General features: G+C 39.1%; 1 protein-coding gene across 1 annotated transcript; it reads right to left on the reverse strand.

The window, feature by feature from the left end:
* Window positions 1-8481: 8481 nt before the first annotated feature.
* LOC127660386 (U2 small nuclear ribonucleoprotein A'-like) lies at window positions 8482-71054 on the reverse strand. Its single transcript, XM_052150565.1, has 9 exons — window positions 70828-71054; window positions 60087-60234; window positions 22913-22991; window positions 22758-22804; window positions 22576-22678; window positions 11612-11691; window positions 11189-11261; window positions 9382-9475; window positions 8482-8767 (listed from the first exon to the last, which is right to left on the reverse strand). Exons 1-9 carry the CDS (start codon window positions 70907-70909, stop codon window positions 8616-8618), a joined length of 858 nt encoding a protein of 285 aa, XP_052006525.1. The 5' UTR covers window positions 70910-71054; the 3' UTR covers window positions 8482-8615.
* Between the last annotated feature and the right edge of the window lie 31657 nt (window positions 71055-102711).

Consider the following 102711-nt stretch of genomic DNA (forward strand, 5'->3'; position numbering starts at 1 on the left):
TACGGAGGAATCTAATAATAAAACTGTCAATTACAATAGATTCCCTCCTTACGGAGGAATCTAATAATAAAACTGTCAATTACAATAGATTCTGTCCTTACGGAGGAATCTAACAAGTAGACCGTGTTACTATTTCTATACAAGCCATGATCTCTTTGCCAATAAGTGTAATAATCATGTTACCCATTACACATTTTCATTTTGGGTCACTTAAGTTAACAAGTTAGATGGAAACGTTCATTCAAATATTGTGATGTTAAAGGCCAGCTAGCCATGTTTCACGTTCTATTATACCCAATGTGCATAATTAACACGAAAATAACTTGACAAGCATTTTGCTTGACAAACCATTAACTGTAGCGCAAGTTGCTCACATCACTTCGGGTGACCAGATGACCATGACAAAAAGCCAGGTCAACCCCCCCTTAAATTATTAGTAGTTCAGATTATTTTTCTTTACAGTTTACAGTGATTACAGTCAATTCGCACACACAGAGTGATGTATGTGTGCCTGCTGCATTTACTTTTCCATCATACGCAAGTAGAAAATGTATTTAGCTGTGCTGATTAATTATGTAGAAAAAAAATCAAACTTTGTATTATTTGAAGAAATTGAGATCTGGTATTATATTATTGATATTATTCTTAAATTAAAAATATGGACAATCCATTCACATATATAATTTTATTTGTACTTCTGGAAAATGTCCTTGAAATACAAGGCTGCGCTTTTCCTAACCAAAATAAAACACGATAATTTATTCCTTTTTAAATAAATAAATGCTTGACCACATAAAATGCCTGAGAAAAACATGCATCAATCTATACACAACAGTCAGCTTCTGTGGAAGACCAAAACTGCCTAAATTAATAATAAATAAATACAAATATTTGAAAATAAATGTAAAACAAAATATGTATTTTTGTATTTTTTATTCACACATTAATTTCCAAATGTATGTATTTCCTCATTATTTATGCATTTAATAAATGTAAAACATATTTATGCAAGTATATATTTCCAAATTTATCTCCACATTTATATATTTACAATTTTCTTTCTGTATGCTAATGAGGGGCATGTTTTCTCCCTCAGACATAGCAACTGAGCAGAGTGCTACAGAGTGAAGCTTGGAGGCCACAGTGACAACTTGTGGTTGACAAAAAGAAATGGGAGTCTACAGAATTTAAATATAGCCACAGATGGTATGGATGTAAATTGTAAAATAATTAAATAGAGGAAATATATACATGTGGAAATACATAACATAATACATAAATAAGGAAATAAATGTATAAATACTCATTTGTCACATTTTAAAATAGATTTATATGTACAATTCTTTTTACATTTATTTGGAATTTTATTTATTTCTGTTTAATTTAGGCGGTTTAGCTCCTCCATAAAGCTTCATCAGAGGTTGTGAAGTGTGTCTTTTAATTTTCTAGTTTTCAATTTCTAGTCTTTAACAACCACTTTAAAACCGGGTTCAAGCACCATGGGGACCCACAGCTTTGCATATTGTGTAAGTCCCACTTATCTGACACACCCAGATCAGGTCATGGAGCCTTTACTAACGATCTGATGATTTCAATCAGGTGTGTTAAATAAGATTACATTAGAAATGTGCATTGTGTGTCCCCAAGAGCATGTTTGAAAACTACTGGTTTAAGGTTTACAGACTGCTTTTACCGGTGCACCCCTCCTCCCTCAGGGCATTTTATAGAAGATTAGACTCTAATAATTTTTTATGGAATGCGCAGTCCATAAAAACTTTGGGGAAAACTCTTTGCTGACAGAAAGCAGCAGAAGTGGGAGGGAACATTGAGGGGAAAAGATCAGTGCTACTGATTATGAGACGGAAAAGATCAGTGCTATTTATTATGAGACAGCAGGAATTCATGTTTCTCTCATTAGTTGTTGCAAGTTGCTCATGATAAAAAAAAGCACAGCAAATGAAGTTTTGTAACTTCACCGAGATGCGGGACTATCCCGCGTCTCTATCAACACTCTTGCGTCACTTGAGAGAATTTTTTTTTTTTCAAAGTACAAAAACTGAGATAAAGCAAACAGTGACCAGTTGTTTAGTCTGGTCACGTTTGGTTTCAAACCGTTTCTGAAGCACATCTTCCATTTTCTTTTTTTTAAGGATTTGAATTAACATGGCATGACCATCCCCCATTTATGTGCCCTCACCGCGCAAACGGTGAAGAAAGGGGGTAGCGTTATAAAACAATCATCGCTCTTTTTGATCAGACCATCTTTCAGATTTTCTCCACAAACACCGCACATTTAGATGTCTCTCTTATTTTACACACCAAGTTCAACTAGCTCATCAGACAGGCTTTGACATAAACTGGGAATATACAATAAGGGAGCCATCCAAAATGTGTAATGTGGTGCTGCATATCTGGATTGAACACACCTGGTCATCATTTAACGAGACAATTAAGAAATAAAAGGAAAGTACAAATTATTAAGGCTTACCTTTTAGTGTGCACTTGTGTCGACCAATCTGCCAAAATGTCGTCAAATCAGTCGTGGCTCACTTTCAAATGAACTGGTGTCCATAAATTAAACCACAAAATTGCAAAAATGTTCCTGATATATTTAGGTTGTATTGTTTCTTAATTTTATTAGTTGAATTGGTGTCCATAAATTAAACCTCATAATTGTTTCCCAAAAAATATTTTCCCAAAATAATGTAGTTGTCTTCTCTCTTAAATTTATGAGTGAAATGCACCCAGTATTTTTTATAAAATAGTCATAATAATAAAAGTCATAATTTAAAATATAAAATATCCTTAATAATTATAAATTTCATGTTATTTTTTTTAGTCAAATTTACTTGACACAAGAATCACTTTTTACAGTGTACTATTTTCAAGAAATTTCCTGTTTTTCAATTTATTGGTTACATTTAGAGATGCACCGATTGCAATTTTCTTGGCCGATTTCGATTTCTTTGCAAGTGTGACCTGCCGATACCGATTTTCTTTCTAAGAACTATTATTGACCACATATGCAAACAAAATCTACCTTTCTTCAATGCTAAATTATATTTTCATAATAAAATAAATTATTAAACATTACAATTTCCCCCAAACTGCACTAAGTTACAGGATCTTCTCTCTCTTAAACAACTCTCAAAATAAAGTGCTCTGTGACTAGAAAGAGGTAGAAATAACAATTAACTGCAAATGAGTTGCTTTATATAACAGATCATTTTCCACTATTTTTATAAATGGACCTTTTTCTCTTTATTATTCGTCTAACAAAACAATTCCAAAGATCTGAAAAACTGAAGTGTCCAATACGCTCAACTTACGTTAGATGTACAAATATCAGTTGTAAAACTGAGCACTGCTTCAGGAACGGCTTGCATACCTGTCAACACTCCCGTTTTTCCCGGGAGTCTCCCGTTTTGTTATTTCTCCCAAAAAAACTCCCGTAATTTGTATGGCCCAAACCACGTTATATGAATAATCAAATCAATATATTATTCCAAGGTGGTCCAGTTGCCAGATCTTGAATGAAACGCATCCTACTCACACAATCGACACATCATACACATTACAAATAATTTATGATCACAATCTGGCAAACTACAACCCATTTGCGCTGTTGATATCTGCGCAGGCAGTAGACACGGGATGTTAAATCAAGCATCACTGGTAGAGGGGAGGAGAAGAGTCAGCTGGTGCTCCGGTGAAAAAAAACAAAATATACATTTAACAACAGCTGGATGGAAGAATTAAATTTCATATCCCGAAGCCATATCGACAATGCCCACGCCTTTTGCAACGTGTGTCGCACTGATTTTAATATCGGACACGGTGGGAAAAATTACGCTAAATCACAACAGCACAATTTGTATGTATTTAGCCTGCCTCTGCCATCCAGCACCCCCCTTCCCCTCTCCCGGATTTGTGTACCCAAATGTTGACAGATAACAGGCTGCGTGTGTTACATGACACGAGATTAAACAACTCGGGCAATGCGACATCGGAAAGTACCTCATACTCTGTATCGATGAAATGTATCAGATTTCTGATCCCTCTGTCCTCAACTACGAGAACAGCTGGTCATCCAGGGCCATGAATTCCATAATTGTCCTCGTAATTGCTTTGGTATTTTCACTGCACATGCCAAGGAATGATAGGAGAGGCTGCTGACTTGTGGCTGTCTCTGAGCTCTGGATAGCTTTAGCCGCTTTCACTTTTTAGCTTCTTTTTTAAAATGGGCATTTTCAGCTGGGTGATGGTGTTATAAATGTCTAATTAGGTTTGTTGATCCGAAGGTTATTGTGGTGGTTCCCCCACGGTTTACTTTGCCCTTACAATTATTACACATTTCAAACTTAATGTATTCTTCACAGAGATTATCTTCCACACCAATGACATGTTTACGTGCAGCTGTGACGTTATTGCCTACGCCGCTGGCAACAAAAAACGCTTTGCTGTTGTAAATACTCTTTCTTCTCCTTTGATATTGGGAACGGACTTTATGTTGAGATCTTCAGTTACTATCCATGTTCTGTCCAGAACAGTGGTGCTGGGTGATGAGCCAGTGCCCCTTGAAGAGGTGGAGGGAGTTGACTTAATGATACCTGGTCCTGATTTATTGAGCATGGGGGTCAGTTCATCTGCCCTGTCTGAGAAAGTTGAAGAAGCACTCCTAAATAATGAGCAGAAAAATAAATTGACTGAATTGTCCTTTAATGGTTTATTTGATGGACGTTTGGAACACACCTCTCTAGTGGAGCACGACATTGTTACAGGTGATGAAAAGCCGATACACCTTGCCCCTTACCGCACCTCTCCTGCTAAAAAGGACCTCATTGAGTCTCAAATCAGGGACATGTTAAAGAAAGGAATAATTGAACCTGCTTCTAGTCCTTGGGCTGCCCCAGTCATTATTGTCTCAAAACAATCAGGAGAGCCAAGATTCTGTATTGATTATTGTGCAATCAAAGATTAGCTCATGATCAAAGACTCCTATTCGCTACCGAGGATTGATGAATCTCTCGACTTCCTGGCTAGAGGAACTTTCATTTCAACCATTGATTTAGCCAGAGGCTACTGGCAGGTGGCGGTCACAAAACTCAAAGCCAAAGACTGCTTTCATTTCCCATTGCGGGTTATTTCAGTTTCGGGTCTTACCTTTTGGATTGTGCAATGCACCAGCCACATTCCAGAGGCTTATGAACACCATCCTAGCTGGTCTCATCTATAAATCATGTGCTGTCTACTTAGACGATATTGTAGTGGCATCACCTACTTTTGAGCAGCACCTTGTTGACCTGAATTATGTTCTGGCCAGGCTGGAATCTGCAGTACTGTCTATTAAGCTTGCGAAATGCCAGTTCTGTAGGAGCGAACTCACCTTTCTGGGTTATAGCATGAGCATTATTCCATGAGCATTACAATGTTCAGATCCAGTGTTCCCCCAATCATTATATTAGGGGGGCGCCCCGCCCTCCCAACGGCACCCCCTTGAAGGTCAAGTTAATTTTATATTCTATATAGCCAGATCACAACAGAAGTAATTTAAGGTCACCTTTCCTATAGAACAGGTCTATACCTTGTTCTTTTATTAAACAAACTAAATAGCCCTTATGTTATTTATCTTATTTACACCACTGCATGTCGTTTCTGTCTCTATATGGTCGCGCGTTTAGAATTCTCCTCTGCTCTCTGTATCGCGCACGGCGGAGTTCCGCCCAGATGCGCACACACACACACACACACACACACACACACACACACACACACACACACACACACACACACACACACACACACACAGGGGTGTTCGATTCCAGGTTTTCTGGCACGGAGGTATGCATAATTACAAACTAGAGTCTCTATGACTGTCATCTATTTCTAAAGAGATAAGCTACTTGTAGGATAAATGCAAAGTTTCTGCGCCAGCTCTCTGAATTTCTTCGAACACTGCAATGGTCGTGATTTGACATCACATGAATTCAACATATAACAAATAGTATTACGTAAAAAATTTACAATCTACTCTACTGCAAAAATATAATTTTTATAGGGATTAGGACACAGTAACAGTAACAATGCCTGTGCTGGAAAAGACCCCGACTCTGGGGCTATTCAGAGTCGAGGAATCGACTCTTTTGGGGTCAACAACCCATCACACACTCCCACCAGCGGACAGAGCGCACTATATTTGTATCTATTAATAAAAATATTAAAAAAATTAAGATATGAACAATCAAAAGATTTAAATGAATATAATTAACAAATTCAAAGAACGAACAAAAAATTTATAAAATAAAAATAATAAAAAGGCCTAAATGCTCAAGTGCACACATTCGCTCAGACTAACAGCCTCACCTTTGTTCCTGTCAATCAGACATGCAGTGTCAACCAATGAACCAAAGATGCGTGAGGGAGGGCGGAGCCAACTTATGTCGTTCAGATTGTATTCGTTTGAATTGTTACATTTATATGCACTTTGTTTATATACATTCAAAATTTTAAATGCACATGTGAAATAGCATCCATATTTTTTTTTTTATTTCAATTTGTGTTATGTTGCAGTTTTGCAAATTGAGATTTATTTTTCTTTTATATGGTGTAATATTCTATTATCATTACCGCCACTGCATACTATGTAATCGATAGTTACCTATATAAACTTAAAAAGAAAATGTAGCTAATGTAGTCATTTATAAATGTATAAAAAAAGGATAAATATTTTTTAATACTTAAACATTTCCCAAGCACTATATTACAGAAATTATGTAAAGAAATTGTGGAGAGAAATTTTTTGTATGTTTTACACAGGCTGTATTCTTCTGTTCTTCTATCCTCTGTGGTTTCTACTGCACTATTTCGTGGTCGATTTTAAGTTGTACAAAAGGTTATTAATCCTGACATTGAGTACCTTTCAAATTTATCGGCCGACCCATTGCTGCATTTACACAGAAAATGCAGCAAGTGGTTTAAATGTCTTATCTTTCTTATATGGCCATCCTGGTCTGATTGTGTCCATTCTACACCGGAGATCATTGGATTCTTGTGGTAAGAGTGACTCATCTTCTTATTAGGGCTGTCAAGATTCATAGAAACTTGAGGTCATTGCTCACATTAAAGTTTTCGCATTTTACAAGACTACTTGCAAATAAACAAATACATGTTCAAGAAACATTGATCTGCATTGAAATTGTGAGATTCATGTTGGTGTTTTGTTGCTGTTAATTTTATGAAAATGACCATCTAACTTCATTTTTGAGCCCATTACAAGACTACTTGCCAAATTAATTAATAAATGCATATGAAACATTCATCCATCCATCGTCAACCGCTTATCCTGTGTACAGGGTCGCGGGGTGAAACATTCATTTGAGTTGAAAATATTTTATTAAATTACTTGTAGAGAATGCAAAGATCCGAAGCAGCAGTAAAGATGGCTTGCAGTATCCGGGTGTAAGGCTGACATCAAGAAGTCGTAAAAGCCAAAGAACTCTGCGAGAACCAAGTCATAAAAACTCACACAGAAGAACATCTTTGCCGGAGTCAACACATCCTACTGAGCAAGGACAATAAAACACAAATCTCACATCTGACCTCTATCTAACCTCAGGCCAATTTAGGCACAAACATCTGCGCCCTTATGAAACCCCCCGATATTGATATTGAAGAGTTAAATCATTGATTTTTCAAATGGTCTTTTGGTATTAACAGAAAAGTTCACCCAAAAATTAGTCTGTAGTTAGTAGAACTCAAACAAATCATCAAGAATGCTTTTGTGAACTAGATCAAGCTAATTGAAAAGATCAGAAATACATGATCACTACTGCTCTCATGAATGCACCAAAGACAGATAGGGCAGATGGCAAGACTCTCAGTGTGAATAACAACTTAAATTTCAGTCTGTTTCTCCCACAACTAAGGCCCTATGAAATTAGACTTACCAAGTGCTGTGTACCAGGTTCTCGTAATGTGAAAAACACAACAGACACTGCAGTCTTGGAATTTGCTCAAATCTATTAATGAACAATATTCCATTAATAACTCTCCCGTCCCATTTCTGTGGAGGTACATTAAGATTTTGAAGAAATTAAATGTTGTATTGAAAATGTGTGCTTAAGATTTTTGCTTAAAAGCCCATTCAAATATATACTTTTTGCCATAATTTACTCACCACCATGTCAATCCACTCGTTCAGTGTTCCATGGAACACAAAAGATGATGTTAGACAGAATGTTAAGGACTAACAGCCTCAGTCACCATTCACTTTCATTTAATCTTTTTTCAGAACAACAAAATGAATGGTGACTGAGCCGTCTTGTGTGTTTGAAAATGATGACAATCTTAATTTTTTGGTAAACTATCCATTTAATTTAGAATGCACTGATTTTTCCAGAGGATTAACTGGTTATAATTCAGCAAAAATTTATAAATTAGTTTTTAATTTTTGGCCCAGATTCAGATATAACTTCAAAATCATTGTTTATCAAAACAAAAGTTTAATGTACTTTAAATGTTCAAAAAAATAACACTTATCAAAACAAGTACTTTGCCCCACATAGCGCCAAAAACATCAGGCATTAATGATTCTGAAACATTAATAAACTAAAAAACTATGATCCATTAACATGCATGTCTTCCAGCATGTTATTTTCTTCTCTGTTCTCTCCCTCCTCTCCTGTGCCATGCATGTCATTATACATTGGGACGGATTCCATCATTCCTTCTTGGATGTCCTCCTCTTCTTCTACCATGTTAGGTGCTCCTGAATAGGAGAAACCAGAAGACTTAAAAGAACAATTCACCCAAAAATTATAATTCTCTTATCATTCACCTCTCATCCCACCACATCATAAACCCTCATGCTATCTCAAACTTGTATGACTTTCTTCGGCGATACAAAAAGATTTTCTGAAGGATGAATGATGCGTTTTTGTCTGTACAATATAAATAAATGGGTCCACAACTTTAATGCTCCGAAGAGGACAAAGGCAGCATAAAATTAATCCATACGACTCAAGTGGTGTAATCCATGTCTTCTAAAGAGATACATTCGCTTTGGGTAGAAACAAAGCAATAATTCTGTCCTTACATACCAAAAAGAATAGACAGGGAAATGGTGTAGACACATTTCTAAAATGGTCTATCCTAGGGTTCCCACTCTTTTTGACCAATGAATTTAACATGACTGTTCCATTAGTTTATGATTACTGGACAAAGATTGTTTTTAAATAATTTAGAGATTTCTCACAAAGAAGTTTTTAACTGCAGAAATATTTAAGAGCTAAGCATGACTTAAAAAGTTAGTATTTACTATGAATTTCCAATGTTAATCATTTCCTTGACTGTATCAAAATGGCTCTTTGGAGATCATCCTACCTGATCTTATCTCTCTTCCTGGTATATGTCCGGACTGGAGAAGTCCTTTCAATCGCTCCACTTCAGCCAGCGAGGTGGCATTAGCAATAGCATTCTGCATGTAAACAACATTTAGAAAAATTAGACAGTTTATCATCTTATCTACACTCACTGAACACTTTATTAGGTACACATGTACATCTATTATTCATGCGATTATCTAATCAGCCAATCATGTGGCAGCTGTGTAATGTATAAAATCATGAAGATATAGGTCAGGAGCTTCAGTTAATGTTCACAACAAGCATCAGAATGCGGAAAAAATGTGATGTCAGTTATTTAGATGTGACATGATAGTTGGTGCCAAACAGGCTGGTATAAGTATTTCTGTAACTGCTGATCTCCTGGGATTTTCATGCACAACAGTCTCTAGTGTATAGAGAATGATGTGAAAAACAAATATAGCTGCAAGCAGCAATGTGGATTCCTCCTCAAACTGGCAAATCATTTACAAATTGATCAGTAGAGGTTTGGGGTTAAACCCTCCCGATGGAGGAATCCTAAAAACATGTCTTTCTGTCTGAATAATAAATGAAAAAATATGGGTGTGGCTGGATTTGAACCTCTGACTTTTCACTTACCAGCACAACATCTTAACTAAGTTAGCTATTCACATTGCTGAGTATTTCTGCTTTCAGTTTCGGTATAAAAACAACACTAGTGGCTAGCATTGTCAGATTTGGCCCAAGTTCAAACAGCTGTAATTCAGTCATCTTTTGACATATCAAGGTGAAATTTTGCACGGTACTTTAAAGTGGTCATGTTGAAGCATTAGGTTTGAAAAACCATCAGTCAAAATAACATTTGATTTATTGACACATAAATATGCCCCTTTAAGCCATTTTGTGTTTTCATTTTTGCCAAGTAAAAAAAATTGAAAGATGTCAATTCTACACATTGGTAACAAATTTCATGTCAATTGGATCTACGGTTCAAGAAAATAAAATGTTTGTAGGTTTTCCAAAATTTTCACTATACAGAATAATCCATCATGGTGGAAAGTATGGATTCTTGGGGCATTTTTGTTCCCCTTGAGAAATGAGGCATGTAGAACAAGTTTCAGAAGAATTGGACAAATGGGGTGGATATGCCATCACTTTGAAAAATTTTGGGCGTGGCCTGTTGCCCCCCTATTGGCGAATGTGGGGCATTCTTGCCCTTTAGTATAATGTGCCAAATTAGAACATTTTTGACCAGTAACTTTGAGATATTGGGGTGCAAGGAGAATAATAATAATACTTATAAAACCATCAATAACAATAGATTTCCTCCTACCGGTGGAATCAAACCAGTGAACGGCAGTTCTGGGGATTAAAACGTCTCGTAGATGATGTCAAGCAAAGAGGCACAGAATTTGAAGATAGGCCTTAAAATACATCCACAGGTACACCTCTAATTCAGTACACCTCCTATAAGAAGCTAATTGTCTAAAGGCTTGACATCATTTTCTGGAATTTTCCAAGCTGCTTAACAGCAGTTAACTTGGTGTATGTAAACTTCTGACCCACTGGAATTGTGATATAGTCAATTAAAAGTTAAACAATCTGTCTGACTTCAACTGTATTTATGGGCCAAGTGGGCATGATTAATCATCAAAATATCATCCGATTTATTGGTCTCTCTACATACGTCTATATAATTATTGGGGATTTTACAACAAATATGACAGAAATAAAAATTGAACAAAGTGGATTTTACAACCAAGTCCATCAAAATGATAATGATTATTTGTCAAGAAACCTCTGATTTATATAAAATTGTTACGTGCCTTGATGGCTTCGATATCCGCAGCAGAAGGTCCCATGTTCTTTTCAGGCTGAAGTCCAGATCCTGGAGTGAACCTGAAAACAAGTAAATATGGGGGATCAAACTATGTGCCAATTTTGAAGATTGTCTCTGCAGCCTTTCATCAACTATTCTCACAATCAGAGTGCAGCATCTTGGGTATCTTATCATTATTAATAAATTGATACAAGACAAGAATGCCTTGAGCCAGCTCCCCTGAGAAACACTGTTGGGTTATGATTTTTTTTAAGCTTGCTTACACATGATCAAGTTTAAGATGGAACTTGGTTTTAACAGGCTCAGCCAATTCAGTGTCAATTCTTTATTCAAGATGTGGAGTTCATAAACCAATTCCACAGTCCAGTCATTCAGGAGAGCTGTGCTTAATCGAGGCGTTTCATCTTACGTTTTGGTCCGCTTGGCAATATCCTTTGCAAGCTGAGCACCTCGTTTGCCTTTGAACATTTTTTCAGCCTCCTGACGTTCCTGATGATACATTAAAAAGTTTAATTCATTGTTGACAAAACACTTGGATATGGACCAGGGTGTTAATCCATTCAACATTGCCAAGTAGATGGACAGCAAAATGTTGAGTAATAAATTGTATCTTTCAGACACAATCTGTCCAAATGGTCCTTTGCAATGAAATAAACAACCAAAATTATAATTCTCACAAATACTCACCTATGTGGTCTCAAACTTATGATTTTTTTCTTCTGCTGAACACAAACGAATATTATCTCAGGGTGATCCTCACTCCGCATTCAAAAGTGCAGAATTGTAAGGTAATATTGCATATATTAGGGATGTTCATTAATAATCATTTATTTTAAAAACGTTAGTTGGTCGAACAAAATATACACCTGCTCCCGCTCCAGATCGTGCATTTGACATCCAAACGTGTTGAGTTCTTTCAGGTAAACTGTCATGACTAAATTGACAGAAGTGAATTTAAATAAGTAATGTAAAAAATAATAAATTAGTGAAATTAAACTTAAATAACAAAATAAAGATTTTTTCTTAATAAAACATAGCACTTTAGAAACTTTACTGCTTGAATTAAATTTTTAATTCAATGTGTAAACATGTATTCACCAAACTGCATTGTTCAGGATTTGCAGTTTGGTACACCATTCAAATGAACAACTCCAGACGTTGCATTTACAAAATGTAATATTTAAAAGTCTGGTTTTCCACCGTTGAAAGTTTCCCGTGAACATGTATAGCAGAATACGGAAAATACAGAAGACACTGCTGCTGCTGTGTATCTCCCTACTCGGCAGGTGTAAATGCTTCTGGTTTTACAACCTGCCCCAAATTGACTGGCAGTATTAAAATAGTCAGCATTTGACTCATACTAAACAGTACTACTGATGTTTATTTAGCTAGTTATTTTTATTAAAATTGTCTTTATTTAAATGATCAGCCATTGACTCATACTGAACATATAGTACTGATGTTTATTTAGCCATTTATTGTATTTTTATTTATTCTTTATTTTATTCTATATTATAGCTGAGCACTCTGGCACATCCTTATGAGAGTTAATGATGAGATTGGATGAAATATTCCCTTAAAAGGAACATTTGGTTAAAAAAAATAAAATAAAAAAAAATTATGATAATATAACATATACACACACACACACCGATCAGCCACAACATAAAAACCACCTACCTAATTTTGTGAAGGCCCCCCATGTGCTGCCAAAACAGCATCAACCCGCATCACAGAATAGTATTCTGAGATGCTATTCTTCTCCGCACAATTGTACAGAGCGATTATCGGAGTTGCCATAGACTTTGACGGTTCAAACCAGTAACTGCTGATCTCCTGGGATTTTCACACACAACAGTCCCTAGAATTTACTCTGAATGGTGCCAAAAACAAAAAATATCCAGGGAGTGGCAGTTCTGTGGATGGAAATACCTTGTTGATGAGAGAGGACGGCAGAGAATGGCCAGACTGTTCGAAAAGACAGTCTACAGTAATTCAAATAATCGCCCTGTACAATTGTGGTGAGATGCGTGTTGGCGCCGTTTTGGTGGCACGAGAGGGACCTACAAAATATTAGGCATGTGGTTTTAATGTTGTAGCTGATTGATGTGTGTGTGTGTCATATATATATATATATATATATATATATATATATGACACACACACACACACACACACACACACACACACACACACACACACACATATATACATACACACATATACACATACACAGTTGCAATCAAAATTATTCAACCCCCCTTGCAAATCAGGTTTATTGTAAATTTACAGACTGTCCACTGTTTGCAATAAACAAATCAAGCAAAAGCAATTTAAATAGCTCAACACAATGAATGCTTCAAGTGGTTTCCCAAAATTCAACTTATAATGAATTTTCCAGTCTCAAAATTATTCAACCCCATAAATAGAATCCCTCGCAACAGCACAAATATGCAAAACAGGTGTTGTCCAAGCACACCTGATGCAACTAATCAAGGGCTTCATTAGTTGCACCAGGTTTGCTTGAGCTGGAACACATGAAATATCTGAACTGGCAAGGGGTTTGTTGAGTGTCACGTTTGACTGCATGATAGAAATATGGCTAAGTCATAAGAATGGTCCAAAAAGTTGAGATCGTCGCCCTTCACAAACATGGAACACAATACAAAAAGATAGTGAGGAAACCCTCGAGTGACTGCAAAACACCTGCAGCAAGACGTTGTGGCAACAGGCCACAACTTGATACCTGGAGAACTGGCTAATAGACAGATTTCAAATCTCCCGTTTATGTCGAAAATACTAGAAAAGGTAGTATCCTTCCAAATATGTTTATTTCTAAAGAGAAATAGTATATATGAACAATTTCAGTCAGGATTTAGGCCTCATCACAGTACAGAGACTGCACTTATCAGAGTTACAAATTACTTGCTCTTATCTAAATTGAGGCTGCATTTCTCTTCTAGTGCTTTTGGATCTTAGTGCTGCATTCGACATGATAGATCACAACATTCCCTTGAATAGTCTAGAGAATTATGTTGGCATTTGTGGAGTTGCATTAGCATGGTCCTATTTAGCAGACCGCTACCATCTTGTCTATGTAAATGAGAAATTGTCAAACCAAAGTATGGAGTGCTACAGGGATCAGTTTTAGGGCCTCTGGTTTTCTCATTGTAAATGCTTCCCCTGGGATATATTATCTGAAATCGTGGAATAAGTTTCCACTGTTATGCCAACGATACCCAACTTTATATTTCTTCAAAACCTGATGAGATTCACAATTATCCATATTAGCAGTGTATCAATGGAATAAAAGATTGGATGGCCAGAAATAGAGGTACAAATTATTGGACTAAAAACCACTAAAAATAAGGTTCTAAAATATCATGACTCTCAATTGATGTACTGCCATCATCTTCAACAGCAAAGAACTTAGTTGTTATATTTGATACCAATATGTCCTTTGAAAATCGAATTACTAATGTTTGTAGAACAGCATTCATCCATCTCAGAAATATTTCTAAAATTACGACATATGCTCTGTTCCTGATGCCGAAAAACAACAAATTCATGCGTTCATGACGTCAAGACTTCATTATTGTAATGCAATACTGGGAGGATGTCCAGCAAGATCAATAAATAAACTTCAATTGTTTCAAAATGCAGCATCCAGAGTGCTAACGAGAACCAAGAAATATGATCATATTAGCCCCATTTTATCATAGTTACATTGGCTACCTGTTAAATTTGGTATTAATAAAAAAATTGTGTTATCTACTTACAAAGCTTTGAATGGTCTTGCTCCGCAGTACTTAAGTGACCTTCTACCATGCTATATTCCATCATGTTCATTATTGTCACAAAATTCTGGCCTGTTAATAGTTCATAGAATATCAATATCCATATAAATCCAATAAATTGAATGGCATCTATGCTAATATTTTATTTGTTTCCCTGTGTCAACCTCGGGACTCCTATCCTGAGGTCACCAGAACCGGCTGATTCCAGCACCATTCCTGCTTTGTGTTGGATTCCACTGCTACGTGTTGCTGTGTGATGACTATTAGCAGCCGGTGCCAGCTAAAATCACTTCAGACTATTACGATGGACTTCAGAGTATGAACTGATGCCAACCGTGCTCTTGCTGCAGCTAGATTATAACGCGATGGCTTAAAGTGTCACGGTGCATTTCTTATTGTGATAAGCAATAAGCAGCTTTATTAATAAGAGAGAGATTGTTTTTGTGAGTTAAAGATGGATTGAAGTGAACAGAAAGGTGAGAGAGGTAGTCTTCACCCCATTAAACACTGCAACAAAATACAATAATATCCAATAAAAATGTCTAAAATAATTTAAAACAATGTACATTTACTTTAGGAACTATACTGCAGAAGTTTTTTTAAATTATGTTTTTTTTTTATCTGAGAACGTTGAATATAATATTAAAAATACAAATATTTAAAAATTCTTTAAGGATGGGTGTTGTTTAAGGCACTATTATGCTGTTAGAAGTTGGACAAAACAGCGCAAGCGCATAAACACAGCATGCAAGTGAATTTCAACAGTGTGAGCATGATGACACAGCTCGCACGTAAAATGTAAACCTGCAGAACTTGCAAATCACAAACTCGAGCACAAAAAATATGATTGTGCACACAAATTAACAAGTCCCACGCGCGAGTTCTTTTCTGCACACACGCGCAAAAGCCGGTTTTGAAACTCGGGGGCGGGGCCCAATCCTTTCTGTTAACAAATGCTATTGGCTGCTGACCAAATACTGTATTGATTGGCTGGATCTCTTCGAACAGACAGAAAGTAGGAAGGATGATGCAGTCAGTAAAGAGGTTATGGTTTCTTTCTAAATTCCTCAATTTCTTGTAGCTGTAAGATGTTTTGTGCATACACACACACACACACACACACACACATCTCTCAAGTCAAGTGGTTTTTATTGTCGTTTATTGTACCGTTAGTACAGTACACAGCGAAACGAGACAACGTTCCTCCAGGACCATGGTGCTACATAGGACAAACCAGAGACTACACAGACTAAATAGCATACCTATATAAAGTGCATGTGGAAATGTGTGCAAAAAGTATGTGACAGTACAATAAATTACTAACAATGAAAAGGACAATAGACACAGTAAGAGACAGTGCAGCGCCGACCAGTACACAGTAGTGCAAAAGATGACGCTTTCTAAAAAAATGCCAAATGTAAACATAACATACTATGAGACAGTGTTCTATGCACATAGCAGTTATTGAGGTAGCAGCCAGTTATAAAGTGACAAAATTAAAGTGCAACTCAGGACATGTGTGTGAGTGTGTGTCAAACCAGTCTCTGAGTATTGAGGAGTCTGATGGCTTGGGGGAAGAAGCTGTTACACAGTCTGGCCCTTGAGGACCCGAATGCTTTGGTACCTCTTGCCAGAAGGCAGGAGGGTGATGAGGGGTGTGTGGGGTCGTCCACAATGCTGGTTGCTTTGCGGATGCAGTGTTTTTTGTAAATATCTTTGAAGGAGGGAAGAGAGACCCCGATGATCTTCTCAGCTGTCCTTACTATCCTCTGCAGGGCTTTGCGGTCCAAAAGTCCCAAACCAGGCAGTGATGCAGCTGCTCAGGATGCTCTCAATAGTCCCTCTATAGCAGGGGTGCCCACACTTTTTTGTGTGATGATCTACTTTTAAATGATCAACTCAGATCAACCAACTAAAAAAACAGTTTCATTTAAAATAAGAAAATGCTTGTTGGGACTACTGCATGTCCCTAAATGGAATTCATCTTCTAATTAATAAAAAAAATATGTAATAATGTTCAATGTTGATATCATTCAGTTTTAAAACTAAACCCAAAACACCTACAGCACAATAGATTACAATAGCCAGGGCATTTACCTTATTCTGACCAGGCGATATTGCCCAGGCGAGGTTTTGTTTATTCAGTTGCCATGAAAACTAGGTTTGCACATACGCGCCTTCCAAGGACTTCTGAGAACAGAGTGTGAAATTGTGACGCTACTGTCCGGATTAGGCAAAACTGTCTGATTCCATTCAGTTTCGCGCAAACCTAGTTGTCATGGCAACTGAATAAACAAAACATCGCCTGGTCAATATTTACTCGTCAAGTGCAAGTCAGACAGAAACTAAAAGGAATTACATTATATTTATTTTTATAAAAATGTAACGAAATTACATTTAAATTGTGCGATCTACCAGCATTGCCTTTGCGATCGACTGGTAGATCGCGATCGACATATTGGGCACCCCTGCTCTATAGAATGTAGTGAGGATGGGGGGTGGGAGATGTGCTTTCCTCAGCCTTCAAAGAAAGTAGAGACGCTGCTGGGCTTTCTTGGTAATAGAGCTGGTGTTGAGGGACCAGGTGAAGTTCTCCGCCAGGTGAACACCAAGGAATTTGGTGCTCTTGACGATCTCCACAGATGAGCTGTCGATGTTCAGCAGAGAGTGGTCACTCTGTGCTCTCCTAAAGTCAACAAACATCTCTTTTGTTTTGTCGACATTCAGAGACAGGTTGTTGGCTCTACACCAGTCCCTTAGCCGCTGCACCTCCTCTCTGTATGCTGACTCGTCGTTCTTGCTGATGAGACCCACCACGGTCGTGTCATCGGCGAACTTGATGATGAGATTCGAGCTGCGCATTGCTGCACAGTCGTGAGTGAACAGCAGTGGACTGAGCACACAGCCCTGGGGGGCCCCAGTGCTCAGTGTGGTGGTGGTGATGCTTTTCCCGATCCAGACTGACTGAGGTCTCCCAGTCAGGAAGTCCAGGAGCCAGTTGCAGAGGGAGGTGTCCAGGCCCAGCAGGTTCAGCTTTCCAATCAGGTGCTGGGGAATGATTGTGTTGAATGCTAAGCTGAAGTCTATGAACAGCAGTGGGTCTAGTGAGGGGGGCAGCTGGGTCTTAATGTGCCTCATGACGAGCCTCTCGAAGCACTTCATGATGATGGGTGTGAGTGCGACGGAACGGTAGTCGTTGAGGCAGGACCCTGAAGACTTCTTTGGCATGGGGAAGATGGAGGTGGCCTTGGAAGCACGTTGGAACGACAGCGCTGCTCAGAGAGGTGTTGAAGATGTCGGTAAGAACATCTGCCAGCTGGTCTGCACATCCTCTGAGCACTCTGCCAGGAATGTTGTCTGGTCCAGCAGCCTTCCATGGGTTGACTCTACGTGGTTTTCTCCTCACATCAGCAGTGGTAAGACAGAGCACCTGGTCGTTGGGAGGAGGGGTGGTCTTCCTCACCACCACGTCGTTCTGCACTTCAAACCGAGCGTAGAAGTCGTTCAGCACATCTGGAAGGGAGGCATCTTTGCCACAGGCAACTGATGATGTTCTGTAGTTGGTGATGGCCTGGATGCCCTGCCACATGCACCACGTGTCACCACTGTCCTGGAGTGACTGTGGATTCTCTGGGCGTGTGCACGCTTTGCCTCTCTGATGGCCCGGGACAGTTTGGCCATCGCTGTTCTTAAGGCTGCCTTGTCGCTTGCTCTGAAGGCGGAGTCTCGGGTCCTCAGCAGTGCGCGCACCTCCGCAGTCATCCACGGCTTCTGTTTGGAGCATGTTGTGATGGTCTTGGAGAAAGTGACATCATCAATGCACTTGATGTAGCTGGTCACTGATGCTGTGTATTCCTCCAAATTGGTCGCCATATGTTGCAGCCTCCTATATATCTATATACTAGATGCACCGATCGACCGGCCAGGGACCGGAATTAGCCGATTTTCCGCATGCTCGGACCGGTAACCGGCCGGTCAGCCTCACGTCTTACCGATTCCAAGCCGGTCCGTTTTGTTGCCAGCGGCGCAGGCAATAACGTCACAGCCGCATGTAAACATGTAATTGGCGTGGAAGATAATCACTGTGAAGAATACATAAAGTTCGAAATGTGTAATAATTGTAAGGCCAAAGTAAACCGTGGGGGAACCACCACAATACATTTCGGATCAACAAACCTAATTAGACATTTATAACACCATCACCCAGCTGAAAATGCCCATTTTAAAAAAGAAGCTAAAAAGGGAAAGCGGCAAAAGCTAGCAAGAGCTCAGAGCCAGCCACAAGTCAGCAGCCTCTCCTATCATTCCTTGGTATCAGCAGCGAAAATACCAAAACAATTACGAGGAAAATTATGGAATTCATGGCCCTGGATGACCAGCTGTTCTCCATAGTTGAGGACAGAGGGATCAGAAATCTGACAAATTTCCTCGATACAGAGTATGAGGTACTTTCCGACGTTGCGTTGCCCGAGTTCTTTAATCTCGTGTCATGTAACACACGCAGCCTGTTATCGGTCAACATTTGGGTACACAAATCCAGGAGAGGGGAAGGGGGTGCTGGATGGCAGGGGCAGGCTAAATACATACAAATTGTGCCGTTGTGATTTAACGTAATTTTTCCCACAGTGTCAAATATTAAAATCAGTGCGACACACATTGCAAAAGGCGTGGGCATTGTCGATATGGCTTCGGGATATGAAATTCAATTCTTCCATCCAGCTGTTGTTAAATGTACATGTATATTTTTTTTTTTTTCCACAAAAGCACCAGCTGAGTCATCTCCTCCCATCTACCAGTGATGCTTGATTTAACATCCCGCGTCTACTGCCTGCGCAGATATCAACAGCGCAAATGGGTTGTAGGTTGCCAGATTGTGGTCATAAATTATTTGTAATGTGTATGATGTGTCGATTGTGTGAGTAGGATGCGTTTCATTCAAGATCTGGCAACTGGACCACCTTGGAATAATATATTGATTTGATTATTCATATAACGTGGTTTGGGCCATACAAATTACGGGAGTTTTTTTGGGAGAAATAACAAAACGGGAGACTCCCGGGGAAAACGGGAGTGTTGACAGGTATGCAAGCCGTTCCCGAAGCAGTGCTCAGTTTTACAACTGATATTTGTACATCTAACGTAAGTTGAACATATTGGACACTTCAGTTTTTCAGATCTTTGGAATTGTTTTGTTAGACGAGTAATAAAGAGAAAGGTCCATTTATAAAAATAGTGGAAAATGATCTGTTATATAAAGCAACTCATTTGCAGTTAATTGTTATTTCTACCTCTTTCTAGTCACAGAGCACTTTATTTTGAGAGTTGTTTAAGTGAGAGAAGATCCTGTAACTTAGTGCTGTTTGGGGGAAATTGTAATGTTTAATAATTTATTTTATTATGAAAATAAAATTTAGCATTGAAGAAAGGTAGATTTTGTTTGTATATGTGGTCAAAAAAAATCGGAAATCGGCCAAGAAAATTGCAATCGGTGCATCTCTACTATATCTATCTATATATTATATTAATCTATCTATCTATCTATCTCTCTCTCTCTCTCTCTCTCTCTCTCTGTATATATATGTATATATAAACACACACACATATATATACACATACACACAGCATCTCACAAAAGTGAGTACACCCCTCACATTTTTGTAAATATTTGATTATATCTTTTCATGTGACAACACTGAAGAAATGACACTTTGCTACAATGTAAAGTAGTGAGTGTAAAGCTTGTATAACAGTGTAAATTTGCTGTCCCCTCAAAATAACTCAACACACAGCCATTAATATCTAAACCTCTGGCAACAAAAGTGAGTACACCCCTAAGTGAAAATATCCTAATATTATTTGTATAGCGCCATATAACATTGTCTTTGTTTTTGAGATGCCACAGGATGCATTAGATTGGCATGTCTTAAGGTCAAAATTAGGTCTTTCTCTAGAAAGTCATCAGTAAATCATTGATTTGAGGAATGATGCCTATACAATGCTTGAAATTGCCAAAAAACTGAAGATTTCATTTAAAGGTGTATACTACAGTCTTCAAAGACAAAGAACAACTGGCTGTAACAAGGACAGAAAGAGATGTGCAAGGCCCAGATGTACAACTAAACAAGAGAATCAGAGTCACATGGCCTCAGCTGACAGCTTCATTGAATTCTAATCGCTCAACACCAGTTTCATGTACAACAGTAAAGAGAAGAGACTCAGGGGTGCAGGCCTTATGGGAAGAATTACAAAGAAAAATCCACATTTGAAACAGAAAAACAAAAAGGTTAGAGTGGGCAAAGAAACCGACATTGGACAACAGATAATTGGAAGTGTGTTATGGATCTTAACCCCACTGAGCATTTGTGGAATCAGCTAGAATGTAAGGTGCGTGAGAAGTGCCCGACAAGACAGCCAAATCTATGGCAAGTACTACAGGAAGCATGGGGTGAAATGTCACCTGAGTATCTGTACAAACTGACAGCTAGAATGCCAAGGATCTGCAAAGCTGTCATTACTGCAGATGGAGGATTTTTTTGATGAGAACTTATGTTTAAGAAGCTTGTGCCGGTGATGTCTGGCAAGGACCTGCTTTACAACAGGCCTATAAGGCCTCAGTCCAGCCTCTCTCGGACTATTGCAGACAGACTGAGCACTGGAGGGAGGGATTGTGCATTCCTGGTGTAACTCGGGCAGTTGTTGTTGCCATCCTGTACCTTTCCCCACAAGTGTGATATTCGGATGAACTAATCCTGTGCAGGTGTTGTTACATGTGGTCTGCCACTGCGAGGATGATCAGCTACCCTTCCTGTCTCCCTGTAGCAGTCTTAGGCATCTCACAGTACAGACATTGCAGTTTATTGCCCTGGCCACATCTGCAATCGTCATGCCTCCATGCAGCATGCCTAAGGCACGTTCATGCCGATGATCAGGGACCTTGGGCTTCTTTCTTTTGATGTTATTCCAGAGTCAGTAGAAAGGTCTCATTAGTGTCCTAAGTTTTTATAACTGTGACCTTAATTACCTACCGTCTGTAAGCTGTTAGTTTCTTAACGATCGTTTCACAGGTGCATGTTCATTAATTGTTTATGGTTTTTTTTATTGAACAAGCATGGAAAACATTGTTTAAACCCTTTGAGTTATTTGGATTTTTATAAAATTGTCTTTAAAATACAATGTCTTGAAAACGGTGTCTTTTTTTGCTAAGATATATATATATATATATATATTAGTTTTTATATTATTTGCACAGTTAAAATTTGTAAAAAAAAATATATCAAAACAAAATTCCATCATTATATTAACTGAAGGTAAAACTAATGGTATTTGCATCACTAAGCATATTTAAAAATCCCCACAAATCCTGCCCAATGATTGCTTACTATTATTTACCTTACATAGGGACACAAAGTACATCATTTACTAGAAAAATGCATTAGATCCTAAATGAGATGACAACAAAAATGCAAAAAGCAAACATGAACTACAATATAGAAACATTTCCTTTATCCTCTCCCTTTCAGGTTATGTATTATTTAAAGAAGAGAGCCAGTTACAAAGTGTAACTATTGAATCATACCTTTAGTTTGACCTTTTGAAAATCCAGAACATGGATCTGTGGGAGTTTGTTGATGACATACAATCTGTAATGCTTCTTGTTGGTAACTGGATTACGGAGAAGACTACACAGCAGAAAAAAAAATTAATTCAAAGTATTATTTTTCTACAGTAAAACACAAAAAAAGCTTTTTCAGCAGGTACCTGAGCAGGGTCAACGATTTCACAGTAGCAAGAGGATCCAAATCACCCTGTTGAGGACCAGAAAGCATAACTAACTTTAGCACTGAAAAAAAAACTTGGAAGTTCATCAAAGACGAATTAATGTGCCTCAAGGCACTTGTTTTAATTGAACTCACCAGCTCTTGAATATTGTTACTTGTGAGAACTAGCTCCTTCAGATTTGGTAAAGACTGCTCCAGGTTCTCACCAATTCGGCTGCAATAAGAGTGACAACCAATGTGAATCCTTAACAATAATGTGTTTGCAAGTAAAGCATAGACCTCTGTGAAGTTGGCACCCCATATAATTAAATCAACAAAACTATATCGTGAAATGCCTTGACGAGCGCAGTTCATTAATATATCAATGATTTAAATCACAATTCACTTGAGCATAAAGAATGAAGAACACTTAAGGCTAATTGTTATGCTAATTATACGTTCATAAACTAATTTAATTTGTGTATTCAAAATTATTTATTAAATTATTGTAACATTTAAAATGAGTTCAAATTATGTGGAAAAATAAATAGAATTAATAACTGCTCACTTTGCGAACATTAAATGGGTGTCGTTTTAAAGAATTTACAATGCATATACAGGTGAAACTCGAAAAATTAGAATATCGTGCAAAAGTTCATTAATTTCAGTAATTCAACTTAAAAGGTGAAACTAATATATTATATAGACTCATTACAAGCAAATTAAGATATTTCAAGCCTTTATTTGATATAATTTTGATGATTATGGCTTACAGCTTATGAAAACCCCAAATTCAGAATCTCAGAAAATTTGAATATTACATGAAATCAATAAAAAAAAAGGATTTTAAATACAGAAATGTCGGCCCTCTGAAAAGTATAATCATGCATATGTATTCAGTACTTGGTTTGGGCCCCTTTTGCATTAATTACTGCCTCAATGCGGCGTGGCATGGATGCCATCAGCCTGTGGCACTGCTGAGGTGTTATGGAAGACCAAGATGCTTCAATAGCGGCCTTCAGCTCTTCTGCATTGTTTGGTCTCATGTCTCTCATCTTTCTCTTGGCAATGCCCCATAGATTCTCTATGGGGTTCAGGTCAAGCGAGTTTGCTGGCCAATCAAGCACAGTAATACCATGGTCATTGAACCAGGTTTTGGTACTTTTGGCAGTGTGGGCAGGTGCCAAGTCCTGCTGGAAAATGAAGTCAGCATCTCCATAAAGCTTGTCTGCTGAAGGAAGCATGAAGTGCTCTAAAATGTCCCTGTAGATGGCTGCGTTGACTCTGGACTTAATAAAGCACAGTGGACCAACACCAGCCGATGACATGGCTCCCCAAACCAACACAGACTGTGGAAACTTCACACTGTACTTCAAGCATCTTGGATTGTGTGCCTCTCCATTCTTCCTCCAGACTCTGGGACCTTGGTTTCCAAATGAGATGCAAAATTTGCTCTCATCAGAAAAGAGGACTTTGGACCACTGAGCAACAGACCAGTTCTTTTTTTCTTTAGCCCAGGTAAGACATTTGACATTTGAAGCCCATGTCCAGGACCCGTCTGTGTGTGGTGGCTCTTGATGCAGTAACTCCAGCCTCAGTCTACTCCTTGTGAAGCTCCCCCACACATTTGAATGACCTTTTCCTGACAATCCTCTCCAGGCTACGGTCATCCCTGCTGCTTGTGCACCTTTTTCTTCCACACGTTTCCCTTCCACTTAACTTTCTATTAATGTGCTTTGCTACAGCAATTTGAGAACATCCAACTTCTTTTGCAATTACCTTTTGAGGCTTTCCCTCCTTGTGGAGGGTGTCAATGATGGTTTTCTGCACAACTGTCAGGTCAGCAGTCTTCCCCATGATTGTGAATTCAACTGAACCAGACTGAGAGACCATTAAAAGGCTCAGGAACCCTTTGCAGGTGTTTAGCTGATTAGAGTGTGACACTTTGAGCCTACAATACTGAACCTTTTCACAATATTCTAATTTTCTGAGATTCTGAATTTGGGGTTTTCATAAGCTGTAAGCCATAATCATCAAAATTATATCAAATAAAGGCTTGAAATATCTTACTTTGCTTGTAATGAGTCTATACAATATATTAGTTTCACCTTTTAAGTTGAATTACTGAAATTAATGAACTTTTGCACGATATTCTAATTTTTCGAGTTTCACCTGTAGGCAATATAACCAACTCATACCAGGTGCTTTTTAATTTGCTGACAACTACGTTAGAAGTGTTACATTTTCATAACTTATGAAATATTATTTACTGTAAACAATACTGGCAAACAAACAATCAAATCTTCAACCATGAGTAACAGGCGATTGAGTGAGTAGTGTTCTGGGTGAGCTCGGCTGAATTTCGGATATAAAACTATATTTTAGCGCTCTTTGTTCATTAAAAGTCATTGAATTCGTCTAAGTAAACTACACATATTCTGTGTTTTATTTGGATTTGATAACGTCTGTTAAATGTCATAAAACTTGCAACAGTTCACCTACACTAGGAGAAGTATTTGCTAACAGGTCTAGCATCACCGAAAGTAACAAGTCATCACCTTGCATGTCAAAAAATATAGCAGACACAAAGGCTGAACTTCTTGTTTCTCTAAAAGATGACAGCTGCATTTCTCAAGACAGAATTAAAGACTGCCCTCTCGGAATTTGCAGTAGTGATGGGCATTTATCAATAATTTGGTATTTGAATATTTAAACTCCTAAAAAAAATAATACTTAAATATTCTTTTATTTAAATGAAGATAAATATTGAGAAAGAGACATTGTAAAATAATTTTAGTCAAAGGATGCATAACCATTAAAAATAAAAAAAAACAAGCTTCTAATTATATCCAAAACAAGCTAATATTATGTCCCGTGTTGTTTTGTTGAAAATATTTAAACAAGCAATGCGTGAAAACAAAAAAAAGTGTAGAATAAAAGCATTTAAGCTCATGCTAAGTGAAGAAAAAGAAACTGCTAATAAAGTGGTCTGATGCAATTAATGTAAAAGACGAATATAAACACTCGACAAATAACAGTTATGTTTATATTATAAATCATGTCATGTTTTTGTTGAGAAAAACAAGCATATCCACGTGCTCAGTAAACTATTCATACTCATTGGTAAACACCAGTTAAAATGATGGAATGTCCCTTACCTCAGCTCTTTCTCGGATGCCATGTTTGTTGTTTACAGAAGCACAGTGGGGATTAGGTTGCAGGGACGCTGCTTTCTGTCAAGCTGCACATTTACGGGGGTGAAGAGTCAACCACTTATACAGTACAATTTGGGAAGATATGGGGTGGACACGTTTTATTTTTAGTGCTGGCACAAGAGCAGGGGAGTCATTATATTGGTAAATAAACATCTACAATTCAAATGTCTTAGCTGAATTTCAGGGGCAAAGGTTGATTTTGGCTAATATTTATGCAATTAATGCTGATGATCATGGCTTTTTTATAGATCTTGAAAGGATGTTGCAATCCGCCAGCACCCCTCCTGATATAATATTGGGAGGAGACTTTAATCTTTTTATGGATTGAGTCCTTGATTATAGTGAAGCAAAAGTGTGTAAGCCACCTAGAGCAACATTGATGCTTCACAGGATGTTTAAGAATCTAGGTCTTACAGATATTTGGAGACTTTTGAACCCATCTGGTAGGGACTATAAATTTTTTTCAATAGATTTTATTTTGATAACCAAATTAGTTCCTGCTGGAGCAGCTGCCCCCGCGACCCGACTTCGGATAAGCGGTTGAAGATGGATGGAAATATCTTAGTCTCAGATCACGCCCTGGTGAGTTTTGAGGATTTGCCACATACAGGGAAAAATAAATCATATAGTTGGCACCTAAATGTGTCCCTTTTGCAAAATCCTGATTTCCAACAAATGTTAAAGACTGAAATCAATGTTTATATGGAGACCAACTGACCCTCAGTATCCTCTGTTCACTTGGCTTGGGAGGCACTTAAGGCAGTTCTTAGGGGTCGGATCATACAGTATGCCTCATTCATCAAAAAATTCAAAGCACGGGGGGCCTGGGTAGCTCATTGGTAAAGACGCAGGCTATCACCTCTGGAGTTCGCTAGTTTGAATCCCAGGGCGTGCCAAGTGACTCCAGCCAGGTCTCCTAAGCAACCAAATTGGCCCTGTTGCCACATAAGGTAACCTCCTCGTGGTCGCTATAATGTGGTTAGTTCTCAGTGGGGCGCATGGAGTTTAGCGTGGTGCCGCGGTGGATGCCGTGAAGCCTCCACACGCGGCATGTCTCCGTGGCAATGCACTCAACAAGCCACGTGATAAGATGCATGGGTTGACTATCTGAGATGCGCCAGAATCTGGGATTTGTCCTCTGCCACCCAGATTGAGGCAAATCACTACGTGTCCGCCTTATGTTATTGGGTATTCCAAATTGGGTGACTTTTTTTTATTTTTTATAAAAGAAATAAATAAATCAAATCCAAAGCATGAGAACTTGGAGTTGGAAGGAAATATTAAAAGTGCAGAGGCAGAGCTGAAGTGCCGTTTGTCATCTGATGGCCTCAGAGAATTGACCCGATTGAAATACAATACTATTTTTGTTACGGAAAGTGGAGTTTTGGTTATTCAGGGCAAGACAGTCATACTTTGAGTTGGGGGACAAAGCAGGAAAACTTTTGGCAAGATATATACAGCAGAGAGTCTTTTTCTAACATTCCCTCAGTGAAATCTGCTGGTGGTGAAATTTTTAACTCGGCCATTGATATTAATAATGCTTTTAAAGAATTCTACTCTGATCTCTATAGTTCCACATCTTCGTCTACTGATGAAGATATTAGAAACTTTGTGGAACCATTAGATCTTCCTAAACTGATGACTGAGCAAAAAAATTATCTTGATTCTGAAATAACCTTGGAGGAGCTTGATGAGGTAATTAAGGCCCTGCCTACAGGCAAGGCTCCGGGGCCTGATGGCTTTGCCGCTGAGTTTTTAAAATCTTATGCTACAAAACTGGCTCCACTTTTGCTAGAAGTTTATACAGAATCATTAAAGAATGGAAAGCTTCCACCAACCATGACACAAGCCCGGATCAGTCTGATTCTTAAAAAGGACATGGATCCAAGCGAGTATAAAAGTTACCATCCAATTTCCCTGATCCAGTTAGATGTAAAAATTGTCAAATTATGGCTAATAGATTAAGTTATGACATCACTTACACATATATATGAGGTGGGGTTTATACGAGGCCGTAGCTCTTCTGATAACATTAGGAGTCTCATCAATATCATGTGGTCAGTAGCGAATGATCAATCACCGATAGTTGCCATTTCACTTGACACCAAAAATGCATTTGATATGGTAGAATAGGATTATCTTTTTAAGATTTTGGAAATGTATGGGTTCGGGAGTACTTTTATTGGTTGGATTAAGCCACTTTATAGACACCCTGTAGCGGCGGTACAAACAAATGGACTAATTTCTGATTATTTTACTCTGGATAGGGCATATTATTTACCCGGCAGGGTTGCTCTCTTTCCCCATTATTGTTCTGTCTTGCCCTGGAACCATTAGCAGCCACGATAATAAAGGATGATTTTTCAGGGGTGAGGTGCATAAGCTTCTGTTTTACGCAGATAATATTTTATTATTCGTCTCCGACCCTACAAGATCTATGCCTTGCCTCCACAGAATTAGAAGAAAGCCTGTCACACATTATACATTTTCATATGTACAGTGAAATTTCTTTGTTTTTACCTAGCTAAGCTGGGGTCAGAGTGCAGGGTCAGCCATGATACGGCACCCCTGGGCATATCTCGTATCGGATCAAGGACCGCAATTTACTCCTCACCTTCTCAACTTGATACAGTGCATCCGGAAAGTATTCACAGCACTTCACTTTTTCCACATTTTGTTATGTTACAGCCTTATTCCAAAATGGATTAACCTGTTGATATGCACACCCTTTTTGTGCACAAACCATGAAAATGACAAACCTGAACTTAAATAGTTGTATTTACTGGACCCTTTGAAGTATGGCTTTTTTGAAAGAAGACACTTTGGGCTTTATTTCCAAAGTTTCAGAATTAATATATGTTGTTATTTTTTAAAGTTAGAGAAGCTGAAGTTTATAGTATTGGAAATATTTTGTGCTGAACATGTTTTTATAATAATAAAAAAAAAAACAATAATAGAAGTGGCAAGTAGGGTTGCAACGGTATGAGATTTTCACGGCATTAAACAGTCATTAAACAATAAAAATATCACGGTTTCACAGTATATGGTATTACACAATTACAATTATCTGTGAAAACAGAAGGGTTATTTTATTTATTTATTTATGAGCAAACACTATTATAATTTAAACCATTTATTTTATTGAAGTAAAAAAAAAAAAAAAAGGCTCTCTTTTGAATAAAATAGAAAAAATAAGAAATCTAACAGAATTATAAACATGATACAACATAGCATGTAACTATAACATGTTATATAACTAAAGCATGTTAGTTTAAATGTTGGCATAGCATGTTCAATCAAGTGGTGGACCCACCATAGTAAAAACATAACCTGTATTTAATGTATCCTGGGTTGCATTTCCTTTTATGTTGCATAGTTTTGTTCATGGTTTTCCAGTAAAAGAACATACATCAAGTGACATTATTTTTGTCGATGATGTCAACAACAAAATCTTCAGGAAGTTTTCTCATCCCCTTTTAAAAATTGAAGAGTACATTTACTTATACCCATTATTATCCTGTTTGTTACCTAATATTACATATTTATACACATACAGAAGGCTCCCCATTACCATGGTTAGGTCAGTGTGCAAGTCTTAAATAATAGTAAAAATAATAATAATAAATTAAAGTATTTATGAAAAATAAATACTAGCTCAAACACATCTTGAAACTTTAACTACAACTGCCACTGTTGATATAAAATGAGGTATAATAGATTCTACCTTTAGATTATTTTATATGAAACTATAACATTTTGTCAAAATATAACAGTTACTTTTACTCATGTAAAATCCTGAAACAAATTGGTAAAGGTGATGGTGTGTAATTATTAATATTTGTAACTATTTTGGTAAAGGGACCACATCTGGCTTTAAGTAGTGCATAGGGGGCCACATCGTATTACTTTTGAGATACAATGTTCTGCATTGATTTGATTTTTGTATCTTTTAACCCTCTGGGGTCTGAGGGTATTTTGGGCCCTGGAGAAGTTTTGACATATTAATGGCTAATGTCTGATAACACTGTATTCAGCTACAATAATATGTGAGCAACATGTATGTACATGTTTGTATTTTTGAGAAAATAACGTTTATGCATGGTTTGTGAAAAAACTAAAATGTTAAGTCACTGAAATAAGGTCATATAACACATACTAAACATTTGAGAACTGGATCTTGTAGCCTAGAGTTTTTGCTACAAAATGATGTGAAAACCATCCTGATTACTCATTCATACAAAACTTTACTTTAACTTTTGTAAGACAATTTTAGTGTTGAAGGGTAATATGCGAGGAGGCATGAAAGATCATGAATATGGAGGCGATTTACACATGAGAAGACAAAGACCCTCCCCTGAGCCTATCAGTGAGGGATAGAGAATGAATGTGAGGAGACTTAATGATCCAAATCAAGTTTTAAGTTAAAAGAAGTAATCTGACAATATATTTTCTTTACATAAAGACTTTACTTAATTTTAGACCTACACTACCATTAAAAGAAGTCTCTTCTGCTCACCAAGACTGGATTTATTTGATCCAAAAAACAGTTTTCTATTTAAATATATTGTAAAATGTAATTTGTGATCAAAGCTGAATTTTCAGCATCATTACTGCAATCTTCAGTGTCACATGATCCTTCAGAAATCAATATAATATGCTGATTTTCTAATATGGGCATATTTAAAGTGCATTTTTACTCATTTACACCTGAACAGATATTTGCAAGCCCAAGCTTGCAAATATGATAATGAGGCAGCATAAATGCTATTTAAAATATAATCTAAACATTCATATAATTTTATATCATATTACATATCATATTTATATTATACAGCATACAATTTAAATACCTGCTTTAACCGAAACAGCATTTAAATACAACTAAAACTTGCTTATTAGGACATATTTCAAATTTCAATACTTTGAATCCTGGCTGGCAAGTCTGGAAACAGTCCCACTAGTAAAATATGTACATGTTTATATAAAATAGCATGTAATCTAATGAAAACTAAATGACTTGCTCGTCTGAAATTGTATCCTCGGCTGGATCAAGTCTCTCATCAAAATACAAATGTTCATCGGAGTCCCGCTCTTCTTCTGAGGAAAATGTTAACTCTTCCATACTATCCTGGAGCTTTCTCGTCTGTGTATCATTGCAAACGCGCAGAAAAATGAATGAAATGTGTTTAAATCAAACCTTACAGTCAGGGGCGTGTACATTTGCATTGATCGTCTCAGCACATTAGCGTATGAATGGCGCGCTCTGCTGGTGGGTGGGCTCACATTACAGAAAATTAGATGGACCAGTAAAAACTGTCAAATATTTGTTTTAAATTTGAATGGTTTTATTTAAAAGTAGACATTTTAAGCTTTAGACATATGTTTCATGTTTGTGTGCTAAGTATTCGCGGAGTTTGTTCATTTTTGTGACGCGTTTCTGAAATATGCTCGTGAACACAGAGGCTGCTGAATGCTCACCCTTTTTATTTTCTTTATTTTACAAAAGCACAAGATTTTGTTGTTATTGTGAGTGTACACAAATAACAGTAGACCCTTTATAGTCTCTAATGATGTCTTACACTTATCTGTATACCCAAAATGACAGAGTATTTTAAATTGTTTCTGCTGTAATGACGAAAATATCCAGCAGGACACGCCGGCACGTCCGTCGACCCCAGAGGGTTAAGGCCAGAAACAGTTGTGTACTCAATTTTCTGAAGTGTATCTGTGACTAGTGAGAATATTCTGCAATTGCCTTAAGTATTATATTGCTCTACAAAAGGTAGATACTTTTCTATCAGGCATTAAAAACTCAAAGGCTGAGCTTATACATTTATTTGACCATTTCTACTGCCCTGTTAATTTATTATTCAATTTAACACAACATCAGGGGTCTGTTTTAATAATAATAATAAAAAAATTTATAGAACTTTTAATGTTTGTCGCAAAGCAGGCGAGTTTACTTTTTCTAACACGTTACACGTTTAAATGCAAAAAGGTTCATGATGCGGGTCTCCTCGATGGTATGACTTTCAGCACACAACTGAACAACACAGGCTGCATGACTATGATAAATATTTACTGCAAGAGTCAGATTAACACAGGCGCAAAGGGACTTCAACGTTTCTAAATTGCACAAATAAAAAAAACATATTCATCTCTGGCTTGCATGTCAATCATTACCCGTCCGTGTGTCGATGCCAAGATCTACTTTTATATTTAATTTAATCACCGAGAATGTTTACCTGCAAAATTAGTAGCCCTAAACATCACAAGCAGCCTCAAGAATGGACACAGAGTAGCCGTATAACACTTTTCCTTGAGCAGAATATTGCACTTTGTTCAAAGGGGAAAGCGAGAGACAGAAAAAGTGGAGTCGCGTGCATGGTTGCCAGTTTGCACAAAATAAGTATAACATAAGGCGGATTATTTCCAATTTGCGCAAGTATAAATCTCAAACTGGGGGTATTGCGTCTCTTATCTGGTAACCCTGAGCATGGTAAATGCTTGTGGAGACGCGTTAGGTCCCAATGTAAGTTAACTGACTGGAATATCCAATGACAAAGAAAAACGCTTCTACTATAAATGAGCCGAAGGCAACATTAAACCATGTGGAGGGTCTGATCCAGCCCGCGGGCCGTAAATTGCCCATGTCTGCTTTAGCTGTTTGGAGATTATCATTAAATCTGCCTCAGCAGTCCTAAATAGTCTATCACTTAGGCGGCCGCCAAAATATCTTCAATGGGAGAACCATGGCATTGCTCTTTCCCTGCTGTTCACGACTCAGTCCGAACAGACCAGTTGAGAAACACTGCTTTAACTCACACACACACAAATGTCGCTTCTCTGACATTTTATCTGCTGCGTGCATGTGTCACAAGTTGACGTGTCTGACAAGCAGACAAGGAATAAAGGAAATGCGCCCGTGCATGTGAGATTCTCCATCCGGTTGCATTTTACTTCCTCAATACCGTAGATAAGCAAATGTACATGGTATGATAACCGTCAATTTTCAAACCGTGGTATACCGTGAAACCAGTATACCGCTGCAACCCTAGTGCCAAGACAACCCAGAAATGGAATTTTCTCAAAGCCACGAGCCTAAAGAAGTTGCGTTTCAAATTTGAAGATGATCCAACAAAAAATTAGGTTCCTGCAAGATTTTTTTTCTAAAAATCGCAAATGCAGAGTAAAATTAAGGCTTCGCCTTTCAATACGACTACACTTCTCGGCTATTATGAATAAAACTATGCCACATTTTTAAAAATAGACTTGAGACTCATTTTGTTTATCAGACTCTAATATATAAGATAATATACAGTTTTACAATATGAATGCTGCTCAGATTGCATAGTTTGTTGAAGAACGACGAAGGGTGCTTCTTTTAGGTGAGATCTCATGTAAACAATGGAGAATATATCAATATTTCTCAGACTTTTATGGACAAAAAGTGCTATTGGATGTTTTTCAATGAACATTTGACATGACCCAAGTGTGGCTAACTGGATTATCTCGTTTTCATAAATGTATGAAGTCCCGTTTTGATATTGCATGTTTTCATTTGTACTCCTGACACAAATAACTAAATTGTTGTTTCTAGAGAATTGCTATCGTGAAACAGAGATCAGAAATCAATGTTGACGCCTTAGACAATATGTGTAATTTGTATTAATTATGTGTAAATTATATATTAAACATAAGCAGAGTGACGTTACCACCGCATGTGGGGAAATGCGTATAACAGGTTAAATTCATTATTTTCCTCAAAATTCTACAAACAATACCCCATAATGACAAAGTGAAAGAAGTTTGTTTGAAATTCTTGCAAAATTTATTAAAAATAAAATCACATGTACAGCCTTTGCCATGACACTCAAAATTGAGCTCAGAAAACATGTAAAATTGAGACCAGAAAACCTGTATATTTGATACCTTAACTAGTATTTATGATGCACAGGAGAGACCGTTGTACTGCTCTGGATGGGGATGAAGCCGTGCCCAGGCTAGACTTTTCATCTGAACCATTCACAATACAGAGGAACCCCTGAAAGGTCTAATCAACACCTTTAGAGACCTGTATATTGATTCAGATGAGGAAAGTGAGAGTAGTAGTGACAATGCTCAAGTCATCCACAATGACAACCATTTTCCACCTCCACAACCACCAGAAGTGTTTCATGAACTAAACAACAACCCAAGCACAATCATTATCGAACGCCTGACAGAATGGTTAACTTCACTTGAAGACCAGCTTGCAGAATTCGGCCATCAGGTGAATAAAAATGAAAATGGTTTTCTGTGAGTTTGAGAGCCGATGTAGAAACAGAGCAAAGAATGTCTTATGTTCAACATGAGTGTGATAAATAAAATAAAAAAACAATTAGAACTGCTCATCCAGGAGTAAGGCCAATCTATAGTAGACTGCTTGAAAAGACGAGATCATCAATTGGAACACAAATTTCAATCCCTGGGGCCTTCTACATCCACTCCAATTGCCCCAAACTCTTTACCCCTTTCTAAGGGAGGAAATGTTACTTTCAATGTACAGTCTAATCCCTTAAATCAGAGCAACCGATCTTCTGTACAGTATAATCCCCCTGTAAAACTCGATTTCCCCAGTTTTAGTAGTACCCAAGAGGATGACCCTGTCAAATTTATCGAACATTGTGAAGAGTACTTTGCTGTTCGCCCTCATAGTAATGGTGAAATTTTGGCTTCACTCTCTGCTGTACAAAAAGGTACTGCAAAGGACTGGTGGATGGCAGAACGGAGGAATGTGTGCAACTGGAGACTTGTTACTTTGAAACTTTCCGACACTCATTTCTAAGTGAAGATTATGATGCTGCTGCAGCTAGGAAGCTGTTGGAAAGGAAGCAAGGGGCCAAAGAAAGCATCAGAGATTCTGCATTTCACTATAGAGCAGTGTGTCTGAGGTGAAAGATAGATATGTCTGAAAAATAATTGCTCAAGCTATCCTAAAAAAAATTTAATCCAAGACTTGCTAGTTTGTTACTAGGAACCATCAACAACATGGGGGAATTAGTCAAAATAGGAACCCCAGATAGAAATAGATTGATGAATCCAAAAGATATTGGAGCCAGACAAATGGGGAGGAACAGAGGAATAAAACTTACACAGTTCAGGAACCTCAGTGCAAACCACCACTTGCAAACAACCAGGTAAGAACAATCCTGTCAATGTGCTCAGAATTTTTAAAATATCACCATTCCCATAATTTTACAGGACAGCTATGTCATCGCCATGGTCGACTCAGGTAGCACTTTCTCACCGATACAGAAGTCTTGTTGGAAACAGTTGTATCACAGAAAGCAATACCAATCCAATGAATGACAATCCTTTCTACTGGCCAGTGGACAAAGGCAAAATGCTATTGGTAAGGTGATGTGGAAGTGTGAAGTACAGGGACAGCCAGTGAACCTAACACTCTTCATCATGAATGATGCTGACCTGACTGTACCGATCATACTCGGAATGGATTTTCTGTTTAAGACAGGAATGCTGTTAGACGTTGACAAAGCTCAGTAAAGTCTCTCCATAACAGAAGGGACTTTGAAAGAAAAATCTTTTCCCTTTATCATGACACCTTTCCCACTATGCATTTCTATCTTGCCATCTCACCCACCTGCAGTGATGTACATATCATTACATATGTAAATTTACAATTGCAGCAGACACAGATTTACAGACAAGAAGAGTTGGAGAGATTTTGTAAAGCTGGCCTACTGTACCCAAGAAACTGGTCGTTTAAACCTTGTCAAACACTGCATCATTACCACAGATGAAGTATCAGTAAAGGAAGCCTGTATATAAGGTCTCTCTTGGAAAACAGCAGTTCATTGAAACACAAATACAGGAACTAATGGACAAAGGAATCATATGACCATCTACTTCTCCTTAGGCTTCCACGGTGGTGATAGTTCAAAAGAAGGACGGAGGATCCAGATTTTGTATTGATTACCGTGGACTGAATGTCAAGACACATCCCCCAGATACAGGACATCCTGGAGTCACTACACGGAGCCACATATTCAGTAATCTGGACTTAAAAAGTGGCTACTGGCAGTTGGAGATGGCGTCTGACAGCATTCGACAGACAGCTTTTGTAACATCCACAGGGCTGTATGAATTTGTTTGTCTTCCTTTCGCCTTGAAAAATGCAGGTGCCTCTTTTCAAAGGTTGATGGAACATGTACTCCAAAAAGTAAGAGGTAAGTGTTGCATGATATACATTGATGACATTGTTGTGTATTCCAAAACCATGTCAGAACATCTCCACCAGGTATTCACATTGCCCTTAACCTCAAGAAATGTAACTTCATTAAGAGATCACTTACATTCCTGGGTCACATAGTTTCAGGTGAAGGCATAAAAACAGATCCATCTAAAGTTTCTGCAATCAAGTCATTCCCCATAGCTCAATCCCTTAAGAATGTTCAAATGTTCTTAGGATTAGCAGGATAGATTCATTCCCCACTTTTCAGGGAAAGCTGCTCCACTACAGGTGTTGAAGCAGAAAAATGCAACATGGATCTGTACAGAACGATGTCAACGTCAGTGACCTTAAGCATGCAGCATGATAGATGTGCCCAAATCTAAAAATGCTGGTGATTGGCTGTGTTTTGGCATCAAGAAAAAACACTAGTATCAGAAAATGGAGTTCCAGGGCTGAAAAAGAATGTTAACGTTAACAGTAACATTGCTAACACGGTTCTACATTACAGAGAAATACTAAACCGTAATAATGAGCCTTTAAAATATAAATGTTACAAGCGCACGCACGAAGCGAGCCACAGCGACACCGGGAAAAGTGGTAATGATTTGAATGTGCCAGAAAAACCAGCAAGAGACTGTCGTGGCGAACTGGAGTGTGGCGAACTGGATTCATCTGGTTATCGCGTTTTCATAACAAAGGTATGAAGTCCCGTTTTAATATTGCATGTTTTCATTTGTACTCCTGGCACAAATAACTAAACTGCTGTTTCTGGAGCATTGCTATCGTGAAACAGAGATCCGATATCAATGTTGAACCCTTAGACCTTTGAAAAGACATAATTTGTTAACATTAATTCCATTATTGTAAATGTAAGCAGAGTGACGTCACTCCCAAGTGCGGTGAAATTGCGTATTAACAGGTTAAGGTGCATATATTGAGTTTAGTTGATGGCCCCCTCCCTTCATTTATATCATAACTGTGACCTTTTGTAAATAGATTTTTCTGATTTAGTCAGAGTTCATTTTGATCCCTTAATAAAAGTTTTTCGAATTATGTGGACAGGTGGGCTTAATTACATTTATCGATGATTGGGAAGGTTAAATGTTATTAAAATGAATTGTATTCCAAAATTCAACTACCTGCTACAGTCTCTCCCTGTAGATGTCCCCCTCTCTTATTTCAAGCAATTTGGTAGCATAGCAAAGTCCTTCATTTGGAATGGTAAGTGTCCCAGGTTACATTTCAATAAGTTACATAGGCTGATTGACAAAGGTGGGTTATGCCAACCCAAGATTTTGTTTTATGCATTTGGTCTCAGATATTTGGCTCATTGGTCACTTCCACCTGAAAGAGCCCCTCCCTGGTTTTGTATTGAAATGGTTCTTGCCCCTATCTTGCCACTGCAAAGCCTTTCAATCAAACTAACCAGAGAAGTTAAGTCACACCCTGTCATTTTGCATTTGCACTCAATATGGACAAAGTGTCCAGAGAGTTTAATTCGGATATTTATTTAAACGTAGCCTCGATCATATGGCTGAACCCTGAACTATATAAGTCCCCTTTCTGTTGGTCAGATTGGATTGTGAGGGGGTTAATACAGTACACTCAGTGACCTATATGAGGTTGGAGTAATGTGGTGCAAACATTTTGAAAATTTGGTTCAACATTTTGGCATTCCCAGATCTCAATTATTATAAGTATTTACAGCTGCACTGTTTCAAGATCGATGCTCATGAATTGGCAAGTTTAGTAATTGATGCATCGAGAAAACAAGTGACTCGTTATACCCCAAGAAAGAAGAGTTTATTTTAACTGGATAAAAAAAATAAAACAATTATTAATTATTTTCTATGTTGCACTACTTTGAGATCTCCAGTTTCTTCAGAAATTTCAAACTGAAATGTGGCTTTATGTAAAATGTATTTTTTGGGGATGGTTGATTTGTTTTGTTTTTTGGCATTATGGCCAAAAATATCATCACTGTAATTTGTTCACATCGATATTTATCACAATATACATTTCATACTATTAATGGGGGCGGACCTGCTTTCCACATGTTTGTTAGACCTCAAGAATGAATGTAAAGATAACTTGTTTGTTTACAAGTAAACCCCAGAGGGTAAGCTACCTTTAAAGTAGACTCAGTTTAAAATGTAATCCTACATAAGGTGTGTGACCTCTTTTCCATGAAATTTTGCCAATTTCATCATCTTCAGCTGATGTTGGACTCCACACTCCAGCTCATTAGGTGGCAGTAATGCACCATAAACTGGACTGCCAACCATTATCGCCAATAAACATCACAAGAAGAAACACTTTTTAAACCCCGTGACAGTGGTCTGGTCTCATTTGGAAGGCTGCGTCGTCTGGGGGTTGAATTTCTCGGCTGCATACGTCTGAGGCGGTCTTGTTTCATGAAAGCGAGTAGGACACTTCGAATGTGACCTTCTTTCACAGGAATTCTGAGGATGCATGAGGTTTATTCTTCGTGGGCACTCACAACCCACAATTCTTTGCTTCAACTGAAATTAAAAAAATAAATAATGCCAATTTGCTTATAAATATGATGTTCAAACACAAGCAATGATAATTCCCAAGTTGAAGTACCTCAGTAGATGGGTGTGGAGTATATAATTAGGGCCCAAGCCTTGAAAAGGCAAGGCCCTATTGTTTTCGTTAGAATTATTATTAGGGCCCAAGCACAAAGTGCGTAGGACCCTATTGTTTTCGTTAGGATTATTAGGGCCCAAGCACAAAGTGCGTAGGACCCTATTGTTTTCGATTAGGATTATTATTATTATTATTGGGCCCAAGCACAAAGTCGTAGGACCCTATTGTTTTCGTTAGGATTATTATTATTATAGGGCCCAAGCACAAAGTGCGTAGGACCCTATTGTTTTCAAGTAGGATTATTATTATTATTATTTTTTTTTACGACTATTGGGGCACTTTTGGGGCTCTTAACGTGCTCAAAAACTCTTGAAACTTTGCACACGGGTCAGAACCCGCTGGCTGTCAGGGCCGGGCTGAAGCTGGTACCGAGCGTGGCAAGGGGCTCGACAGCTCCCTGGAACAGGGTCCGAAAACTTGGTCTATAACTCAAACACGCTTGCATGTAATAATATGAAACTCGATGCACGTATAGATCTCATCGTTTCATATATCCTTCATACTTTTACTTTTTACCCCAGGCCAACAGGAAACCATCTATTTAGGGTTGTTTGAAAACGCACGCTAATGGAATTTGGAATACTCCTCCCAGAGAATTCCACCAATCGCCACCAAACTCGGTCAGCATGATGTCAAGACATTGAGGATGAAAAATTGCCGGCAGATTTTTGATATCTCGAACGGTTTGGCCGTGGGCGAGGAAACGTAAATGATGGCGCTAAAAGAGAAACAGGAAGTGTGTTATAACTTCTGCATACATTAATTGATCTCCATGAAACCGCGAGCAGCGTGATCGCTGGAAGAAGCCGATCGCATGGATGTGACTATTGTCAGTCAAAGTTATAGCGCCACCAACTGGCAGAAGGAAGTGTGTCACTTTCAAAATGCTTTGAAATCACCCACTTATTTTTACCCGATTTACTTAAAACTTTAGGTGTATAATGTAAACACACGGCAGATGTAGACATGTGAAAGGATTATTGATATCTTCGATACTGTCGCCGCGCAACGCTTCAAAGTTGAATATTCTTTTTGATGCTTTTGAGACTCTTAGCATACTTGAAATTGCATGAAACTCGACAGACACATCACATTTATTAGCCAGTACACATGTGCAAAGTTTCAGAAACGGGCGTGGTGCAGGGGCTCAGTAGCGCCACCTTTTGACAAAAGTGGGGGTTGCTTTACACTTTGACCCACAGTCACAAAACTCAAGATTTTTATTGTTCTCATCGAGCCGGACAACTTTCTAATTTACAGTCATTAGCTCAGACCAACAGAAAGTCAGATATTTTGGTTTGAATGTGGATGTTTTGGAGAATTTTCTCTGCCTCTCTCACTGACCCTACGTCTCTCTGTGTCTGGGGGAGGGGGTGATTTGGCTGTTGAATGAGAATGCTTTTATTTTTGTTTTTCAAGGTTTTGGGGCCCTTAACGTGCTCGAAAACTCTTGAAACTTTGCACACGGGTCGGAACCCGCGGCCATCAGGGCCGGGCCGAAGATGGTACCCGGAGCGTGGCAGGGGGCTCGACAGCCCCTGGAATGGGATTCGAACACTTGTCCAGTATATCAAACATGCTTGCATGTAATGATATGAAGCTCGGTACACTTGTAGATCTCGTCGGGCCGAACAACTTTCGTGCTCTAAGTTTTACGCCAGCCCAACAGGAAGTCATCTATTATGGGTTGTTTGGAAACACGTGCTCTGGAAATATATATTTTCCTCCTAGAGAATGAATCCAATCGCCACCAAACTCGGTCGGCATGAAGTCAAGACATTGAGGATGCTACATTCGGACGGATTTTTGATATCTCGAACGGTTTGGCCGTGGCGAGAAATTGATTTAGGACTAAAATGGACACATAAAGTGTGTTATAACTTAGTTAGTTCTATCTACAGTTACAAAACTCGAGTGTATATTGTTCTCGTCAAGCCGAACAACTTTCTAATTTACAGTCATTAGCTCCGACCAACAGAAAGTCAGATATTGTGGTTTGAATGTGATTTCTTAAAATTTTTCTCTTTCTGAGTGACCCTCCTCCTCCCTTTCTGTGTTTTTCTCTCAGTGTCTCTCTGTCTGACAGACAGAATGGGCCTGCCAAATTTTTTGTGTGTGTGTGTGTGTGAGGGGGTTCTCTGTTGGGTTTAGATTTAAATTTGGGACTTTTGGGGCCCTTAACATGCTCGAAAACTCTTGAAACTTTGCAAACAGACCAACAGAAAGTCAGATATTTTGGTTTGAATGTGGAACACATTGCAAATGAACTTTGAAGCTCCAAAAAGCACATAAAGGCAGCATAAAAGCAAGGAAGTGTGTTATAACTTCTGCATACATTAACTGATCTCGATGAAACTTCAGCAGTGTGTCACATGGATGTGACTATTGTGAGACAAAGTTATAGCGCCACCAACTGGCAGAAGGGAGTGTGTCACTTTCAAAATGCTTTTAAATCACCCTCTTATGTCTCAAGTGAACAAACAGACCAACAGAAAGTCAGATATTTTGGTTTGAATGTGGAACACATTGCAAATGAACTTTGAAGCTCCAAAAAGCACATAAAGGCAGCATAAAAGCAAGGAAGTGTGTTATAACTTCTGCATACATTAACTGATCTCGATGAAACTTCAGCAGTGCGTAAATTATAATTACATTAATAAACCTGAACAGACACCTCCGGATAAATACTGGCCTTCTGGATTAACACGCTTAAGTGCTGCAAAAGATATTGACCTATGACATCAAAAATTATTCTACATTTGAATTACCTCATAGATGTGACTATTGTGGTTCACGGTCCTAGGCACTGTCCCTGTCTCAAATGGCACACTTCATATGAATTTTCAGTCTTGTGTACTTATTTCGTGGTGTCCATTAACTCCATGAGACCGTAGGGCTGTCTCATTTTTCATTTTAGGTATCGGAAGGGTGCTCACACATACTTTGTGGTTGATATGTGCCTCCATGAACTTTGCAGAGCCCACGCTGATGCGAGCTCTACAGCACACGTCTTCTCGACGGTCAAAGCGAGGTTACGTTATTGCCCATCGTGCACAGCTACCCTAAAGGCACGGGTGGCGGTGCCACCGCTTGGGCCGCCATCGCTGCTCGCAGCTATATTTATTATTATTATTATTTTTTTTACGACTATTGGGGCACTTTTGGGGCTCTTAACGTGCTCAAAAACTCTTGAAACTTTGCACACTGGTCAGAACCCGGCCATTAGGGCGGGCTGAAGCTGGTACCGGCGTGGCAGGGGTTCGACAGCCCCTGAAACAGGGTCCGAAAACTTGGTCCATAAATCAAACACGCTTGCATGTAATAATATGAAACTCGGTACACATATAGATCTCATCGTTTCATATATCCTTCATACTTTTACTTTTTACCTCAGCCCAACAGGAAATCGTCTATTTAGGGTTCTTTGGAAAACACATGCAATGGAATGTGAAATACTCCTCCTAGAGAATTCCACCAATCGCCACGCTAAACTCGGTCAGCATGAAGTCAAGACATTGAGGATGAAAAACTGCCGGTGGATTTTTGATATCTCGAACGGTTTGGCCGTGGCGAGGAAACGAAATTATGGCGCGAAAAGTGAAACAGGAAATGTGTTATAACTTCTGAATACATTAATTGATCTCGATGAAACCGCAGCAGTGTGATCGCTGGAAGAGGCCGATCGCATGGATGTGACTATTGTGAGTCCAAGTTATAGCGCCACCAACTGGCAGAAGGAAGTGTGTCACTTTCAAAATGCTTTGAAATCACCCTCTTATGTCTCAAGTGAACAAACAGAGCAACAGAAAGTCAGATATTTTGGTTTGAATGTGGAACACATTACAAATTAACTTTGAAGCTCCAAAAAGCACATAAAGGGTGCATAAAAGCAAGGAAGTTTTGTTATAACTTCTGCATACATTAACTGATCTCGATGAAACTTCAGCAGTGTGTTCGCGGGAAGAGGCCGGTCGCATGGATGTGACTATTGTGAGTCAAAGTTATAGCGCCACCAACTGGCAGAAGGAAGTGTGTCACTTTCAAAATGCTTTGAAATCACCCTCTTATGTCTCAAGTGAACAAACAGAGCAACAGAAAGTCAGATATTTTGGTTTGAATGTGGAACACATTGCAAATGAACTTTGAAGCTCCAAAAAGCACACAAAGGAAGCATAAAAGCAAGGAAGTGTGTTATAACTTTTGCATATATTAACTGATCTCGATGAAACTTCAGCAGTGTGTCACATGGATGTGACTACTGTGAGTCAAAGTTATAGCGCCACCAACTGGCAGAAGGAAGTGTGTCACTTTCAAAATGCTTTGAAATCACCCCTTATGTCTCAATTGAACAAACAGTTGATAAAGAAATCGGGTATCAATATATTGAATTATGAATTATTGCAGTGATCAACTTTAATGTCCAGTTAAGATGAAAATAAACTATTGCTCTGTCTAAGCCATTATCTTTCTGAAACACATCACAAAAACTTACAGAAACTGATAACACAAACATGATGTTGGAAATATACACTTATCAGAATAGTTATATTAAACTTTAGTCTATTTCAGTTAAAGCCATTTCAGTTATAAAGCTGTCTCATATGTAATTTCTCCTTTAATTCTATAATATAACCACTAGGTGGAGTTCTAAGCCTATTTTCTGTATTCTCGTTGTTTAACGTATGAAGAAGACTTGTACATGTTGTTGAGAACGCAGTAAAGTGTGACGCATATTTCGTTCTGTGAGTTTTATGAGTACTCCGAGTCTTTATTAAAACCAACACATGAAACATATGTCTAAAGAAAGTAGGGATGGGCTGATCGATCCGAACGTATCAAAACATCCGAGAATGATGATCAAATTTCAAAATGCTTTGAAATCACACTCTTATTTTTATTGTAAACCTGTGATAAAACATATATGCTTGTGTTTTACATTTTTAAGAAAACAAAAAAAATGGCAGCAAACAACCACTTTTATAATTATTGTTTTGCGATCTTTGCGATTGATTTTCTTTTGATTAATTTTCTGATAAATCTACCATTTGTTGTTGAAATGACGTAGTTCCAACGGGAGTCGCGAAGTGGAGGGCGGGTCCACCTTCTTCATATAGCCAATCAGATGAGCTAATCGCTAACTCTCGATTTACTCTTATCTGATTGGTTTAAAAACACGCCAGTCACCAGAACACATCTTTAACATAATTTGGCTCAGACCCGTTCTCGTTGCTGCAATGGTACTTTTAATAATGCACATATGCATGTTAAATAATAAATAAATAAAAGAACAAATGAATAAATAAATGAATAAATAAACCATGATTACTTAAGGTTACAAATACACACACACACACACACACTCCATCATTGCAATCTTGACATCACAGCCTGTTCATTATATCCGCAATAAAATATAATAATAAAATAGTAAACCTAACATATAAAAATTACTCTGTTTAAATTAGGGCTGGGCGATAAAACGATCTCGATATGGCATCGCGATAATATTTATTTAGACTACGATGATAAACTTTTGACATGTTTACTCGATATGGATAGACCTAACAGCCTATTACAAAGCAGAAATAAACGGACAACAGCCAGTCAGAACGCAGATTTTGGCTTGTGCGTCTAAGTACACGCCCATTTGCTAGCAGAGCACTGTTTGAGCTACCAGCAGTGAAGAAAGTGAGTGTAAAGAAAAAATGAGTGGAAACGACGAACTCGAACTATCTTCCAAAGCTGAGGAAATTGTTGACAAAAAAGGTAACAAGACGTCAATTATATGGAAGTGGTTTGGATATCTGAAAAGCGACGACGCGCAAATAAAGACGGTCTCGCGAAATATGCCGTCGGTCGGTGATAACCAAGACGGGAAACACAAATAAAACCTTTTCGGTCACCTGAAAAGGTACCATCCCAGCGACCACACCGAGAGTATGAAAATGTGGGCCCATGTTAATGTTACTCCGTCCAAAAGTTTTGCAGACTAGTCTTTCTGGCAAAAAACCTATAATAGGGTAATTAGGGTTACATGAGCACTACCTAAAAGGTGTAGCATAGTGACTGGTTTACAATGTTTACATTTTGCACTTTTTACTCAGATTGCTACCTCTAAAACATTTGAGATATTTAAAACCAGTACACAATTAATATTTTATTTATCTGACAGTTAAGTACTTAAATCTGCCAGGGACTTTGTGGTTCACTTGTTTACATTTGTTGTCTTGGTTGTACCTCTGCAAACATTTTGAAATGTTTGTTGCCCTGCCAAAGAAATTTGATGTGATAGTACTGTAGTCACAGCTTTTAGTTTGATATTTTATAATCAGTTACAAGGCAAGCTAACTTGCATTGTTTTGTCAAGGCAGATAAAGCATGTTTGCTAAAAGTAAAATGTTAACATTTAGATTTAAAGTTTATCAATATTCTTTTATAACAAAATATATTCTCAACCAATCCATGTTTGCACAGTTAAATGTTTGCATTGTTATTTATGTTAATTAACTATATAGTTCAACTATTGAACCTTCTGGTTTCTTCAGGCATCATTATCAGTATACTTTTCAAACGGGCAGCATTATTAAATTATATATCGTAACAAATATCGATATCGATCAATATGGAAAAAAATATCGTGATAATATATTTTGCCATATCGCCCAGCCCTAGTTTAAATAGTCAGTAGTACAATTCAGTATCATTCACAGTAAGCACCGCCCACTGTGATGTTTCCAAGCATATTTTTAAGCATGTAAAGCGGATGATTTTCTACGTCGGTATTGGAGCGTGAGTAAAGTACAAAGCCTATAATAAAGAATAGTTTAGCATCCAAATACATCGCAAATGTAAAAACATTTTGATTGTAAAGAGAGCGTTTTTTTATTCGGTGTTCTGTTCTGAATATCATTCAATTTCAAGGATTTGTTGTGGAATGTTTTGAGAGTATCATCAAATAAGAATAATTCTCTCGTTTTAGTGATTCCCTAGTTATTTTTTTATAATTCTAATCAGGTAAGGCAAGCAATATTCTCTGTGTCTTTATATAAATAAACCAAAACAAAAAAGTTTGAGAACCGCTGCTTTATGGCACGCTTTTGGATTGTGGTCAGCACAGAAAACAGCGTATCGATTCTTAAATGGTTTGAAAGTTATATTGAAATGCTTACAAAGGAATGGATAAGAGGAATTTACATTTTTATTTAAAAACAAGTCATCTGAAACCTGACATCAAGTAAGGTGAGGAACAACGAATTTCACACACTTGGAAAATGCTTTTTATTTGAATGAGTGAATGTGGCTCTTAAAAGAGCCATTGTTGCTGCCCTTAAAAGGACATTTGTTGATTCATCTTCTGAGTTCCACCTGCAGAGCTTCTGGAGGTTGCTCGGCAGAAGCTGGTTTCCCTCTGGTCTCAGGTGGACTCCGCCTCTGCACAGATGGAACAAGCCGATGTTTCTGTGATGAATGCAGCGCATCTGCCTCTCTGCCAAGAAGCCAGACATGGCGCCGTTGATCCACCGCCGGCTTCGTTCAATGCCATAGCCAGTCCTGCCAGTCTGTCCTCTCCAATTTAGACGGGGTAAAATGCCAGAAAACACCAGCCTGGTTCTGGGAAACATTTGTAAGACTTCGGTCAGGTCACTCTTTATTTCCGAAGAAAATCGAGGCGGTTGCGCCCACCCGACACAAACTGTTCCCTCCCAGGTGAATAATGAGAATATCTGGAGCTGTAGCTTTGGCCCTGAGAGAGCGCAGAGCTGGAAACAGCTGCTCCCAGAGTCTGCCTCCTCTGCCGTCCCAGGTGATCTCACGCTGAAGACCGAGGTTTCCGTCCAGGCGCTGCTCACAGAAGCGAGTATGCAGTGTGCGGATGATGGAACTGCTGACGATCCAAACACGTGAAGCCATCTCAAAGACGAGTGAGGGAATGTGATTTACAACCGGTATTTATGAGTGTTGCACGTTTGGTTCCTAAAGGTGTTACAGGCCCCACCCATTTCCAGATTCAATAATCGGCTCGTTCTTACATAGTAGAGCACGTTCAGCACATCGCGCAGTCTTCAAAAACGGTGCTTTATTTATTTATGTACCGTACAAAAGCGGTACATAAATAACATTTGTATGTGTTCTAAACAAAAGACACAGGTTGTACTGAATGTCAGCTTGTTTATTTGGCTCAAGATAAGGATTTATTAAGTCCACATGTCATGCAAACAAGAAATGCTTCTAACTAGGTCGAGAGCTGTCGTTACGAATGTTCGTTGGAGCTCTACAGCACACATCTTCTTCGACAGTCAAAGCGAGGTTACGTTATTGCCCATCGTGCACAGCAACCCTAAAGGCACGGGGTGGCGGTGCCACCGGCTTGGGCTCGTCATCGCTGCTCGCAGCTTTAATTATTATTATTATTATTTTTTTTACGACTATTGGGGCACTTTTGGGGCTCTTAACGTGCTCAAAAACTCTTGAAACTTTGCACACTGGTCAGAACCCGCGGCCATTAGGGCCGGGCTGAAGCTGGTACCGGCGTGGCAGGGGGCTCGACAGCGCCCCTGAAACAGGGTCCGAAAACTTGGTCCATAAATCAAACACGCTTGCATGTAATAATATGAAACTCGGTACACATATAGATCTCATCGTTTCATATATCCTTCATACTTTTACTTTTTACCTCAGCCCAACAGGAACTCGTCTATTTAGGGTCCTTTGGAAAACACATGCAATGGAATGTGAAACACTCCTCCTAGAGAATTCCACCAATCGCCACGAAACTCGGTCAGCATGAAGTCAAGACATTGAGGATGAAAAATTGCCGGCGGATTTTTGATATCTCGAACGGTTTGGCCGTGGCGAGGAAACGAAATTATGGCTGCAAAAGTGAAACAGGAAATGTGTTATAACTTCTGCATACATTAATTGATCTCGATGAAACCGCAGCAGCGTGATTGCTGGAAGAGGCCGATCGCATGGATGTGACTATTGTGAGTCCAAGTTATAGCGCCACCAACTGGCAGAAGGAAGTGTCACTTTCAAAATGCTTTGAAATCACACTCTTATTTTTACCCGATTTACTTAAAACTTTATGTGTATAATGTAAACACATGGCAGATGTAGACGTGTGAAAGGATTATTGATATCTTAAATACTGTGGTCGGTGGCAGCTTCAAAGTTGAACATTCTTTTTGATGCGTGGTGCAGGGGCTCAGTAGCGCCACCTGTTGACAAAAGTGGGGTATTGGATTTATACTTCGACCTAGAGTCACAAAACTCAGGAATTATATTGTTCTCATCGAGCCGGACAACTTTCTAATTTACAGTCATTAGCTCAGACCAACAGAAAGTCAGATATTTTGGTTTGAATGTGGAACACATTGCAAAGGAAACTTTGAAGCTCAAAAACCCCATAAAGGTGGCATATGAAGGGAGCAAATAGCAAGGAAGTGTGTTATAACTTCTGCATACATTAACTGATCTCGATGAAACTTCAGCAGTGTGTCACATGGATGTGACTATTGTGAGTCAAAGTTAAAGCGCCACCAACTGGCAGAAGGAAGTGTGTCACTTTCAAAATGCTTTGAAATCACCCTCTTATGTCTCAAGTGAACAAACAGAGCAACAGAAAGTCAGATATTTTGGTTTGAATGTGGAACACATTGCAAATGAACATTGAAGCTCCAAAAAGCACACAAAGGAAGCATAAAAGCAAGGAAGTGTGTTATAACTTTTGCATACATTAACTGATCTCGATGAAACTTCAGCAGTGTGTCACATGGATGTGACTACTTGAGTCAAAGTTATAGCGCCACCAACTGGCAGAAGGAAGTGTGTCACTTTCAAAATGCTTTGAAATCACCCCCTTATGTCTCAATTGAACAAACAGTTGATAAAAAATCGGGTATCAATATATTGAATTATGAATTATTGCAGTGATCAATGTCCGGTTAAGATGAAAATAAACTATCGCTCTGTCTAAGCGATTATCCTTCTGAAACACGTCACAAAAACTTACAGAAGCGGATAACACAAACATGATGTTGGAAATATACACTTATCAGAATAGTTATATTAAACTTTAGTCTATTTCAGTTAAAGCCATTTAAGTTATAAAGCTGTCTCATGTAATTTCTCCTTTAATTCTATAATATAACCACTAGGTGGAGTTCTAAGCCTATTTTCTGTATTCTCGTTGTTTTAACGTATGAAGAAGACTTGTGTACATGTTGTTGAGAACGCAGTAAAGTGTGACGCATATTTCGTTCTGTGAGTTTTATGAGTACTCCGAGTCTTTATTAAAACCAACACATGAAACATATGTCTAAAGAAAGTAGGGATGGGCTGATCGATCCTAACGTATCAAGATCCGAGTATGATGTTGTTTTAGGGTTGTCTGACTAGAGCTGTCGCGATAGTCAATATATCGACTTATCGAAATTGGAATTATCGGAATTGATTTCAAAGCCGCAATCTTCAGCTCCGGTGTGGGAACATTTTGGCTTTAAGCCGAACGAGAGAGGAGAGCTAATTAACGTGAACGAGCCGGTATGTCGACTGTGTTTTAAAACAGTAGCAGCGTAAAGAGGCAACACAACAAACTTAAAATCGCACCTAAAACATAACCATCCCACCCAGTTTTTCAACCTGGGAACAACAACTGCAGCTGGAGTTGGAGAGGGGCCTTCTTCCAGACAGTTATCTGTTGCAGATGCCTTTTCCGACAGTGCAAATATAAACGTGACAGCCGAAATGGCGACACTCACGGATAGCGTAACTTCGCTATAAGAAAGACTGTTTAGCACAGCTGGTAACATTGTTACCCCAGTAAGATCCTGCCTTAAGCCCCACAAGGTAAACATGTTGGTGTTCCTTTCTCGGAATCTGCCAAACAATTAAAAAACTAATCTGGCAGCAGAAATGTCCTGTTGATGCATCTGTGCCTTTGTGTGAGACACTTTAAAAGTTTAAATTGACATATTAGCCTACTTTGTTTTGATCTAGTTCTTGATACCTTGCACTTTTTTGTTAACGAAAGTGTATTTATTTACTTGTTTTATTTATTTGGGATATATTTTTTCACATTTCACAATGTCTAAATATTGAATAGAATAAGAATAAAATGTTCTTTGTTCTTTGAAACAGTGTACTTGCATTATTATGCTATTATATTGTCATTATGTAATCAGTGGCATAAAATGGTCTGAAAATTACAATAATATCGTTTATCGCAATTAATTTATGTGCAATATATCGCACAACAAAAAGTAGTTATCATGACAGCTCTATGTCTGACAGATTATTTTTGCTCGCATCTTCACGAAGGTTTGTCGGTTGTATACAATGTTTGCCTGTTTGAACATTCAAGCAATTTTACACTATTCAACTCAACAAATGTGAAAACAACTCAAATACATGTTTGCGAGCAGATTGAGTGACACAGCGATCGAGCCACGTCGTGTCTAACGCCGCTCGAACGCCGATGAGATTTCGCTTCGCTGCTGCTTAGCGTCTGAACGGACAATTTCATACAACAAAGTGTAAAAATAGATGATATATTGAGGAGTCTGTTATGTCTCAAGTGAACAAACAGTTGAGAAAGAAATCTGGTATAATTATATTAAATTCTGGCATTATTCCAGATGACGTCCTGCTATATTTTTCTCTCGAAACAGCGGAAACAACTTAAACAAAATACTGCGTTATTTGTGCCCATACTGATTTAATACATCATCACAAACTATGAAAGTCGTACTTTTATTTGTGTACACTTAAAATAACAACAAAACCTTGTGCTTTTGTAAAATAAAGAAAATAAACCGGCTGCGCTGTCTCTGTCTTCGCGATAATCTTTCTGAAACACGTCACAAAATTCAAGTGAACAAAATCAGCCATTCACGCAGTCTGTATTTTATCGTCTCACAATGAATACAGATGCAACAAGCACGGCACAAAACGAAAATAATGATACTTCTCAGTTCTCAAAAGATTAAACTGAACTGTGCCTTGAATATCGTAACATGCGATAAAACCCTCTTAAAGAGACAGTAACAATTTAGCCTTCAGCCCTGAACATAGACATCCCAAGTCATTGAAAAGTACAAATGGTATTATTTTAAGTTTTTAATTTCTCTCTTACGCTGTAAAATGCCACGCTTTTTGAATGGCATGTAAAATGTAAAAATAATCACTCAATCTCCATTTTTCTTCTCTGATCTGTTGCTATTTTAATGATTTAAAAATCAAAGCACTGACCATTTAAAGTGTGAGCTTGTACATTTTGAAATTTATAAACAGTCACAGCAATGCAGTGTTATTATGTACCTAGATAGTCTTTCAAATAAAATGAGTTTACCCCAAAAGATATTTCTCTCATCATTTACTCACCCTCAGGCACGTGCACACATAGACATCAAAGGGGCTTGAGCACCTGCCCTTTTTCTTCCTCGAGAGAAAGTGCCCTTTTTTCTGGGGTGTTTATTTTTTAATAAATAAATTAATATATATATTCCTGTTTGCTTACAGCTTCCTGTCAAACAAATATATTTATTAAATAAAAAATCAAAACATCAGGTCGGTAGATGAGATTTTCTCGATGCCCGCCCTCCCTCCCTCCCTCCGCGTGGTGTACAGTGCCTCGACTATACAGCTAATTAGCCAAAAGCAAATATAGTTAACTTGTGTCTTGCTAACATTCATGACTCATGAGCTACTAGCTAATGTAATAGGTTAGCTAAAGTCTAGCTAAGGCAATATATCATGGCCATACAGGCCAATATACTGTACTTATTGGAGACATTACAGGTGAATACAGTCACATTTGTGTGATGTACTTAACATAATGATAAATAATCTTAAGATATTATATCAGTATGCTATGTATTGTGAATACACCCATGTTAAACATAAAAATGTACTTCCATTGCATATCATAGGAACACATAAGCGTAAATTATAATTACATTGATAAACCTGTACAAAGACCTCCAGATAAATACTGGCCTTCTGGATTAATACATTTAAGTGCTGCAAAAGATATTGACCTATGACATCCTATGACATCAAAAATTATTCTACATTTGAATTATCTCATAGATGTGACTATTGTGGTTCACGGTCATAGGCCCTGTCCTAAATGGCACACTTCATATGAATTTTCAGTCTTGTGTACTTATTCCATGTGTCCATTAACTCCATGAGACCGTAGGGTGTCTCATTTTTCATTTTAGGTATCGGAAGGGTGCTCACGCATACTTTGTGGTCGATATGTGCCCTCGATCGCACTTTTGCAGAGCACACACTTATGCGAGCTCTACAGCACACATCTTCTCGACGGTCAAAGCGAGGTTACGTTATTGCCCATCGTGCACAGCGACCCTAAAGGCACGGGGTGGCGGTGCCACCGGCTTGGCCCGCCATCGCTGCTCGCAGCTATATTTATTATTATTATTATTAATTTTTTTATTTTTTTTACGACTATTGGGGCACTTTTGGGGCTCTTAACGTGCTCAAAAACTCTTGAAACTTTGCACACTGGTCAGAACCCGCGGCCATTAGGGCCGGGCTGAAGCTGGTACCGGCGTGGCAGGGGGCTCGACAGCGCCCCTGAAACAGGGTCCGAAAACTTGGTCCATAAATCAAACACGCTTGCATGTAATAATATGAAACTCGGTACACATATAGATCTCATCGTTTCATATATCCTTCATACTTTTACTTTTTACCTCAGCCCAACAGGAAATAGTCTATTTAGGGTCTTTGGAAAACACATGCAATGGAATGTGAAATACTCCTCCTAGAGAATTCCACCAATCGCCACGAAACTCGGTCAGCATGAAGTCAAGACATTGAGGATGAAAAATTGACAGCGGATTTTTGATATCTCGAACGGTTTGGCCGTGGCGAGGAAACGAAATTATGGCGCGAAAAGAGAAACAGGAAGTGTGTTATAACTTCTGCATACATTAATTGATCTCGATGAAACTTCAGCACTGCGTTCGCTGGAAGAGGCCGATCGCATGGATGTGACTATTGTGAGTCAAAGTTATAGCGCCACCAACTGGCAGAAGGAAGTGTGTCACTTTCAAAATGCTTTGAAATCACACTCTTATTTTTACCCGATTTACTTAAAACTTTAGGTGTATAATGTAAACACACGGCAGATGTAGACATGTGAAAGGATTATTGATATCTTCGATACTGTTGCCGCGGCAACACTTCAAACTCGAATATTCTTTTTTGATGCTTTTGAGATTCTTAGCATACTTGAAATTGCATGAAACTCGACAGACACATCACATTTATTAGCCAGTAGACATGTGCAAAGTTTCAGAAACGGGCGTGGTGCAGGGGCTCAGTAGCGCCACCTTTTGACAAAAGTGGGGGGGTTGCTTTACACTTTGACCCACAGTCACAAAACTCAGTAATTATATTGTTCTCATCGAGCCGGACAACTTTCTAATTTACAGTCATTAGCTCAGACCAACAGAAAGTCAGCTATTTTGGTTTGAATGTGGATGTTTTGAGAATTTTCTCTCCCTCTCTCACTGACCCTACGTCTCTCTGTGTCTGTGGGGAGGGTGCTGATTTGGCTGAAGAGTGAAAATGCTTTTATTTTAGTTTTTCAAGGTTTTGGGGCCCTTAACGTGCTCGAAAACTCTTGAAACTTTGCACACAGGTCAGAACCCACGGCCATCAGGGCCGGGCTGAAGATGGTACCCGGGCGTGGCAGGGGGGCTCGACAGCGCCCCCTGGAATGGGATTCGAACACTTGTCCATATATCAAACATGCTTGCATGTAATAATATGAAACTCGGTACACTTGTAGATCTCATCGGGCCGAACAACTTTCGTGCTCTAAGTTTTACACCAGCCCAACAGGAAGTCGGCAATTATGGGTTGTTTGGAAACACGTGCTCTGGAGTTATATATTTTCCTCCTAGAGAATGAATCCAATCGCCACCAAACTCGGTCGGCATGAAGTCAAAACATTGAGGATGCTACATTCCGGACGGATTTTTGATATCTCGAACGGTTTGGCCGTGGCGAGGAAATTGATTTAGGACTAAAAATGGACACAAAGTGTGTTATAACTTAGTTAGTTCTATCTACAGTTACAAAACTCGGCGTGTATATTGTTCTCGTCAAGCCGAACAACTTTCTAATTTACAGTCATTAGCTCCGACCAACAGAAAGTCAGATATTGTGGTTTGAATGTGGATTTCTTGGAATTTTTCTCTCTCTGACTGACAGAGTGACCGCTCCCATTCTATGTTTTTCTCTCTCTCTGTCTCTCTCTGACAACGTGCCCCCTGCCAATTCTCTGTGTGTGGGGAGTGGAGTGGAGGGGAGGGGGAGGGAGCCGGACAACTTTCCAATTTACAGTCATTAGCTCAGACCAACAGAAGGTCAGATATTTTGGTTTGAATGTGGAACACATTGCAAATGAATATTTGAAGCTCCAAAAAGCACATAAACGGAGCATAAAAGCAAGGAAGTGTGTTATAACTTCTGCATACATTAACTGATCTCGATGAAACTTCAGCAGTGTGTCACATGGATGTGACAATTGTGAGTCAAAGTTATAGCGCCACCAACTGGCAGAAGGAAGTGTGTCACTTTCAAAATGCTTTGAAATCACCCCCTTATGTCTCAATTGAACAAACAGTTGATAAAGAAATCGGGTATCAATATATTGAATTATGAATTATTGCAGTGATCAACTGTGATGTCCGGTTAAGATGAAAATAAACTATTGCTCTGTCTAAGCGATTATCTTTCTGAAACACGTCACAAAAACTTACAGAAACGGATAACACAAACATGATGTTGGAAATATACACTTATCAGAATAGTTATATTAAACTTGTCTATTTCAGTTAAAGCCATTTAAGTTATAAAGCTGTCTCATATGTAATTTGTCCTTTAATTCTATAATATAACCACTAGGTGGAGTTCTAAGCCTATTTTCTGTATTCTTGTTGTTTTAAGGTATGAATAAGACTTACATGTTGTTGAGAACGCAGTAAAGTGTGACGCATATTTCTTTCTGTGAGTTTTATGAGTACTCCGAGTCTTTATTAAAACCAACACATGAAATATATGTCTAAAGAAAGTAGGGATGGGCTGATCGATGCGAACGTATCAAAACTTCCGAGAATGATGATCAAATTTCAAAATGCTTTGAAATCACTCTTATTTTTATTGTAAACCTGTGATAAAACATCGATGCTTGTGTTTTACATTTTTAAGAAAACAAAAAAAATGGCAGCAAACAACCACTTTTATAATTATTGTTTTGCGATCTTTGCGATTGATTTTCTTTCTGATTAATTTTCTGATAAATCTACCATTTGTTGTTGAAATGACGTAGTTCCAACGGGAGCGCTGAAGTGGAAGGCGGGTCCACCTTCATGTAGCCAATCAGATGAGCTAATCGCTAACTCTCGATTTACTCTTATCTGATTGGTTTAAAACACGCCAGTCACCAGAACACATCTTTAACATAATTTGGCTCAGACCCGTTCTCGTTGCTGCAATGGTACTTTTAATAATGCACACATGCATGTTAAATAATAAATAAATAAAAGAACAAATGAATAAATAAATGAATAAATAAACCATGATTACTTAAGGTTACAAATACACACACACACACACACACACACACTCCATCATTGCAATCTTGACATCGCAGCCTGTTCATTATAGCCGCAATAAAATATAATAATAAAATAGTAAACCTAACATATAAAAATTAGGGCTGTTTAAATTAGGGCTGGGCGATAAAACGATCTCGATATGGCATCGCGATAATATTTATTTAGACTACGACGATAAACTTTTGACATGTTTACTCGATATGGATAGACCTAACAGCCTATTACAAAGCAGAAATAAACGGACAACAGCCAGTCAGAATGCAGATTTTGGCTTGTGTGTCTAAGTACACGCCCATTTGCTAGCAGAGCACTGTTTGAGCTACTGGCAGTGAAGAAAGTGAGTGTAAAGAAAAAATAGTGGAAACGACCGAACTCGAACTATCTTCCAAAGCTGAGGAAATTGTTGACAAAAAAGGTAACAAGACGTCAATTATATGGAAGTGGTTTGGATATCTGAAAAGCGACGACGCAGCAAATAAAGACGGTCTCGCGAAATATGCCGTCGGTCGGTGATAACCAAGACGGGAAACACAACAATTCGGTCACCTGAAAAGGTACCATCCCAGCGACCACACCGAGAGTATGAAAATGCGGGCCCATGTTAATGTTACTCCGTCCAAAAGTTTTGCAGACTAGTCTTTCTGGCAAAAAACCTATAATAGGGTAATTAGGGTTACATATGACTGAGCACTACCTAAAAGGTGTAGCATAGTGACTGGTTTACAATGTTTACATTTTGCACTTTTTACTCAGATTGCTACCTCTAAAACATTTGAGATATTTAAAACCAGTACACAATTAATATTTTATTTATCTGACAGTTAAGTACTTAAATCTGCCAGGGACTTTGTGGTTCACTTGTTTACATTTGTTGTCTTGGTTGTACCTCTGCAAACATTTTGATATGTTTGCTGCCCTGCCAAAGAAATTTGATGTGATAGTACTGTAGTCACAGCTTTTAGTTTTATATTTTATAATAAGTTACAAGGCAAGCTAACTTGCATTGTTTTGTCAAGGCAGATAAAGCATGTTTGCTAAAAGTAAAATGTTAACATTTAGATTTAAAGTTTATCAATATTCTTATAACAAAATATATTCTCAACCAATCCATGTTTGCACAGTTAAATGTTTGCATTGTTATTTATTTATGTTAATAAACTATATAGTTCAACTATTGAACCTTCTGGTTTCTTCAGGCATCATAATCAGTATACTTTTCAAACGGGCTGCATTATTAAATTATATATCGTAACAAATATCGATAAATATGGAAAAAAATATCGTGATAATGTATTTTGCCATATCGCCCAGCCCTAGTTTAAATAGTCAGTAGTACAATTCGTATGATTCACAGTAAGCACCGCTCCACTGTGATGTTTCCAAGCATATTTTTGCGCATGTAAAGAGGATGATTTTCTACGTCGGTATTGGAGCGTGAGTAAAGTACAAAGCCTATAATAAAGAATAGTTTAGAATCCAAATACATCGCAAATGTAAAAACATTTTGATTCTAAAGAGAGCGTTTTTTTTTTATTTGTGTTCTGTTCTGAATATCATTCAATTTCAAGGATTTGTTGTGGAATGTTTTGAGAGTATCATCAAATAAGAATAATTCTCTCGTTTTAGTGATTCCCTAGTTATTTTATTTTTTTTTTCATTGTTCTAATCAGGTAAGGCAAGTAATATTCTCTGTGTCTTTATATAAATAAACCAAAACAAAAAAGTTTGAGAACCACTGCTTTATGGCACGCTTTTGGATTGTGGTCAGCACAGAAAACAGCGCATCGATTCTTGAATGGTTTGAAAGTTATATTGAAATGCTTACAAAGGAATGGATAAGAGGAATTTACATTTTTATTTAAAAACAAGTCATCTGAAACCTGACATCAAGTAAGGTGAGGAACAACGAATTTCACACACTTGGAAAATGCTTTTTATTTGAATGAGTGAACGTGGCTCTTAAAAGAGCCATTGTTGCTGCCCTTAAAAGGACATTTGTTGCTTCATCTTCTGAGTTCCACCTGCAGAGCTTCTCGGAGTTTGCTCGGCAGAAGCTGGTTTCCCTCTGGTCTCAGGTGGACTCCGTCTGTGCACAGATGGAACAAGCCGATGTTTCTGTGGTGAATGCAGCGCATCTGCCTCTCTGCCAAGAAGCCAGACATGGCGCTGTTGATCCACCGCCGGCTTCGTTCAGTGCCATAGCCAGTCCTGCCAGTCTGTCCTCTCCAATTTAGATGGGGTAAAATGCCAGAAAACACCATCCTGGTTCTGGGAAACATTTGTAAGACTTCGGTCAGGTCACTCTTTATTTCCCAAAGAAAATCGAGGCGGTTGCAGCCCACCCGACACAAACTGTTCCCTCCCAGGTGAATAATGAGAATATCTGGAGCTGTAGCTTTGGCCCTGAGAGAGCGCAGAGCTGGAAACAGCTGCTCCCAGAGTCTGCCTCCTCTGCCGTCCCAGGTGATCTCACACTGAAGACAGAGGTTTCCGTCCAGGCGCTGCTCACAGAAGCGAGTATGCAGTGTGCGGATGATGGAACTGCCGACGATCCAAACACGTGAAGCCATCTCAAAGACGAGTGAGGGAATGTGATTTACAACCGGTATTTATGAGTGTTGCACGTTTGGTTCCTAAAGGTGTTACAGGCCCCACCCATTTCCAGATTCAATAATCGGCTCGTTCTTACATAGTAGAGCACGTTCGCACATGCGCAGTCTTCAAAAACGGTGCTTTAAATCTCGACAAACTAAAAAACATAAATAACATTTGGATGTGTTCTAAACAAAAGACACAGGTTGTACTGAATGTCAGCTTGTTTATTTGGCTCAAGATAAGGAATTATTAAGTCCACATGTCATGCAAACAAGAAATGCTTCTAACTAGGTCGAGAGCTGTCGTTGCGAATGTTCGTTGGAGCTCTACAGCACACATCATCTTCTCGACAGTCAAAGCGAGGTTACGTTATTGCCCATCGTGCACAGCAACCCTAAAGGCACGGGGGTGGCGGTGCCACCGGCTTGGGCCCGCCATCGCTGCTTGCAGCTATATTATGTATTATATTCTTAAATAATTAAACTAAATTATTAGACTAAAAGTACACCTGTAAAATCTATTTCTTTTCTCTTTACATCTTTATAAATCTCCAAAACTTTTCCTCACAAATTCCCTTCTAAAAGGGACTTTGTTACAGTCTCACTCGAAGCGCTCATGCCTGTTAAAGAGTGGCGTGCTGTCATAGCAACCATGTTACATTATGTTTCTCCTACGAAGGCAGTCTCGTTTAAACAAGATTTGTATTGAGAAAACTCGGTATACTGCAGCCTTCAAAGTCCTACCTAGCACGCAGCCTTCGAAACGAAACACAGCCAGTGCTATGGATCATGAAAAAATATTTTGTTAAATAGTACATAAACAAACAGCAATGGTGTTGACGTCAGAGTTGCTGTTGTGTTCAGTCGATAGCTGTATTGAATTGACAGTTCTGTCATGTTCAATACTCAACAACATCATATTAACAGGATAGCTAGCTAGCTAGCAGCTATCAAGCCTCATTACTGGTTTCCATAGCTGTGTCCCAAATGACACACTATACACTGTGCACTTTTAAAATATACTATGCGATCAGCCATGTAGTGTATGAATTTTCAAAGTGTAGTATCATCCCAAATGGAATACTTTATGGTTTACTACACGGAAGCATTCGCCGTTTAACAGCTGACAGAAGTGACGTTTCAAACATATGTGAGGTGTTGCCTCTAGCTTAATGCGTTAGCCAAACTCAGTTCAACACTTGTATATTAAACAACGTACATATTCTCATAGCTTGGGTGATGGTAAAGCATTCAACTCATATTTGTAAGGCTCAGTATCCACTGAAATTTCGCCAGCTGTTACGTTCTTCATTATTTACAATTGTGTTTTCAGAGCAGCAGCGGAGCCAGGTAACTCCATCCCTACTGCGTGCATGAAGTTCAACATCATTCTGGTAAAGTACAATTCTTTTTGCCGAATTTTCAGTGTAAACATACTATTTGCACTACTTGCACAACAAAATGGCATAGACTAGTGCAGAAGTGTGCAGTTTGGGACACACTTCATAACAGCAAGGCTGTGTGTGTATTGGTGCATTCACGCCGTATCGCAATTACCATAATTACGAGATTCCAACTTGTAAAAAGCGACTATGTCTTCATAGAGCTAGTGATTACAAGTTGTAAACTCGGAATTCAATGAAAGCACTATTTTACCCTAGGGGGGCACCAGAAACCCCACCGGCTGCCCTTACTCACACGTTATTGGACCCGATAGTCCAATACCTAGCGCTCTCACTTTCGCACCACGTCCCTTTCACTTTCTTTTTTTAATTTTCTTGCCACGGTGTACATTAAATCAAGTATCTAAGCTTGACCAGAGCATATTTCTTAAAGTCTGGTAAGCCTTTTTATAAAAATACCTCCTTACATTACACACACAATAATATGTAAATGTATTCATAACCAATAGTTTCTCATGTAATGTGTCAAAAGTGATGATAATCTCTCAGTTTCACTCACCAAATCCTGTTATTGTTCATCATGAGTGTTTTGAGTCTCTTCATCAGTGGAAATCCATCCACTTTCCTGATCTCATTATCAGAGAAATCAATAGTATCAAACTGATCAAGTGTGGCTCCCAGGTTCTCCAGCACAGGGATCTTATAACCTACAAAGAAATAAGCTGAATTTAGTGTACAGTTAAAAATATAAAAGAGCAGGGCTTAACATATGATGTTGTTCGGTGTTTCTTAAAGTATGAGTAGCCATAAAATGTTGGGTCATAAAATGTTTTAATAAATGTGCAAATATTTCCTTAACCAAATAACTGAAATCGCAGAAGTGCTCTGTTTAGTCTTTACTTCCAAGGAGTTTGAGCAGTCTCATACATTGTCCGAGATCTTGTATTGATGACAGGAGTGTCAAAAACTCCATAAAGTCTTCTCCAGCACATCTCAAATACTTTCAATGGTGTCAGGGCTCTGTGGAGGCCAATGTGTGAAAATGATTCCTCATGCTCTGTGAACCACTCTTTCAGAAACTGAGCCAGATGAATCCTTGGCATTGTCATCCTGGAATATACCTGTGCCATCAGGAAAGAAAAAATCCATTGATGGTATAACCTGGTCATTCAGTGCTGTTTACAACATTCAACATGTTGTGACCCAACATTTTATGGCTACTCATTCTTTAAAAAAATGCTGTCAGCTGACTTCATTTTATTGCGGCATAATGTTGCCGAGCCTAGACCTGACAAATTGAAGCAACCCCAGATCATAACACTGCCTCTAGAGGCTTGTAGAGTGGGTACTTCGCATGACGGGTGCGTCACTTCATGCGCTTCCCTTCTAAACCTGATGCATCCATCGCTTTGGAATAGGGTAAATCTGGACTCCAACCACATTACCTTTTTCCATCATTCCACATTCCAATCTTTATCCTACCTAGCAAACTAAAGTCATATTTTCAGATTAGCCTCACTAACAAGTGGCTTTCTTGTGCCCACACAAGCTGTCTTAGTGCATGTGGAAATGCTCTTATTTTCACTGTTAAACATAGCCGTGAGTTCTACTGTCGATTTTTTACAATGTGACTTCACAAAGCAGTTTAATGATCTCCGATCACGATCATTCAAGATTTTTTTTTGTACCACATTTCTTCCGCAAAGCTGATGATCCACAACTATCCTTCCAGGTTTTAATAATGTGTTGGACAGTTCTTAACCCAATTCCATTGTTTTCAGAAATCTCCTTCGTTGTTTTCATTGCTTACAGGCCAATAATTTGCACCTTATCCTCATTTTACTATGCCTCTGGTCATGGTGGTGTTTAGATGAATGGCGAGGCTTTTTAGGTCAGGTAGAATCCGTTATCTCTGATCCAGTACGTTTGCTGGCTTCCATGGGAGCAGCATGCAATGTTATTTGCCTGCAAACTTGTTCAAATCTGGCAACCCAGAGTGTAGGAATACTATTGGTGAATGGGCAGGATCACACAGGCAAAACATAAACAGAAATTCTGGCCCAGAATGGAAACTTCAAAGTAGAATTTACTGGCTGTAGCATTGTTATCGGAGAAGCCAATATTTCAACTTAGCAGGTTTTCTAATTCTCTAATGACATTATGGTAATTTTATGATTTAGTACAGAAAAAAATATTACATATAGCACCTTTAAACTAAACAAATAAAATGACATCCTGTCAATTAGTCGTTGGCAGTGTGAACGGGGCTTAATGAGAAAGGGCAATTGGTCTCATTTGTTTTGCATCATCGTGTCTCCTCTGGTGTGCAAAGACTGGAGTTGACAAACTTCCATGACAACACCATTAACACATTCATTTTAAAATTATGATAAGCATAGTATAAACTTTATACACCTAGGGTGCTCTAGTTCATCCAACAGAACATAGTATAAATTAGGCTTTGAAGCACCTTTAACTGTGGTCACACAGCATGTTATTATTTGACTTATTTTTCTGAAATATCACACGATCTACAACGTGAAGTTTAATTAACTCGAATCTGTATTTTCTATAAAAGTTCATATTAGCAGTAATACATTAACAGTAAATTAAAGTAATATTATGGTTCAATGCAAGTTAAGCTCAGTATAAAGCATTTGTGGCAAAATGTTTGAAAAAAAAAAAAAAAAAAAAAAAGACTCGTTTCTCCTTTATTTATAAAAAGAAATGTTACCAATGTTACAGTGAGCAGGGTTTCCCGCAGCACTTTGAAACTAAAGCTACATACACACTGCCAGCGACTTTATCGCTGCAGGTCGCCAGTGGCTGGCGGTGAAGTCGCTAGTGGGTGTTCCCACTACTGGTTGCCTAGTAACGTTTATAAATGACATTCACGGATGTCATTCCATTGCTGTTGACAGCGAATCTCTTTTCTTGCCACTAAAAACAAACATTTTGTAGGGAAAAGACTAAATATAAATGGAATCAGTACATAAAATGCTTTATATCAAAGATGAATGAGAAACAAGGCGTGCTGTTTGCCAGAGTGGCTGTTTATCTGCGGCGAAAATGCAAATGTCGGTCTGTATGGGTCCATAAAATCCCTGCGATCTCAGATACACCATTCCACGCAGTATTTTTCTTTAAAATGTCCTTGTACGTGGGAAGAGACATATCATAGAGCACTGGAACATTTCTAACAGCAAGAATTAGCCTTTCATCCATCTTTCCGTTACTGCAGGAGCTGAGAGAAAGAGAGAAGGATCACGTGAGCTCTCCCGTCGTCTCTCCTATTGGCTGTCGCTTCCGTTAGTCGCTCCAAAGTTGAACTTTTCTCAACTTTGTCGCGTCGCTGGACACGCCCACATCTAGCGCCAACGGTCGCGACAGCTCGTATCGCCGGAAGTCGCTGTGCTCGCATTGAAAATGAATGGTATTGATTCACTGTCGCGCGCGATGTCGCTGGCAGTGTGTACGTACCTTAAGGCGGCCGCCTAAGCAACACACGCCTGCCGCCTTAACTACGTCGTCAAAAAAATATATATGAGCGATATTCACCGTGTTACTCTGTCCTGTTTTCTCCCTTTCCATCTTTAAATATGTGATAAGCCTTCGTGTTCGCTTCTGTCTTGTTATCAGCGCGTTCTTCCGCAGCGACGCCGAGCGTGCGTGTGTGTGTGTGTGTGTGTTCATCTGAGCCTCATTGGTCTGTCACTGCTCGTCAATGTCAGAATATTTGAGATGACCAATCAAATCAAAGTAGGCGGGCTTTATGTTCACAGCGCAAATTTTAGCAGAGCGACTCGACGCGCTTCAGTTTACGGTCGGTCAAGTGCTAGATAAGATGTAAGTTGCTAAACTAAACATTTGCTATTTGACTGTTTTTTAGGTCATAAATGTTATTTATGAAAATATGCATAAATGGTCCACTCGTAAAAGAGTGCAATTACCGAAGGGCCCTTGAAATGTTTTTTTCTAAACCAAGGAGGATAGCTTGTAGCGATGCTAGGTGTCAGCTCTGCCATAAGCAGTGATTGTAATAAGCTTTGCACATTTTGACGGACTATTAGATGTAATGTTATTACCTTGACAAACTAATACATCATTAAAAAGATATGACTCAAGTTTCAGTATTTGTCTTAATGTGTGTCAGGAGTTATGCAATCCCCCCCCCACCCCCCCCCACCCCCACCACCTTAACTAACACATTTTCTGCGGGAAACCCTGGTGAGGCACTTACAATTGAAGTGAATTGGGCCAATTTTTTGATAGTTTTAACAGAAATGTTAAGCTTATACTTTTATAAAAGTCACTTACACTAATATCTTAATATCTTCTGTTAAAACGCATGTATTATTTGAGCTGTAAACCTTTTTAAATTGTTGTTTTTAAACTGTCATTTTAGAGTTTTAGTTAGTGTTCATTAAAACAGCATTGATCCATTCACTTTCATTGTAAGTGTCTCACTGTCCCCGCGTTTCCACTATCGGGCCAAATGAGGGCATGCTAGTGCGTGCCAGGGACGGTTGGGTTCCCACTGTCACTTCCGGGGCATCCTGCTTCCTCTGGATTTTCTAGGGACAACGGCCTTTGGCCCACTGATTACACTTGTGCCAAGCAGGCCAATGGGGTCTGAGGTGGGGTCAATGTCAAAGGAGGAGTTTTGCCAAACTTGCCAGTCAGTGTATCTAGCGCACAACGACACAGGTGGGATAATTAAAAAAATTGAGGGTACATTACAAGTGCATTAAAATGCACAATAGATAAAGCAGTGCCCAAAGAAATTACTTTTCACATAAAAAAACATTTCAGTGTTTTTGCAAACCACACACACTTTGCAAACAAATATGTTTAATGTTTTATAAGCTGTGATACACAATGACTGATGTTTAAAATTATAATATTTTAAAAAGGAGTGAAAAACATCAGGTTACTGTCATAACAAAAGCTATATATTTTCACTATACATCACTGTAGATTTTAGATAAAGCCTGTCATATTGCACTGAGCCTCTGTAACTGAATATGGAAACACCATATTGATTTTAATCCAAACCTTCTCAAATCTAGCCAATTGAATGTTAGATTTTGATGTTAAAATATTATATTAATGTTCAGAGGATTACACCTTTGTATCTTGTTACTAGATAGACTAGCTTATGTCATGGGAAACATACAGCCATATCAATAAGCCAAAGGCAAAATCAATTTTTCTAAACAAAATATTATTGGGAGTACAGACGAAAAAAACAAACAAAAAAAAACAGCAGCCTATAAACTACAACAATTTATAGGGGTTACCATGGTTCGTCTGCAACAGGGGTTGGTTGACACAGTAATATTCTTGGAGAAACCTGTCACTTGTACTTAAATAGAAAACGGTCCAATTCGATGCGTATAGCAATTACATTACACTTGTTCTTCACTTGAGGATACATCTGTCGTTTACAGTTGAGGTTGGATTTAGTTCAATTACTGCTGTTTTGCACTGTTGTTTTGCACAATAATTTTAAATTAAAGTGTACATACGTTTACATTAACAGAATAGAGCACTGATCTATATATATATAATTATATGTGAATGAAGAATAATATTTAATATAGTTTTAATATATTTTTTGTCCAATTGTGGTGTGTTACTTTCAATAAAAGTGTGATTTATTTTATTGCTTTGTAGTTTTTCAATTCAGATTCATTAAATTCATGAAATTAATGAAAAAGTATAATATTAATACAATTATTAAAAAAAATATATAGGTAAAAAAAAAGTACATTTTGGTTTCGGTTTTCGGCCAAGTGCATCCTGGATTTTCGGTTTCGGCCCAGAATTTTAATTTCGGTGCATCCCTACTATTGATAGATACCCTACCAGGATGGGCTCTAACAACAATCTTATTTCTGATTTGTGTGACAACTTGGAAGTAACAGATGCATGGCGTTATTATAATCCATATGTGAAGGAATACACTTGGTGTAATAATTTACTAAATGCGTAAATCAAGAATAGATTTCTTTTTGATTTCTCATTCGAAATTGCAATTTGTGTCTGACATTAACCATCAATATGCAACATACACTGATCATTTGCTGATAGTTAAATTTGCAAGCAGAACAAGGTAAAAGCTCCCTCCGTGGATATTGGAAAATGTATAATAATATTCTAATTACCAAATTAAGGGATTAATCAGTGAGATTTTTACAGATAATGAGCTTTCTTCACATAGTAGTGAATGGGAATATTTTAAATTTAAAGCCAGAAAGTTGGCCATACATAGATCCAAAGTTCTTAAACGGATTAAAGCGAAAAAGAAGCTAACTTATTATGCAAATTGAACTCTTTAATTAAAAAAAGAGAAGCTCTCTGTAGAGGAAGTAAATTATTTAAAAGTATTGCAGTTATAATTAGACCAGTTATATATTGAAACTGTTAAAGGAGCTTTTGTGAGATCAAGAGCGAAATGGATTGAGGAAGAAGAAAACAGAAGCTTTTTCTTCTCACTTGAAAAAAGGAATTTCAAAAGAAAAATATTAAAATGCTGCAAATGAATGGTTCAATATCCAAAAACCTTCAAAAGATGACTAGTTTTTATAAAAATGTATATTCTTCTAATCATCAGGCAAACGTTTCTGAGCAATATTTGCAACAATTTAAGGGCTTTATACCAATTATATGTGATTACTTTAATGTGTGAAGCTCCCATAACTTAACAAGAAATTAAAGATGCGATGAAGTCAATGAAAAAAGGAAAATCACCTGGTTCTGATGGACTTTTGAATTTTTTATTCAGTTTTGGGAACTGTTAGAGAAACCTTTTTTATTAATGATTCAGAAATGCTTAGAGAATGGTGCAATGACTCCAACAATGAAACATGGAGTGATTTCCCTTATCCCTAAACCAGAAAAAGAGGCTTCCTTGATTGATAATTGGCAACCGATTACTTTGCTGAATTTTGATTATAAACGATTTGCTTCCATATACGGCAAAATATTAAAACAATTAATACACAATGTCACAAGTGAAACGCAAACTGGTTTCATGAAGAGACGTCATATTAGCTGTAATATCCGGATTGTTCTGGATCTTATTGATTTCAGAGACAAAATTGATTCAGAAGCTATTATAATATTCCTGGACTTTTATAAGGCTTTTGACACTGTGGAGCACCAGTTCCTTAAAATCATAAGCTGCTTTTGGTTTTCCTACAAAATGTATTCAGATTGTTCATAGGGCTGGGTGATAAAACGACATCAATATATATCATGATAAAGAAAATCCACGATAAGCTTTTGAGAACTTTTTTATATTTACTGCGTGTCGCTAAAACACAAGCAGTTTGGCTTTCTAAGGCTGTGTTTCCACTGGGGTGGACGAAATCCACTCAAAGGCGCTAGGAGAGCTTGCCCCGCACCGCTGCCAATCCTACGATCCACCTTGCAAGCATGACGCTCGGCTTTCATAGGAGTGAATTGAAAACGCTCTTAGCTTTGCTCACAACGTGCCAGTGGTAACGTAGGGTCAGACTGGATGAACTTGCTAATGCTAGCTGCCTTGCTAACAATTAGGTTACGTCGGACACCGGATTGATTCCATCCGCACCGCAAGACGGAATAGTGGAGAGTGCGACAGAACAACAGTGATGTGGACAACAGCTCTGATCTTTCTGCACTGTAATCTTGAATATTGTTCTCTAGCAAAAAACTTGTATCAATTCTACCCTGTCCTGCTCCGCACGCATTGCCTCTTTTCCCTGCATGTGTGTAGACATGAAGTGCTGCATGAGTTAACATGGTTTCAAAGCACCTTTTAGACCAGGGGTGCCCAATACGTCGATCGCGATCTACCAGTTGATCGCAAAGGCAATGCTGGTAGATCGCACAAAATTTAAATGTACTTTCGTTAAATTTTAATAAAAATAAATATAATGTCTTTCCTTCTTTTAGTTTCTGTCTGACTTGCACTTGACGAGTAAATATTGACCAGGCGAGGTTTTGTTTATTCAGTTGCCATGACAACTAGGTTTGCGCATACACGCTTTCCAAGGACTTCTGAGAAGAGAGTGCGAAATTGCGATGCTACTGCCCGGATTAGGCAAAACTGTCTGATTCCATTCAGTGCAAGTCATCAGAATAAGGTAAATGCCCTGGCTATTGAAATGTATTGTGCTGTAGGTGTTTTGGGTTTAGTTTTAAAACTGAATGATATCAAAATTGAACATTATTATATATTTTTTTATTTAATTAGAAGATGAATTCCATGTAGGGATACATGCAGTAGTCCCAACAAGCATTTTCTTTTTTTAAATGAAACTGTTTTTTAGTTGGTAGATCTTATTGAGTTGGTCATTTAAACGTAGATCATCACACAAAAAAGTGTGGGCACCCCTGTTTTAGAACATAACGTTTTTCCCTTCTAAATGTATCTTTATTAATCAGCATGTTACGAGCCTTTAATAATAAACAAATAGAATAAACAAATCAATTTCTGTTGTAATTTTGTGAAAATTAATTAGATGTCTGGAATGGATAAGGAAAGACTAAAATTCCTAGTTGGTAGACTAGTCTCTCTCTTTAATGAAAATATACAAAAAAATCTTTCTTAATTTTTTTTTTAAAAAAAAAATCAAAAATTTCTCTCGGGACACCCCTGAACCCACATTCAGCATCATTCCAGTCACAAGGGCTTCTATTTCCCATACTTGGGTATCTGAATCTAAAGAAATATAAAAAATATTTCATTTTAAAGTAAAAATATACCAACAAATACTGGACTGCTGTCACTATGCTTCAGAACAAACAGATGATCGTTTAACATTCATTTTCAATTGATAAACGTTAAAAGACGGTACAATTGGTAAAGGATCCCACAGACCCCACTGTTTTGGCCATCTCTGTAACCCCTGTACAGTTTTGTAGAGACTATTTTGACTGTTTAGATTCTGTCAAGTTTGAAATAAAAAAAATAAAGTGTAATGTGTAAATGTATATCGTGATAAATATCGAAATCGAACAATATGAAAAAGATTATCGTGATAACAATTTTGGCCACATCGCCCAGCCCTAATTGTTCAGATGTTGTACAAAAACATTGATAGCAGTATCATTTTTAACTCATTTATTTGTCGTGGAATACGTCAGGGGTACCCGCAAAGCCCTCCTCTTTATTTGTAGTAGAATCTTTGTCTATTGATATTTTTGCATAAGAGTAGTTTTGAAGGTATTAATATATTTAATAGAGAGTTTCGTATTTCACAATTAGCAGAACCGGTATTGCATATAATCAACTCTTTTTCAAATGAATCTGGACTTTGACTCAATTTATCTAAATGTGAAATAATTTGTTTATATAATACCTCAGAAACCCAATTCAATTGCATACCAATCAGAAGTGAAGTATCTGGTAATTCAGGCAACCAAACATATAATGAGCAGACAGCACCTTAATTTTTCACCGCAATTAGTTAAAACTAAGAATACATTTAATAATTGGCTTCAAAGAGATTTATCTCTATTAGGTACAGTTTTTTTTTATCAAAAACAGAAGGTTTACTGGGGCAGTGGTGGCTCACTGGTTGAGGCTCAGGGTTACTGACCAGAAGGTCGGGGGTTCAAGCCCCAGCACCACTGTAAGTCGCCTTGGATAAAAGCATCTGCCAAATTCATAAATGTTTATCTAGATTTGTTTCCTTATCCTTATGTATTGACAGCAACACTTCCCAAAAAATGTATAACATTTTCCTTGATTTTATATGGAAGAATAAATCCCACAAGTTAAAAAAAAATTTTTAGCAAATAAAAGTAGTGAGGTGGGGCTCGATGTTCTAAATTTTGTTGACACTAATAACATGTTTAAAATCAATTGGCTGATGAGATGATTGACTGGTAACTGCTATATCCAATAATACATTTAATAGGGTTAGTGGCCTCTCGGTCTTATTGAGATGTAATTATTCTGTTGGGAAAATACCTATAAAAATGGCAAAATTTCATCAACAGGCATTAGGCAATAGGATGTCTTCTATTGATGGCATTCAATGGAAGAAAGCGTGGTTGTTACCATATAAATATTGTATTTCAGTTAAAATTAAAGAAGTGCAATTTAAAATTTTGCACAAAGTGTATCCATGTAACGCACACCTGGCGAGATATTGTGATGTAAACGACGTGTACTTTTTGTAATAATGAAAGTGAAAGCCATTTATTTTTCTCTTGTAGCATGTCTTCGAAGTTTTGGTGTGAGTTGAGTGATTATTGTTTTTCTACAATTTAAAAAAATAATATTTTTTGCATTAAATATTTTTAATAAGTTTGTATTGTTATTTTTTTTATTCTTGTATCAAAATTTTATTTGCACAAGCAGAGGTATCTTAAGAAGTTACCCAGGCTCACTGAGTTCTTAGTTGAAGTAGAGTACTTAGTTAAGTCTCGTGAATGATAATGATGATAATGAACCAAGTATGTGCCGTGAACCAAGACAAATATTAGGATTATAAATGCTTTTTATGTATATGCAGTTACAATTATACCATTTTTAACCTTTTTTGCTTTCCCAATATAAAAAAAAAAAAAAAAAAAAAGAGAACCCATCCTTCCAAACGAGACACAGCCAGCTCTCACCTAGATCTGGCGCAAAATCAGGAGCGAACATCTTTCGCGTTCTTAAAGGGTGTGCGTGACGCAAAGGCAGCTGAACTTTGAGTAGTGGTTTCAGTGGCAGTTTAAAACACTTTTAATGCATTGGACAGGACTTTGTTAAAATGTTTCAAGTTTATATTAGAACGGTTGGTCGGTTAAAGAAAACTTTGTATATATAAATATTTGAGTAAAATGCGTATAAAACACGCGTCTTGTATTTTTAGAGTTTCAAGATGTACACTAACAGTTTTACGATTAACGTTAACGATTGTCGATTAAGGACATTTCTAAATATTTGTAACCCTACATGGTAACCATTGTTTCTGCCAAAATACCATATGCCTACAATAAACATTTACATTCATATGGTGCTACCTTCAAACCGTGTTAAGGGGCTTACAGAATATTCTTACATTTAGTAACTGGTATTTTTGGCAGAAACTATGTTTGCCATTGTACATGTTTGCTGGAGATTCAAAAATAAAATGTTGTTAAGTGATATATTAGTTCGGTTCAAACGTGGACATGTTATAACTAAAAAATTACCGATATAACAAATACAGCTTTTTGTAAGTGTGTGTCCCAGGTAAACACAAATGTATTATTTGTGCCATGGGTCAGTAAAGTTTCATGAGTAGGAAATTACTGGGCCTGTAATGTACACTCACCGCGCAGATCTAACTCTCTGTCCCGCACAGGGTTCGTGTACTGTGCCGCTTGCTCGATTAACTCTGCTGTCAGCTTCACCATGTCGACAGCTGAGATGAATAATTGATAAAAATGAGTTTGGACCTCAGATCAGAATGCTACCATTCACAAAAACACGCTACCGCCAACAGGAAGCGTCTATTCGTTTCTTCACGCAACAAAAGCTGTATAGATTAGCGCTACACCGCGTTCATCTTCTTCTTTGGTTTTATTGGAGGTTGGCAAACTAGTTAGGTGCATTTCTGCCACCTACTGGGATGGAGTGTGAGGCATTGACGGAGGAATAGAGAGGTGGGGGAACACCTGCCTGAAATCGAATTGTTTAATCGTAATATCATATTCTTTTTCCAAGGACTTGATTTTATATACTTCTTCTAATAAGATCTGTTGTCTTTACTTAATATAATATAGCCTTCGTCACCTTTGAATTGTTATTCAATTAGTTATGGAATGTTATAGTATTTATCCCTTTGGATATGGCTTTAACATCTTCTCTGAGCTGAGATCTTTCTTTGCAATAACCTATGCATTCTAATAGAATGTGTTCAACAGTTTCTGTTAATCCACAATTATTGTACAGTTCTGCTTTCCTATCTTAAATAGTGACTGGTTAAAAGTGTGCCCAGTACAGAGTTGTGAAATTACTTTATCATCCCTTCTTTTACCACAAACTACTCTCTCATTTCCTACCTCTTTTTTAATTCCATATAGATGTCTTCCCTTTCTCTTCTGGGTCCACATTCCTTTTAACTGTCACTTTAATTAATCCTTTCATTTCCGCTTTACTCTGTGCATTAATATCTATTCTTGGATACTTTAATGCCTGTTTAGCCATTTCATCTGCTAGTTCATTACCTTTTACCCCCACGTGTGCCAGAACCCACAGTAAGAATATGTTTATCCCTTGTTGTATTCTAAACAATGTCTGAAGGTTTTCAAAAAGAAATCCTGTCTAAAATTAGATTTCCAATTCATTAAGCTGGTAAGGCCAGAATGAGAGTCAGAACAGAACACCGCATTTAGTGGCTGAACCTCACTCACCAACTGTATTGCTAGCATTTCTGATGAGTAAACAGATAAATTATGTTTCTTTTCACTATTTTACAGTCAAACTGAGGAATAACTAGTGCTGCTGCTGTATGTCCAGACTCTGGATCCTTTGAACCATCAGTATAGATTTTTATACAATAATTATACTCTTGATCTATATACTCACTACACTACTGGGATTGGATAACTTCTACCTTTTTTCAGAGATCCAGAAGATGAACTATAATTCTGCCATAATCTATAGTGGATCCTATTAAAACACTATATATTCTCCTTAGGGAAGGGCGACTGCCCCCCAATCTGTCCCAGCCAAGCATCATAATATGTTTATTCCCTTCTTGTATACTACTTTTTGAATATGGCATTCAAATGTTAACTTTGAGTCCATCCATACTCCCAGGAACTAGATTTTTGATACTTGTTCTAATATCTGATTGTACATCTTTAGTTTAACGTTTGTTTTTCCCCTTCTTGAAAGACGTAGTATACCTGTGTTTTAGTTACTGAGAATTGGAACCCCCAACTGTAAGCCCAGTTTCCAACTTCGTCTATTGCCTCCTGCATTCTATCCTCCACATATTTGACATTCCTTCCCCTCTTCCATAATGCTCCATTATCTGCATAGAGAGATCATCCTACCCCAGTCCCAATTTTTTAAATGATTTCATTGATCATAATATTAAACAAAGCCTTCTCAATATCAAAGAATACCCCTATTAGTACTTCTTTATTCACTATTGCCTTTCTAATATCAGTTTATACACTGCATAAAATTGCAACCATTGTGCTGTGACCTTGATGTGAATATAGCAACCTCTTATTTTCATGCATATTGTAAGGGGATAGAAATGGGCAAGGAGGAGCCGAGAACCGGCTTGACAATATAAATAATAGTTTAATGAGAAACTTAAACAAAAAGACACAAAACACACACGACGGTCAGCGGACCATAAACAACCTCTTTCTCATTGCACCACCATCGACCTTTATCCCTCTCAGAGGCTTCAAATCAAATCACTTTATTGTCACACGACCATATACACAAGTGCAACAGTGGGTGAAAGTCTTGTGTGCAGTTCCGAGCAACATAGCAGTCATGACAGTGACGAGACATATACACAATTTACATATCAAATGTACACATAAACACAATAATTATATACATTGTACAGTAAACAATACACACAATATAGAATGCACATACAGTAAAAATAAAAAGTATATAAAAAATATATATAATGTAGTTGTATTGTGGAGAATATAACTATGACAGTCCAGTGTAAGATAAGATTAATAAAGTGCAATGCTGATTTATATTGATTGTGAGAGATCAAGTGTTCAAAGTCTGATTGCTTGGGGGAAGAAGCTGTCATGTAGTGGGCTGGTGCGGGTCCTGATGCTGCGATACCGCCTGCCTGATGGCAGCAGTGAGAGCAGCCCATGGCTCGGGTGGCTGGAGTCTCTGATGATACTCCGAGCTTTTTTCACACACCGCCTGTTATAGATGTCCTGGAGGGAGGGAAGCTCACCTCCGATGATGTGTCTGGCAGTTTGCACCACCCAATGCAGGCCACTCCTCCACCCTCTAATGGACGACAGCAGTGCTTCCCCGCTCGCGGTCAGCGGTCAGCGGTCCCAGGCCGCTGTCGCACCGCTGTCACACCACCATCCACGTCGGCCTTTATCCCTCTTGGAGGCTTAATTAGCCTGGTAAGGGACCGGGTGTATATAATCACGACCCGGCCCCGCCCTCCACCCTGTCACACAAATAAACTAAACAATCCATCACCATTCTTTTTATTAATTTGCAAAGATTTGAAGTTAGTGCTATAATTAGTTGGAATAGACTGATCCTTACCTGGTTTTGCTATTTGGACCACAACACCATGTTTCCAGGAAGAGGGAAGCTTTCTTTCTTCAAATATCCTATTGAAAAGATCTAATATTACATTTGATGATGTATCTGATAGATGTTTAAGCATTTTGACACAAACTTGGTCCTTCCATGGAGATGTATGTCTCATCTCCACAAGAACCTATTTTAGCTCATATAAAGACAAATATACATCTACAGTAGATCCAGAAAGATCTGTTTTCTTCAAGACTTCTGGATTCTCTCTCAAACACTGTTCTCTGTATTGCCTCACCTCATCTGATTCATTACCATTACCAAGCACTTTGGCAAATGTTTTAGCTAACACTTCATCTTCATCATTGACTATTTGTTTCACTTATCAAAACAAAAATGGAGCTCCTATGATTACTGCCCATATTCCTTATCACACCCCATAAATCACTCATTTCTACTTTCTCTCCAATTGTGTCACAAAATTCTCTCCAGTGCTTTCTTTTGTCAATTCTTATCAATTTTCTAACCTGTGCCTGTACTCTTTTATACATAATAAAATCTTCAAATTGATGCTCTGTTTCTGGCTCTTATCATCTTACTACAATCTTCCATCCACCCCAGTACTGCTCTCTTCTTATGCATTCCCTTGCTTTTTCCTATCATATCTTCTGCTGTATCACAAATAATTCCACACATTTTATCATTAAGTTCTTCAGTATCTTTATTTACCTCATTTAAGCCCACCAATCTATCCTCAACATTTTCACTATATTTAATCCAATCTGCTAATTTGATTTTCCATATATTAATTATTCCCTTTCTTTCTTTAGACATTCCCAACCCTAATTTACATAATATGGGGAAATATTCACTTCCCATTAAAATATGCTCCAGGACTCTCCCTTCACTTATCCTAGCCAAATTTTGAGACATAATTGTCAAATCTAAGGCTGAATTTCTCCCTGTAGCCATATCCATTCTTGTCACACTTCCATTATTTACACCTATCAAGGTCTCCAAATCTAGAATGTCTACCACTATTTTTCCATTTTGATCAGTGCTCAAGCTACCCCACAATGTGCTATGTGCATTGAAATCTCCACACCATATTTCCTTACTAACCTCCACACCTAATAATTCACTTCTTAATTTCTTATAAGGATTATAAAAATGTATTATTCTAATACTCTGTTCCCCAGTCCATACCTCCATGACTACTACTTCGTTTTCATTACTTATTTCCACTTTTCTAAATCCTATACCTAGCTTAATGAATGTAATTACCCCTCCACCATTACAAACTTTCCTATCCTTTTGAACTGTTGCATACCCCTGAATCACAAAATTCAAATGGGGTTTTAACCAGGACTCCTGTATACAAATTACATGAGGTTTATTCTCTAATTTATCAATAAACTTCTTAAATTCATGTGCGCTAGAAATTAGACTTCTGGCATTCCACTGGAGTGGTATTAATACCATTAAGAGCCACCACCACATGCTGCCTGTGTATTTGACACCTGTACCTTGAGAATGTGATTTACTTTTTCCACTGATATTCCTTCAGCATCCAAGTATTTTCTTTCCGCTCTTATAATTATTCTAATCCTTTTTGACTTACTTTCTGTTTGGGCAGAGCAGTTAACTACTACCAATGGTAGTTGATAGTTTATGAAATACCATTGTCTCATCATTCACTCTACATTGGTTAGTGCATTTATCTGTCTCTCCATGAATTAATTCCTTCTGTTCTTTCTGCTGGTCTTTTTCTGAACATTCTTGATTGCTTCCGCATATATCAATTGTTCTGATAGGATTGATATATGCGGAATTTACATTTTCAATTTCCTCAGCCTCTATCCTGACCTGGCATCCACTGTATCCCGCACTGTTGTCCACTCCGTAGTTGCAACACTTCGGACTCCCTCCTGTCCCACACTTCCCATATTCATGCTCACCACTACATTTTGTACAATGCTGTTTTCCTTTGCAGACCGCTGCCACATGTCCAAACCTCTGACATTTAAAGCATTTTACTGGAGGTAGTTTATAAGGATGGACCCCGTAGCTTACAAACCCAAGAAATACCCTCATAAAACTGTATCATGACTATCCATTTTCTTCTTGTTCTTGACATATTTAAGTAATTTGACATCCATTACTGCTTCCCCGGACAAATTCTTCTAAACAGTCTCAACTGATATTTCTGTGGGGACTACTGTTATCACCCCCTACCCATGTCTTTTCAACCATTACTGAACATGATACTTTTTTTTCCCATTAGAGACTTTAAGCATGCCACCACTTTTTGTTGTTTACTGTCCTTACAGAATATCAACAATCTTACATCTCATACCATCCTAGCACTTTTTGTTATTCCTACTGCATCTTTCAATGCTTTTGTAACTTTGATAGGGTTTAAAGCATTTATTGAGCCTTATATGGTCTTCCTCCGCCATCACTATAATGAGAGACAGGTGTAGAGTAATTAAAGCCTAGGTGACGAGCCTTACTGCTTTCCCTCTCCCGCAGACAGACACAACTTATCCCTCTGTGAGCTGGTATCCACATATATGTTATCATAATATGCATATTTTTTAATCTGAACAGAGATTTATATATTTCATTGAATAAACTGCTTACTGTGAGATGTAAATGACTGAAATTACATTAATGCAGAACACGAAACTGTTCAAAGAACAACCTTTTTAATTTGTAACTCTTCTACCCACTGTAATGTTGTTGCAATTGCCATCATCTAGACTGTGTATATGGACAAATGATCTGATGTTCTTCTTTTAACACAAACTTGTAAGGCTGAAATACTAAAAGCAAAACCGGTGTTTCCTGTATTAGGAACCTTGGATCCATCAGTATATTATGGAATAAACATTTAATAAAATGTTTGTAACGTATCTTCAACTAAGACTACTATATTTCTAAAACCTTTATGTACCTGCATTTCCTCAAGAATATAGAAATCAACTGACACCGAGAGAAACAGCCAGAATGGGGTTACTGATAACTGTACTGTGGGAATATATCTTTTCTGATTTAACGTCATGTCTCTGGCTTCTTTCTCAATGCTCCATGCAAAACACTCTCGTTTGACCCTTTCTCTCTCCCAACATAAGAGAAATACCTGTGTTGTTGGATGGCAGTCTTCTGAATGTCCTTGAAGATTTACCCAGTAGTTCATCATTAATTGTTTGTATCTAATATGCAGCGGCATTTCCCCAACCTCAACCTAAAGAGTGGACACAGGAGTCATTTTCAAACCACCAAAGTCTCAAAGCTTGAGCTTGCACCACCTCCACATTTTTTAATAAAGTTTTGTTGCTGATGGTTTTGTAAGCAATGCACCTATATTCTAACAATGATCTAATCAATGCTTCATAAATATTTCTAATCGCAGATCTGCTCGCTCCCCATTCTGACCCTATTAAACATCTCATCACACTGAATATATTTTTACACTTGGTGATTATCTTATGAATATGTTTGTGGCAGCGGGGGCGTGGTCAAGCGCCCGTCTGGGAGAGGAAAGCGGTAAGGGCGCTTACACCTGAGCTAAATTATGCCTAAACACCTGTCTCTAATTCCAGTGAGCACGAGGAGAGCGGCATAAAAACAGACACAGAGCCTATCCCACTGGCAATGTAAGGGGAGAGAGACCACAAGCAGACCCAGTGTTTGTCATTTTTATTGTGTGTGCAAATAGTGTGAGAAAAATATAATTAAAAAGACTTACCTTGAGAGGAAGACCTGTTTCCTGTCCTCCTTCACCAGAACGGTGCTACAATGTTCATTCCATGTTAACTTTGCGTTAAACCACACAACCAGAAACCTAAATATTTTCACTTGTTCTATCCTTTGTCCATACATCTTTATCTGCAAATCTACACCTCTCTTTCTAGTGAACATTACAGTTTTTTTCTACTGAAAACTTGCATATCAAGATACAGACTTGACAAATATTTCTCCCATAATCTCTTGATAGAATTAGAGCTCCATCCCCCAGACTCTAAATGAACAGGGAGTAATACACTTATGCCTCATTACCTTTTCCAAAAGCAGGTAATGCTTTTGGAAATATGCCGCTTTAGGGGGGTGTATGCTACTCCCAAAGACAATACAGAGCAGGTGGCACAACTGTAAATACCTATAGAACATTCCCAACTGGGAATCCCAAAAAGCTGAAAAAACTTTTCAAATGATCTCAAAACTCTGCTCTCATTTAGGTCACCGAGTATAGCAATCCCAATCACAATCCACTCTGACTAGCAGAGAGGGGACTTATCAATAAAGAATTTTGGGTTCAGCCACATGCTTGAGGCAAATATAAAATACATTTCAGAATGAAACACTCTGGACACTTTTGTCCATATTTCTCAGATTAACTTGATAGAAAGGCTTTGCAATGGCGAAAAGGGGCAAGAAATACAAAACCAGGGAAAGGGCTCTCTCAGGTGGAAGCGACAAGTGAGTAAAATGTCTGAGATCGAATGCATAATAATAAAACAAAATCTTGGGTAGGCCTAGCCCACCTTTGTCAATCAGTCTATGTAACTTGTTAAAATCTAATCAGCTAATCAGACAAATTTGTGGGGAATAAAATGCCCAATTATTTAATGCCCTGTTTGGGCCACTGGAAGGCACTTGGCTGGAAAGCTGTTACTGGACAGTATGCTGTCAGAGCCAGAGCTTTGGATTTAGACCAATTAACTGTATCCTGAGAAATTAGAAAAGGAATGAATAATTCTGTGGAGGCAAGGCATAGATCGAGTGGAGCAAAAGATTATGCTCCACACCTCCTGCCATCACCCCTGGAAAATCATCTTCCTTTCTTATTGCGGCTGCTAATGGTTCCAGGGTAAGGCAGAACGAGGAAAGAGGGCAACCATGCCAGGTGTCCCTATCCATAGTAATTTAATCTGAAATTAATCAATTTGTTTGCACCGCCGCTACCGGGTGTCTATAAAGTAACTTAATCCACCCAATAACAGTATTCCCGAACCCGTATATTAATGTCTAGCTGGATCAGGGAAATTGGAGGATAAATCTTACATTAACTTGGATCTTTGTCTTTTTTTTTTTTTTAAATCAGACTGATCCAGGCTTGTGTCATGGTAGGAGGAAGCTTTCCATTCTTTAATGATTCTGTATAAACTTCTAACAAAAGTGGAGCCAGTTCTGTAGCATAAGATCTCAAAAATTCAGCAGCAAAACCATCTGGGGAGTCTGATAATTCACCTTGATATATTGCCTGTAGGTAAGGCCTTAATTACCTCGCCATCTCCTCCAAGGTTATTTCAGAATCAAAAGAAGTTTTTTGCTCAGTCGTCAGTTTAGGATGTTCTAATGGTTCCACAAACTTTCTAATATCCTCATCAGTAGACGAAGATGTGGAATTATAGAGATCAAGATATAATTCTTTAAAAGCATTATTAATATCAATGGCCAAGGTAACAATTTCACCACCAGCAGATTTCACTGAGGGAATGGTAGAAAAAGACTATCTCTGCTTTATATATCTAGCCAAAATCTTCCCTGCTTTGTCCCCTGACTAAAAGTATGACTGTCTTGCCCTACATAACCAAAACTCCATCTTCTGTGACAAAATAGTATTATATCTGTATTTCAATCAGGTCAATTCCCTGAGGATCGCCAGACAACATTCGGTGCTTCAGCACTGCCTCAGTACTTTTAATATTCCCTTCCAACTCCACGAGTTCTCGTGCTTTGGATTTTTTGATGAATGAGGCATACTGTATTATCTGACCCCTATGAACCGCTTTAAGTGCCTCCCAAGCCACACCCAAAGAGGATACTGAGGACCAGTTGGTTTCCATATAAACATTGCTTTTAGCCTTTAATGTTTGCTGGAAATCAGGATTTTGCCAAATGGATACATTAAAGCGCTAAATATATGATTTATTTTTCTCCATATGTGGCAACACCTCTAAAATCATGAGGGTGTGATATGAGACTAAAATGTTTCCAATTGAGCAATCAACAATATGTAACCCACTCGAAAATAGCCTACTAACTACATAATGTTTTCCCTGCACACCGTATTTGTCCAGTAGGTGGCAGTGGTGGCGCTGCACAGAGGGGAAATTGTTACACTGATTTTCGGAGAAGAAGACAGAAATCGTGAACAGCAGAACGATAGAGCTGAAGCCCTATTTCGATTTTCCACACTGAGTAATAAAGTTAAAAATAAAAAAAAATAACATTTAAGAGCTAGTTAAAAGGGTTTTTCCCACCAAACCTACTTTTAAGGCAGGAATAACAGAGCAAAGGGGCGGTTGCCACCGGCGACGCGGCTGGACGCTCCGCGATTATATTGAGGAGACTCTGCTCGCCTGCGCCTCGCCGTTCACTGTGGGCGTCGTCAAGGAGAACCCTGCCTCTCCTCCCACAGTGGTAATCCTCCAATCGTCCATGGCTCGTCCCTTCACGCCTGGCCCGCCTGTCAGCAAGCCAACCCCCACGCCTGCCTTGGTCAAAGAGCCAGCGCTGCCAGCTTCGTCCGCCCGGAGGAGGAGGAGAAAAGGAAGGGCCTCTGCTCCCCAGCCAACGCCTGCCACGGTCAGCGAGCCAGCGCCTGCAGCCCCTACCGTCAGTGAGCCAGTGCCTGCGGCCCCTACCGTCCCAGAGCCAGCGCCTGCAGCCCCTACCGTCCCAGAGCCAGCGCCTGTAGCCTCGACCGTCCCAGAGCCAGCGCATCCCGAGCCTCCCAGGGCTCTGCCTCTCGATCCTCACAGGGCTCCGCCTCTCGAGTCTTCCAGGGCTTAGCCTCTCGAGCCACCCAGGGCTCCACCTCTCGAGCCTCCCAGGGCTCCGCCTCTCGAGCCACCCAGGGCTCCGCCTCTCGATCCTCCCAGGGCTCCGCCTCTCAAGCCTCCCAGGGCTCCGCCTCTCGAGCCACCCAGGGCTCTGCCTCCCGAGCCTCCCAGGGCTCTGCCTCCCGAGCCTCCCAGGGCTCCGCCTCCCGAGCCTCCCAGGGCTCCGCCTCTAGAGCCTCCTACGGCGCCACCTCCCTCGGCTCCGCCTCCACAGCCTTCCAGGGCTCCGCCTCTAGAGCATCCTACGGCGCCACCTCCCTCGGCTCTGCCTCCAGAGCCTTCCAGGGCTCCGCCTCAAGAGCCTCCTACGGCGCCACCTCCCTCGGCTCCGCCTCAACAGCCTCCTACGGCACCACCTCCCTCGGCTCTGCCTCCAGAGCCTTCCAGGGCTCTGCCTCAAGAGCCTCCTACGGTGCCACCTCCCTCGGCCCCTGCCTCCAGAGCCTTCCAGGGCTCCGCCTCAAGAGCCTCCTATGGCGCCACCTCCCTCAGCTCCGCCTCCTGAGCCTCCGATGGTTCCGCCTACCACGGCCCCGTCTCCTGAGCCTCCCTCGGCTCTGCCTCCAAAGACTTCCATGGCTCCACCCACCTTGGCTACGCCCTCTGATTTCCCCATGGCGGTGGTTCTGAGGCCGACTCCCAGACCTCCCAAACCTGTCCTGTGGCCGACTCCGAGGCCTCCTGAACCGGTCCCTGTCTGGTGGCCGCTTCCCAGGCCTCCTGAACCGGTCCTTGTCCGGTGGCCGCCTCCCAGGCCTCCTGAACCGGTCCCTGTCTGGTGGCCGCCTCCCTGGCCTCCTGAACCGGTCCCTGTCCTGTGGCCAGCTCCCAGGCCACCTGACCCAGTCCCCATCTTGTGCTCCCCTGGGACTGCCCTCTTGCCCTCTGTGCCCCCTTGGACTTCCTGTCTGCCCCCTGTGCCCCCTTGGACTGCCTTCTTGCCCTCTGTGCCCCCTTGGACTTCCTGTCTGCCCCTTGTGCCCTCTTTCGCCTGCCTGCCCCCCCTCACTCCTTGGACAATTTCTGTTTGCCCTTTTTTTGGGTATTCCTTTTTTCTTGTTTTTCTGAGGATCGTCTGGAATCCGATCCTTTGAGGGGGGGTTATGTTACGATTCCTGGTTGTCTGCCCTGTGTTTTCCGTGTCACCGTCACCATGTTTCCCGGTCTTCAGCACTCTGTCATTGTTCACATCTGATTGTCGTTTGTGATCATCCTGTGTCTGTGTATTTAAACCCTTTTTGTTCCTCCATTCCCTTGTTGTTCGTTGTTTTGACTGTGTTAATGTTTCCGTGTTCTGATGCTCGCTCTGCTGCCTGTCTTGCCATGTTTATCCTATCGTGTTTATCCAGTCCGTGTTCCTTTGATGTTTCCCCCAGTGGATGTTTCATTTGTTCCTGTCTGTTTATTTTCACCTTGTTCAATAAACCCGCACGTAGATCCAAACTCCTTGTCTGCCTCCTCCTGCAACCGTTACAGAAGCACATCGCTTGCTGTGGGCATGTTTTATGTTTTATGGCCCTCCTTAGCATCTATTCTCAATTTGGCCAGGAATATCAGTGCAAAAGCAACTTTCTGTTGATTTAAATGTTTCTTGCATTCCTTGAATCTATCACGTTTCTTTCTTGTCGAATTTGCAAAGTCTGGGAACAAGAAAATGCTGTGGTTTTTCCAAGAAAGCCTTCCTTTACTCCTCACCTCGTGTAACACAAGATCTTTATCGGATTATCTCAGGAATTTGGCCAGAATTGATCGGCTCCTGTTTGCCTCGGTGAATCTCCCTGCCGGAACCCTGTGAGCTCACTTGATTTCCAGCTTATGGCCTGTTATTTCGAGCAGATTCAGAAAGAGCCCATCCAGGAATTTCACTGACCCTCTTCAGCCTCAGGAATTCTGACAATACGGATGTTATTCCATCAGCTACGGTTCTCCATGTCCTCCAACTTCTCCCAGACATGCTCCAAATCCACCTTGGTTGGAAAGAAGAATAATTAATCAAGCTGCAGAAAATGGGTATACAAGGAGCATGTATAACTGGATACTGCAGTTTTTAACCAATATATAATTCAGGGTAAAGGTGGGCCACGCAGTGTCAGGAACATATAATATAGAGTATGGAGTACCACAGAGAAGTGTGATTAGTCCAAAATTGTTTAACATTATGATAAATTACATTTTTGATCAAATAGGATTAGGAATTGGAGCTGCTTTATATGCTGATGATGGCACCTTGTGGAAAAGAGGAAGAAATGTAGAACACAACACCTGTTCTTCAAAAAGCAATACTAGATGTGGAAAGAAATGTTATCAGTTAGTAAATCATGTTGTATGTACTTTTCATGGAAACGTATTCCTGAAAATAACAAACTTTATCTGTATAGTAGTCCACTAGAGAGAGTGTTTGATTATGGTTTGAAAGAAAGTGTACATGGAGAAGGAGAACACATATAAATATGACAAAGAATAAAGGTAAGAAAATTATAAATTTGATGAAGGCCATATCAGGTTGTGGATGGTGTGTGATGAGTATATACAGAGGTACAGGTATGTTAAGTATGTTATTGATTATGGATGTCCAATATATAGAGCAGCAAAAATCAAAATCAAACACCAGTAAACTGATAAAAAAAAAATTTATTTGTATGGTGCCTTTCACAACACACATTTTTTCAAAGCAGCTTTACAGAAAATCATGAATTAACTGAAAATAAAACAGTAATTTCTATAAAGTCTTAGAGTCATCATTGTGTAGATTGATTGAATACTGATTATTTATATATATATATATATATATATATATATATATATATATATATATATATATATATATATTGTTAGGGGTATAACAGTTATGACCCGGATCAGATAAGGAGAAAGAAAAACCAGGAGTCAAGAAGTTCAATCAAAGAATCCAAAATTTACTGAAGAATAGTTTGCAGTGAAATTGGTACAGCCAGCGGCAAAGTCTCACGAGGAGATCGAAGCTAACTCATACCTTACACAAAATTTTACATCAATTATACCATTTGCAAGGACGTATATTCTATTATTTAACTCCTGATTGGCTAACAGAGCATAAAGTCACAACATATAGATAGCTATAGCACATCAACATTAATCAGCGCAATTGTCGCCCTGGCCCGAGATTTACATCTGAAGTGACCTCGCAGATGGTCTCGGGCATCTTCGAAGTCTGCCTGCTGTGTCTCCCTGGGTTCAAAACCTGGGTAGAAGGTCAATACACACACACGAAACACTGACGAATCGACAGTGTTTCTCTGCTGCACAAGGGAACCAGAGCACACATTTATCAGGTCATTTTAACCAAAATAGTGAGATAAGAAATATTCACCCCTCAGGCAAAGGAGAGGAAAGAAATAATAAGAGAAAATTTACACTTCTACTTATTCAAGTGCTATTACATAGGATTTTAAATCATATAATTAGTCATGGACAGGTAAAAATCAACCACAGAATACATCTGGAACATATGTTTAACATTCTCCCTGGTGTCTCATCTCAAGCTTATTCCCAAGACGAGAGAGGAGAGAGGCTTCAAGGAATGTGCATGAAATCAAAAATTAACTCTTAACACACATATGATTCGAAGTATATTTCAGTTATGCATAAGAAAAATAAAATTGATTATGTGCGAATGCATATAGTTAATTCATCACTTTATTAAAGAAGTTTAAGCAACAGAATATAGATACATAGTGATCAATACATCTTTATATATGTATCGATATAACTGAAGAGACAAGGGATTTTTGACCTTCCCCCTTCAGTCCCCCGTTTTAGACCAATGTGGGGTCCAATACCACCACGTCTGGTCTACCAAGTGAGGTCACTACGGAAGGTGGAGTGGTAACGCATGCTCCCCTGACGGGTCACACTTGTCTCTTCACCTTATTGCGGACATGCTGGATACTAAAAATTCCCAGTCCCCACGCAAAGGCTCTCCCCCCTTCCACTCACAACAGGGCATTGATGTTATCCTTCTTAAGTTTCTCTTCCAAGCGTGTCGTCAGTTTTCTCAGTCGGTTCTCCTCCTCGGAAGGGTTCAAGTTACTGCAAGCAGACCTGCATACATAAGGAAAAAAGAAACGAACACACATCCACACACACAGACAGAGGGCACCCACTCCCCCTCCACCAACCTTTTTGCATAATGAGGGTAGTATCGGGATAATTTGGGGAGTGACCAAGCCAATATGTCACTGTCTCATTTCCGTCCAGGCGATAACAACGATAATTTACCTTTTGGTACATAGTCGGAATTAAATTTAGACCCTCAGTTGAATTTAGACATGGGTATTGTACCCATGATGGACGGTTATCGATCTCCTCGCAATCCCAATGCGTTGAAATCGCATGGAATCTCCCTGTCCAAATTGAAATTTGAATCCACATCAAAAATGATAAAGCGATCAGAATTAAAAATACCAACGAGAGCGTAAGTACCAATCGGATGAAAGCTCGTTTCACTTTCAGTCGTCTCTCACTACGCACTTCTTCTTGAAGAATTAGCATCTTCAGTATGTCGTCGGATTCAGCCATCTGTAATGATAAAACATTTGTTCTAGAATTCTAGAATTTTAACATACACGACAGACATTTAATGATCCCGTGGTAGTAAGTTGTTACACTTTTCAAGTGGTTTCACCTGTGACCAATGTCTCCATACTGTACCCAAAACACCCCTGTCCAGTAGAACAGAGGTGTTAGTGGTCAATACCACCTGATAAGGCCCATCAAATTTCGGACCTAAGGGAGAAACTATCTCTCGCCGTAGCATTACATTGTCACCTATTTCAGGCAAAGCAGGCATGTCTTTTTGCTCAAAATTATCTCGATCTGCTTGTTGTGTGCTAACACTAACCCGTGTGTCTCGCAGACTGTCATCCAAAGCTTTCAGATAATTTTGTAAAGCGTCTTTCAAAGGCCCGGATGGTCCCTCATGTTGCAAGGGGGCATCCCAGGGCAGCCGCATGTAGCGACCTGTCATTACCTCAAAAGGGCTGAGCTGTGTAGTCTTGTTAGGGCTGGCTCTCATGCTTAACAAAATCGTTGGGACAGCCGCATTCCACCCTTTCCCCCACTCCAACAATCTCTTTCTCAATGAAGTTTTAAGCGTACGATTAGTGCGTTCAATAGATCCGCTAGATTGGGGCCTAAATGGAATGTGAAAGTGTTGCCTCACCCCCATCAACCTCATGACATTTTTCATCACCTTCCCAGTAAAATGTGTACCCTGATCTGAATCAACTTGTAAGGGCAAACCCCATCTTGGGAAAACTTCATTCAACATAATCTTGGCGGTTGCATCTGCTGTGCAGTTTCTCAGTGGAAATGCATCAACCCATCTGGAAAACAGATCAACAATCATTAGAATGTATGTAAAACCTCCACTAGGGGGCAGTGGACCTATGAAATCAATTTGGAGGTGTGTCCACAGCCCTTGAGGTCGAGGGGCATGTCCTAAGGGAATTTTCAGCTTAGAAGAAGAATTAACCTTAAGGCATACTAGACATCTCTTACAAAAATCATTGCAAGAAGCCCTCAGTCGTGGCCACCACCAGGTTTTGGAAATCATTGCATGTAGTTTTTCAGGACCTGCATGTGCCAAACCATGATACAAAGACATTAGTTCAGTTCTAGCAGAAACAGGACAAACAAAACGCTTATTAAATTTCCACAGTCCTTCTGCATTCTTCTGAGCTCCTAATTTCGTCCATTGTTCTATCTCTTCCGAGTCGTCTTTATCGTAGAGTTTAAAAATGTCTCTGGGGGTCTCACTCTCCTGATGGGCAAGAGCCATAACACTCACGCAAGTCTCAGTCCGTGTTGCAGCCTTTCTGGCAGCTGTGTCAGCAGCTCGGTTTCCTGTGGCCTCAGGAGAATTGTCCGTTGCATGTCCAGTGACTTTGATAGCTGCTGCTGTTGCAGGAAGATCACAGGCATTCATAAGTTCTTTTACCTGCTGTTGATGAGAGATCGGCAGACCGGCAGTGGTTAGAAATCCTCTGCGTCTCCACACAGGGCCGAAGTCATGAACAGCACCATATGCATAATGGCAGTCAGTGTAAACATTAACTAGTTTCCCCTGGCCATACTGCAATGCTCGTGTCAATGCGACCAGCTCGGCCACTTGAGCCCCTCCTCCTGAAAGAGAACCACAGTCAACAGTTTCACCATGTTCATTTACAACCGCCCAGCCAGTGAAGCGTTTTCCCTGTTCATGAAAGCTGGAACCATCCACGAACAGCTTCATGGCATCAGAAAGTGGTTCAGATTGAAGAGGGCTCTGACTGTCCGTCTCGATCAGTCGGGCACAGTTGTGTGCAGTTCCTTCTTCTGATGAGTCACAATGTCCTCTGAAATCTTTACGGCCCATTCTGCACAGTCGCATATCAACAGGCACGGATGCTGTCCTGCCATTGAAACAGGAATAGGAGCTAAGTAATAGCCTACCATCCCATAGGAGTTTCTTCCTGGAACCCGTTGACCCAGGGCCGCTGAATAGGATCGAGTTCCCACCCATGTCCATAGATGGAACGGCCTGCTGGCATCGGCATGACGTAATGCTGGGGAGGAAGCAAGAGTTTCTTTGATACTCACAAACGCCTCCTCCATCTCTTCAGTCCAGTCGATCAGCTCCGATCCAGGTTTTCCTCCTTTCAACGCCTCTGTGAGTGGTTTAGAAAGTTCAGTGTATTCAGAAACATACTGGCGACAGTAATTCAAAAGACCCATTACTTGCCTTAGACCAGTAACTGTGTTTGGTTTTGGAAGTTCAATGATAGCTTTAACTCATTCAGGAGTGATGCGTCTGCCGTGCACACCCACAATTTGCCCCAAATAAGTCACTTCAGGCAGTGCTAGTTGTGCCTTCTTCAAGTTAACTTTGAATCCCCCGTTTTGGAGGACATTCAAAACAGTCTGTACAGCAGTCAAATGTTTAAACTTGGTTGGACTAGCAATTAAAATGTCATCCACATATTGTAGAACAACAGATCCGTCATATTCAAGTTGTTTTCTTACCGGATCAATGAAGGATGCTAGTACCTGATGAAACAGTGTGGGTGAGTTGCAGAAACCTTGTGGCAAACGACTCCATGTCCATTGGCGTCCCCTGCTGGTGAAAGCAAATCTGCCTTGATCCTCCTTGGCTAGGGGACAAGTCCAAAAACCGTTAGAAATGTCTAAAGCAGTAAAAAGACAATGTTCGAGCCTATCTCATGTAGGATAGTTGTGGGGTTGGCCACCAGAGGGTGCATTTTCTCAGACACTGAATTCAGAGAAGTGTAATCAATGGTCAAACGCCAGCTCCCATCTGGCTTTTGACAGGCCACATAGGAGAGTTAGTGGGGAAGCACAGGGGATCACAATTCCCCGTTTGCATAATTCATCAACAACCATGTCAGCCCCCTCTCGGGCCTCATTTTTCAAAGGATATTGTCTTTTAGCCTCATGCAAAGGGCCCGGGATGCTCAGTGGCTGAATCTGTGCTAAACCACAATCATATTTATCTTTGGCCCATACATCAGGGAATTTGGAAATTATAAACTTCCACTCAGAGCGAGTCTCAGTTAGACTAACAGATCCTGCCACTGCACACTTTCGCTCATGGTGGGGGCCACTCTGAGATAAGCGAATTGTTTCATTGCAGCCAAGCACCAGCTTATTCTGAGAAAACAAAACATCAGCCTCGAGTACTTTCAGAATGTCAACACCGATAAGGGTTCCCACAGTATTTCTCCCCACCCAAAATTCAGTCCAATATACAGTTTCAGAGTTAGAAAGGGTTAGAGGGACAGGAACAGATTTATGAAATACATTTGTGCCATTTAAACCTTCTATATACAAAGTTTCAGAAGTGATCTCGAGATCGAGATCTGTAATTGATACAGTCGCGCCGTGTCAATCAAAATAAGGCATTGCCGGCCTCCTAACAACGCATGTATGAATGGGCGGTGTCTGCATAATTACAAGAACCGGAGGCCGCTGACCCCTATTCAGTCACCTATCAGCTGCCTCAGCTTTTGAGTTCAGCTGTAGTGAGAGAGTTAAACTTCGGAGCATCACTGTTGACAAACACATCATTTTTAAGACCTTCCTTTTTCTCATTTCTGTGATTTTTTTGTTTACCACTTCGACAACGCCTAGCAAGGTGGCCCTCTTTGTTACAATTTCTGCATCTGGCAACAGGCTCGGTGCAATCTCTAGAGGTATGACCTTTTTCGTCACAATTATAGCAGGTCATGTTATTGCGGGGACTCATTTCCACTTCAACTGAAACAGCAGATACTTTACCCACGTTGACATCATCCTCACGTGTTTGCAAACGGCTCCAGCTTACAGAGCACCAACGAAGCAAATCCTCCCAATATCTGATGTCAATGGCACTGTTCAACAACATGTCTCGGTATTGTTTATTCAATCCGCCTGTAGCGGATTCTATTACTATGGCAGAATCAAGATCTTCCATGTTGTTGTTTGCAGCACAGTACGTTTCATAGGCTATGCGAAAGCGCTCAATGTATTCTAAGGGGTTTTCGCCAGCCCTTTGTTTAATCTGTGTTACACTGGTCCAGGGAAAAGACCCCCGACCCAAAATATCTTTCACGCGTATCTTGTAATCTGAGTAAGCTTCACAAAACTCAGGCCAATCTGTGGGGACTCTGGGGTGGAAAGGAGCCATCTGAACCGCCCTTAATTTGCTAGGGGGAACCAAACCTTCAACCAAAGCCTGTATATCTGCCATCCCCAGATTCTGTTGCCTAGCAACGGCTTCTAGCCGGTCCCATAGAATTTTGTTTGGGTTATACAACTTAAACGGTTCCAATCCTGCAAGCAAACTGTTTTTGTCAGCAGCTGTGAGTCTGACCCATTGACCATCCTCACAGCCAGCCCCCATCTCAGCATTCAATCCTCCCCAGTCCTGATGTCGGATTGGGGCGGTGAATGCCGTCTCAATGGGTTTCTTAATCTGCTTTGCCTGCACGGCAGGAATCTCTGAAATGTTATAGGGGGGGGGCGCGAAACAGCCACATTCAACAATCTGCGCGCCTCAGCATATGGCCCATCGGTCTGATTATCAGTCTGATCCACAGCGCTGAAAGCAGCCGCCGCTTGAACAGTCTGAGAAGAGAAGGTGGGGGCCAAGGGAGGGCTGAGAGCTGTCCCATCCTTCACAGCACGTTCGGCTTTTTTACAAACAGCCTCCAAAGCTTTACTCAAACTACACAGATCACAGCCGACTTCCTGCCCAATAATTTTTGCCACTCTATCACGCTGGGCAATCAAAATAGACCATCCGTCCATCATATTTGGAATTGCCTTTTCATGGTTTAACGGTATACCACCCAGTTTACAAATCCATGAATAGGCAAACACGGATAAATATTTGGCCCTATCAGCGTCTTTTTTGTTCTGCAGCCTAAATATAACAACACTTATCTTAAATACACCCTTGGTTTAAAATTCAATAACTTATTTGACTTCAGTTTAACGCAATACACTCAAAGCTTTATTGTTTGTCCAGATAATGTGATTTCCCAAATACAATTCAATCGCTTTAAAGTGATCACTCCTTTTATAATTTAAATATTCTTACTCATCACTTTGATATAAAAGGAGTTATGATCTGACACATGGCCATTCAACAGCTGCTCCCTCTCAGTTTAGTTAATCTTACATCAGGCTTCATTCATGACATGAAAAGAACAGCCCAAGAATAAACATTGTCCAGTCCGCTAAGGGTTAACTTTTTGATTTCATGCACATTTCTTCGATTTGAGCTCGTCAGAGCAGAGCTGTTTACAGCGTGTGCCCTGCTCGTTTTGGTCAGAACTACTCAGAAAATTCCCTTTATCAGACATTTTTCTTGGTCACAGTTGAAAATCACTACCGAAAAGATTTTAGCAGCAAATATTTTAAGCGGATAAATTAACTATAGCAGCAACAATACTGGATTTCTACACAATTTCACCACAAAGTATTCTTCACAAACATCCTGGTCACATATACTGATCCATACCAATTAGGGTCACAATTTATTTATTTACTTGGGACCGCTCCTGATGCATCCCTGGCAAAACAATCCCTATTGTATTTTATTTTATTTTATAACTAATATCTGAATCCCTAACTGCCTGATTCACTAAGCTCGGGGATCCCCTATCTGAGCTGGAGGAAATTGAGCAGGTTTACGGTGCCACTGGACCTCCCGTCCAGGGACGCACTCTGCCGGGGTGGTGCTACACCAATGCCCACCTGAGCCCAATGCCCACCTGAGCCCCCCACAGAGCACGTATCACTTGCGCTGTTTGCTGTTTTAACCCTTAAACAGCTCTCTCAGCGACTTCTCTTCACACACCCTGTAGGAGTGAAGCTCTCCCGCTCCCCTTCAAAATCTCTTCCAGTCAGACAGCCCTAACAATTAATAAAAGCTTCCTACCTTGTTAGCTGATTTGCCAGAGATGTCACCACAGAGTGATTGCCCGTGAATCCTCCACCAAACTGTTAGGGGTATAACAGTTATGGCCCGGATCAGATAAGGAGAAAGAAAAACCAGGAGTCAAGAAGTTCAATCAAAGAATCCAAAATTTACTGAAGAATAGTTTGCAGTGAAATTGGTACAGGCAGCGGCAAAGTCTCACGAGGAGATCGAAAGCTAACTCATACCTTACACAAAATTTTACATCAATTATACCATTTGCAAGGACGTATATTCTATTATTTAACTCCTGATTGGCTAACAGAGCATAAAGTCACAACATATAGATAGCTATAGCACATCAACATTAATCAGCGCAATTGTCGTCCTGGCCCGAGATTTACATCTGAAGTGACCTCGCAGATGGTCTCGGGCGTCTTCGAAGTCTGCCTGCTGTGTCTCCCTGGGTTCAAAACCTGGGTAGAAGGTCAATACGTACACACGAAACACTGACGAACGACAGTGTTTCTCTGCTGCACTAAGGGAACCAGAGCACACATTTATCAGGTCATTTTAACCAAAACAGTGAGATAAGAAATATTCACCCCTCAGGCAAAGGAGAGGAAAGAAATAATAAGAGAAAATTTACACTTCTACTTATTCAAGTGCTATTACATAGGATTTTAAATCATATAATTAGTCATGGACAGGTAAAAATCAACCACAGAATACATCTGGAACATATGTTTAACATTCTCCCTGGTGTCTCATCTCAAGCTTATTCCCAAGACGACCTTCAAGTCAGCCTCCGTGCAGAACAGAGAGAGAGGCTTCAAGGAATGTGCATGAAATCAAAAATTAACTCTTAACACACATATGATTCGAAGTATATTTCAGTTATGCATAAGAAAAATAAAATTGATTATGTGCTGAATGCATATAGTTAATTCATCACTTTATTAAAGAAGTTTAAGCAACAGAATATAGATACATAGTGATCAATACATCTTTATATATGTATCGATATAACTGAAGAGACAAGGGATTTTTGACCTTCCCCTTCAATATATATATATATATATATATATATATATATATATATATATATATATATATATATATATATATATGTATGTATATATAATTAAATAATAATAATAAGGAACACAAAACTCCCCAAAAATTTGGTTAAAATTTAGAGAAAAATGACATTGGGAGTAACCAGGCTCCCCAATATTACTTATTTATGTGCTTTGGAAGTCATGGTTTAAAATTATTAAACTAAGTAAGTATTAAGGGCCAGTGTTTAAACTAAGATTTTGTAAGAACTGTAAAATGTAATGACTAATGTCTTTGAAGTTCATCCTGGATTAACTGCAGAAGTTCATATAGATGCATTCTCCTTTATTAGTTGTCTGAATTTTTTGGCAATGTATTGATAGTTTATGCATTCCATTTTAATGTAAGTGCCCTTACAGCTTCCCTCTCTCCGGACGGGCACTTGACCACACCCCCGCTGCCACATCCATCAATAGACAAAGGTGATGGAGGCCGAGATCAGTGAGGTGCTTCGAAGTTCAACAGGCCAGTAATTTCAGTGAGGTCTATCCTAAATCCAAGGTTCAGGCAATGGCATATGAAGTATCCCATGTCTTATGGTTGGAGTTGGCATCAGTTCATCCTCTGAGGTCCATCGTAATAGACTGAAGTGATGTATGGCTGGCACTGGCTGCATTTTGTAATCATCACTCACAGACAAGTAGCAGTGGAGTCCAATACCAAGCAGGAATGGAACTGGATCTGGCCATTTCAGGTGACCTCGGTATAGGAGTTCTGAGGTTGAGACATGGAAACAAATAGAATAATATTAGCGTAGATGCCATTGCATTTTTTGCAGAGTTATAGATCATGATCAATGTTTCAGGTTCCGGCAGACCTAACTAAAGCAGCCTAATTGTGTGGTGAAGTATAAATTAGGTGTATGCCTGACTAAATAGATGAGTCTTCAGTCTAGAATTAAACTCAGTGAGTGTTTCTGTGCCCCGAACAGTGTTAAGGAGACTATGCCATGGTTTAGGAGCCAAATAGGAAAAGTATCTTCCTCCTTTTGTGGATTTTGATATTCTAGGATCTATTAACAGGCCAGAGTTTTGCGATCATAATAAATGTGATGAAATATAGCGTGGTAGAAGGTCACTTAATTTTAAAATGAATACGAAATTGAACAGGTAGCCAATGTAATGACGATAAAATGGGGCTAATATAATATATTTCTTGGTTCTAGTCAGCACTCTGGCTGCTGCATTTTGAACCAATTGAAGTTTATTTATTGAACTTGCTGGACATCCTCCCAGTAATGCATTACAATAATCTAGTCTTGAGGTCATGAACGCATTAATTAATTTTTCGGCATCAGCAACAGAGAGCATGTGACATAATTAGCAATGTTTCTTAGGTGGAAGAATGCTGTTCTACAAACATTGAACATTTGACTTTCAAATGACCAATTGGTGAAAAGTAATGTGATGCCAAGCGAGGGTCGGACGTGTGAAAGGCGAGCTCTCTGCACTTTGCTAGTTTTTCATTCTTTTTTTTGTCATAAACAGGTGAGATTCACTACACTCTGTTTCATAACTGTTCTATGAAGACAATATGTCAATTCAAAATCCTCGGGCTCTGGAGACATTAAAAGACACTTACGTGCTCAAGCTGATACCTCTGACAGGGGTCCGGGAGTCTAGGAACTCAGTTTGGACATTGCGGCGGGAGAAATTCAACGGCAACTGACGAGCATGTCGGTAATGCTAAAGAAGATCGTTGCGACTTGGAGGATCTTGCTGTAATATGTCAATCGATTACGGTGTTAGCTACAAGAATCTGGGATGTCGAGAAACGAATAGATTATCTTGTCAATCTAGATAATCAATGATCCAGATTATCCTGTTTGTGGATTTCAACTCTGCCTTTAACACCATCATCCCGTTTGTGGATTCTCCTCTGCTCCAGGAGAAGCTCTCCCAGCTAAGTGTGCCTGACTCCACCTGCAGGTGTGTCACTGACTTCATGTCTGACAGGAAGCAGCATGTGAAGCTGGGGAAACACGTCTCCGACTCACAGACCATTAGCACTGGATCCCCCCAGGGCTGCGTTCTTTCTACTCTGCTCTTCTCCCTGTACAGTCCCTCCAGTCACCAGTCCGTCAAGCTTCTGAAGTTTGCGGACGACACCTCCCTCATCGGACTCATCTCTGATGGTGACGAGTCCGCCTACAGGTGGGAGGTTGACCACCTGGTGACCTGGTGCAATCAAAACAACCTTGAGCTCAACGCTCTAAAGACAGTTGAGATGGTTGTGGACTTCAGGAAGAACTCAGCCTCACCTGCACCTGCCCCCATCACCCTCTGTGACACCACAATCGACACTGTGGAGTTGTAAAAAAGGTCACCCTTCAGAAATGGACTCTTACAAGCTCCCCCTCTTCTGTACGTGATTTGGACTGTTCCAAAACTTTCCGGGGAGTTGGAAACAAGATATTATGGAGAAAGGATGTGTAGGTGTGTGGATGTGTAAATTAGTCAGAAGTATTGCCAGCTAAGGAATTTGTGGATTATATGTGTGCGTGCAACTAATTTTAAGTACATTTGCATATTTTGTTGCATAATACATTTATGAGAGAGAGTAAAGATTGCTATAGCAGCATTCCATCTAAATGTTTACATTGATAATTATGTTTGCACATTATCCTATCGCCTAAATGTCATATAATCCTCCCATGTTATTTATCTGTACATTATTTAATGTTATATCTGCATTATAACATTGTACGGGCATGTTTATCAGTTATTAGTGTGGTAGCATAATAATGTTTATATATAATATTTGCTTTATGACTAGTTCTCTAATGCCTTTTACCATGCTGCTTATATTTATAACCAGTATTTAAGTACTGCTTTATAGGTCTAGTACTGTTTATACATCTGTGATGTACATTTATGTTTACAGAACCACACACAATAAATCATCTACATGTACACCCTGGTGTGAGACTTAATGTTCTAACCGGACATCCAGTAACCGTTCAATTAATCCGAACCAAAGTTAGAATCAAAAGTGAACAGCAGTTTTTACAGGAGTCTTTCCGCTTCCTGGGAACTATGATCTCCCAGGACCTCAAGTGGGAGCTGAACATCAGCTCCCTCATCAAGAAAGCACAACAGAGAATGTACTTCCTGCGGCAGCTGAAGAAATTCAACCTGCCAAAGACAATGATAGTGTACTTCTACACAGCCATAATCGAGTCCATCCTCACATCCTCCATCACTATCTGGTATGCTGCTACTTCTGCCAAGGATAAGGGCAGACTGCAGCATGTCATCCGGTCTGCAGAGAAGGTGATTGGCTGCAATCTGCCGCCGCTCCAGGACCTGTACACCTCCAGGACCCTGAAGCGTGCTGGAAAGATTTTGGCTAATCTCAGGACAAAAACCTCATGCCACAAGAACAGTTTCTTCCACTTGCCTTATCAACAAGTCCCGGTACCCACCCTAACACTCTCAACACTCTACCGCTGGCTCTACATGCCACTGTACTTACACGCCACAAGAACAGTTTCTGCCACTTGCCTTATCAACAAGGCCCGGTACCCACCCTGACACTCTCCACACTCCACCTCTGGCTCTACATGCCACTGTACTTACTCTGCTGCTCTTTTATTTTTATTCTTACTTTTAATATATACTGGGTTTACTTGCTTATATTTTAATACTTGTTTTTTATATTTAGAGAATGAGTGACATGCTCCTTATTACACCAAAACAAATTCCTTATATGCGTAAAAGACATACTTGGCAATAAAGCTTTTTCTGATTCTGATCTGGAGTCATCGGAGAGGGAATTAGCTGCTAATCCACTAGCGACCAACACAGATTTGCAGTGCATCTAGGAAAAGCTGGAAGACCTTGAGAATCATAATCGGCGAAACAACATCCGAATTGTTGGAATTCCTGAGAACGAGGAAGAGCGAGATATGGCGAAATTCCTTGACGAGCTCTTCCTGAGTCTGCTCGACATAACAGGCCATAAACTGGAAATGGAGTGAGATCACAGAGTGCCGGCTTGGAGATCGGCTGAGAGAAACAGGCCCCAATCAATTCTGACCAAATTTCTGAGATCATCTGTCTTTCATAAAGTCATTGGAATGAGTAAGCCATTTGGTGATTTACATGTTGCTCCCGAGTGAGCTTGACTCACTGAACATTCACTTGACTGTCAGAGGAAACTGGGCACCTTTTTTGTTTCTTTTTGTGATGTTCTGCCTAGCGGCTGCAGTATGTTTTGTGGAATAGCACTCTTTTGGGACAGTTGAGTATGAATCTACTCATTCTTTGTACTTGTGCCTCCTACTGGATGGAGTCTGTTTTGTGGAATATTTTTTTCAGAACACTGGAAGGATTAGGCCATCTGCAGCACTAATGTGTGTGTGTGTGAGCTTGTATTTATCACTTTGTGGGGACCACATGTCCCTATAAGTATAGTAAAACCAGAAATATTTGACGTTGTGGGGAATATTTCCCCATGAGGAAAACAGCTTAGAAATCATACTAAATTATGTTTTTTGACAATGTAAAAATGCAGAACGTTTTCTGTGAGGGTTAGGTTTAGGGGTAGGGTTAGGGGATAGAAAATAAAGTTTATACAGTATAAAAACCATTATGTCTATGGAATGTCCCCATAAAACATGGAAACCCAACATGTGTGTGTGTGTGTGTGTGTGTGTGTGTGTGTGTGTGTGTGTGTGTGCGTGTTGGTTCTGCTAGAGGCTGGAGCTTGTTTTGGGGACGAACACACCTTCCGGACTGTATGTGGATGAATCTACACATTCTTTGTGTTTATTCTGCCTACTGGCTGGAGTTTGTTTTATATATTTTCTTCTGTTATGTAATTCTGTCTCACAGAATTTGTATAGAAGCACAGGACTTGAGCAATCCGACAGCAAAGTTGTCGTGGGGGCTCTCGTAGGCATACATGGACTGTTTGAGTTTAGAGGGATGGACGTCAGTTGGCACTGTCATGCACACATTTTTATTTTTTCAGTTTGTTTGGTTCAGGGTTTGATTGTTGCTCTAATGTTGGAATGTGGTCTTTATAATCTTGTTTTTGACACACAATCTATTTTTTCTAATATGTCAAAATGTAAAATGTTAATATGAGTGGATTGTCTCTTTTCACATTGAATGTGAATGGGATAGGGCACCCCATAAAAAGAAGGAAAGTTATTTTTCTTCTTAAACGTAAGAAATATGATATTGTGTTTCTTCAAGAAATGCATCTTTCCAAACAGGAATTATTATTGTTTTTGCAGAAATTCAGGTGCAAAAGTTGCTTTTGGCTAATGTTTACGCACCTAACGTTGATGATCAGGGCTTTTTTTGAAGGGATGTTGCAAGCCGCTGGCACCCCTCATGATATAATACTGGGAGGAGACTTTAATCTTTTGATGGACTCAGTCCTTGATCATAGAGAAGCAAAAGTGTGCAAGCCCCCTAGAGCAACACTGATGCTTCTCAGTATATGTAAAAATCTTGGTCTTACAGATATTTGAAGACTTTTGAACCCATCTGGTGGGGACTATAATTTTTCAGTTCATAAGATCTATTCTAGACTAGATATTTTATTATATACCTAAATCCCTCATTTCATCTGTTTGCTCAATTGGAAACATTTTAGTCTCAGATCATAGCCTGGTGAGTTTAGAGGTGTTGCCACATACGGAGAAAAATAAATCATTTTAATGTATCCGCTTTAATGTATCACTTTAAAAAAATCTTGAATTCCAACAAATGTTAAAGGCTGAAATAAATGTGTATTTGGAGACCAACTGGTCCTCAGTGTCCTCAGTAGGCGTAGTTTAAGGTGGTTCTTAGGGGTCAGATCATACGGTATGCCTCATTCATGAAAAAAATCCAAAGAATGAGAACTCGTGGAGTTGGAAGGGAAAATTAAAAGTGTCAAAGCAGAGCTGAAGCGCCGAATGTCGCCTGATGGCCTCAGAGAATTGACCCGATTTAAATATAATACTATTTTTGTTGCGGAAAGTGGAGTTTTGGCTATTCAGGGCAAGACAGTCATACTTTGAGTTAGGGGATAAAGCAGGGAAGCTTTTGGCTAGAGTATTTTTCTACCATTCCCTCCTACCATCTGCTGGTGGTGAAACTTTTACCTCGGACATTGATATTAATAATGTTTTTAAAGAATTCTTGATCTTTAGTTCCACGTCTTTGTCTATTGATGAAGATATTAGAAACTTTGTGGAACCATTAGAACTCCCTAAACAGACGACTGAGCAAAAAAATTATCTTGATTCTGAGATAACCTTGGAGGAGCTTGGAGAGGTAATTAAAGCCCTGTCTACAGGCAATATATCAAGGTGAATGATCAGACTCCAGTCGCTGCCATCTCACTTGATGCTGAAAAGGTGTTTCATATGGTAGAATGGGATTATCGTTTTAAGATTTTGGAAATATATGGGTTTGGGAATACTTTTATTGGATAGATTAAGTTACTTTATAGACACCAGGTAGCAGAGGTACAAACAAATTGATTAATTTCAGATTATTTTAATCTGGATAGGGGAACTAGGCAATTTATCCCTCTTTCCCCATTATCATTCTGTCTTGCCCTGGAACCATTAGCAGCCGCGATAAGAAGGGAAGATGATTTTCCAGGGGTGGTGGAGGGAGGTGTGGTGCGTAAGCTTTTGCTTTACCCTGATGATATTTTATTATTTGTCTCCGACCCCACTAGATCTATGCCTTGCCTCCACAGAATTATCAATGAATTTTCTAAATTCTCAGGATACAGAGTCAATTGGTCTAAATACGAAGCTTTGGCTCTGACAGCGTACCGCAAACTAACTGCTTTTCAGCCGGGCACCTTACAGTGGCCCAAATAGGGCATTAGGTATTTGGGCATGTTATTCCCAGCAAATTTGTGTGATTTAGTTAGAATAAATTTTGACCCCTTAATAAAACGTTTTTTGAGCGATGTGGGCAATTGGGCTTCATTACATTTATCTATGATTGGGAAGGTTAATGTTACTAAAATACATTTTTATTTAAAAATGTAACTACCTGTTACAATCTCTCCCTGTAGTTGTCCCCCTCTCTTATTTCAAGCAATTTGATAGCATAGTGAAGTCCTTCATTTGGACTGGTAAGCATCCCAGTTTACATTTCAATAAGTTACATGGGCCAATTGATAGTGGTGGGCTAGGCCTACTCAAGATTTTGTTTTATTATTATGCATTAGGTCTCATTTGGACATTTGGCTCATTGGTCTCTTCCACCTGGGAGAGCCTCTCTCAGGTTTTGTATTGAACAGGAAGTTCTGGCACTTATTTCGCCATGGCAAAGCCTTTCTAAGTAAATGGAAAAAGGTCTGCACTCTAAAAATAATTTCATTAAGTTCAAACAGGAGATAAAAATAGTACAAACGTTTCTGCTGTCTGCCTTCATCTGTGTAACAATTCACTTGTTCTCAACACTTAAATAGAAAGAACATGCTACAAATCTTCAGGTGATCATAACCAAGCAATCAATCCACTGCCTCCAGTTCAACTCCATATGGAACAACAAATAATAACTGAAAATAATGATGGGAACAATAACACATCAGGCAATAATGCCATCCAAAGCACCTCTCTTTGTAAAGCGATATCTACCACGGTGAGAATTCATTACTTTCTCAGTACCTATATATTTAAGTTGTTCGATACTGTGATTAGACTCAATAAAGTGTCTAGCAATCGGAGAGGTAACATCATGTCTGCGAATGGCTGATTTGTGTTCACTCACGCTAATCTTCAAAGATCTCAATGTTTTTCCAACATATATCAATAGACATGGACTTTGGAGTAGGTAAATCACGTTCTTACTCGACCATGTTCTACAGGACTTAATATGGTATACTTTTTTTGTGGAAAAACATATTCAATTTTTACATTGTAATATAATTGAACATGCTGTACAATTCCGATATGGAAAACAACCTTGTATGTATGCTTTTTTGTCATCACACTAGCATATTCGCCAAGTTTTGAGATCTTTTATAAGTAAACATCGGAGGATATTTGAAAACTTCTTTTAATGAAGAATCTGAAGCTAAAATAAATCAATACTTGTTAACAATAGATTTGATCTGATAACAATTTTTCGGATAGGTAAGAATATAGTTTACTATATAGTATACTATAATGCAGGGGATCGTGCGGGAGAGAGAGATCGTTCACGGACATGTCCGTCATGTGTGTGTTTATGTTGTCTCTCTCCCGCACGATCCCCTGCAGTCGACCTTTATCCCGGAGGCATAATTAGCCTAATACGGGACCGGGTGTGTAGGATCACGACCCGGCCCCGCCCTCCGCCCTGCCACCGTGAGCTATTAACTCAATTAAACTGTGCTTATTGTACATTATTAGGTAATGAAATGCATTACGGAATTAGTTGCATTCGACAACCATTATAAATGAGATAAATGACAAAGAACTAGATTATTCTCCACCATTGAAATCATAATACAATGTCTAGTTGTATGAGCTCACAATTTCTACTGTAAGGAATTAGCTTTAATAAGTGAATTATGATTAATTACCTTATTGGATTGATAGTATTCTCATGGTAATTAATCAAAAAATACCACAGTCACATCGTGACATGAAGATAATTGGCCCCAGGGCCTTTGCAAGTCATAATCCATTCCTGCTCACAGCGCGACATGATATGAATCTAGTAAAGATTATTAATAAAACAAAGGCTTGGTTTAAATGTTTTTCATCTTGTTATCTTCCAAAATGACGGACAGTATTTGGAATTATCTGTCAGTGTCTCTTTTTTTTTTTTTAAAGGCAAGTGACAGAGAATTAGTTTAAAGGAGACCTATTATGCCCCTTTTTACAAGATGGTAAAGTCTCAGGTGTCCCCAGAATATGTCTGTGAAGTTTCAACTCAAAATACCCCACGGATCATTATTATACCATGTTGTAAATGCCTCTTTTTGGGTGGAATCAGAAACACACTGTTTTCGTGTGTGTCTCTTTAAATTCAAATGAGCTGCTGCTCAACAGAACACTTAAGACGCTTATGAAGCTGAGACATTATTCTTCTCACTGTATCTGCTCCAGCATGGAAAACAATGGTGGACTGTGTATAGATCACTCAGGGGAGGATCTATGATAATAGGGTAGAGTCTGTCACCAGTCGTGGGCGAGGCCTGCTCTAACGTGACGTCACTTTAGAGCATAAATGAAAACCATTCATTTTGACACACTGTTTTTATTAATAGAAATATAAGAAAGAGGAGTGGGTGGACTTTTAACATTGTAGCGTGGTTGTGTACACACACTGCCGACTCACATTTATATACAAACACCATGTAAAAGTGAATTTTGCATAATAGGTCCCGTTTAATGTAACCTCTGTTTATTACATCTGGTTTGACTCGGAATGTTTCAGCATTGGCAGCTTTTGGGGGGCTTATCGTTGTGACATTAATTTTCCAGTAGTTTTTTAGCCATCTTTAGTTTTTATAACACCCTATAACAGCACAGAATTATCCAGAACCTTAGCTGCTCGCCATAACCAGTAACATTAGTCTAGCTGATAACAAGTTAACCACAACTAAGCGGAAGTGTGGAACATCCGAGAGGAAGTCTCTCGCCGCAATGGCACCGCCCATGGAGAAGTCAGCTAAAAAGTGAATGTAGAGAAATATATGAAAGTTCAATATTTCTCGTATTTACAGATATTAACTGATGGATCAAAAGCATCAGAAACTACAAAAACTGGAATAGGTATTTTTATTCCAGAATTCGAGTTATACATCTTCAAGAGACTATCGCACAGATTAGCAGTATATACAGTAGAATTAGTTGAACACTTGCAATCCAGTGAATTGAAGATGTTTGACCAGATCAGAGAGTAATCATCTGTTCAGATTCCATGTCAGCAATAGTTTAGTATCACATCAGTCTACTAAAGAAGATACTGTATATGATTACAAAATGTAAAACATGAAAATAGATGTAACATTTTGGGTGCTGGCACGCACAGGAATTTATTGAAATGAAATGGCAGATATGTTTGAAAAAAAGGCATTTTCGACATTGAGATTCTATTAGGCTGAGGAGAAATTAAATCAATAACTAAAGGTTTAAAAAGTATTCAAAAAGAGTGGCAGACGAAATGAGATTTATGCAGTACAGGAACATTTATATAGATTATAGGATACATACATCAGTTAAGGAGGCATATAGTTTAGGACAATATAGGAAAGAGGAGGTGATTCTATCTAGATTGCAATTTGGACATAAACGGTTTAATACGTCATTACTTTTAATGAACGTCATTTAGGCTGTAACCTGACCGGGCACATGAGACATAAGGGACCAGGGAATTTTGGGACCACTACGATATTCCAAATATTCCTAACATAAGTAAAGATAATACAGGCAAATGTAATTTTTGTGGGGAAATGGAAACAGTAGAACACGTAATATTGAAATGTAGAAAATATTATATAGAAAGACAGAATATGATTGAGAACTTAATACAAAATATATAAGTACGATAAATTGGATCTTAGGGAAAGGTATACAAGACCA

Source organism: Xyrauchen texanus, chromosome 2, assembly GCF_025860055.1.
Source record: "Xyrauchen texanus isolate HMW12.3.18 chromosome 2, RBS_HiC_50CHRs, whole genome shotgun sequence".
NCBI lineage: Eukaryota > Metazoa > Chordata > Actinopteri > Cypriniformes > Catostomidae > Xyrauchen > Xyrauchen texanus.

Bases quoted from the DNA above. Each gene is read 5' to 3' on its own strand.
- LOC127660386 (XM_052150565.1), bottom strand. From the start codon at position 70,909: ATGGTGAAGCTGACAGCAGAGTTAATCGAGCAAGCGGCACAGTACACG. The intron at 22,992-60,086 runs GTGAGTGAAACT...CTCTTATTGCAG, and splicing joins ATGAACAATAACAGGATTTG to CCGAATTGGTGAGAACCTGG. The intron at 8,768-9,381 runs GTAGGATGATCT...TCTCCTATTCAG, and splicing joins AGGAAGAGAGATAAGATCAG to GAGCACCTAACATGGTAGAA.